The sequence below is a fragment of the Anabas testudineus genome, chromosome 23 (genome assembly GCF_900324465.2).
Source record: "Anabas testudineus chromosome 23, fAnaTes1.2, whole genome shotgun sequence".
NCBI classification, from domain to species: domain Eukaryota; kingdom Metazoa; phylum Chordata; class Actinopteri; order Anabantiformes; family Anabantidae; genus Anabas; species Anabas testudineus.
The window spans coordinates 14,342,832-14,485,940 of record NC_046631.1 but is presented as its reverse complement, the minus strand read 5'-3'; the positions used below and the strand labels follow the sequence as shown (position 1 = coordinate 14,485,940).

Below are 143,109 nucleotides of genomic sequence, written 5' to 3'. Positions count from 1 at the left end.
GCAGTGGGCGTAGCAGAGTGGACTGTGAGACTCATAGCACCAGTTATTAAGGATCTCCTCCCTTTTTATCTTTGTTATGTTTACCTGCTCTGTTCCATGTGTCACAGACAGATTTCCTCTTGGAGACAATAAAGTATTTGATCTTCAGATGTGTGAAGAAGGAAGAAGGTTTCCAACGAACTGATGTAACTAATAAGTAACTAATAAGTTACTGAACTACTCGGAGGTTTCACTGCTTCCTCATCTCATCGTGTCCTCTTCTTCTGCACTGACCAGACATTTAGTGCGTAACGTTTGTTCAAATCGTGCTACATTTAGTGTTTTTTAGTAATGACGACTCCAGCTGTGCTGATCTGACATTTAGTGATTGTTGAATGATGAAACTCATCAAACTGCTCATTAATGCAGTGAAATGATCTAAAAAATCAATAATGGAAGTTGTCGAGGTTTGTGATTTTTGTCTTGTTGAACTTTCTGAACCTAACGAGCTAAAACATCAAATCCAACATTGGTTCTTAAATGTTAATTAAAATGTGTAAAATTTAATATGACTACATACAAAATCTAAATCTATTCTGTAGGAGGAGAAGCTCTGTATCTCATCACTCAGTCCATGTGCAGTAAAATAAATCTGTGTGGATACTGTGTGCTAAGGTTTTATTTTCATCTGCACTTTGACTAAACTACAAACCTTCACATGGCAAATGACCTCAGTGAGAGCTCATTTAGTCCTGACACAGTGTCCAGAAAAACTGGATCCAGAGTCCGAGCACCGACCACGACACCATGGAACCGCTGACGGTGCCAGTAAAGTCATTCTGGAAACCATGAGAAGCTCTGTGTATTCTGAGCCGTCCACCCGACTTCTGTTGTGATTAATTGACACCACCGACTAATAACATGGTGCTGCAGAGGTGTGTGGTCGTACTTCTTATATTTTAAAGTGGTGAGCTGCTCCTCGAACCTCCAGACACATGTTTCAGCCCCTCCTGAGGTTCAAGTTAGGAATCAGTGATGCAACAAGACGGGCAGACTCAGCTATTCTGAGGTTCCTGTTCTTTTTATTTTTGATGTAGTTTATGTTCCAGCTGTCAGAGTGTGAAGCTTCACACATTATCACATTCAGGCACAGAGGGCTCCGTCTAAAACAGGCTCCTTCTGCCCCGCTCAGCTCGGTGAAACCTCGTACCTCGCTCCCACTCCCAGTTTGTCATCAGTCTCAAACTTTTTTCAGGCCATACTGTTCAACATGGGAGGGGCTCCGTGATAAAAATAGCCCCGCTGACCAATGAAAGCCACGTTGGTGCCAACAGGCTCTTGCCACCCACCAGCAGAAAGTCCTCGGCACCTGCTCGTCCCTCCAGTTTGTGAGTGTGCGTTGCCTGGAAACCAGCATTCCCCCTGTCAGTGGGCCGGATGCTTCATGTGATGGGGGGGCACAGAGCATTGTGCTGTTTACCTTCGTTTAAAGGAGCAACGAGACATGTAGGACTTCTGTCAGCTTCTATTAGTGATCAGGGGTAAACAACCTCATCACAACCAGTCTTGAAAACCTGCCTTGTATGAAGCCTGTGGAAGATGGAGAACAGGAACAAAAACATGGAAGTTTTGTATTTCTTCCTAAATTGTCTCTGACACGAGTACACGTTTATAATGACAAAGGTGGTTTAATGGCGTGAAAAGTAATTAATGAAGAAAACATGACGTGTTTCTCTACGTTTTTATTTAGTAACTGAACGTTACAGATAAACGGATCCATCACCTGAGCACTAAGGTAGCGACTGTTTTAAAATTGGTTTACTTGAGAAGTGTCCTTAACCCCACAGTGTCATCGGGTTTGAACTGAAACCTGTTTTTCACTCTTTGGATTAAATTCAACACACAACAGTATTAGAATCCAAACTCACAGATGAATCATCTTCACCTGTACAGGTTTTAACTGTTGGCAGCCACAAGAAGCTTTTCTGCTTGACTGTAATTTCCCTGAAACACACACCTTTATTTCTAGAAGCATTTCTGTTGGTTTTGTTTTCAAGTGTCACTGAATGATTAAATTAAAGGTACAGTTCCTAGAAAGAGACAAATATTGCACTTCCTCAATGATCATGTTCACTGATAAGATTGTGATGTATAAAGAGTACTTTTACTTTTCATATATCCACATGTCAACAACATACATGTACACACCGTGTTAACACTGGTGGGGTAAACAGGGGTAAACACTGGTGCAGCCCTGTTAGCCTCTAGAGACAGTGACTAACTCTGAGGTAGCAGGGAGGCTAACCGCTGACATTCAGCGCTGCTCAACAGAAACATGTTGAAGGCAGCGCCGTGACCCAGAAACACAGATGAGCCTCGTCAGCTCAAACCAACAACATGTGAGCAAATGAAGATGGAAAAGCAGAAACATGAGCACTAAACCTCTGACCTGCAGAGAAAAGACGCTGCAGAAGCTGAAGAAGCAGCAGACACTGACCTGACCTGAACAATTGTCTCTATATGAAAGAACTGTCAAGTTTTATACGTGCAGCTTTGCTTAATCTTCATTGTTTCAAGATGTTCGAGCTTCTTCAGGAAGTCTTTGTGCTTTAAATCCGGTTGAAACAACATCCAACTGTCTGGTGGATGTTCTTCAGTGGACCATCACATGCTGACCAACACTGTGTGAGCACAAGTTCATAAAAGCAGTTTCCTAATATTAGACCATGTATTACTCATCCTTTTCAGCTTACTAATCACTTCCACATGCATTTCCTCCTGTACAGTACGTGGGCCTCTGGAATTAAATTCTTCTCTCAGGCTTTTCCTAGTGAAATAACAGGAAACACTGAGGCGCTACCAAAGCTCTTCCCCGTGCAGACGAGCTTACCTCGTTCCACTTTGATGAGGATTCAGAAATCTTCTGCCAGAATCTGCTGCAGTTTCTCTCGTGTGTAACAACAAGATCACAAAGAGCAGAGACAGAAGCAGCTTGTGAAAATACAGAGGAGACGAGGAATAAATATTCTATGTGTGTTTTTGGAAACCTTGATTTAACCGCTGTGTCTAATGGGACATTTGCACGCTTCCTTCTTGCTGCAGGGTCCCAGCAGTGGGGGGATGTTTGTCACGATGGGGCTCAAGAGGGAAAAAGGAGCAAATCAATTGAGCTCATATTTATATATTTGAACTGGAACTAGAATAACTGCACTGCGGTTGTTTGACTACGACAAGTCAAGTTGCAGTTTCCACACATCTGTCAGTTCTGTTCTAATCTAAGTGAAGGTTTGAGCCATATGTACTGAACCCCTTCAGGTGTTTCAGTTATATTGTGTTGACATGAGGGGACACACATGACAGAAATATGAACAGAAAACATGAGTCAAAGGAGAATTCAAGAAAATCTTTTAAAGTGTTGATGTGTGGATGTGGGTGCACAGTGACCTTTGACCTTTTAACACCAAAATCTAACCTCATGGAGATTAGAAACTCCAGAAACAAGATATTATGTTATGAAAGACATAATGCCTCATTGTGGATCAGTGAGGATGAGGAGCTCCTCCTGAAGCAGCAGGTGGCTCAATAGATGTTGAACATATCTCTGCATGTAAAATCAATTCTTTATTTCTGTTCATGTTTCAGCATTTTATTGTGTCTCACACTCCATGACTTTTTGTTAACTTGCTGCAACTTGCCGCAGATTGAAAGGGCCACGTGAAACCACTCCCAGCAGCACTCACTGGTTCAGTGCTGGTTGGGTTTTGGACTGCACCCAAAGTCCGGAGAAAGAAACTCAACAGTCGAGTCACAGCAGCTAATCAGACCAGGTGAGATCGACTCTACCTGACAAACACCACCCACCAGGCTCCAACCGAGTTCACGTTCATGTGTCACGGGTCTGAAGTGAGTTACACGGGGTGTGAACAGATGGTTTTCAGGCAGCGACTCGGCTCCTCTGACCTCTGCACCTGTTTTACACGTTATCACGTCATTCAGTTGTTATCTGTTGTTGACAGGACCATAGATTTGGGTAAGTTGGTCATTACACCACCTGGTATTTGGCTCAGTAGGTTGTTATCGTGTCCTTTAATGAACCGGATCTTCAATAATAAAAGCAGAGCAGCAGCTCTGGGTGGGGCACAAAAAGGTTTAGGGATAGATTGTAGTTTGTAATGGAAAAACAAAAAGCTGTTTATAACCCTCCATACAAATCTCCACCTCGTTAGGTTGTGTCAGCAGCTGCTAGATAGACAGAAACTGGTCAATGAAATCCAAGCACCAACACATCATTGCGTGGAGGTCGTATGTGAAGTTATAACTTACATCTGTGTCAGTTTATGAATGAGTCCAAGTGGATGTTTGTGCCAGATGTGATGACATGTTTTCAAGGCCTTCCCAAGATGTTGAATGAACATACTCGAGGCGTCGTTCTTTGTGGGAAAGCAGCTGTATTTTAGTGTCCAGGGACATGTGGACATGTGGCCAGGCAGCGGGGGGAACCACCAATCCTGAGGTTCGTAGATGGCTGCTGTACCAACTGAGCTTCTTAATAAACATGATAAAAAGCTCAGTTTCCTCTGCTGTTGCTCATTTTGGGCCACATGGACCGAGTGGAAGGATCTGCTGCTGCAGTAACTCTGGATGGACTGGTATCCTAAAGTGTGAACAACAGTGTATTATCTGTGATCAGGAAGGATAATTAATCATTTCTGTGTAATTCTGATTGTTTTCAGACCGACTCCACATGTTAGTGTTGAGTGTTCATGCACGACTGATGAAGAAGTTGATCATTGACTAAATTATCTGACTCACTTTGCATTTACGGATGTTCTACTAAACAGTCAAAAGATTAACAGTATCCACAGAGGTGTGCCTTCATATCAGGCTCCAAGTTTGATTTGCAAATGAATTTATAACCATCCCATAAAATATGAGCACTACTCATGACATCTCTGTCTGAAACAAAGATGTGTTTTCTACTGGCAGCTGAAAAACCTCCTGTTTATGTAAAAGCACCTCGATAGCAGCCCTAAAAAAGATAAAGACTAAACACGCCTGGGCAGTATTTACCTAAAAAAGTGTAGTGTGGGTGTGAGCGGTTTTCAGTGTTGTCTTAAGAGGTGGTTTGTTAGAGACATACCAGCGTGAGCATCCTGATGAAGCAAACACCAACATACTGTACATGGAAACAGCTGAGCCGCCCCCACCAGGCATCATCTGCTCTCGACTTCATTCTCTGTCCCACTTGCTTCAAGACGTTAGTTAAAACATTTATTTGTAATGAAAACATTTTAATATTGATTTCAGAGTTTCGCAGCAGTCTCATTCATTTCAATGTGTTTAAAGCAGCTTTGATCGCGACCATAAGGAGCCGAGTATCCGACTGATGAATCGATGTCCGTACAGACACACATTCCTGGTGGATCACTAACGTGAACGCCTTATTTCTGCTGTTTACCTTGAGGTTGTCAGTGCAAACAAGAAACAGTTGCTGCTGTGAAAAACCTTCCAGACTTGTACAATCCTGTCTGTGACTGATTCGAAGCCCTGTGCTGCGTTCTGGAGGCCAACCTGTTAGTTCTGTAATCTTCTTGTACCTGCACTTCCGTTCTTAATAGTGTATTTGGAAATAACATTACACTGCAGCAGCACAGCTCAGTATTTTAGAAGGCAGACAGAACCCCCTGATACCAATCATGATGAGGAAAAGGTTCATAAAGGAACTATGATGGGGAGGGTCCCTCATTTAGGATGAATTCATCTCCTTACAGCTGTGACTGAGCAGTAAATGGTAAATGAACTGCACTTAAAGGTTTTTCTACCTTCAGACAAAACATTTTAAAATTGGCCTCTCATTAATCGGTTCACGTGTTCATTGGTGACGGCAGAGCTGCCGAGCAAGGTGCTGTCCTCACTCACCAGGAGCAGGTTTTTAACCCAAGTAGCTTGAGGGTCTTGCAACATGTGGAGCTGAGAGGATGAAACCACTAAACCTGGGGACAGGGGATGAAGCCTCCTGAGCCACAGCGCTCTCCGTCATCACGTACGCTTTGCATGTTTCTGTGTCGTTTTCACAAAATGTCATTAAATTCTGATGACGACAAAATATCACTGAACCAACGTGTTGAGAACAAACAGACGAGTTTGTTTTTAGGATTCATGCAGCATGAATGTCTGCAGGCTGCTCTGCATCCAAACGTCATCTAGAATCAGGCCATTTATTCAGATTTGCACCATTTGCCGTGAGATCTTGCAGTAAATTGACTTTGACTGCAGAAGAGCTGTTTCAACCCCCCACCCCCCCCCACTCCCTCATTCAGATCATGAAGTCTGAGGATACAGAGAGACAAGGACACCGGCTCCTCAACGCTTCACTGCATTACTGCAATCATCCTGAGGCCGACTGTGTGTTTGTGCTCATGTGTGCTCCTGTACATGCACTGCATGAGCTCTGTGCAGGCAGAGGGGAGATGGGGGGAGGGGGTTACTCAGGTTCTCACTTTCAATCTACATGCCCATAAATCATGTGGTGAACACGCCTTCACTCCTTTTACCAGCCTCTCACCGAGACTCTCGCTGCTCCACGGATCAATGAGTCCAAACACAGAGATATTAAAGATAAACAGGCTGCTGGTGGCTTTTGGGTTTCTCCACTTCTATCTTATCAAAGTTAACAAAGTTAGTTTTGGCCTCTGAATACTGCGATTGTTCCACCGAGCTCAAATCTAAATGAAGGACATAACATTAGGTGGTGGCTTATTGAAGAGAACTAAACAGAAGGTACTAATGGATCATTTATTAATGAGAAACTATGACTGATAAACTAGAAAAGATTTACTGATTATAAAGGCCTTCTTCTTTAAATCCCCAATAACAAGGAACCAGTGGCTAATATGAATTAGAGATCAGATTACTCCAGTTAATAAAATCCAGAACAACTTGGTCACAAACAAAGAGAAGTTACCAGTAAATGAACTGTGAGGTGAAGGAACGAGGGAGTCGACTCAGATCACAAGCGGACAGATCTAAATATGTTAAATACAAGTGTGAATGGCTCTGAGACAAATAGTGATTAAACCACTCCAGCCGCTTGCTGAGGGGGTCTGCGGTCCATTGGACTACATCTCTTTTGTAGTGTAAATACGTCATGTGTGCATCTGTAAAACTTCATTTGCATTTGGACAGAGACTCGTTGCTGCTGCTGTGATCGTCCTTTCATGAGGATGTAGCTGAGACAATAACAAGAACTCCTGTGTGGGAGGTCTGCGAAGAGAACATCACAATCATCACAGCTCTAAAAGTTCTGAGGAGTTAAATCAACCGGGTCTTCAAGGACCCAATGGAAGGTTGAACCTGAGCAGCTGAGAGTGTGGTGAACACACAGCTGCCAATTACACCTACTGACACCAGCTCACTCTGTGCTTAAAGTCATCCGTCCTGATTCAGGAGACCGACTCTAGCTGGAACTCACACTTACTGTAAATCAGTGTTTTTCACTCAGTAATGATGTGAGTGCTGCAGAGGGAGGAGGACGACTCTGGACCAGTCACGAAGACGGCGTGAGTTCTTCACAAGTCGTGTCTCTTCCCTCATCCACAGCAGCCTTTGAAGGTTTTTCCCTTTTCCCTGCATGTTGATCATTAATCATGAGCTCAAAATGTAATTCTGATGTGGTATGGTGATAAAAATGACGTGTTGAGATCGTTAAGCCTCACACTTAGTTTTGACGTCGTTCTCTGATTAATCCAATCTTTCTGATTTCAGGCTGGTCGTAGAATCTTCAGAGGAAACATCCAGACTAACAGAAGGGGAAACACACATTCCCCCTGTTAATGGATCATCCATGACTGTCAGTGTCACTCACCATTATTTACACTTTGCTAAGAGTTCGGTGTCTGAGACATGTTGTATTTTAGGAAACTGGTTTGTTGACGCTGAGTTTTTCAGCATAAACTTGTGAATTTGATCATTTGGTAAAAGGTAAATCCAGAGTAGTGTTTAATATGCAGGAAGGGTTCTGGTGTGTCTCTTTCAGTCACACAGATTCCTGGAAAGATGTGACAAGCCGCTCAGATAAAAAGACGAGACGCTCAGCTTTAGATAAAATCACATCCGAGAGCAGCGGAGGACGTTGGTCCTGGTACAGTTATAATCTGCAGGGACACAACATGTCTGATCACCTGCTGGGTTTTCTTCATAGCTACAGTCTGTGGTGTGGTACATTTTACACGTCCAATTCATGTCTACTTAGAATCTGTGCCGGTCCATTAACATATTTCCCTCTGAACATGGTCCACGTGCTCCGTATGAATCATCACTGTTGTAACGTGTCATTAAATTCATGGTGAAGTGACCAAAGCTTCTCCGAGTTACTGATGGCAGTGACAAGTATGTGGAGGATGGATGTTTGTTTTTTGTTTTGGGGGTGGGTGGGGGGTGTCACATGGTGCAGAAAGAAGTGCACATTGAGAGTTGTGGAGCTTCTGGCAACTTGACAGTGGGATGCTTTTCAGCGTCTGTCATCTGAGCTGTTGTATTGTTATCCCCGCAGTGAGAGGCGCGGCAGGAATGCTCGGCGGGGGGGCGTGGGGGGGGGGGGGGGGGGTGATTGACTGCATCTGCACCTGTCCCCCACCCATCAGTACACTGCTTGTCCCTCTGAGCAGGAGTCCTCACCCGGGAAACTTCAAAGAAAGAAAATGCAGAAGCCGGTTTCTGCACAAACTGTAAATCCAGTGATGACGCTGGGAAAACGTCAGACGCTGATAAAAGATGTGACGCTGCTCCGTTTACAGTTATATGTCTGAATTATACAGATCAGATCTCAAAGGTGTTAATTCAAGTTCAGATCAGTGTAACACAGGCTTAACACAGCTAATAGAACCGGCTTTGAGAGAGTTACTTCAGTTATTTTCACATGGGAACTCTGGACAGTGACACATCTCTAATCTGTCAGATTAATCTCTAATCTGACAGATGGACATGTGCTAACATCAGCATTCTGTGATGAAAACTTCAGGTTCAGTTTGTTTTCATGAACACAAATGGATTAAAAGCAGCTGAATTATCTGTTACAGTGTCTGACGTACAGACAACGTCACTATTTACTTTGAGACTGAGGAAAAGTTAAAAACGTGAAGTTTCTGAAGGAGGTTCTGCAGCCTCACATCTCTCAGATATGAGGCGTGTGTGGGCAAATTCCTGGGGGGGGGGGGGTAACCTTTAAACCTGGAGTTGACCAATAATGAACAAAACAAATCTGTCCTTTCACGAACTTCTCGGTCAGGCTCATATTCTGGGTTCAACGTTGCTTCTGGACATTTTGGGGGTTCCGTTTCTTGTCCAGGGACATGTTGACATACGGGGGGAGGAGGGAGGTTTCAAACCAACCAACCAAACCCCTCAGATAAAACGAGATATTAAAGCAGAAATATGGATGAAATGCAGCAATGTAAACTCAGAGGTCTGCACCTGGAAACGACACTCGCACCCCCAGGACTTATTCATAGGTAACTTTTCATCATTACATCTCATCACAGCCGTGATTCATATAATAAACTCTCCACCCTCAGCTGTGACCTATGACCTATGATTGGCTGCTGCAGACTCTGGAGACGTTTCATATATGACACCCTCTCTCTTTAGACCCTCACATTTTATCTTCACACTCATCAGAACAGTAAATTAAATAAATTCTCTGTTGAACGTTTGGATTTGTTGGATTTGAGGCGCTGAAGATTTTCTGTGTAATGTTAAAATGAACCATCAAGCTGTCACACTGGAGCCATTCAGAAATGAGAGTATGAGCACTCTCTGTTATTCTCCCCTCTGCTCCTGCTGCAGGTAATTAGGTCCTTGACAAGGACACGGCCCCCCCTCCACCACCTTCCCTCTCTAGTACAACACTAGCTTTGCCTACGTGACAATAAAAACCTCCACACATCAGCAGCCGTCTCCTCCTCTGCTGCAGTCGTGCTGCAACAGAAACCTTCAGTGTTTGTTAGGAAACAAACTCGACTGTGACAGTTTATTATGAAGCATCAATCACATCAGGAACATCTGTCACATCTGTCAGCTCCATCTACAGGGGGGGGCGGGTCAGCTGTCAATCACAAGGGGCTCATTTAAAAGAAAAGTCCATTGACTACATGTGATGCACTTACAGCATGTTATCAGCTAATGCATGGTGTACTCTGTGTGTACTCTGTGTGTACTCTGTGTGTACTCTGTGTGTACTCTGTGTACTCTCTGTGTGTACTCTGTGTGTACTCTGTGTACTCTCTGTGTGTACTCTCTGTGTGTACTCTGTGTGTTCTCTGTGTGTACTCTGTGTGTACTCTGTGTGTACTCTGTGTACTCTCTGTGTGTACTCTCTGTGTGTACTCTGTGTGTACTCTGTGTGTACTCTGTGTGTACTCTCTGTGTACTCTCTGTGTGTACTCTGTGTGTACTCTTTGTACTCTCTGTGTACTCTGTGTGTACTCTGTGTGTACTCTGTGTGTACTCTGTGTGTACTCTCTGTGTGTACTCTGTGTGTACTCTTTGTACTCTCTGTGTACTCTCTGTGTGTACTCTGTGTGTACTCTCTGTGTACTCTCTGTGTACTCTCTGTGTGTACTCTGTGTGTACTCTTTGTACTCTCTGTGTGTACTCTGTGTTTACTCTTTGTACTCTCTGTGTACTCTCTGTGTACTCTCTGTGTGTACTCTCTGTGTACTCTCTGTGTACTCTCTGTGTGTACTCTGTGTGTACTCTCTGTGTACTCTCTGTGTGTACTCTCTGTGTACTCTCTGTGTACTCTCTGGTATTTTTAGATGTGACCAACCTTATATCGAAGGGGCAACATCAGGTGAAAGTTCATAAATACACGTTTCATGCTTTAAATCTGAATTATTTAAACTCACTTTTATCCAATTGTGAGTTTCTTATTAAAACTAAAGTTAATAAATTACAAAGTGTATTAATGCATTTAATTAATTTAAATTACAGAGTGCAGTATCAGGTACAGGAGGTGAATAATATGTTTTTATTGTGATTGCTTGAGGATTGATTTAAAAAATAAGTTGAATAAGCAGATCTGTCCTCACGTCAAAGTGTTTTGAGCAACACAGTGACATTAAATTTAAGTTGTTCCAGACAAAAACAAACAGGAAAATAATATTGTGTGTTTCAAGTGAGAAAGTTTCATGTTCACGTTTCTAGCAAAGACAAAAACTGGCACAAACTCCTTAACATATGTAGAAATCCTGGCAGGTTTGTAATTTTGCACATTTAACATCTAAATGGTTGTAAATCGAATGTTGCAGTAAAGAAACAGAATCTACTGATCAACCTCCTCCAAGTCTCCTCAAATCTGAATTTCTGTGTTTTTCCTTGTGCTCAGGCAGCAGTGATGAGGGGGAAGCAAAGGCCAAGCTGAAGCTAACAATTAAGCATCCTGGGCTGGATCTTCCTGTCCAGAGGATGATAATTATGTGAGCACAGAGGCAAACTGCAGCTGATCAGGTGCCCTGTGTCAGAACAGAGTGGGAGCAGGAGACAGTAAGAAAAGAAGAGGCTGGAAACGGCTCAGGAAGGTGTTAGCTGTCATCCAGCAGTTATGTCATTTACTGGACGTGAGGAGCTGCCAGTGAATGTGCCGTGTGTTGGCTGGAGGTGCAGCACTGTGTGCTGGACACCCTCGACCCCAGAGACGCCCCCTGTCCTCGAACTCCTCTTACTCACCAGCGTGACGTTTGGGTTTCCCTCACCTGAAAATAGCACAGACACATGTGCAGCGACAAAACACCAGTCACACTGCTCCAGTTCATCACAGCAGACACAGAAACAATGCTGAGGAATGAACGTAGCACCGAGGAGGTGGTGGTGCACTGCTGATATGGAGACATCAGTACTTTGGTATCAAGGCATTTGTGGAGCCACAATGTGGTACCAACCTCCTGAGCCACAGCCTCCCTTTAATATGTGAAGCTGAATCTAACTAAAAGACAAATGTGAGTATAAATAAGTTGATTTAGTTAAAGTGCTGCAGTGAAATGTTGATTTAACTTTATTTAATAAGAGACAAAGCTCTGTTTGTTACACAGCAGCTGTACATTCACTAATAAAATATATAAAGCATGGAAACATCAGTCCTGTAGCTCTGAGAGACCACAAAGTCCAAATGTTGAGTCACAGCTGGGTCAGAGCAGAACGTGAGAAGGTTAAGAAGGTTTCACTGGTGACTGCTGAGCTGTTCGAGGGCGGAGGGCTCGAGTTTCAGCTTGGATCCTGCTGGAGACCGAACTGAGGACAGAATAGAGGAGGTGAAAGACAAACCTGATACCGAGGACGTCTGAGGGTGATGGTGGAGGAGAGACAAAGACAGGAGCAAGTGGAGATGTGTCATCTCCGCTGGGTGACCTCTGTAGGGCAGAGTGATCGTTCCATGAACCGGAATCAGGATACGGAGGGTATTTCTGGACCTCAGTGTGTTTATTTGTGTGTCTCTACTTTAAATTTGACATTTTAAATAAAAATTTAAATTTGATGTTTCCTAGTTTGTACTTTTGTATTCACAAAAAAACATCACTGACAAAAAAACGTTCACAAAATAAGAGCCTGAATCGTCTCTCAGCACCTGGAGGCTGATGGAGAGAAGAGTTTCCAAACTGACTGATTATACGTTCACAGGGCGACACAGCGCTGAACTGAATTACTGTAAATTAAAGAACTGTGTGTGTGTGTGTGTGTGTGTGTGTGTGTGTGCACGCTGGGGGGTACAGGAGGAGACGGACAAATCATAAAACGTCCAGAAATAGTTCTCCAGTCATCATCGATCATGGAGCCTCGCTGCTGTCACACTGGTCTGCTGAGAAAACAAGACGGAGCTGTTGTTGGTCTGCAGGAGAAAACTCCATCAGACAGTGAGCGACGTACTGAAGTTGAACAGTGGAGGCCTGACCCTAAAATCTGAATCTATTATTTACCACCAACGTACTGTCACAAAAATGAATCCTACAAACACGAGCTGCTCAACACCTTTATTAATCAGTGACTGAGGCTCCACATCTACTTTCTACAGGCTCCTCACAGCTCACACTTCTGGACCGATGGATGTAAACTGTCATCCTCAGGTCTCCACAGACGTTCTGTGGGTTTATTAGTCGAGTCCCTGTGGAACCGTCAGACCTGTGCTAAAGAGTGCTTTTATTTTGTACAGAAGAATCATCATTGACTCACAGCCCTCTGCCTCAGCTCCCCTCACTCTCTGCTAACGTGCATTTATTTCATCACATGCGAAGACGTTACTGCAGCAGTATCCACTCATTTCAGATGGATGATATGAGCTGGTGATGAACCCTGTGTGTGATGGGTAATAGGAGCTATAACAGCCTGTCATCGCTGACCTCCTGTGATGGATGTTGTACCTGTGGACATGTAGAGGCAGATCTCAGAGCAGTGGTGCTACCGAAACCACGACACGAAGGTCAGAAACTGGGAGTTAGAGGTCGATGGTCCATCAGCACAGAGAACAGAGGAGGCTGTGAGAATCACTTCACTTCAGATGCACCAATCTGTGCGTCTCACTTACTTCTTATTTAAAGTCAAGTACAGCAGCAACAAAGGAGGGAATTACATTATTACAGCAGTGGAAGGCAGAGAGGCACGAAACAGTTCCTAATGTAAAAAACAAGAACGGTTTACCGGTGTCCAAACACCGTGGTACAGGTCACTGATCCACTGCCAGTGAAAAGCCCCTCGTTAACCTTTCTATCTCCACCGGCTCTTGGAGAACCCTGTAATGAATTCACCGAGCACCTGCTGCCAGTAAAAATATATTTCATGTCCACCTAGCGCCTTAGCAGTGACGGACTGAGCATCTGGTAATTACAGCTCATCAGCACAGGGGGCGCTGTTGCTGATCCAGACAGGAGGAGCAGAGACAGTACTACTATGATACAGTAGTAGTACTTTAAAATATACTGTGGTTCTAACTCTGTTTATTTGTTTGCAGTTGTCGGTGGCTATGAGCAGAGGGGAAAGCTTTGACCTGAATGAGCATCTGTTGATCACAGCACTTCATCTTGTCTGGAAAACTTCACCTTCAGTTCATTAAATCCTCTGATTTGAGGAGTTAAAGTGCAGGAGATTAGAACAATTCATCCACCACGTGAGTCACAGTAGAAACTGAGCAGAAATAAAACGTGGGTTGATAATTATGAACATGATTATTATTGATTTCTATAAACTGTTGTTGGAGTCATGCTGCTCTGCTCCATCTACACAACAAGACGTCCCGACGAGGCTGTGGTTGTTTTCATGCCTCACTGTGATGAAACCAGTAACCGGTACGTTACTGGGTGTGGTGGATTTATTCAGCATCACACCCTCAGATTTAACATCCAGTCAAGACCTGTTTCATTTTAATGCACTTTTGTATCATAGTGAATCTTTTGTTTATTGTTGTTGACCTGAATAATTTAACTTCCTCTGAGACCGATGTCAGAGTTTATTGTCTTTATTTATGTCATTGTAAACATTACTCTGCACAATGAGTTTTAACACTCATCTCTCCTCTTTAGTTTCAGCTGTCACACAGACACGTGACGCTTGTATTCAGATTTCCGTTTTCTATGGATCGCACTTCGTTATAATTGCTTCTCTTGAATGGTTGATGGGGTCATCTCACTGTGGGTAATGGCAATAATTGTATTCTGCCCCTGCTCATTATGCAAAGCAGGGAGGCTGCACCATCACAGCAAGGTGAGAAGAAAAGGGAGTGCAGCCATTTATCTTCCAGATGAATACCAGATATTACTCCGGGTACCTTTAATTTGTACTGTTGGGATGTCAGAGCTGTTTTTGTGGTGGTAAAAATGACAAATGACCTAACACACAAAAACAACATCCAGCTACTTCCTTTAAATCTCCAGCACAGATTAAACTGTAACAGAGAATTCTTGTTCTGAAACAATCATGCTGCTGATCCACCTGGAAACTTATCGTATGTGAGCTGCAGTTTGTAGGAGGAGGATGGGCAAAGGACACGTCTTCAGACCTGAGACTTCAGGCTGTGTGATGGACTTTGCTGAATCTCTAAAGCTCCACTGTCAGGGGACGACTTACTGTAACATTAATTAATGAATGGATAATGAAATTAACAGAGTTGAAGCTGAACGAGGTCAAAAGATTCGAGAGTTTCTGCCTCAACAAACTTAGTGTTTTAAATCTGTTCCTTAGTTAAAGATGCAGGATGTCACTCTTTACTATAAGTTGTCTTAATGTGGAGACGTGTGTCCGTCCATTGAGACATTGACTAATTACTGCCAGCAGCGTGGAGACGGATTTTTAAATGAGGCTCGTTCTTTCAGTCAATTGAAGAATTTCTGTTATTTCTGCCTGATTCATTTCTGTGGGCAGACTGGGAGGAAAGGATTAATGTCATGGTAAAGAGAACAGTGAACTAACTACCAGCCTTTAGACAACGACCACAAATCACAGACTACAGATTTCAGATTGAACCTTTTGTGTTTTTTCCTCCACATCATGTTTGCGTCTCTGATCAAACCTCAGAGCAGAACCATCCTGACGGCCTGTGATCTCTGCATGAATGTATTCACAGTATGATGGGATGTGACAGGTCAATCTCTGCTGCTCTGCATCCCACTGCTGGGAGGCAGAGGGGGATGTCCCGCGTTACCACGGCTACCGACAGTCTGGCACGGCAGGTAAGCTTTCCTTTTCCCGAGGGAGAGCGACTGAATAAATTCTGCTTTAGACCTCGTTTCTTCTGCTTCCTACACGCTGGCTGCAGATGGACGTGATAAGATGACCACAGTTATTCTTCTGATGATCTGATGTAAACAATGACACGCGGGGACTGTGCAGACTGAACGTTTTAATATTGAAGTTATGTTTTGGTTTTAGTGTTTCATGGTCATTCATGATTTGGTGCTGCAGTACGAGACCAGCTGCAGGGTCCGACCTGAACGGCAGCCGCACGTTACCTCCCATTTGACCGCAGGGATGAGTAATGGCCGTGCAGTTCGTCAGCAAGTGTGCGTGACTCTATTTCAGCTCACCTTGCAGCGTCCTGTCTCAAACACACACTGATAAAACACCTGCAATGTGCTGAACAAGGACACTGATCATCTGAAAACCGAACCATCCTGCTGCAGAGCCACCTACAGTTGGTGCAACAAGTATGTACACAGGTTCTAGCACCCCTCACATGTACAGCCTGCAGGCCGCTGTTTGTCTGGAGATGTAAAACCTCCTTTAATTCCTCTCTCGCTGTTTTATTATCTGTGAGAACAGAATATTCAGAGCAGTAAAAAAGTTGGAGGACAGCAGAGCGTGGTCACTAGTTGTAACTGGACGAGTCTCACTGGTCAGTCGTGGGTTATAATATTCTTATTATAACATAGATTTAATGTCTGAAAAAAACAAACTACTGTTTATTGCTCACAAACACAAAGGTTTGTCTTTAACCTTTGTTCTGTTCCATTAAAATCAGCTGGACGGATCATCGAGCAGCTCAGTGTGTGGTTGGTGCCAAATCAACTAGTTCTTGTAACCTGTTGGTTGCAGAGTTTTATTATATCCATTATTTTAAAAAAGCTTTTCCATTAACTTAATTAGACATTAATCACTATTTTAGGCAGCGATAGTGAGGCCACAGGACTTTCCTGAAGCACTAAGACATTTTATTTCCAGATGATTTATCACTCCAAACCTCATTTAACAGTGTTCACTGTGAGATCTACTGACAACTGAAGGAGAATTGAGGATGTGAGTTTACATCCTCAACTTTACTTTAGAAAAGATTTTAGTAAAATAAGGACCACTGAACATTTACAGTATTTTACGTTTAAAGTGCAGTTTTTGTGTCTGGCTGCTGAATAAATGTTTCTATAGAGGTGAGCTGGATGCCTACGAGCACATTGACTCAGTCTTGAATCAGCAGAGTCCCCGTCCTGTCCACAGTCACGTCCTGTGCAGACCAGTCCGTCCTCACCACATGGCCCTGAGCTGGCACGTCCGCGGGCCGCCGCCGTGCACCGTCTGCCTGTTCAACCATTATGTAATCGCCTCCATCACCGTGTCTGAGGTTTCACTGCAGTAATCTACCTGCTGTCGTCCTGTACATCAGCGTTTCACGTCAACATATTGAGTTTCTGAGCAGAGGTTTTACACTGAGCTCTTGTTTGATCTGTGTTCATCGATGGTGGATGTATTAATAATACAGAAACAACAACATCTAGTTTTTCATTTGAAGAGGTTTTAACGAAATGCAGAAACCATAAAGTGTGGAGTCACTGCGTTGAAGAAAAATAACCAGCTGACAGATACGTGTAGAGGAAAAGTACTAGAAGAACTCTTTAATGAAGCGTTTTTCACAGAGTGGAAGTGGAAACGTGGTCTTGGCCAGTCGGGCCTTTCTGGCACAACAAGCCGTTTTCTGATCCCAGCGTTCCCAGAGCGTTTGGACGGCGCTGCTCCAGTGATTGATGGAGCTATTCTTATTACGGTGACCTGTTACGTAAAACGCAGTCAGACCCTAAAAATAAGAGCAGGCTTTTCAGGACATTCATTGTTTGCTTTAGTACAGGAGCAGGAATCTGGATCCGCCCCCCCATCAGTCACTGGTCTGTTGTGGCTGAACAGACACAAACCAGTGGATGTGGGGGGGTGCCGGCTCTACAGCGTGTGTGAAATGTATGAACATGGAGCAGAAATAGAGGAGGGAGATTTCCAGGAAAAATAAATAAATGTGGCTGAGGTCACATTGAAGGTTGGAAGAGTCCCAGATCTGGATTTTCCTTTCACATGTGGAACCGATCAGATGGTTTCAGATCAGTTTGAGGGTCAAAATCAAACTCTACCTGATCTTTTGAACATGATTTCAACATTTCATGTTGAATTTCATTTGCACAGACAAGTTTTAACAATCTTATTTAAATCATTATATTTTCCTAGAAGTTGTTGCTGCCATGAAAATCAAGACCTGAGCAGCCTGCTCCACGCTGGGAGTCATCCGGGTCCAGGGTTGATGGATGCTGGGAAATAGTCCCTCAGGGTTACTCACGTGTAAAAATCGGAACTATTCCTTTAAAGAAAACATGACTACAGATTGAATTTAGCTTCGTTCTGTGAATGTTCACCTAAAAACATCCTCTGTAACTCGACCTGCAGAGCGGTGACAGTGTAACTGTCATTTCCTGAAACAATTAACCCAGTATGGGGAGAAAATAAGACAGATAATGAGAGTTATGCTGTGATAATTCTGATAATTAACTTGTGACCTTGAAACCACATTAATAAGCTTCAGTTTTAGGATTTTACTCTGATGTGTGGATAAAAGACTCTGTTCTACTGCTCTGACTAATAATTCTCTTTATTTTCTTAATTCTGAACAGACAAACCAGAGTAGTTTGCTCCATTTCTGCAGTTTGTCCTTGTTCAGGCTATAAACAGGCCCGTTAGCTGCAGCTCTCTGGGGACGTTCACATTCATTGTTGGAAACCTTGAAATAATCAGTTTATTTGCTGATCTTATAAAAAGCAAACCACAGTTTCACATACGGTTATTTTCATCTGTTCAGTCGGCCGTTCCAACCAGACATGTGCAGCCGTGACCTCTCTCCAGACTCTATTAGCATGGTTGATGAAACTGCCAGACAACACACACACAGCTCTGCATTACACCCCCCAACCCCCCACCCGCCCCCCGACAGCAACAGAATTACATCCAGAAAATAACAACGAGCACATTAGAGCTCGTGAGGAGAAGAACATAATCACACAGTCGATGCAGAATCCATCACACCGGTTGATGTGATTTACTGTCACCGCGCTGTGACTGCAGACGTCCACGTTTTCGGGGGGGGGGGGGGTCACATCAGCAGCTCTGATCACACAAACAACAGACTTATTTTTGCAGCCGTCATCAAGCTGCTCCTCGTGTGCAGAACTCACACTTGAACTGTAGCTCGGTGTCGTCCTCTGATTTCCAGCTGCACTAAACGTTTGCGGAGAAGTGAACATCAGGAACTGAAAGGTCATCATGTTGTTTTAATAATTATTAATAGTTTAGTTTGAGGTCAATAGACACTTTCAATTACATGTGTTGTAGATGGTTGATGTTTCATCTCGTTTACTTTTCCTTCTTTATAATATTCCTCTGTGTTTGCACATTAGCTGCACTGAGATGTGAAAAGTGACTTTTCAGTGTTGTGTTTATTCACTGTCAGCAGAAAACAAGTGGAAAAGATTCATTCGGCTCATTAGTTCTGTTGTAAAACGTACATTCTCATATTGTGCTCAGCTCCGTGTGCGTCCGTCCAGTCTGACAGTGGACATGTAAAGTCCATCATCGTTAACCGAGTACAAACTGCTCTGATTTGTGGTGAAGGAGTGGACGCGGCAGGAAATGAATTCATCACTTAGCATTCTGGGACATTGTTAGTGAACCGTGTAATCTCCTAATGCATCCCCGGGAGACGCGTGATTCCTGACATCAGTAATATCTGAAGACAGTAGGGGCTCACTCACATTACAGCAGCAGGCACCTTGACCCGGCTGGTAGCTGAGCACAGTAAACAAACTAATATCAGGTTGTTCCATCGGGGTTCTGTTGAAGGATTCATGTTCCTGACTGTAACTGAGATGAGGAGGAGGAGGAGGAGAGTTTCTATCTGGTTTGATATCAAGCTTCCTAAAGCTCGATATGAACCCCCCAACGTGTTTGTTCTGATAGAAGCTTCATAACAGCTTTAAAGTTCATTGATTATGATGCTTCTATTGTTTTTATTTCATTTCATTTTGTCCAGGACTCTCACAGATTTTAACATCAGCCAGGTTCAGGTCCTGTTGGGTCCAGTGAGTGTCTCCAGCTTTCTCTACATCTGGGTTTGAGCAGTTTATTGTCCTCACAGCTCAATCAGACTGGATGGGAAATGTTTGGGCTCTGGTGGAACCGCTGAAGGACAATCAGAGACTTGTCCTGAGGACACTCCAGTATTGTCCTGGTTGTTTCAGGTCTCAAATTTGTCCTCGTGCTTTCAGAATCTGCCGCTTCATCTAATTTCTCTACTGTAAAACACCTGAATGATGACGTTACTGAGAGGTTCGTCCTCCTGTTCTTCTCCCACCTCTGCAGAGGACATGTGAAGCTCTGTTAGACTGACGTGATGTGTTCACGGCCACCTCCTCGTCCTTGTTGACAGCCAAGAGTTCTTTGGAGCTTCAGACGTGGTTTTACATCCTTTTCCTGATGGGACAAAGAGTATATGGAGATTGTTCTTTGTCCTGACGTGCAGTGACAGACACAGGTCTATGTCCATTCACACGTCATGTTCTAGACTCATCTCAAGGGGATTTAAGCAAACTTGATTGTTTAAATGCTACTAATCCTAATTCTGAATATAACTGGACTGTGTAACATTACTGAACCTTCATGCAAACATTTTATGATGCTAACATTTCCTCAGAATGAATCATCAACAGGAACATTTGATTTTCCTCCAGCCTCCGCCTGCTGCTGATAAGTGGTGATAAAGCTCTGTTTCTCCTGTGTTCTTTGTGTTGTTATTGTGGTGCAGTTAATAATTATAACGAGGTGAACAAAGGTCTTCAACAGATCTGGACGTGTCAGTGACTGCACCTAAAGATGAATGTCAGGCAGAGACGGGGCTTTTCTCTCCTGAGGAGATAACAGCCAATTATTCTCCAAAGATATGAACGCCTTCAAAGTGCTGCCAAAGTTTCTACTTAAACAAAACCTGTCAGCTGTGACGCAGCAGCGCTTTACTGAGGCCGTAAGATCATCTTCAAAACTATTTAACAACTACTCATTGACATTTAAATCAGAGTATTTGTCAGGTCCCAGCAGTCGTTTTGTTTCCAGGAGGAAATTATTCCAGGTGTGATTTGACAGAAACGTTGTCCTGGGATTCCCCAGAGTTTTATTTCAGCTCCTGGAAACATTAACCCACTTTCTGCTCATTTTCTAGACCTGAAACCAAAATGTCAGCGTCTGTTTCAGTTCAACAGAACCTGTGGAGACAGTAACAGGCTGCTGCAGCAGGATCTAGAGGCCAGTCGCTCACTTTAGCATGAATTAGTTTCCTCTGGAACAGTGTGTTTGACAAGGTATGTGGGTTAGGGTTAGGGTTTAATTCAGATTTTATAGATTCATGTTGCAGCACTAATACAATAAGAAAAACCAGGGCCGTGATAGGCTAAAGCACCTGTCAATCAAACAAACAACTCTTCTAATTCATTAATTACGTTTTGTCCGTTGTGGGGGATGTTTCATAGAATAATGAGCTCATTTGTTCATTAGCACGTCCTAATTTCCCACCTCTCTACATGTATGTGGAGCCGTCAGAGGAAACGAAGTGATGTGTCAGTGGATGCTGTCGAAGTTAAAGCTGCTTTAGAGCTGACTCAACATAAAACAACTGAGTGTGGACAGGAAGTGTGCAGGACTGGGTCTGAAACAGGAACCTGTCTGTTCATGACCATCAATTATAGTGACAGTAAACAGCTGTAGAGGGTGGGGAGAGTCCAGTGGTGCTCACATATCAGCTCGACTAAAACACCAACGTCCACATGAACACGTGTCCTCAGAGGACGAGCTGGACGCCTGTTGGAAGAAGTCTGGATCCCAACATGTTGAGTCCTCAGAACTAATTAGGAACAAGTGTTTTCAAATATGTGCTTCTGTTGGACCTGACCTTGGGAAGGAAACAAAAACCTGGACAGAGAGACGGAAGAGCTGCAGAGAACAAGAGCGGCCTTTAAATCCTCACAGCAACATGTGGAAGTGTGCACGCAGAGGTCGTCAGCAGGCGGCTGAAGTCAGGATTTCAGCATGAGTCAGACGACTGGGCCTGAACATGATGAGCCAAACGTGGGGCGGCTGTTTCTGAGTAATTCTGGAAATGTTGCCTCATAAATCGAGGCTCCGGCTGCAGCTCTTACAGCCCCCTGGAGTCCTCTGATCCTATCACGATCTGTCTGAACTTTAGAGGAGGTTGTTAACTTTATCTACTTCATGTCATCAGTCTGATGAGGACAACTATGCAGCCGGCTGCTCTGAGTCTGTCCAGCCAACAAATCCACTGTTAGTTAGTGATGGATCGAGCAGTTTGAGAGTAAAACGTTTGTTGGGTCCAGGTTGAATCAGCAGCACGTTCATCTATCGCTGTTCTGTTTCCAAGATTCGACTAATGCACCAAACACCTTAATAAAATCTGTTCAAAGACCAACACTGAGGTGAAAACAGACACTTTACAGTAACAATGCTGCAGCAGTCGAGTGTTTCTGTCACCGCTGCTCTGCTGAATCTATATCAACAAGCTTTGCTGGTGTCTCCATCATATTTCAAGTTAATGTTCTTCTTGCATATTTTGTGCAAAGACGTTTTCATTTGTGCATCAGAAGCTGCACATCTGAGCATCTAAGTGTCTCAGATCATTTATTCTGAAAATATCCCATCAGACTTTTTGCTTTTTGTTTTTCTTTGTCCTGTCTGGAACCTGGTTTGGTTTTAACTCCTGTTGAAATGATAGAAACTAATATTTTGGTTGAGCAGGTAGTTTGGATTTAAACCTCCCTCCTTGTTTTTCTGAATGACTCTGGCACTGGATCTGTTCGAGCTGGACCATGTTAATCTGCTTTTCCCTTTCATGTCGCTTCATCTTTTCTTTTTTCCTCTGCAGCTCCCTCGGGTCATTCCATGGGAAAAGAAACTTTCCTGCAGCCCTGGGAGAAATCCAGCTATTTTAGGAGAACACGTCACTGCGTTGAGCTGCAGCCCAGAAACTCTCCCTGATTTCCATCATCCAGCTTTTCTCCTTCCCTCTTTACTTGTTGCTCAGAAACAGTGTTTATCTTCCATGTTGCTTTGAAACGCGGACATTTTATAGAAAAGCAGGAGGAACACAGAGCTGGATTCATTCTCTTGTTACTTATGCACAGAGCAACGTGCCTGCAGCAGACAGAGCAGAAGCATGACGGATCAAGTGCACAACTTGTGGAGCAGCTCAGCAGCGATCAGGGCTGTTGTGAAAACGTCAGTGAGGTTTGGTCGTGAATCGGCTGCAGCGTGACATTGCAGCGCCTCTTTTTGGTCGCTTTCCCCTTCACGGGAGGATGAAATGACGGACAGATGGAAGGAGGCGGATTCGTGAGCCACAGGTATTCATTTGGACCAAATCATGAATAAAAACGACGATGTTTGCATGAACATCGCGGGTTACTGCATGACAATTCTCACCCTTCCCATGATTTTGAACACACATTCACGCCATCAAACTGACTTCATCCCTTCCTGCATGTTCATGTGCGCAGATATGACCGCTCAGTGCACCGTGGACAACTCCTGATAACCTTGAGCCTGTGCCACACTGGAGACAACAGGTTCGTTACGCACGACACTTGTCTGCATGGAAAGTCTCCAGAATCCTGATGATGTTCTGTGCATGATTGTTTCTAAATATCTGGATCAGATTCATTCTCAGCATATGTGCGTGCATGTGTGTTTTTATTTCCCCCCTCAGTAAGAGAGCGTGCACACACACGTCAGCTCGGGGAGGGCAAAGCCTGCTTAAAATGCAGTGAATGTGACAGCAGAGCCACAGTCCAGACTACAGCAGCGCGTGGTCGGGAAAGGTGAGCGTGGAGGGGGGGCACAAAATGCCAGAACCAGCTCACCCGCGGACGTGACGCCGACACCGACCAACAGAAAAGGACACGCGGAGGCGCTCAGCTGGTTTCCAAGTACGCGCGCAGGAGTCGGAGGGGAACAGAGAGGACTGAGGTGCGGGAAGCGGGAAGCGTGGCCCTAGTCTGGGGGGGAAAGATGACAGTGGTGTCTGGAGAGAACCTGGATGAGACTGTGGCACTTGCCGCGCTGTCAGCCCAGGATGTGTACGACCCGGAGAGAGCCGAGAACCAGGAGTGCTGCGAGCGGGTGGTCATCAACATCTCCGGGCTGCGCTTCGAGACGCAGCTGAAGACCCTCGCCCAGTTCCCCTCCACCCTGCTGGGGGACCCGCGCAAGAGGATGCGCTTCTTCGACCCCCTGAGGAACGAGTACTTCTTCGACAGGAACAGACCCAGCTTCGATGCCATCCTCTACTACTACCAGTCCGGGGGCAGGCTCCGGAGACCCGTCAACGTGCCGGTGGACATTTTCATGGAGGAGATTAAATTCTACGAACTGGGGGAGGAGGTGATTGAGAATTTTAAGGAGGACGAGGGTTTTATTAAGGAGGAAGAGCGCCCGCTGCCCGAGAACGAGTTCCAGCGGCAGGTTTGGCTCCTGTTCGAGTACCCGGAGAGTTCCGGACCCGCCAGGGGGATCGCGATCGTCTCCGTGCTGGTCATCCTCATCTCCATTGTGATTTTCTGCTTGGAGACTTTACCTGAGTTCAGAGAAGAAGCCAGAACGTTTGACGAGCTGCTGCTGGTGAACGGAACCGCGCGCGCAAAGAAGCCAAACCCGTTCACAGACCCGTTCTTCATCGTGGAGACTCTCTGCATCATCTGGTTCTCCTTCGAGCTGCTCGTCAGGTTCCTCGCCTGCCCGAGTAAACCCGCTTTCTTCAAGAACATCATGAACACCATCGACATCGTGGCCATCATGCCCTACTTCATCACGCTGGGCTTGGAGTTAGCGGAGCACCAGGGGAACGGACAGCAGGCCATGTCTCTGGCCATTCTCAGGGTGATCCGCCTGGTGCGGGTCTTCAGGATCTTCAAACTCTCCAGACACTCCAAGGGGCTGCAGATCCTAGGGAAGACCCTGCAGGCCAGCATGAGGGAGCTGGGACTGCTCATTTTCTTCCTCTTCATCGGGGTCATCCTCTTCTCCAGCGCGGTCTACTTCGCAGAGACCGATGACCCGGAATCGGGATTCAGCAGCATCCCGGACGCGTTCTGGTGGGCGGTGGTGTCCATGACCACCGTGGGCTACGGGGACATGTGTCCGGTCACCATCGGGGGGAAGATCGTGGGCTCCCTGTGCGCCATCGCCGGCGTGTTGACCATCGCGCTCCCGGTTCCGGTCATCGTGTCCAACTTCAACTACTTCTACCACCGGGAGACGGAGCACGAGGAGCAGTTCCAGTACACGCACGTGACCTGCGGGCAGCAGCAGCCGCAGTTCGGAGAGTTCAGGAAGAGCGACAGCAAACCGTCCCTGTCCAAGTCCGACTACCTGGACAGCGACGACGCGGACTCCATCAAATACACCAACTGCAGCCCGCACAAAGCCTACACCGGGAAACTCACTGACGTATGACGCGCTGAGGGAACCGTCCCAACATCCCGCGCTCTGGTTTGAGTTGAGACTGGTGAGCTGCTCCTTTCTTCCATCACAGGAACCATCTCCATCAGCACCGGGATGGAGAACAGGAGAATTCCCATTAATGCCCTGAAACAGTGGAACAGTGAAACCGTGTCTTCCATTACGCGCGTCATGAGTCGGAAACGATCAGCCTATTACCACATGTAGCACTTTATTATTAATTATTATTATTAATTATTATTAATGGTGGGTTCTCTTAGTAAAAGCTCAATTATTGCCCTTATGATGCAGGTTTACGTTTACATGAGCTTTTCTTCCTCACTGAAGCTGAGACACAACACAGGACCAATTTAATCTAAATTTACAGACTGATGCAGGAGGCACGTGGTGGCTGTTGTTATTATGGTCCCCCCCCACACGCGCACCTGTTATTTCACCCTCACATATTTTCCGTTCAGGCTGGATGGAGCTCTGTGGAGGATCAGGTGATGTGCAGCAGGCTGGAAGAATCGATTAACCAAAAAATTCTACGACCGCGACTCCAAATTAGATTTAAGGTCTTATCAGCTGAACAATGAGCCTGCAAGACAGAAATCAGCCCCCCCCCCCATTGACATGCATATTTAAATCTGCAGACTCCAGGAGGTGAAATCCTCCACAGTAGCTTGTTTATGAAATCTGACCCAGCTTTTCTAAGCCGAGAGCGCTCCTGTGTGGATGAGCAGAGACCCTGCATCTTTTCAGTGGATGCAGTTTCTATAGCAACCTTCCAGACTTTTCTGTATTGTCTGCCACAGGAATGAAAGGAGGCAGGAGAGATGAGGCTCTGTGAGGCCACTAAACCACCATGTTGTGGAAGCCTCCATGTTGTTTGATTTCACCAGCTGAAACTAAAGCGTCACATGAAAAAAGAATCACATCCCAAATTTAAACCAGGTATGTGAGCGATGAACTACGCACCTTAGTCCCACCGAGAATATGATTCATACAAATGGTGGAGTATGTGCTGCAACCAGTAAATTCATGTTTTATTTGTTATTTTGGGCAATAATAATAAAAACATGACATTAAATGCTCATCACTAACTCACAGAGCCCAAAGTCATGTTTTCAAAATATATATTTTAATTCTAGAAAAGAAAGGTTCCTTGTTTATGTGAAACAAGAAGATTATTCGCTTTAAATGTTGTTTTAAATGAGCTGATACTGATTTCTAAGGCTGATATATGTACAACACCCCAGCTAAACGTGACACAATGTCCTGAAACAGGATATTTAGCATTAATCTGTCTTTTAGCCATGTATGGAAACAAAATAAGGTCAAAAATCTAAATCTTCCTGATTTTGTTGTAAATTTAAATGTATAGAGAAGCCTCAGAACTGCTCCTAAAAGGAATTAACAGCCAGTTGCTGATAAACTGACCCTGATGATGCATCAGTCCGGTTCTTGGCTCCACGGTTTTACTTTAAAGCATCAAATCAGAAGTGTTTTTCGTTTCTAATGATCAATATTCACCTGAGTTAACGAGCCTCAGACTGATTTATTGCAAAGTGAAAACAGGCCAAGTGCTGGATTTGAGTTTTCCAGAATTAGCTCTGTATTGCAGCATCTTACTCATCTTACTCATCTTACTCATCTTACTCATCTGGACTCATCTGGACTCCAGGGATGAATCCTCCAACCAAACTTAATGGAAAAAAGGGAGTTTTTAAATGAACTGAAGGAATAAAAAATGGTTCCAGCAGATGTTATCACTGTGAAGGTCACATGTTCCCCGTCCTGTGTGTTGGATTATTATCTGATGGATGGAAAAAGACATGATGGAGCTAATCAACACACACAGACGGACGAGTCTCCACTTCAGACAACCATCAAATCCACAGCAGTGGAGGGACGGTCCAAACAGGTGAGTTCACCTGAACAGAACAACCACATCAGATAAATCATTTATCCTGGGAATTAGTTTTCTACAATATGAACTAGTGTAGGATTCAAATTATAGATTAAAGTGTGAACACGTTTCTTTACAACACAACAAGTGTAAAATCGCTCAAATGTGTTTGTTGTAGATCTGAGGTGAGAAAAATCAACACACGACACATACGGACATCACAGCTACATCTGGACTTTCAGTAGCTGATGCTTCAATCATACATTAACTAGTAACTTGTTTTGTAAAAGCAGCGTGAAGCGACCCCCACAGGGTGAACTCAGCACAGAGCCCCCTCCAACATGTATAAAGCTGCATCATGTGTCGTTACTTTACAGACTTTAGACGCTGTTAAACGTATTAATAATGTTTGGATGACTCAGCGTTTCACAGAAAAAGTTAAACTACTGTTTTTATTCTTATTGTATTTTAACTTGTGGAGCTTCTTCTGCCCTCTGTGGTAAAACCAAACATCACCATAAAACACATCAGGTCAGAGGAAAAGAAACGTGTAGATCGAACAAATCAAGAGACAGAACAGACGTTTGGTCGGGTTTATATTCAGGGAATCGATTTATATTAAGTTCACTAACATCTTCAGTCAGAAACCTGCAGTCGGTCCCTGGGGGGCTTCTCATTAGTACGTGTAATGAAGGTTTTAGATGGTTTAGTGGTTGTGATTACAGAGGGGACTCTGACAGGGTCCTGGTTCTGTTAAGGTCCATCACAGGTCAGGTGATGGTGTTTGTGCAGAGGTGCTGTCGACCTGCAGGTGGCAGCAGCGGCTCTCTGCAGCTCACAGCTGTTTGTTGACTCAGATTTTCAGAGTAGAGGTTGAATTTCTCTTTAAAGTCTTTAGAGTCAAAAACCTGTCATCAGATTTAAAAGAGCAGCAGCATATGGCCGAAGGTGCGCAGATTTAGCTGTCTGCTTACAAAACCTTTGTTTTTTAGAGTGATTCAAAATGAGGCTCGTGTGTAAAAGCCGCCTGTCAACTACAGGACTTTAACAAGAACAATCGGTATGTACGGAACACGGTTTGGTAGCTGTAACGTATGTATGTATGTGTACAGGAGAGCAGATCCTCCTTTATAACGGGACAGCGTAGACCTCAGACCTGCCCTCTGTCATCCTGATCCCTCAGTTCAGAGCATCTGCAGACACCAGGTCATCATCTGATATCAGTGGAAGTTTAAAAGTTATTAATATTAAATTATTATTAATAATAAAATTAGTTTAAAATCTGCAGTTCTCACTTTGGGCTTGATGTCATAACTAATATTTAAAATATAAGTGTTTCCTTCATGATATTCAGATACTAACAGTCTGTTTTATCCACCAGCTCCTGATAGTTCTTACACGTGTAAATCACATTTTAAACCACATTAATTTAATCTAACTTCTCACTGACATGATTGTTAACCTCGTCTGTAGTTCACTGAGAGTTGGACTCTGCCTGTCAGCACCAGCAGTTCTTTCTATTTCTCATGTTTGTGTTCTGACTCCAGTTCTTATAACCTCCTCAGACCAGGTGTTCCTGCTCTGACTGATGAAACACAGGTGAAGGAAATGAGCCTCATCACTCCTGTTTGCTTTATGCTAGTAAAAATGTGCAAGTTATAAACTAAATAACTTAATAAATTAATAATGATTATCTTCACTCACACAACACAGACACAAAATCAGTGGAAACAAAAGTGTATATTACATTTTTACAAACAATAAACTTGAATTTTTAGTTTATTTATTTAATTTACACTTTACTTTTTATTTCTGTGGAGAATTTGTGACACACACAAACGTGTCCTAAACGATTTCTATCAAAGTTACTGAAAAACAAGAGAAACAAACTTCTTGACAAGTTTCTTTAGGAGGTAAAAGGTTAAAGTTTCCTTATTGATCCAAAGCTTCATCAGACTCTCGACAGCTTGTTTCTAGCTGCTCCACAGTTTGATGTCCAGAACCTTGGAACCGCTGCTGGACCGTGTCCACTGTTTAAATCCATTCATGTGGATTCACGTGTTTTCTACTAAACATCAGTCTCTGCAGCTCAGGGAGCGGCTCAGGTTTCAGGATCAGCCCGGTTGTTGTCAGTGTGAAGGTGACGTGTAGGAAAAGAAATCACGTTTGGAACCTGTTGTATGAACTTGTAGTTCACCATGAGAGTTACATAACTGGACTGACAGCTCCAGCGAACATCGCACTAACTGACTGTGTCCCTCCCCCCCGGGAGAGATATTGGTCAAGATCTGTTCCTGAGTCTGCCCCACCTCCTCCATCCCTCCTCTCATAAGTGGCCGGTGCAGGCGGAGGTAAACGGGTTTCCCCTTGGATGACACTGCTGCTGTTGATGGGGTAGAGTTTCACCCCGACAGCTATTGTTAGCATCTTTGTCACTGCCGAGAGAATCTGTCCTGTAGCCTCCCCCCCACCCCACGGTCCCACCCACCTCCTCCTTTTTCCACTTCATGAAAGACAAATAAGCACAGATGAAAACAATGGTATGGAGGTAGACATGGATGGAGGAGAGGTGGAGCATGTGATGGAGGAGAGGTGATATTTTCCATTGATATATTTAAAACCAGTTTGTTGAAACTGTTTCCTGAACCTCAGAAATAATTTGACTAAATAACCCGTCTTAAGGACGGAGCCAATCACAGCCTAAGAGGCGGGGGTGCACCCTGAAGGGGTCACCTGTCTGTCTCAGGGACGACAGACGGAGACAAACAGTCATTCACATTAACACATGCATGTGTTTGGACAGGCCCTCAGCAGTCTGTGAAGTCAAACCTTGGTGCTTCACGCTGTGAGGCGACAGGGCTGCCACTGAACCACCGTGTTGTACGTTCTGTCCGGTGCAGTTCAGCTCCATCCAAACTTCAACTTTATTTAATTATTTAATATGCAAAAACTAAAAGGAGGAGCCGCGAACACTCAGTTTAGCATCTGTTCCCCGGCTTTATGTCAGTTCAGGTTGAAGGTCGCTGTTATTTAAAGACATTTCTGTCACTTAAACTTGATAAATTACACGTGACCTTGACCAGCTCCACACAAAACTGTTGCCACGGTGACAGGATCACAACATCCACATAACATCATGCTAAACTGTTTCCACTGCTAATATACTGTAGGAACATCTCAGAGTTATTTACATACACATCAAACTGCAGCAGATTATTCCACCTGCTTCTCTGACGCGGGACTCAGAGGGCTCATTATTTACTGGATCGTTAGCAGTTGTCAGGTTGTTGGTTTCAGATGGTACAAAGACAAAATTAACAGACATTGGCTAACATATAAACTGACTTCTGGGCCACTGCATTGATTTCTGCATGTTTGTATGAGATTTATATTGTCTGTAAAAAGAAATCTCAGAGACCAGGTTCAGGTAGAAGGTGACAAGAGAAGTAGGAGTATGTAAAGTTTGGGAGACATCTAGGAATCATCTGAGGTTCAGGTGGTTCCGAGTTCAGCTACACAACTGGTTCATTTACTGGTTAAACTGGTTTATTAAAGGAACGTGTTATAGCCATGACTTTATTATCTGAACAGCTCTGCATGTTGATATCCATAAATTAACCCTCTTTAATATTTAATATTGATCCCCTGACTCTTCCTTCCAGGAGAACAGTCTATGTTTAAACTACATGGAAATTGTGCAGCCAAGCCTTCAGATGGCAGCTGATCATAGAGGCTCCTGGAGCGAAATGAAGCTCACAGAGTGCAGAGAGCACGTTCACTGGCTTCTTTTACTAATTCTATGCAGCCCACAGCTGGTTGGACTGCTGCTGTTCATGGTCCAGCTCACTGGCTGCTTGGTCGTCCTGCTTCACCTCATCACATCCTGTCCAGAGAAAGTTAATCATACTGTCTGTGGTTACCAAGAAATTCCCAGTGTCCATCTGACACCGAGGTCAATCTGGGTTAGTTGGGAATCCACAGAGTCTGTGACAGGATTAAAACCTCCTTTGGCCACTTGGTGTTCGGTCTCTGAGGACCTGATGTCTGTGCTACAGTTAATCTCACACAAACCACAGTTTGTATTCAGGACTTCAGTGATTCAATTCTAACCTGCATCATCTTTGAAATCACTTTGCAAAGGTGTGAGAGAAGTGAAGAGGCCCATTAAATTAATGAGAGAAAGACTTTCTCTTCATTTGGAAGGTAGGAATTATACTGTGCAGTAAAGGTTACGGTAAAGTCCTCACATGCTATTTAAGCTATAGTCTTTCCAGGTATTGTACTGGAACCATGTGCTTTAACTAAACTCTGCTTTTTCTTTGTGTTTTCCAGGTGAAGAGCGATGAGGTGCTTTTCCAGCCTGCTTTCCCTTCACTGCACCTTATCAAACCATATCCCTGCTACGACGACCCGCCTGTTCTTCTTTCCTACTGTGATGAAGGTGAAATCAAACGAACTAACTCTCGATAAAAACCCTGATACTTGGAGCTATGAGACGCCTTTCTATTACAAGACGACATCCTGACTGATATTTGCACAGAGCAAACCTACAGCAGAGACTCTGAGGTACGACAAACATTACTTGAATCATCACGCCACATGTCTGCTGGTTAGCAGAGTCCTTCATATACTCACTAGATGTTCTTTGGGAGACATTTCCTCTTGCTGTAGAGAAACTTGTAAGTCCTGTCTGTACATTACATAATCATATTCAAACCAAAACATATTTTTGCATGCTTGGAAAGTAGAGCATGGAAACAGAAGTGTGACTTTTGTGTTGACGGCTCAACCCAGCACTGCTAAACAACTCATCAGTATCAAGCTCATTCAAATGATTCAGTTGGACTCGAGTTGCTAAATCTCTATTTTCTGAAGTATCATACTGTCTATGTTTTCTATGGAGAGGAATCGGTCGACCTCTTGAATTATTTTGTAGATTTTTAACATTTTTGCTAATGTGTTATCATCTTATTTTTTATTTCTGCCTTGGTTAAACTAAGCAGCTGCAGCTCTGATGAAAACGTCTGCCTGCTGAAATCACTAAATAACAATTCTTCTGCCCCTGAAGGAGGAATGTTTGTGCAGCGAACGAAGGAAAAGGACGGTTGAAATGCGTTTGTCGCAGACATTGGACAACTGATTTTCCTTCTGAATAATTCTGAATGTTTCTGGTTGTGTTGGGTTTTGGATCAGAATGCTGTAATATCTGTTTTATCAGTAACATCTACCTCAGCGTCCACTCATAACGGCAGAAGCTTTAATACCTGAATGACGTCGGTGTCCCTCCATTATCTCATCAGACCTGGGTCGAGTTTTTTGATGCCTCTCTTTAAATGTCTGGTGCAACTAAATAAACCCCAAAGCTCTGTAAGCTGCCATTTAATAACTTAATGAAAGATCACAACCACGTTAATGAAGAGGAACGTAAACGGAGCCAATAGGAAGCTGAAGCGTCCAGGGGAGCCTGTGGTCCATTAGAATCAGAAGCTCATTAACTATTTGTTTCCTTATTTGTAAAAACACGTTCTTAGGATTTTGTTCCATGTTTGAAGACATATCACAAACCACCACAGCACAAGATAGGACTAGTTGAGCCCGTGGTGAGTTCAGGAAAGGTAATCACGGTTTAACTTCTGAAGAAGTGTGAGAAACAGTGACTGCTACAAACTGAATTACTGGATTAGATAATAAAAAACCCACTACTTCTCCCAACACAGTTGAAACAAGCTGCGCTCCAACGACGTGTTTTTAGCAATGTTAGAAATCTCAGTGGGATCTTGAACGGGAATCTCTTACTGGAGGTTCTGGTTTCACTTCGACTCATCGGCCTTTTATTAAGAATACAGCAGAATAACTTAGAGCCTGACCTGAGGTTTCCTTACACACGTTATTCATTTACATTTGAAACTGTGTGAGGGACTATTTCTGAGTTAATTGTTGATATAAAGGGAGATAATGTGGTGCAGAGGGCAGGTGGTCAGCATGTCTTTAAGAACCGCGACACAGCCGGTCTAACATGAAGTGATGGAGAGTGGGGAGAACACACACACACGAGTTTAACCCCTGTGTGTCCGGTACATAAAATTCATCTTCTTCTTCAGGTTCTAGTCTGTAAAAGCTCGTATCCACCAAACCCCCAGAATAAACTCAGTTGGTCTTGGTGTAAATCTGCTTTGATCAGATGTTAAACAGTCAAACGTGAGCTGTGACTGCGCACTAGCTGTGATGATTGAGACATTCAGCAAAGTGTACGTGCAATAATATGAATTCTAATCATACCCATGTTTTCCGAGTGCAGCAAAGTCCTGAGGACTTGCACATATTCAACCATCACGTCACCACATGTAACATCCATTTTCATGCTTTGTTATCAGCTGCACAGTTCAGTTCAGGTGTTTCACCAATTGTCTCATTTTCATGCAAAAAGAAGAAAAAGCAATAGAGTGAGTGATTTTTGGGAGTTTCAGTGTGAAAGCCAAATGCATTTTGATTTCTTTTCCTATTTTTGTTTTATTTGCAGTTATTCTTTGTGCCATGTTTAGTTTGACAATCTTCAATTGTGATCTATTTTTGATAAAATAAATCTTCATGTGTTTCAGACAACCGCACATGCAGATGAGTCATTTTCTGTTTTGTGTGTGTGTTTTTTTTTTATGTGTCATAAACATTTTCACAACACGGGATGAGTGGATTTAAAGTGCTATGATTTTATGTTGTGGTGTGATTCTGAAATTATCAGTAGAGAGAAAATTATAAAATTATAACTCAGAATCTATTTAATGTGAATAAAAACTGAGGAGCTGGAAAATAAGTTTCAGAAAATCTGGAATCAACAGTTCAAAGTGTTAAAACTGTTAAAACTACTTTTTGTGGCAAAACATTTGATTATTTAACAGTAGATGTTATACAGAGTGGTGTTGTAGGAAAAGTAATATTGATGTGAAAATCTGTGCACGGACTGACGAACACAGACTGATAAATGATTTATCAGAGCGTTCAATAAAAACACAGTCAAACCTTCAGAATAAAAGTGGTGGAGGGTTTGATCGCTGTGAAGATGTGTTGTAACATTAGAATATATACATTATACTTTATAATATTATATATATAATATCAGAATTTGTACACACATACAGGATCCAATGGGATGAGTACTGGTCATTCAGAACATATATTATTATCATCAGACTGTTATGAAGCTCACAACGTGTTTTTCTGTTTAAGACCTGTCATCACATCTCTATGCACAGTTCATATGTCATGACAACGAAGACCTGAACCTATAGAGAGATGCCAGAGAGGAACTGCATCAAATTCTTTCACCTCATTAGAAAGTATGTTGACAATAAATGTCTTTATGGATCATGTCCTGTCCCCCAGGGCTGAAACCAAACCTAGAGCTGGCAGTTCTACATCAAAACGATGCAAATGCTGAGTTTATTCATGCCTCAAGTGTTATAAGAGTGGCCATTTACTGCAGACAGAAAACCAGCAGACGTCATTTAGAAACATGCAGTAATTACAGTTATTCATCAATAAGCAATAATGCATGAAAAGTACAGCACCTTCAATAAAGGTGGTTTGTTTGTGTGTGTAATACGTTAATAGTGCCTTAATCATGTCCTGTTTGAGTTCCTATTCATGTCAAATGCACCTGAATTACTATGGAAGAAGAAAGTGTATATTTGTATTAGTACACGATGGAACTGACTGATCCCACAAAGAAATAATGTATTGTAATGAATGTACTGAGTTAGCAGTGAGTTGATGTTTTGAGAGCGAAAAATAAAAAAACCTTTGACAATGTTTTACAGAAGCTCAGAGCAGCTACTGGTGATAGTTCGAAGCCTGTTCTCTTGTCATTGAAGTAGTTTTAACACCAGCTTTCTGTGTAAAAATGTAAAGATCATTTGTTATCCAAAGAAAATCTGAGAAGTTAGGATCCTCAATAATTGAAGTTGTGACATTGGGATTAAAGTCCTAACACATACGTGCCACCATGTCCACTCTGAGCTTCTGCAGCTTATTGTATTGTTGGAAAGCACGTGACCGTTTCAGGGCAGTTTTACTTTTGCAGCTCATGAGAATGAAACTGTTCATAACTTTCCTGCATTTTTCCATTTGCAAATGATAGAAAATGCTCCTGTTGTAACCAGTGTCACTATTTCAGTGTGGGTGTTAAGATGTGATTAAGATTTTTACAAAAGTAAGTGAAAGTAAATGTGAATGAAAGTATAAACCTTAATTTCTATGAACTGAAATCGGATCATCCACAGGAAACAAACTGTGAAGGAGAAATAAAAGTGTTATTTTAGATCCACATTACCACTCCTAACATAATAAAACAAATAAAATAGACAATATAATAATTACTAAACAACAGAACATAGACTGGATTGTAGACTAAACATGATGTTAACACATTTCTTGATTTATCTGATATCAGATATTTTGAATGGATTTGAGGGGCTGGTCCATTAAAACAAACCAGAAACTTGTTCAGTAGCAAATTAAACTACTTTATTTCTTTTTTAAAACAGTGCTGTTGGAGGAGTGGAAAAAATACATTTAGGTAATTAGTGGCATGAGTGTAACTACAAATCCAATCTGTCTCGGTGTGTTTGAGGTCAGTCCCGTGTTTTCCACTGAACGTGTTCGTCTGTTTTCCTGCTTCTGCAAACAGCTGATTCAACAGTGACAAAAAAAGTCTGAAGAACCTCAACTTGTGTCGTCGGTGTTGAAAATCTCAAATAATAGATTTTATTTTTGTTAACTTGGAGTATCTGTGTGTTCCACTGTGTGGCAGGTATAATGTTAAATAACACAGAATACAGATCAAGTCCTTCATATTGTAACATATGTTTGACTTGGGATCATATTTACTGGATATGCACAACAGAGTCATTCTGAATACTAGTTGTGACTAAGTTAATGTGGCCTTTCTTTCTCCTTAATGTACTGCAATGTTTGTATAATATGACAATGTATATTAAAGTATCAAGGCTTCATGTTTCTACCACTTCTGTTTATTAAATCAATAAACTGGGCTGGATGACATCACCTGTTTATTACCTGCAGTAATATTAGTATCAGCAGTATTTCACTAAAGACACAGTTTCTTACAGGTGAAGAGTTTTAGCAGCTTCACTTGTGCTGGAGTCGGTGAAAAGAGGAACCAGGAAGTCGTATCACATTTTTAACTTCTTGACTCCTGTTTGCAGAGTCATGTAGATCCTGCAGATAGTCTGCTCTCCTGCTACTCCGGCCAACACAGGCCTCATTCAAAAGTAATGAGTCTGAGCTGCAGGGAGACGGATCCATTACATAAGGAACATGCTCCGAAGGGACCAGCTGAGGCTGCAAATGGAAAATAAAACACTTCTGGACTTTAGTACTGAAACTGTGGCATCAGCAGTTCTCAAACCAAGAGCAGCTGATTCATTGTTTTTCAGCGGGTGAGGTCGAGGCAGTTCCACAGGTTCTTGTTGAACCAGTGTCAAAGCTCAGATCTGAAATAGGATTCAGCATTAAACTTCTCCTTTCATTCACAGAAGTCACACAGGTAATAATCACACACAGCCAGGTAATCTGACATCAGGTCAGCAAGAACCTATTGAGTGAATGAGGGACAGGTTCGTGACAGGTGGAGAATGACGGCAGCACTAATAATAAGAGTAAGACAGCGACAGGTTAGCTTGTGTCTGGATGCAGCTTCATCTGATCAACATCTGTCTAAACGCACCGACAGACACGACCACTTTACCTTTGTGTTTCTGCAGCTCAGCTGCACTTTCCATTAATTATGGATCCGTCCTGAGCAGTTTCACTTTTCCTCTCCCACGGGGCAGGGGGGCCATAACAAGATGCTGGGAATCAGAAGGCCAGCGTGGAGAGACCAGTCTATTCATGTGTCCGGGATTTGACCGTGCTCGTCATGACCTGGGTGAATCAGAGCAGAGAACAGCTCAGTGAACTGTGACTGAGGTGGGGGTGAACGGTGCTTTATGAAGGCACTGAGCTGACCGAGGTGGGGGTGAACGGTGCTTTATGAAGGCACTGAGCTGACCGAGGTGGGGGTGAACGGTGGTTTATGAAGGCACTGAGCTGACCGAGGTGGGGGTGAACGGTGGTTTATGAAGGCACTGAGCTGACCGAGGTGGGGGTGATGTAGATGCTGTTTGCTAAGAGATTGGATTTTCTGCACTGTTAATTTTCCATTAAGGACGATTCGATTCCTGTCATTGTGGAGCTGGTTGACTTTGGACCGAAGTCTTGGTCAAAGAGAAGGAACCAGATGGTGTTAGATTAAACGTCATTTCATCGTCTTGGAATACACAAAAACCCAACTAAAATCAACTCAGTGAAGACGTGTTGCTTCTCAGTAGATGGACGGCGGGTCCAGCCAGCATTACCTTTATCAGTCAGTGGGAGTCTGAGGATCTTTGGACTCACTCGATGTCAAAGAAGAGCTTATGTCACTTAAACAATCAGTGGAACCCTGTGTAATCATCGATGTAAGAGGTTGTTAGACGACTAATCTTTACTACACACGGCCATTACTGTGCTTTACCGTGCCCAGAAAGTTCTCTCATCTCTCAAATCTCAGCTGGGATTAGCCAGTAATCTAAGGACATTACCGTCCATTTGAAGATAGCTAGTGGCCACTCGTCATTAATCTAGGCCACTGCCGGAGTCATCAGTCACATTACCCTGTGATCACCCTTTTCACCAGGACTTGTTTGCTCTTTTTTGCCTCAGACCAGGCGTCTGTTGGCTTCAGGGGCACAAAGTCCTCACAGAAGCCATGCACAGTCATCTGTGGCTGACTGATGTGTGATAAGTGCTTCAGACCGAGCTGATGCTCCTGCACATCCTATGTTGTCAGCTCCTGTTAAATTGTAAAAACAGTTACACAAAATTATCTTTATATAGTTTATCAGGTGAAATAGAAGTGAAATATGTGCATTCAGACGAATGTGAATGTTATGTGCTGCAGTGCAGCCAAAGAAGAAAGGATGAAAATACATGTTTGTTGGAAAGTATATAAATATAATCTAAATATTATTTATAAATCTATTATATTGAATATTATGTATGAATCTGTTAAATATGTATTAAATATTATGGATGCACTACAAACAATGAAAGGTATGTTGACTAATATTTAAAGGTCATCAAAATAACACCTGTACACAAAAATAAAAAACTTCTAATCTAAACTAAACATTATTTTAATATATTCATTAATTATTCACCTGCAGCATTTAATTAAGACTTTTGGTTGTATTTGTACATTTGAGTGACGTTTAGGAACCAAACTGTCTTGGTTCCATATTCCAGTCGTTTTCAGCAGGCTGATGAGAGAAGGTCAGTTCCTATCTTAACACAAAGTGCAGGGATGTTTTTATTTTTATATTTTTTTGGATCATACCATCAGTGAACGGAGCTGCAGGGGGGGGGTTGAGAAAATGCTTTCAGTACATGTGAGCCTCTTCAGAGCCCATGCACACATACACAGACAGCAGTACTGGCTAATATCCTGCACTGCTTTATTTGCATAAGCTGCCATGCAGTGATGGTTAAACTGCAGCATTTTCTCATTTAGCCTGCACCACTAACCCCGATCTGGGTGTTAAATGGTGCAGACTGGCACGACCCTCAGCAAAAATAGACTCCAGAATCCCCTCAAAGAAAGAGGAGCTTTCTAAAAATAGCTCTCTCACGCACAGAGAAGCCACAGTCGCTGCCTGCTGCGCACAGGGATTCCCTGAAGGTCGCTTCTGGTTTTACATCTTTATCATGAGGTGAAACGTTCAAACAAATGCAGCATAAATGAGCAAAAACGACGGGTGTTTAAATGGCCTGAGGGTCAGTATACGAACGAGCTTCAGCCTGATGGACCCCGTCTTTAAAAAGGGGGACTGAAGGGTGTGCTCCTCCTCTTTGGTTCAAACACTGCTCAACCTCCCTGCAGCTTATTCCCAGATTGTGGAAAGGAGTCAACTGGACAATTTAATCTAATTCCCAAAGATTCAGTGGTACAGTGAAAAGCTCCTAAATGCAGGGTGAGGTAAGATGAGAGTTGGAAATGGACATAGTCGCTGTTAGGAGGGGGTTTTCTTTCCAATGTTCTGGACCAGTATTTGTAGTAGAGTGATCACTGACCTCCCTCTCTTCACCCCCAGTGTTCTTTTAATTACATTATTTTTTTAAATGCATTTTGAATCTTTCACCGTGGACTTGATAAAGGGAACAGTGCTGCAGCAACAAACCGTCAGCCTCCATAGGATGTGATGATGGTGTGAATGCATCGTGTCCCCCGGCCGTGTGGGGGTCTGCGTGCCATTTAAACCTCACTCCCAAAGAGCCACAAGCACAGCGGCCATATCTTCTGGATGATCGCTGCCAGGGCCTCATTAAATGCTGCTGTGCACTCACTTCACTGAACTCCTATATGCTGCACTAAGAGAGGACGTCAGTTGTTCTCAGTTCTGACAACTGATGATGGGACGTTTTCTGAAATATTGTTGAGGAGAAACATCCAGACTGGACTCTGTACGTTCAACTATCAAACTAATGACAGCAGGTAGATGATTAATTGCTGCTTTGTTTTCTTTACAGTGGTCACAAAATAAATGGTCAATGGGAAAATGGAAGTAAAGCAGAAAAAGATGCTGTCAGAGTCATGTTCACTACAATAATAATAAATACACATCAGTCAACTCTGCCAGGACTGGTTTGAATAAATGATGTTTACTTGAATGTTGATAAAATATTTTAGAGGGTTCATGATTTCACATTTATCAAACTTATTCTTTAAGGTTTTTTCATTTCATTAATTTTATAATTTTATATTTGAATGTTCTTTTGATTTTCTTGGTTCATGGACAGCACCCGAAAGAGGCCCAGAGGAAACATGACAAACTCATTATTTCCAACTGGAACTAAACTCATCATTTACTGAACATCTCCAGTTTGTTGAATGATCTTCTCTAACATATGGATCAGTTAGCTCATAGAGCGCCAAGTATTTTTGTAGGCCGGCCCTGAAGTTAGCGTCACGCTGGTTCTCTACAAAAAGACAGTGGTGTTTCTGGAACAGGTCTAAATCCTGGTAAAAAGCTCGTTGTTAGACTACAAACAAACTGCACCGCGGTCATATGTCGACCACACAGCTTCCAAACTGTAACTTGATCATCTTGATGCATGTTCTCCTCTTCTTAAAACCTTTCTCTAACGTGACCTGATCTTCATAAATCTGCTGCTGTTGTGGATTAAAAGGTGAAACGTTTCTCAGTCTTCTTACCACAAACGCACTAAAGTGCTAAAATGCTAATTAGATTCCAGGTTTCAGGACTCACTACTACAGGAACAATACATCATGTTTATTTCAACTAAGACAGCAGCTACACTCAGTATTTTATTGATGCTGTGAGTTATTGTGCGTCTCTGAGTTACGGTCTCCGTCTCAAATCTTCCTATTGATCAGTTCATTGACAACATGTCCCATTCAGGCCAATGTCATGATGATGAAACTGTCGTTTGGACATTGATGCTCAGCTGATGTTTCTTTATTTACACAAACCTTGGGACTGATTGTCAACCTACATCCTGCTGACAGACCATAACTCCCACCGCTCCCAGCACTTCAGTCAGGTAGTGACAAATTGGCTGTATCTTAGTGGGTTGTAGTCGACAGATCACTGTCTGACAGACGTGTGGTTTATTGTTTGTGTCAGTACCCACATCAGTCCTTCCACTGTACTGGATGTTCACTATACTACAAACCTGAACTCTAATTCCTGATTTGATGTAGTCAGTTGGAAGGTTTTAATTTTGAGGGTAACATCATGGAGACCTGACGTAAAACCAAAACTTGGGGGTTCGGTTTGAAAAGTGAGACAACGCAAACAAAGAAAAGTCCAGTCACTGTTTTCAAAGAGCTAAATAAATCCACACACACACACACACACACACACACACACACACACACACACACACACACACACACACACACACACACACACACACACACACACACACTCTCTCTCTCTCTCTCTCTCTCTGATCTACTGCTCCAGTGAAATCTGGTTTATTTCTGCCTCTGTTGTTTAAACATGACTCATGACGTCAGCTTTTACTTTACAATGGTGGATGGAGGGAATGTACTCTGTTATCTTTCCCCTCCTCCCATCTGTCACTTGGCCCCCCTCTCTCCTTGCTGGCTCTCCCATGACGTGACTAATAATAGCTCCCTGAAGTCGGGCCCCGGCAGCCCCCGAGGGCCGAGTGTTGGTCTTGAAGGGCACTGCATGAATTGGCCACGCTCTGTTCCCTACATGCTACAGGACTTATAAATAGCACCGGAGAAAGAGGGGACTCTGCATAGGCATTATATAAGCATCCTGTGCGTTTATGAATGAGGAGGGGGTTAGTTGGTACATTCATAACTCCGGCTGCAGCTGCTGCTTAGAACACCCTCCTTCCATTGCTCACTCATGCTTGTGTGAACATGTGAATTTTCTATGAATAGGGAATATGAACATATTCAGTTACTTCAGTTGAATCAATTAATGTAGCTGACTTCAATCCGACTTCAACGCTGAGCTGGAACATTCAGTATCTGACATCTGAGAAACATCTGAAACTTTCATCAATCTGATAAATGAACAAGTCTTTGAAATGTTCATTAAAAAGGTTATTTAGTCTGATGGAAGTGCTGTCTCACACCATTTCAAATATTAAGTGTGCTCCGTGATTCTGGAGAAGTTTATCAAACCACTCAGGTCATAAACTCACTTTGTTCCCAGTGAACCAGCTGATGCCACTACATCATCACAAACACTGGAACAGAGCATGTTACTAACGGCCACAAACCGCAAATCAAAAAGTCAGGATCTTACCTGGACTGAGAGTCACGCCTGTGAAAACAACTCTGGGGTCAAAGGTCGGACAGTCACTGACGTCCATACAGGCCTCGGAGATCTTCTTTTTCATTTGCTCTGCAGAGTACGTTCTTCCCCTCGATGTCACGAGCTGGAGGAAGGACTCCATGGCCAGAGATAAGACAGGACAGGACTGAGTAGTCAATCTTTATTTATAACAACAATAAATGAATGAATTCAACAGTCACTAGATGGGAGGAGATGATGTTGGGTGACTATGGTGGTCTGGGTGGAAACCGGAAGTGACGTCACGACCAAGACGGCCGACCAACGGAGAGCACATGGACAAAATGGAGGACAATGGAGACGGTCCAGGAGTGTAACAAGAGTATCACAGGAGCACCATGAGAATACAGTCCAATCCAATGAAATCCAATGTCTAAACCCGGTGTGGGGTGCAGATCCGAGAAAGGGAATCAGGCAGGTACAGGTACAGGGCTGGTGAGCGGGGGGAATGACGGGGAATGATGGGGAATAAACAGAACTCACAGCACCAGGGGGTCAGGCAAGAGACGGGGTCCGAAAAATCCAAAACAAGTCAGTCCAAGAGAAACGCTGGATAGTGTCCAGGAGTTAAGAACAGACTATCTGGCAGGGGAGACTGGTGAGCAGGCCGGTATTTATAGAGTGGGGGAAACCAGGTGTAATCACTTAGGTGAGTGTGGGCAATCAGACTGGGAGGAGGAAACAGGAAGTTGTCAAAATAAGGGCATGGGAAAAATACAGGCAGCCACGTGGCATGGCTGGAACGATGACAGTCTATCTCTATGCTGAACACAATCAAAAGCTCCAATTGTGCCAATTAACTAACGACCCGACCTGACCCACATTTACAGAGTCGGGACTTTACACAAGCATGTCAGGTTTCACAGGACAGAACTCGATGCTCACACTTTAAACACAAGTTTACATAACCCAGAGGAGGAGATGGGTTTTTATTTATGAAGTCTTTAGTATTTTATTCTTCAATATTTCATGTGGTTACTCTGCTGAGCCGAGAGAGAGGAGATGAGAGGGATGAAGGACGAGATGATGGCTGTGGACAGCACAACAGAGAGGGGGGATAGAGAGTGATGAAGAGCCCCGTAGAAAGAAAGAGGAAGGCTTAATGAGTAGATTGCCCCTGATTCCCACACGAGGCAGGAGATGACAGGGCTGTGTGTTGCCGTGGGGGAAGCTACGTCGGTCTGCATGAAGCACAGACATGTCCTCCTCCTGTTCCTCCTCCTCTCTGCTCTTCATCACATGAAGACCAAGTACACAACGTTACAGAGGAGACTCGGCCTAAAGACTAGAACAGGTTCCAAACTCACAGATACTAGTTTGTCTGAATCAGTCCCAGTTGGCTGATCTTTCAAAACAAATGTACAGAAGTGGAATAACTGAGGGATTTATACGGTAACTAAGGTTTATAACGGACCAGTAGCAGGTCTCGAAGCACGGCCCTCTCAGATTCAAGTGAAATAGTAGCATGTGGACACTATTTATCTCCCACATACAAGTGGTGTTTACTATGACAACATCACAACCAAAGATGAAACCGTCTCCAATTGTTTTGGAATCTAATAAACCTTAAGTCGGTTCCAACTGGACTCTCCGGGTCGTATTTCATTCTCACGGTACATGAAACAACACGCTCCCACCAAACAGGCCTCAGTGTTGTTTTAACACAGGACAGATTTCAGTGTGAATCCAGTTTAACAAGGTTGCTTCTGAAGTAATACATCAGCGTTTGCAGAGTAAATTAAGAAGCTAATCCTTGTCTATCCTCACCAATCTTCTCTTCCCAGTAGAGGAAACTGGGGCCCTCAACAGCTTAGCGACTGCAAACAGCATCTGCTGATTGGCTGAGCAGCAGATGGAGGAAAAGGGTAAGAGCTCTCACAAAAGTTCAAGTGCACATTAAACTTTCCACTTGCTGTGAGAAAGGATTTTAGGTGCGGCTCTGTCTTCCATCTTCAGTTTCAGTGTTGGTGAAGCCGCAGCTGTAATCTGACACTGGCCGGTTATAGCAGCAGCAGCAGCCGACGCTTTGTGCTGCAGCAGCCTGTGTATCATCTAACATGAGATAAAACAGCACCACAGGGATGAAGTCACCCGAGATGCACCTGTGCACTCGTGTCAATGTGTGAATATGTGTGTTCAGCACCGTGTCGGCATTTAGTCTGTTTCAAATTTTTCAGACTCGTGTTCTCTGTGGAAGGTCGACAGCGTCTCAGTTGTTCTCTCTTTGTTTTTATGTTTTCATGCTTCCATTCACAGTAAAGTGTGTGAGCATGTGTCGTCCAGCCGCTTTAATCCCTCTGGAGTCTGAAGTCGTGTTTGTAAATTAGCTCACCGCTGAACGAGACCTTCTGTTTCCACCTGCAAACAGTTTTTACCCCTTAAAGGAGACATGTTTCCTTTTGATTTGATTCCAATCATTTGACAATTCACTGAATCAACATTCATGTGCCGCTGATTGTGTGTGTGTATATATATATATATATATAGAATCATTCAGTAGATTCTATACTGCACAGGCTGCAGTTTCTCTAATCGGATTAAAAACAATGATTTTATACCACTCACATGTTTTCAAACTAAATTTAGTTTTCAGGAATTTATCGTTCCATGCAGTCGACATTTGGTTCGAGCAGCCTGCAACAGAAACACAACCAGCTGTCAGACAGTTACAGTGACAATCTAACACTGTAAGTGCAAATATAGTTCGGTTGCTCAGAATAACTTCCATCCACTATAGTCCCGCACGTGGGAACACATTCCTCGTCTTGGAAATTCCCCAACACTCACTTTGTAAATGGGGATTTGTTTTATTCTCCTTTTATTTTACTTTTGTTAATATCAGCTTTTCTTGTGTTTCTTTGAATCCTGATTGGCTGCTACAGTTTATGCTTTTATTTTGAAGTACTTACTATATAGTTCTGATATGTTCTATACAGTATAATGTCGTTTGTCATTTAATGAGAATTTAGGGGTCATATGATGATCTAAACATTCAATAAATCATGTCTGGATTGACGTTGTCCTTCTTCTTTCTTCTGTTTGTCCATTATTCCTCGAACTGGGACCGATTCCAGCTGATCTCCCAACCCTCTGCCCACTGCTGGGTCCGTCTGCTGAGCTTTCACTTCTGCTGCCTCCAACAGATTCTGCCTCCAATCTGCTGGAGAAACTGGACACAACGCTGCCAAATATGAAGCAGCATGAAGCAGCATGAAGTCTGCACAGTGCAGAATAATAATGACAGAAGCACAATGAAGAGGCAACACACTGGTTTTATCAAGAAGTCTTTCTAAAATGTAGAACCGGCGTCCATGTTTCCTTTTACTGAACTTGACCTGTTTTTCTTCTTTTTGGGATCGTTTGTCCTGTGCAGGTCTCTTCACATATTTCTGTAAACGTATAGTTTGTACAGGAACTGATTCTCAACCTGCTCGATGGTTTGACGATGTTTGAGGACATGGAGCTGTCCGTGGTTCTGAATTTAATGAAATTCTCCTTGGACAGTTGCAGCAGTGACCCGTTCGTTAGCTGGGTTAGGGTTAGGGTCTGTGTTCTGTGTAACTGAACTGTGATGTAACAGATGAAGCAGAAACAAATCAAATAAAACAACTTCACTCAAATCAACTCATGTTGGTCAATAATCAGAATTTCAATTCTTCACAGAAGCCTCATTACTCACAGATGATGAAACCTGTATGTTGACTCGGTTCTAGTATAAACCAGAACAGTGTGGAACAATATAACAGTACAGTTCAGCTTCTGATTAAAACCTCTTCAATTCCAAAAAGCCTCTTTTTTCATTAAAAACCTGAAACTTAAACTCACGTTTCCATTTCTGAAGCTTGACTTGACTTAAAAAGATTTTACCTGACCCACTCTTCTGACTCCAATAAGAGCAGAGGTGAGAACTTCCAGACTTTAACGTCTGAAAAGCTCTGATAAACACAAATTAAACCTCAGAGCTGTTCCTGACTCCAGACTTTAATGTTTTATGGCAAAATAACCAAATCCCTCATTCTTCATCTCACTTATCAGCACATTAATACTGGAGCTCGTCTTCGGAGGAGACACAGGCTGTTTTACACAGTTGTCTCTGCTGGGTTGAAAACTTCAATCGTCACTAACAACAAGTTCAGTGAGACGCTGATCAGCCACAGTCTGTTACACATGTGAATAACGTGTGTGTGTGTGTTTTACCATTATCTGTGTTTTAATTTTGATTTAAAGTCAACGTGTTTTTGTCAGTCTGGTCGTCAGACTGGATTTTTAATGCTGCTGATGAAACACAACAAACAAACATTATATTCATATAATCAAATTCAAAAATTCACATTACTGTGTCATAATTTCTAAATATTGACTAAATTATTTAGAATTAATTAATTTGAATTTATGTGCTATGACATAACAGTTTAAAATAGTTTACTACTTTAGTATTTTAGTTTTTAATATTAATATTAATCATGTTTCTATATCTAAATTGACTTATAAAATAAAATATTGTATTTACTTACTAATTAATAATTCAATTGTGCTAACAACTAAAAAGTGGTAGATTTTTATTTGAGACACACACACACACACACACACGTCCTGTGTTTTCACTCATTTAATAAATAATTTAATAAATATTTAAAGAAATCATTAAATCAAGAAATTCTCCCTGTTGCCATAGCAACCCGGGCCTATTTACACCAACACGCAGTCTCGACTGTCGCAAACTGCTCAGCGGCCAATTATAGGAAACAGTCGGAGCAGATTGTTCGGGTCAGACCAGACCTGAGTGCGGGATCTGGGAAAAACCTGCAGCAGGAGCAGGACTGTGTTGAACACAGCTGGTTACATAACTCGGTGCAGTGGACTGTGATTCTTTCTTTAATGGAACCGAGCAGCGTTAAACTTTGGACTCAATCAACCTGATCCGGTTCAAACTGTGCAGCCCAGTCCGGACCTGCTCTGTACTGGTTGGTGCTGGTGCTGGTTTTGGTGCCAACTGTGTTTTCCAGTGTGTCTGCATTGCGTCGAACCCCCCCTCCTCTCCTCTGTCTCTCGTAACCCCTCCCTCCTTCACTCACTTCTCCTCATGAAATCCTGCAGAATGCTGCTAAATGATCAGACACTGATCCGCTCTCTGGGGCGCGTACATGCGGGACCCTGAACCGGTTTCCTTTAAAGCCTCTTCGTTCATTTTTTATTCTATTATTTTTTATTTTCACCGAGGGGGGGGGGGGGGGACACAGTCGCTTTCTGTTGATGCTGCAGTGTCCAGTGAAAGGAAGCCCAGTCCTCTCCATCACACTCGGAGCTTCATTTTCTATTTTCTCTTTGCGCCTCATTTGTTTCCAGAATGATTTTAACACGTTGTCACTCAGGATTTTTGCTGCTGTGCCGCGGATCAGAACCGTCTGAAGCCTCCTCCTCCTGCGGGCTGCTCGGATCGACGCTGAAAACCTACACCAAGAGGATACGGATGTTGACCAAGACAACATAGTCTATTAATATTTCAGAGATACTGTAAAGCGATATCAGTATTAAAGCCAAGTTGTGGTGGGTGGCCGGGGACAGGTGCGCACGGTGAAGACGAGTCTTCCATCCGGTGTCTCCAGTCAGCACAGGTAGCTTCATTTTGATTTAACATTTTCCCTTTGTAAAAGATATGTTAGATTGAGAATGCACTGATGTGTTGTGTGAATGTGTTAAATCAGTGTCTGACCGCACTAGTTGGTGAAAACTGCGGGTTGTGATGTGCGCAGAGAAGCAGCGCAGCGGGACTGCAAACTTGAATACTGATGTATGCGGTAAAAATACAGCAAATGCAGCACAGGCTACTGTACTGTACTGTACTGTACTGCATGATGTTTTCTGCTGCTCTCTCACAAACAGGAAGCTGTCGATGGGATAAACATGACTGGATGAGAGTCTTTTTTAACAGGACACTCGGTCGTTTCCTTCTGTTGCAGGTGACGGATGAAGCGTTGCTGAGAGAAAGATGTTCAGCTCAGAGATGATGGTGATGATGATGATGATGATGATGATGATGATGGACAGGGAGGCTCTGCACAGCTTCTGGCCTTACTAGGAGCTTCTTCACTCCGACCTGCCCTCCCTCCTTCACGCTGCTTCACCTTCCTGTCCTTTACCTGCCAGGAAAGATGACTGTGGTGTCCACAGACAACATGGATGAGACCTCCACCCTGCCAGGTCACCCGCAGGACCCCTACCCGCCCGATGACGATCATGATGACCACGATTGCTGTGAGCGGGTGGTTATCAACATCTCAGGCTTGCGCTTCGAGACCCAGCTGAAGACCCTGGCCCAGTTCCCAGAGACTCTTCTTGGGAACCCCAAGAAGAGGATGCGGTACTTTGACCCCCTACGGAACGAGTACTTCTTTGACCGGAACCGTCCAAGTTTTGATGCCATCTTGTATTATTACCAATCAGGGGGACGTCTGAGAAGACCGGTTAACGTGCCGCTGGATATGTTCTCAGAGGAGATAAAGTTTTATGAACTTGGTGCAGAGGCTATGGAGAAATTTCGGGAGGATGAGGGGTTTATTCGGGAGGAGGAGCGACCTCTGCCAGAGAAGGAGTTTCAGAGGCAGATCTGGCTCCTGTTTGAGCATCCAGAGAGCTCTGGTCCAGCCCGGGGGATCGCCATCGTCTCAGTGATGGTTATTCTTATTTCAATAGTCATATTTTGTTTGGAGACCCTACCGGAGCTGAAGGAGGATCCCAGTGACCGGATGCAGACGGTGGGGAACACCACCATATATTACAACCCGAATGTCTTCACAGACCCTTTCTTTGTGGTGGAGACGCTCTGTATCATCTGGTTTTCCTTTGAGTTGATAGTTCGGTTTTTCGCTTGTCCGAGCAAAGCAGCATTCTTTAAAAACATGATGAACTCGATTGATATTGTGGCCATAATCCCGTATTTCATCACACTTGGCACAGAGCTGGCTGACGACCAAGACAACAAGGAGGGGAAGGGAGGCGGGGAGCAGGCCACATCTCTGGCTATTCTCAGGGTGATCCGTCTCGTCAGGGTGTTCAGGATCTTTAAACTGTCCCGACACTCTAAGGGGCTCCAGATTTTGGGGCAAACCCTAAAGGCGAGCATGAGGGAGTTGGGCTTGCTCATTTTCTTCCTCTTCATTGGCGTGATTTTGTTTTCCAGCGCCGTCTACTTTGCTGAAGCTGAGGAGAAAGAGTCGTTCTTCACCAGCATCCCAGATGCGTTCTGGTGGGCTGTTGTGTCGATGACCACTGTCGGCTACGGGGACATGTACCCCGTGACCATTGGAGGGAAGATCGTGGGCTCACTGTGCGCCATCGCTGGAGTGTTAACCATCGCTCTGCCGGTGCCCGTCATCGTGTCCAACTTCAACTACTTCTACCACCGGGAGACGGAGGGCGAGGAGCAGGCCCAGCTGCTCAACGTCAGCAACCAGAACCTGGCGTCGGAGACCAACTCCAGTCGTCGTAGTTCCTCGGTAGTCAGCAAGTCGGAGTACATGGAGATAGACGAGGACATGAACAACAGCATCGATAACTTTAGGGAAGCCAACCTTAGGACTGCCAACTGCACGGCTCCCAGCCAGAACTGTGTGAACAAGGGGAAGCTGCTCACTGATGTGTGAAGCAGCGTCCGACACGCCGGTGTAAATATTGTAGAAATATCTGGATGCTTTATCTCCATTGGTGCATTTACCCTCTTTTAGCATCGATTCATCCAAACACGTGTGAGGACGAACAATTTGAAACACACGTGGTAAATTTAGCATAGACTCAGTTTCATCACACACAGGCTATTTCATAAATTAGTCGTCACATTTAGTAACTTGTGCCCTTGAATTCCTTGAATTCCTTGAATTCGAACACATAGTGTATGTGTACATTATGAACCCAGACAGAATTACAGTGTTACATAATACTGTATGAGTTTATTATTAAACTGAGGAGATCCATGGACATTAAAGACAAAAGAAAGAAAAAGAAACTTTTTTTACTAAAATCAAACATTTACAATTAAAAAAAAAAAAAAAAAAAAAAAAAAAACGAATTCTGATAACATCAAAATTAAAGAAATCACAAACGTTAAATCTCAGTTTCATTTCGATGTTTCAGGGTTTGAATGATAATCTCAGTTTGAGGGCACAATTTACTAACTTGACAAATAAATCAAACATTTAAAAACCTGACACCGACCAGACTTTGTGCAGCAGAGTCAGAAGAAACAGGCCAGCTGAGATTTGAAGAACACGTCTGGGGACGACTCTGTCTGAACAAACTCGTTGTGAGTGGATTACAGCTGAAGTTCAGGCGTTTTTATTCCTGCAGCACATCCAGGGAAGTTTTGGAAAACTTAACGCCAGATGCTGATCAGCGTTTTTCGAGGCACCTTATCAAAACAGGAAGTCTGCCGAGCCTTGTGGAGGATTTTCTGCACTGTTGCTGCTACAGTTCGGCTGAAGGCTCCCTGTATGATGCCATGCAACACTCCTTTATACAAAAGCATGTGGAGACTCTCTTCTCTCTTATATCAGCATGCACAAGACGTTACCTCATTTTAATTTTGATCCATCTTTGATCCTCATCTTGTCCTCTTCTATTTTTTCTTCTTATTTACTTTCACCAAAAGTGCACTGGTTATTTCTTATTGTTTAAGTTATTTCAAAGCATTTAAGTGTTGATTGTTAAAGCATTAAGGGAACAGGAACACCTCTTTTTCAAAGACCATGGCATGTCAAAATACTAAAGCATTATGGCCTAATTAGCTATGGCATAGCTACGTATATTCAATGCATGATGTCAGTATTAAATTGCTTGCAGCTATGGAGGGACCTCAGGAGCCTGAGGATGATGTTTCTCCTAAATTTTCTCAAGCTAACCACAAGATATGGTGCATGATGGAGCAAACTGCCAGAGAGGGACAAATCTAGAGAAAAAGACAAAAACAAGAAAAAAACAAGAGACATATCCGTAAAAAAAGACATTTCAGATATTACAGTGTCCTTTTTCATTCACTTTAGGCTTTGACGACTGAGTGCATGGGATCATTTTATGTGATTTGTGACCTAACGTTTTTGCATTTGACTTTTAAACAATTTCAAGAAGGAAAGCAGGAATATTTGACAAAGTTCATAATTAGTTTCTAGTGCCTTGAACCCCGTCACATTATAGGATTGACTAAAGTGCCTCCAGATAAAACAGATGATGAAGAGCTCACTATGTGCAACTTCTCTTCTCCTGCCATTAAAATGCACTTCTCCCTACATATCTGGATTATAGATTACCATGTTTAGATAAAGATATAAATCTATTCTTTATTCTGGGGCCGGATTTATTGGGTCTATAAACTCACGACTGCTGGATGATGACACATGGCTGCAGTGAACAATGAGCAAAATCAAATAAGAGAATCAATGTCCTTCATTATCATGCATGTACCTGTACTTTAGGTTCACCTCTTCAAGGGCATGTGACAGTAATTTGCAGAACGGACCTTTTCTTACCCACACAATTTGTGATTTTAGCTGAACAACAAATATCTGAGGAAGAAAATAATAGAAAAATGCTACAAAAGCCGCAGCAGCTAGTCCAGGAGGCAGATTTTACTTTGGTTTCAATTTAGAGAATTCTATGATTAATTCTTATTTAAACTAGATTCATTTGACTATTTAGTATTGTGTTTAATTTAAACTTGAAAAATACTCTAAATAACCCACAATGACAAAGTGAAAACATTTAAACAATTATTTGATGGTGGCTGGTTCAGGTTTCTGGACAACACTGACCCAGATTAAACAACCGAGCCCAGACTTAAACCCCACAGAACATCTGAGCGGAGCCCAGAGGATCCAATCCGATGGGGTTTGAGAGGATCCGTCATGAAGAATAGAACAAACTGCACAAATCTACATGAGAGAAGCTTCAAACAACATGTTCCCACGTTGTCATTATGGGTTCACATGTGTAAACTGAGTACAATCAGCTAAACAGACACCGAGCCTCGTTAGCCTGCCTGCTACCCAATCAATAGAACCAAGACCAGTGAACTAATGTAGCTAATGCAGGAGTATAAATTAGTTTCTGTGTTCAAAAGTTGCATTTTCATTGTCGCTAGTGCAAAGTTATTGATCCAACAGTTTATAAAAATCTGAAATTGTTAACTGACTTATTAACCGAGCTACAGAGGACATGATGTCAGTGGTTGGTAGCTACGGCTCCAACTACAATACAGAAGATTTAAAAGGACTCCAGCAGATCTGCACCTCTTGTGCTTTCTCTCTTCACCGTCTATCAGCTGCCACTGCCGGAGGAGCCTGGAAACGGACCGTCAGCGTCCTCTGGCTGCTCGAAACACTGCCGTCTTATGAAGCCCAGGACCAAAACTTCTGATCAAATTAGATCTGCTCCTTTTAAAAGACATTTATACAGGCTGCTTTAAAAATACACACTGAATCAGTCTGCCTCAGTGTGACTGTGTCCTTTCCCCCTTGCAATAGTTGATCTGACCCAGTGCACGTTCAGACATCATGTCCTCAGGGTCGGAACGGTTTCTTGAGCCGTTTGCTGTGCTCGGGAGTGATCAGTTGTAGACGTGGCAGCAGAGAGATAGTGATGGATCCGACCACAGCGGAGAGAGTCAGGGTTCCTCTGCAGAGCGGCATTCATCAAAACACTACCACAGGCATTAGTCACTGAACGCCTGCAAAATGGCGCTGCTGAGAGAAGTGTGTACTCTGTGGTATGAAGATTATATGAAAACTGATTAATGATCACGAAGCACAAAAAAAGAGTTTTCATTCGATCAAATTGAGACTAAATATGCATCAGTTTTACCCCAACACAAGCATTTAAAATTCTCTGTGTTGGTTTCAATCTCTGATGCACGTGGAGTTGAATACAACACATTTGAATCGACCCTGTTTCCAGTCACGTGATGTTTCTTACAGTAATTTAACCATAGTTAAGAAATATTCTCCAACACGACTGAATTTGGTTTAACTTCAGCGTTGGTTTCCTTCTGGTCAGCGTTGAGCACTTCTCGTGCCGACTCTAACATCGATGGAAACAGTTTTAATATCGGAGGCTGTGCGAGAGAACAGGTCCTAATTTTAGGAAAACGTCACGTCTAAAAAATGAGGAATGCAAATTGGACTTAGCAGCTGAACAGTCTGGAGCTGCAGAGCCGAGTCTGACTCAGTAGTTTCTCTTACATAAGAGTCTGCAGTTTTTTTTATTCCAAACAAACACAACAACTGATCTGCTGCAGATTTCCAGGCTGTTTCACTTTCACAACTGTTTCTTACAACCTCGGAGCAGATTCTCATCAGAGTTGATCTGCTGATGTGAAAACGTCTCCACATCCAGCTCACAGCTGTTTTCACTGATTCTGATTAGAGCTCCTCTCTCCACTGTGCTGTGGTTCACATCTTTCACTTCTCTCTATTGAAGACCGATCAGCTCACACTCTTAACGTTCTTATAGAACACCGGGCACCTTGGTTTCTGGAATTCACACTTCATAACATTAATTATACAGCGAATTAATTTATGTGAGGCATGATGCAGTCAGACCAGAATCCACCCACACATACAGTAAATGATCTTCAGCACAAATTATTGTCTTGTTTGCACAATATTCTGATGTTTTTAGAATGAATTTCAAACTAAATAAATACATTTACACACATGAAATTATTTCTGTACAAAGATAAGGTGCACTAAAAAACCTGACTCATCACTTCAGATGTCTTTTCTGTGAAAACGTTCATCATCTGAAAAGCGTTTGGTCGACCGTGCACGCGTGTAGCAGCCGTGTGTCAGCACCCAGACACGTCAACTCCCGCTTCACAAACTGCTGTTGAAAAAACCCTTTAATTAACATTTCTGTCTGATGAAAAATGAATAACTGCTATGAAAGGTGCTACGTGTTGAACATGCAGTAGGAGCAAAATTACACTGAACTTTTTTAAAGAATAAAGTTCACACACAAACAGCTGTTTGAATTTAGTGATTAACAACATCAGGTTGTTGGTCGTCTCGTGGTTTTCTTTTCTGCTAGTGTTACTGTAGGCCAAAGTTTGAGACACATCTGATCAGACACCACCGAAGGGACCAAATGTTTATAGTTGTTTCATATCATCAGAGCAGTGGAACAGTTAGACATTTACACGTGAAAGGAGGTTGTAGATCATTTATTTTATATGCAGCTAGAGGACTGGGCAGTCACCTCCAAATTAAAGTCCAGTTTTAAAAAATGCAGTAAAATGTTCTTTTTTTTTACGAGCTCCGAACTGCCGAGTCCAAAATGGTCAGATTATTAATTTACCAACGATCACATGACACCTCTCCAGCTTCACATCAACCCTTTACGATGAATGTGCTTTCATAACATGGCTTTTGGTTTGTTTTCTATTATTCTTTGATGCTGACATTCGTCATCACTGCAGACAAATAGTGAGATATTTAATATTATATATATATATAATTTAATTTTACTCGAAGCTGCAGTAATTGTTTTTTGTGCCTGTAGAGGGCAGCAGCACCAACATGAACTCACCTGATGGTCTAATCTCTGTTGAACCCATGACAACATATTAACAATAATCTCATCAATTAATAAATAGACACCAAATGTCATGATGCAAAATGTTCCAGTTTACTGTTTGTAAATTGATTTCCTTCTGTTATTGAAATCAGCTGTTTCAAACATCATGTTGAGTTTTGGGATTTGTGATGAGCTTTATTTGATGAGACTAACAGTAATAATTCATCTGCAAGCCAAGCTTAAGAAAATGCCATTCACAGTTAAACTAATAAAATCGAATTCATCCTTCGACCTTTGCTGTATGTTGTATCTGCCTCATGTTCCCTCAGACTGATGTGATGCCTTGAAACAGAACAGTACTGTATATAAAAGCTGTGCATTAGGTGACATCACACGGGAACGTCTGAAATAACGAAGCCCGGACTGTGTTGGAGTGATGATGATGATGATGATGATGATGGTGACGACGATGCTCTGAGGAGGTTTAAATCTCAAAATATTTCTGTGGTGGAGTTTACTGCTGAGTTAAAGCTCGAATAAGCTCATTTTCATTTGTGTTAAATTCTTACTATCAGCTGCAGAACTGGTTCTTTTGGGTTCAGTCGGTCAGATACAGTAGTTTCTCCTAACTTACAATCATAAGACAAATCTCATCCTAATCATGATGCAACTGCCACAACTGGAAACACAATGAAATGCTAAATATCCACGGGGCTGGTGAGGTCCTCCCCGAACCCCTGAGTTGTTCACGTCGCAGTATGTGTGTTTATTTTCAGTTAAGTTTTTCTTATAGGTTCTTTCAGCAGAATGCAAGGTGGTCATCTGTTGGTGAGGCATAGTCTGTAACCTATGCAAGGTTATGTCCATTCTGATTTCATCCTATTCCATTAGTTTCAATAAATTTGAAAGCTATGACTCTGTTTGTTATTGAATCACAGTGAGAATCGGTCGTCATGACTGGGTACGTCCACTGTTCCAAATGTTTGAGGTACTTGTACTTTGAGTATTTTCATTTTACTTACACTACATCTTTATAAAAGATGTAAAACAGGATTAAAGGTTAACTCGATTACTTCAACAACAGCGACTCGTTGTTGTGAGTTTGTTGGTTTGTTTCCTTCCTAACAGATTTCAATCAGTAAACTTTCACAGTGAGAAACTGTGATAAAAGAAATTAGTCAAAGTATCTACAGCTTCAAAAAGTTGACTAAACTTAATTCTCCATAATTTGGACAAGTGAAGTCAAAGTGCAGGAACAACCCAACAAACGCTGGTGCACGTGAGCAGCATGTGGAGAAGTGACCTCTTACTTTCATTTTACTCTTTCAACTCACGGCAGATTAAACCTGGCAGAAGGTTTATTCAGTACACTGAGAGACTTCAACATAGTAGTTTTACATTTTACTGAGACTTTTGAATATTGGTAAACTTCTGATAAGTAGGATACAACAAGGGAAAAGGAAACGAGGGAAGGAACAATAAGGGAAGTAAATGGAACAGTTCCACACACTCTTCTCTATGTGGACTTTATCCTGTATGTCTATAATGTCCCCTGACTTCTTCATTTCCTCCTTTAACAATTGGAGCTCTGTCATGTTGTATCTTACATCTTTATTACTGTAACCATGATGAAGAACCAGTATGGTCCTGATAATAACTGATTATTTGATGGTGTGAGGATGTAGAATATGTGAAAAGACAAAACTACAGGTAAAGGATAAACTGGGGTGAGTCACAAACGTCCGTCCTAGTGCTGAAGTACACACTTGTCTTCTGTGTGTTTAGATGCAGGTTGTTCAGTATAGACTCTGTATTTACTCTGTGGGCTGCAGTGAACAGTCTGAGTCAGAGACGAGCTATTCTGACTGAGCTAAGAATACGACTCTGAAACAACACATGCATGGACACATTCTGTTGTACTACACACCGAGAGCCCTCATGGAGCGTTTTAACTCCGCAAACACACGAACAGGAGCTCGAAACATTTCTATATAATGTAGATTCATCACTTATGGCTGGTTGATGACCAATGAAGTCACTCTCTGTACAATATGCTCTCAGTGTCACCGTTTCGACCAGCTGTGGATTTCTCCAGTTCTCCCTCTGGTCTCCTCCCACTTCTCTACCTGTTCTCCCAGTCAGTAATTGCACATTGGGCTTACCTGTATCTCCCTCTCCCTACAAAGACTCTCCTCGGTCCTCTCCCCTCTGTCAGATTGTTGTCACGGAGTTGTTGGCTGCTACAAAATAAGATCTCTGCACATTTACTTCAAATCCAACATGAATTTACTGTCTAAATCTGAAATGCAGAATCTACACTGGAGACCTGTATTATGTATTTGACAGGATAAAAGTGCTGTTTGAGTACTGAAGGTCAGACACAGACGTTAACACCTGCAAATAGACGAAGCACAAGGAAACATCTTCACCAACGTAAGAACACAGACTGCAAATACAGAAACACGTTCAAATATTGTTCCATACATTAATATGTTGGCAAACTAAACTAAAATGTTTAACTGCAGCACTTTTCTTCTCTGCAGAGACCGTCTGGATATAAATCCTGTTGATTTTTCTGACACTAATTCCTACAGCGTTTTCATAAGATGCTTTTTTGCATGAATCATACTGAGGCTGGAGACCACTGCAGAAAACAGTACAGTAAGTGTGTGTGTGTGTGTGTGTGTGTGTGTGTGTGTGTGTTGATAGTGATAGAGTGAGTTCCTGTATATATGGAGACAGAGTGAGGCAGCCTGGGGCAGAATGCATGTTGGGTTAGTGTGGGTGGACGCAGAGGGAGTTCCAGATGAGGAAAAAACACCATAGAAACAAAGAGAACCCAAGGAAACAGAGAGCTCTGCTGTTGGAGGAAAATAGATACTGGGAAAGAAAACAGAGTTAGGGAGGAACGTAATCAACCGATTTCAGACCCACATGGCACAAAATATGAGTCGGTGGTCGTAAACAGACGTGGTGAATAAAAGATAGAGGGTGTAGAACACCACTCTCTCTGCACCATCCTCTGGATCATTGTTGAGCTGCAGGGTCGAGCTCTGTTTAATTATTGAGAGCTGCTCAGTGTCTGTATTGTCGGAGTGGAATCTGTCAGCAGCCTGAAACCTGAACCGCTTCAAATATGCAGCGTTACTGCTTCTGTCTGCATCTGGAACAGTGATTGTAAAAAGAAGGAGACGACGGGTCCACGGAGCTGCAGCTCTGTGAACATGGAGTGAAGGTGAGAGCGACAAGAGGAACACGGAGCTTCAACCACAGCTGAGACATGCAGAGTCACAGTGACAACAAGGGGTCACTGTGACCTTGACCTATGACCCGTCACTAAGTGGACGTTTCTGATAACCTTGAATTCCCTCGCGGCTCATCAGTGGAGGTCCACAGAAGGCTTTGATGCACACAGTGCGTTTTCAGATTCATTGTTGGTTCGAGTCGAGTTGACAAAACATCATTTAAAAGTTGCAGCTTTAAAACTGAACTTGACTCTAGACTTCATGAGCATCAGAGTGAAGTCTCAGCTCAAGCACACTGAAAATCAGTGACCTTGGAAAGCTCATAATGTGGGCGACTGTTGGCACAGGCTGCAAACACCCACTCACATCCACCCACATGCATCGTCTCTCTTTCTCTCTCATGCAGACGTACAGACGTGGCCGATCTAATAGCCTGGCCGTCTCCTCGAGTTTCATTTTCCACTGGAGCGTTCCAGCTCTTACCTGAGCCGACATCAATCTATTCAGGCAGAGAAGAGGCGAGCCGGGGGCGGACGGGGTGGGCGTCTTCCTTCTACACAAAACGCCAGACAGCCCGACACAGGCAGAGAACAAACAGTTGGCTCATTGGGTTTCATCTCGTCCACGGTCTGCTGACACAGAGCTCAGAGCGTCCATATGGACTCCCAGCGTGAAGACACCAGGACCAGCGTGGTTTGTTCTTTTTTCCTATTTGTTCTGCACCAGTACATCCGGTGGATCCACCACATTTCCTTAATTTATGGATGGATTACTGAACAGGGCTACCAAACAGCGGCTCTGGGGCAGCGGGGTCAGGACTTCCCTGCTCCAGAGCTTTATTAATAGTTTGAAAGTCACAGAGTTCAGTTCACAAAGAGACGCCAACCCACCCTAAAGAGAGAGTCAGTACAAATGAAGAGATCCACAATCACCCGAACAGGCCTCAACCCCAACAGAACTGACTGCTCCTGTCATATGAATGAAAAGGAAAGTGTCGACAAAACAAAGACTGAACCCGGAAGAGCTACTTGTCCAGACTCGTGTCGATCTCTTCACCATCAAACACATGAAGATGTGACATAACAACTTTCTTCACGTTCAGACACACGTGTGTTAACTTTTCCTTTCAGAGTTCGACCTCGTCTCACTGAGCAGCTTGGACGAAGGCGCTCGTCTTAGTCTGGTGTCCTGTTGCCTTCATGTATCATATTATATGATGTCATGAAATATTCACATCAGCGCTTTCTTGAGTGTTTAGCTTCTACTGTACGAGCTGCTTATAAGAGAAGAAGAGGAGATATTATCAAAAGACTAAAGGCTGAACTGAACCTGTTCACCCTGAGACTTCTGCAGAGGATTTTTAGCCTCTTTTAGCTCCTGGTTTGTTTTGGTGTGAAACATAACCAGGTACAGTGAGACAGTGTGAACTTGTTGGGTTAAAACTGCTGCTTCCCTTTCTCATGTTTGAAAGCTGAATAAACAGATTCAAAGACAAAGATCCCGTCAACAGAGGCCAAACTTACCTTAAAGAATCCTAAAATTATATTTTCTGAGCTCAGAACACAAACACGAGGTTTTCAGTTGGGGACGAGCGACATGTGACTCGCAGCAGGACCTGATGGAGGATTTCACACTGGAAGACGCTGTGACTTCTCTGAACCCTCCATTCATCACTGGTTTGTCTGGACCCAGTTTCCTCATCTCTGGGCTAAGATCAGCCGTCGGTCTTGGGGTTAACAGCCCTCCTCTCCCCCTCCCTGGCCTCACATTAGATTAGTGCAGCTGAAAGGGGATTTGGGATGCTACATTTCATTAAGACGACCCATTGACAGCCTGTCACACTTAGCACCAGCGGTAATGTAAAAATATGTCATTTGCATTTCTATTTTTAGGCCACGACAGACAAATATTTATCCAGAAGCAAAACAGGAAGATGAATGTAAAGTAGGAAATGAGAACAGAGGACACGTTTGCTTGGTCAATATGTGAACTTTGAATTATTTAATTTATTCTACATCACAATTCACTTTGTTCTCAGAAGTTTCTTCAAAAGGCTTCTTCAAGAGTGGAAACCCATATGTCTGCATCTGTCTCGGGCTCCTACTCACTAACCTGGTCCAGTATGCAGCAGGATTTCCAGCCAGATTGTTGTTGAAGGACAGTTCAGTTCTTTCTGGGCATTGAGTCCACAGGAAGACTTTCTACAGTAGCTCTTCTGTGGGGTTGGAGCAGACTGACTACCTCGGACCCCGTCACTGCATCACCAGTTGTCCTTCCATGAACCAGACCTTATATTTCATGACAGGACACAGTGATAACAGCACAGCTTGTTTGTTTTAAGGTACTAATACTTTTAGCCACGACTGCACAGGCGCAGCATCGGTGTAAATAACTTCAACCACGTCCTGTCCTGCAGCTACAGGTCACCTCATCTCTCAGCGTTTGTCTGGTTTTACACCGAGCAGAGATCCTCTGTCCACGGACGCTGGCACACGGACAAAACCAGTAAATGATTGATACCAAACAAAAGGGTGCTTTAATGATGGATGGAACAGAGCTGCAGTCAACACACACAGAGAAGCAGACGCTCGAACTCTTGAGTTACAAGGTGCAAAGTGTAAAACCCAACAGCTGATTCAGTCACCTGAGACTGTGTGTGTGTTACAGAGAGGACAGAAGCTAACTGAAGAGGTACTTAGCAGCCTGGACGAGCGCCAGTGCACGACCACAGAGGTCAGACGAATCCTGAAGACGCTGTAAAAACCACAGTCCGGACCATGTGACCCTCCTCAAAGATCAACGTTACAGAACAAAACATATAAATCTCAATATAAATGACATAAATTCACAATCGTATGCGTTGATTAATTAGTTTGAGTGAAGCTTTCTGCCTGTCCCCCACCCTGAGGACCTGAGCTTTGAGGACAGTTGAGAGAGGGTAGACTCGCTGAGGTCCTGGAGGAGATCAAACCTGCAGCAGCACCACAGCTAATGAAGTTCCTTCTGTCAAAACTGGCAGGAATAAAAGGTGAAGTCACACTAACGAGTAATTCAAGAACATGCTGCTGCTGCTACTGTTGATGCCGGCAGCCGTGTCTCTCTTCTAAAGACCACACCATGAAAACTTAAATTGCGCTCACATGTATGAGCGTGCGCCTCGTCCTCTGGGCAGCCGGCCTTTGCATCATTTACATAACCCTGCCCCGTACCCTTTATTTTTCCTCAGTCTCTGGTTTGTTTTCATGGCTTTCGTCACACACAGGCTCACTGCCCTGCAGCGAGGCCGTCCACACAGCAGGGCGACTCGTCTTTAATACACACTGACAGAGGATACTGACTTTCTGCTTGTGTAAGTGCACATACTGTAAGGATTTGGCTGTCTTTAAAGGCTGGAGACAGAAAGCTAAAAATAGAAGCTGTGAATAATACGTCACAACAATAGTCTTCAGGACAAAATGACAGTTTGGAGAATTGTCGTTAGAGGACAGAAGAGCTGAATGGACTGGTGTCAGCTTAACATCAGTCAGTGAGGAGGAACCAGAAGACAAGCTGAGTCTTTGGCTCAGGAAGGTCATGAAGAGACGAGTACTTGGAAGTGCTGAAAGGATCCTTTGTGAACTTCTGCCCAAGTGACGCTACAGCTCAGAATCCTGGGACTGACGTTTACATCCACTGCAGCATTCAGTGGCAGAGCACGATGTACCGTGTCCGTCAATAGCAAGACAAAATGTACGAGGTGGAGGCTGCGGTGGTGGACGAGCAGTCACAGACCTGAAATGACAGCCTTTATTAACAGTACACTGTTGTTGTATTGGACCTCTCTCAATGTGCATCAGGACCAGTCAGAAGTTTGCAGTCACACAGTTTGTGATTCATGTTGTAAACGTACAGAGGTCTAAACCTGACTCAAATGATAAAGGTTGATTTAACAACACTGGCAAAACAGCAGGATCTCTGAAACTGGTCCTTTGTCAACACCAATATTTAATTTGAACGAACCCACAAATCCACGTGATTACGTGAATGTAATCAGGCCCAGTCCCTTCAAACAGCAGACTGGTCGCATTTAATCGGTGTTTATGAGAGCGACTCACACACACACACACACACACACACACACACACACACACACACACACACACACACACACACACACACAGAGCTTCACCCATCTCCTGCCAATAAACCTTGATGCTGTCCAAAAGGGGTCCAGCTCCACCTTGTGGCTCCTCCGCGTCACTACAGGTTCAGTTTTACTACCCAACACAAAGCGTTATGGAACACACTACCCCATATCAAACACACAATACATCACATCGCTGTGGGAGGGATGCTGCACTCACATGGAGACGAGCCTTGGCAACAGGCAAATACTACTGTCGCCATGGTAACCCGTGAACCGATGAGGAGGAGATGTCAAAAACTGAGGGAGGAAAATGAACGCTGAGAAACGAGGGAGAGGAGACGATGAATAACAGAGGAAATGAGAACTGTGACACGATTCTTTCAGGTTTGTGTTTATTGATGAGAGCAGAAAATAAAAATCATGAAAAAGGTCGAAGAAGGCTCTGGGCCATGTTTGGTGCTGCTACGGTTTTATTTAAATTACCGTTCTGCTGTTTGTTTTTTACTGAGTCATGTCCCTGATGTGTGACCTGTTTAATGAGAGATAAAGTAGGACAGCCTTTTCCTGCTGGGCACTTCTCAAACAAACTCAGCTCCCTCCCACAACGCTGGTGAAAAACAAACAAAGCGAGACACCGGCTTCATGTCAGCAGCAGAAACAAACACAGCAGCTCGGCTCATCTTTCTGTAACATTTGTCAAACTGTGTTATTAATCTGCTTAGTTTGGGATGTTAGGACGTATTTTCTAATTACCTCAGCTCCTCTGGACAATGATCATCAGTAATGTTTGAAGAACTGAACACATTTAAAATGATCATTTCATTCATGGATAACCACATTTCGTGTTTTAAATCCGATACTTGCATTAAAAGGAATCTTACTCTGCTGTATGTGGAGTTTTCAGAAGATTCACACTGATTCTTACAGATCGAACACTCAGACAGGTGACAAGTCAGTGTACACGTGGGTTTGTTCTATACATGATAATTGTAGTGGACACTTGGTAAATGTTATTCTACACATACTGTAGATCTGCAGTTTGTATTAAATTGTTAATTTATTAAACCATGACCACAATTGCTCATCTGAGTGATGGCGTGTGGGAGGAAACTGCTCCAGTGTCTGGTTGTTCTGGTGATGATGGTTTTCATGATGAGGATAATGAAGCCACTGATAATAATAATAATTATTATTTTATTTTACTTCATTCCGCTGATGTTTTGTAGTGTTAGCGTGACTTAAGGTGGCTTTGTTTCTGAGGATCTGTCGTGTCAAATATTCTTATAACTACAGAGTTCACTAAACTAATACACCCCAGTGATCATATATATATATATAATAAACACTGGGGAACAGGACAGTGAAGCTTAATATCTGACATGAACTCTGATTCCCCTTAGAAATCTTCCTGATGTTTGTGACGTCTGCACATGTGCACAGAAACGGTGATTAGGTTTCAAAACACTTGGTCAGACTGAGATGAACAAATCTTACACGGAGCTGCTGATTGTTCTGTTGTGGGAACACAAAGCAGTCAACGTTGGGGGGGTGAGACCAAACATGGCGGTCTGCAGTGAAGTGACGGTCCAGTCCCCCGAGGATTCACAGATGCTGTCTGATGTGAAAAAGTGATGGAAATGATGTAATGACCTCTGAATGCAGCCTGCAGCCTGCTGCACCGTGAGGAGAGTAGTAAGATGAACCTGTGTGTGTTCTGGTTGGATTTTCAACGAGCAGCTTGAAGTTCCCTCATGCTGAAAAAATCAGTCCTCCCTTTTCTTGTTTCTCTCCTGGGCTGTGTGTTTAAGCTTTTAAGTAAGTGTGTGTGTGCACGTGGCTTTCTGTGGTTGTGAATACAATCAGACTGAGTCTCACACCTTCAAATGCATGTTTGAGGGGTAGGATTTGGTTTCAGGGCTCAGGTTGTTCAGGATTTAGCTGTGATGGTTGTGACTGGACTGTTTTATACCAGTGAGTGTTAAAAAGGTTAATGTGACATAATAGAAACCTTGAATATCTTTTAATAAGGGAATCTTAGCAGCTCCTGTTTACGCTGTAGCTGTGGATTTACACATAAAGTCACATGAAGAATCTCAGGTTCTGATAAATATATAAATAAAGTCACTTGTGAAATGAACCACTCAGCGTTCTGGAGACTCTGAGATGACCTTTCACCTTTGGGAAGTCGTGTCACCTCTTTTCTTTCCTCCGGCCATGATTATAGAGATTCAAAGACAACTTGTTTGTCTCGTGTTCACCTGTTCTGTGAGAGACTGAACCTCCTGTTTCACTCGGTACAAAACAGTCCTGAGGTTAGTGTAGCGCCACCAACTGGTTGATACACATCATTCTTTGTCCTGAAGAACTTTTAAGAATTTTTATCTTGTGAATATAAAGAGAGACTGTACATGTACGTGTACGTGTGTTTACTGCATCTGTTTACAGCGTGTACTGTATGTGAAACTCTTAATGCCTCCCTTTCCTAATGCTTTTCACTCTTAATACCCTGGTCTGAGAGAGAGCGACACACTCCCCGAGAGAGAGGGAGAGAGACAATCTGTCTGCTGTCTGGGGATTTGGACAGTTGTCAATTAAAATCCCTCAACACAGTCCATCTCCCCTCCTCCTCCTCCTCCATCACAGTAACCGACATCTCTCTGTTCTCTTTACCTCCCTCATGTTGTGTGTAGCAGGAGAGCAGGCCGGGCTGCTGTTAATATTTTTCTGAGGCTGTAATCCCCTCTCGTCCCCCCCTGCAGCCTTTGTTGACTTATTGTAGCTTTGGCTATGCATGACCGTGAGTGTGTGTGTGTGAGTGTGTGTGTGTGTGTGTGTGTGTGTGTGTGTGTGTGTGTGTGTGTGTGTGTGTGTGTGTGTGTGTGGTTAATATCCTCTGTAGGCTGCTGTGAACAAGCAGAGATTTGCTTTTTTGTGATCTGGGTTCCTGAGGGCTTTTGAACACATGAGGTGGGTAGGATGGAGGAGGGGAAGCCCTACCCAGCCCTATGTGTGTGTGTGTGTGTGTGTGTGTGTGTGTGTGTGTGTGTGTGTGTGTGTGTGTGTGTGTGTGTGCACTGAATGAGCACTGAACTGGAAAATAACTGCGACTGGAGGAACCGTGGGCCAATCATCAGCCTCCACTGGTCACGAATCACACCTCCAGCTTCACATGGGTACCCCCCCAACACACACACTGCATGGAGTTCTCTTCTTGTGAGGACCCTCGCTGGCTTCATATCATTGTTTACACTGAACCTAAATCTAGAATGAATCTAGAACCTTAAAGGACCATTCCACCCAACATATAGTGATAATATTCTGTTCTACTCAAACTGTTTTAGAGTTAATGAGGATACTGTTTTTAAAGGAATACCAACATAATATAATAATAATAATTATACATTATAAAAAAACAATGATTAAACGTGTCATAGACCAGGCCGGAACCTGGGACTTAGATCAAACTCCCTCCTAGGCCAGTTAAAACCAGGTTCCTTTAATTTGAGCAAACTGTCCCTTTAACCATCAAATAAATGACAGAACGCAGCATGTCCTCACAAACACAGCACACACACTCATACGGTGTGGAGGAGGAGGAGGAGAGATAGGAGCTCATTTTAAACCGCTGCCATCTTGACACTGATGGCCAATTCTCCAAAGCTGAATGTGAGCATGCTCAGATTGTTTCTGTGACAATCGGGGAAATAAGTCGTGTTTGCCTACATCATGGAAACATGTCCACAGTGGATCAGAACCTGGTTCTGGCTGTGTTTGGATCCCAGCAGTGGTATCATGTTGTGTTAACGTTTGCTCGGCCTCCTCCTACATATCAGCATCTGTTCAAATGCTCGCTGACAAATCGACAGTCATACTTGGAAAACAAAGGTCCTCTCCTTAGCAACGCTGCTCCGACCTCATCAAAATACAGTTTTAAATCCCTGCTCCTCTATATTTCACAGCACTGATTTACAAATCCATTTAGCAGCATCTGCAGCCTTTTCTGCACATAATCTGTGTGCATGTTTTAAGCTGCGAGAGGAAACTGTTACTTTAAATGACTGGCACGCATGATGTGGTGTCCTTGATTTTCCTGCTTGCACATGTCCTCTCTGTGTGTTATTATGCAGGCATCTGCTGTCAAGACTTCTTAAACTCATCGCAGCGTTTCTCCCGCTCTCCCCTCCACGCCACTCTCTGCATGCAGCCGCCCTGAGCCCATAAACACAAACACGCATATGAAACACACAGACGAGTGCATTCAGAGTCAAACATGGCGAAGAGGACACAGTGTGAAACATGCACATGCACACACACAGATATGCTGATTTGTAGGGTGGTGAAGCTCCCTCAGGTGTTGGAGGGTCTGACTCAGGCCTACTGTCAGCCTCGCAGCTCTGCTCGTCTCCACATGCACCAAATCTGACGCTTCACTGCTACTGTACCGACCCAATAATAATAATCACACGTTCAGAAACTCATCTCTGCTTCTTCTGTTAAGTTGACTGACAGGTCGGATTGATTACGGGAGTAATTAGAGGTTTTGAAAACTAAACCTGTTCTCTTTCTTCCTTTTAGATGCTCAGGTTGCTGCCAGAAAATATGATGTAAATGCAAAGGCAGCTGTTAGCTTAGCTTAGCATAAAGACCAAAGGTAACAAAAGATGCCTTGAGACAGCTCTTCTTTAAAAACATGCCCACATCCCCTTCATGATGAAGCCCAGAAGCTAAATTAGCTTCGCTGCTACCATAACCTCCCACTGAAATGAATGTAACAAAGTACAGGCAGACTTTACAGGTGAGGTGGTGTCCTGGTGCAGCAACCCCACCTTGAATGGGCTCTGTAAAAGGGGACGTAGACAACAACACATCAAACAGAGGCAGGTCTAAAACGATCTCCATCTCCATGATTTCCTCTCGGTGCTCTGACCTCCAGTCTGACAGAGGTGAGCTGCAGCTCTGATTTACAGCAGGTTTTTGTTTTTCAGCTGGGACAACACCTTAGAAAGGCCTGTTGTTATCAGCAGCAGCAGCAGCTCTGAACGGTGCCTCTGTAATTAGAGAGCTAATTTGTGAGCTGCAGTCGTTATGGATGCTGGTTGTTAGTGGTTACCTGTTGTTATGGTTACCGTTTCCCTGTGAAACTGGAAACAAGACCTCGAGTACCACAGAGTGGGACTCAGCTCAGCTCTGTGTCTCCCACACACACGGATGACTTTGTTTTGGAGAACAAAGTGAACCTGACCCCTGTTAATAGAACTTCTGACCCAAAACACAAGCTGAACTCAACTGAAAGAACAGTTTGAGTAAGAAGTGACTTGAAGTAGTTTAGTAAAGTACGTTCAAGGTACTTGTTGTTTTATTTGATTAATTATGAACATATCTACGTGATTGGACCTCATTGGACTATGTTACTGTTTTTGTTGCAGCAGTGTGACTCTATTCACACTGTGGTCGGTGTTATTATTATTTAACATGATTAGAGGAGCTTTATTATCATGGTACATCATTATTATTAATATTAATTCTGCATATAGTTTACATACAATCACATTTTCTGATCTGCACATTTGGCCTTTTTATTACTCCACTGATATTATTCTTATTTTCTTATTAATCTTTTTTGAAACCAGACAAATAACAGGTTTGTACTGTTGTATTAGTCAAATTAAGATTTACCAGTGTTTTTGTCTCGTTCCAAACACTCATGTAAAAACTCTAATAATCACCAACTTAAACATCATTTGCTCTTTTCTCGTCTCCACCTCTCTGATTTCAAACCTCGCAGCAGGAGGCTCCAGTTTCACGTTTCTGAATCCATGGCCGTCCACATGACGAACATGATAAAGTTTATTGTACAAACATCCTAATGGCTGTATCCAGTGCATGAAATCGCAGCGTTGCCAGTGGCCAGTCACACAGTGAGATGGAGGTTGGGGAGTTATTATTCATGGCTGCAGTAGTCTGAGGACAGTGCACTAATCCAGGGGCGGGGAGATGCACATAGTTCTTATCATGATGAGGCCGGAGCATTAGATAAGGAAAAGATAAATATAGTGCTCGTGCTTTGTTTTTCTAATCCACCCACGGGGCCAAGAAACTAACCTTTTAAATAGGTCACCTTCTCTGCTTTTAGAAAGCAACACTCTCAGACTCTCTGTGTCTACAGGCGCTGTGGGCTCTTGTCCTTTGTAGAAGCCAGTTTCGGACATTCAGGATGGTCCTCAGTTAAAGGGGCAGTTCACCCAAAAGACAATATGCCTCCCACACTGTTTTAGCACAGTGGATGATTATATCGAGGCTGATATTGGCTCTGAAGAATTTTTCTTTTTACCAAAATTGTCGACTGGTTTATCTTTAGTGGTTTGTTATCCAGTCTCTTACCTTTACTCTGTTAATGGATGTGCTGGTTATTCTGGCCAGACAGTCGTGACATGTACACACAGAGGGATCCTGAGCACCAGTGTTGGGGAGAAACCAGTTTAATCTTTAAGCAGTTATACAGTTATATTCTGTAAGGTCTTCAACCTTCAACACTGTCAAATGCCTTGTGAAGACTTTTGCATAAAATTGAATTGTATTAAATTGAATTGAATTGAATGTGAGATCTGTTGTGATACCAGGAAGCTTTGCACCCTGTCGTCTCCTCAGTGTAAACAGTAGGTGGATGGAGTCTTTTCTTTAAATTCAATCATTTGTAGTGTTTTAGTGTTTGTAAGTAAAAAAGCTGAACATGCAAAACATACAACTAATGACTTAATGTGCACCACGTGTGGTCAGGCTTTACAACACAGACAAAAATAAGTTTGTGTAAGAAACGCTGTATTAAGGGTAAGGAAACAAAGAGCGTGTCCCCGGGGCCCAACAGGGAGTCCACAGACGAGAAGAGGACTCAGACACAAAAGCACCAAAAAGGCCCCAAATGAAAGAGTCCATGCATGTGTCCGTGTGGAGAACGGGTCTTTGTGCTCAGACTGTGCATTAAAGACGAATCTGGGTTTGATGCAGCCACGTGCTGCTGCTGCTGCATAAACCCAAACATACAGAGAGAGGAGCTCAGCTTATATAAGGAGAGAACAGGAACTGTCAAAACAGGGGAAGGAACATCAAGTGATGGGCCACATTTCATAAACTCATAGAATTTGTGATGAATGAAATTACTCAGCAGTGAAGTATTGTGCCAACATTAAAGAGGTTTATTTTACAGATATTGACCTGGAGCAGACGTTAAATATAGATTTTGTGGTGGTTCATCACTGAACTTTGATACAGTAGTTAATAAACCTCAGTGTCAGTTCAGATGAGGGTTGTCATCTCATCTCATCTGATTTTAAAGTGAGTAAAACTAAAATGAGGGACTATTTACACTGTGGCTGCTGCGCGCTCCTCTATAAACCCTGGAGATAGAAGGAGCGCGTCTCCGTCCCCCAGAGAGAGAGAGAGTAAAGAGAGAGAGGACGGCTCGTCTCCTCCACAGACACTTTCAGAGGCAGCTAAACGGTCTGAGCGGCACTTTTGACGTCAGGAATAATCAGAGCAGCCTACTCTGTCATCCGGGTCTTCTTCACCGCTTCTCCTGTGGTTTTAATATTTACTTCATCCAGAGGAGCCTCAGCCTCAGCAGCAGCAGCAGCAGCACTCATGCATCCTCCGCTCGGGATTCGTTGCGCAGCTCCGTCTGCTGCAGGTTTTGAACTTTGCTAATTTCAGGAGGATGTTCACGAACCAGCTCAACAAGTCTCTGCTGTTTTTCGCACACTGACTGTGGATGGCTGCGGAATGGAGATAGCCTTGGTGAGTTTTGAGAACGGAGGCGCTAAAGGGAGTGGTGGCGGCGGCGGTGGAGGCAACAATGCCGAGGAGAGCTGCCGGAACGCGCTGGACGTCCCTCAGTCGGGCTTCGTTCAAACTGGACTCGGAGAGGACTACAGCAAAGAGCTGAACACCCGGGGGAGTCCTCAGCAGCACCAGCACCAGCACCAGCACCACAGCTCCTGGAAAATCAACGACATGAACAACACTTTCAGCTGCAGCGAGAACGCCATGGATGCGCTTTTACGCGCGGACCACAGTCCTCATCTGTTTGACGAGGACATGATGGACATGGACATGGACACGGAGAGCAACGAGAGGGTGCTCATCAACATAGCCGGGCTCAGGTACGAGACCCAGCTGGGCACCCTGAACCAGTTCCCTGACACTTTACTCGGAGACCCCGCCAAAAGGATCAAATACTTCGACCCGCTCCGGAACGAGTATTTCTTCGACCGCAACAGACCGAGTTTTGACGGGATTTTGTATTTTTATCAGTCCGGGGGGAAAATCCGGAGACCGGTAAATGTGTCCATCGATGTGTTCGCGGATGAGATTAGGTTTTATCAGCTGGGGGAGGAGGCCATGGAGAGGTTCCGTGAGGATGAGGGGTTTATAAAAGAGGAGGAAAAGCCGCTGCCTCAGAACGAGTTCCAGAAGCAGGTCTGGCTCATATTCGAGTACCCGGAGAGCTCCAGTCCGGCCCGGGGCATCGCCATCGTGTCCGTGATCGTCATCACCATATCCATCATCACCTTCTGCCTGGAGACGCTGCCGGAGTTCAGAGATGAGCGGGAGCTGCCCGTCACCAGCCGGATGGACAACAGCACCGCGCCCCGGCCGTCCCTCACCTTCACCGACCCCTTCTTCATCATCGAGACCACCTGTGTCATCTGGTTCACCTTCGAGCTGCTCGTGCGCTTCTTCGCGTGCCCCAGCAAGTCCGAGTTCTCCAAGACCATCATGAACATCATCGACATCATGTCCATCATGCCTTATTTCATCACGGTGGGCACGGAGCTGGCGGAGCAGCAGGGCCAGGAGCACCAGAACGGACAGCAGGCCATGTCCCTGGCCATCCTGAGGGTCATCCGTCTGGTCCGGGTCTTCAGGATCTTCAAACTCTCCAGACACTCCAAGGGGCTGCAGATCCTGGGGCAGACCCTGAAAGCCAGCATGCGGGAGCTCGGCCTGCTCATCTTCTTCCTCTTCATCGGAGTCATCCTCTTCTCCAGCGCCGTGTACTTCGCAGAGGCGGACGAACCGGAGTCGCACTTCTCCAGCATCCCCGACGCCTTCTGGTGGGCCGTGGTCACCATGACAACCGTCGGCTACGGCGACATGAGGCCGGTCACGGTCGGAGGGAAGATCGTCGGATCCCTGTGCGCCATCGCCGGCGTGCTCACCATCGCGCTGCCGGTGCCGGTCATCGTATCCAACTTCAACTACTTCTACCACCGGGAGACGGACCAGGACCAGTCCTCCCTGAAGGACGAGCCGAACAGCGGCAGAGCGAGTCCCGAACTGAAACGGAAAGGAAGCAAATGTTCAGCCAGGTCGCAGGATGTGGAGAACAACGACGCGGGCGCTTCGGTGGAGAAGGCGAACATCAAGGCGAACAGCAGCATGGACTTCAAGAGATCCCTTTACGCGTTCTGCCTGGACACACGGGAGACGGACCTGTAGTCCTGCACTCGACACTTTAAACTGTTAAAGCCCATAGTTGTGTAGAATAAACCCCCAGAACTGGGCTTTGAAGTCTTTGCACACAACAGCAGGAGGATCCTGAAAGGTTTGAAGAGCTGGAGCATTTCCAAAAAGACGAGTTGGAACAAACCGAGGAGTGAGACAGCAGCAGGGCCTTTAATGAAGTAGGAGCAGGTCTTTAACTCATGGCTGAACTTTGTTTGGAGGAAACGCATCCTGTTCCAGAGTTAATGAGGATCAACAGGACCAGACTCTCTGTACATAGTGTAGGAAACAGGCCACATTCAGTAGTTCAACAAAAGAAGAAGCCAAACTTTATTTTTTGTACCTTCCCTTCATTTCGTCATTATGTTTACGCAGCTGTACATATTTTCCACAGGCCTGCTAGTCGTGAAGTGGATATGGTGTTATTGTAGATCTGGAGAAATAAGAACTATATTTTTGAGACGCAGACACCTGTTCTCCTCACTCAGGTTCTGTCAAAGAGGTTTTTTCTAAGTAGGAGTCGATCCACTCTCAGAGGACCTATAAAAGATTTTTAGATGTTGAACAGCAGCCTTGATTTTAAACACACGAACACTTTTAAATTCTTTTTTAAAAGGACATTAAATGGAAGTATGTGAACTGAGGGAAGGTCAGAAAGAGGACAGAGACCATCAGGAGCAATCAGCAACACTGATACCAGGTTAGTGTCATATTAGATTATTATTATTAATATTATTATTGTTATTATTATACCAGATTTTAGGATTAACTTTGTTTTTTTCTTTGACCATGGAAATAAAAACATAGCTTTATTTAAAACCTTCAAGAAAAAGTCAAGAACTCCACATATTTACACTGATTTGTTTTGTTATTGTAAAATCCTTCAGATTAATTTAATTGATCAGATACTGTACTTACTTTAATAAGTAATACTTAGTAATACTTTACTTTGATGTTTTACCTCACTTTTCCAACAATACTTGCACCGTATACCACATATAGTATAAAACACCTGTATAATACAGTATTCTCTATACTCAGGAAGTCTTAAACTTACTTATTCTGCATTGCGACCTACATTTTATACAGTGAGCGAGACATTAACCATTAATCGACAGTATAAAGTACTAATACCAAAACACTAATTAAGTCATCCAGCAGTTAAAAAGGCCCGTCGTGATTTCTCAAAGCCCAAGTTCATGTCTTCAAACTACTTGTTTTCTGCAGCCACTGATCCAAAACCCAAAGATATTTACTGTTCATTCCCAGATGTTCACTGACGTAGATGAAGTTAAGGAACAGTGAAGACACTGTTCCAGTAGAAACAGCTCCTGTAGGTAAACTAATGTGGACTTGTGTTCGACCTGTTGACCAGAAGATTCCACCCGCTTTACTGTGTGTTGGAGGTATTTGTGTTTGTGAAGTCAGGGGAGTTGAATGAACCACACACAGCAGAACAACAGTAATGTTGTAATAAACGGTGTGAGTGTTAAGGACGTCATCCACAGCTCAGTGTAGGAACGAGATGTTCCTACAGGACTCCCACCTCACACGGCTGAAGGTGGAGGGTTTTTTTTCATTATAGTTTGGTTAAAGACTGCGGTTGGAGTCAGATGTAGACAGATGGAGTCTGCAGGCGTGAAGCCCGTCAGCTGTTCCACTGGGTGTTATCACTGAAGCAGCTGGCAGCCTCCTGCACTCTTGTCCCAGGAGACCCTGAAGAGCTCAGAGGTGGGACGGGGGCGTCTGAAAGGACCAACCAAGAGTCCGTGTTTGTGTTTTAGTCCAGTACACCTGAGACAAGGGTTGTCATGTTGTCGTGTTGTCGTGTTGTCGTGTTGTCGTGTTGTCGTGTTGTCGTGTTGTCGTGTTGTCGTGTTGTCATGCTGTCGTGTTGTCATGCTGTCTTGTTGTCATGCTGTGTTGTTGTCATGCTGTGTTGTTGTCGTGTTGTCGTGTTGTCATGTTGTCATGCTGTGTTGTTGTCGTGTTGTCATGTTGTCATGCTGTCGTGTTGTCATGCTGTCTTGTTGTCATGCTGTGTTGTTGTCATGTTGTGTTGTTGTCGTGTTGTCGTGTTGTCATGCTGTCGTGTTGTCATGCTGTCTTGTTGTCATGCTGTCTTGTTGTCATGCTGTGTTGTTGTCGTGTTGTCGTGTTGTCATGTTGTCATGCTGTGTTGTTGTCGTGTTGTCGTGTTGTCATGCTGTCGTGTTGTCATGCTGTCTTGTTGTCATGCTGTGTTGTTGTCATGCTGTGTTGTTGTCGTGTTGTCGTGTTGTCGTGTTGTCTTGTTGTCGTGTTGTCGTGTTGTCGTGTTGTCGTGTTGTCGTGTTGTCGTGTTGTCGTGTTGTCGTGTTGTCGTGTTGTCATGCTGTGTTGTTGTCATGCTGTGTTGTTGTCATGCTGTGTTGTTGTCGTGTTGTCATGCTGTGTTGTTGTCGTGTTGTCGTGTTGTCATGTTGTCATGCTGTGTTGTTGTCATGCTGTGTTGTTGTCGTGTTGTCATGCTGTGTTGTTGTCATGCTGTGTTGTTGTCATGCTGTGTTGTTGTCGTGTTGTCGTGTTGTCGTGTTGTCATGCTGTGTTGTTGTCATGCTGTGTTGTTGTCGTGTTGTCATGTTGTCGTGTTGTCATGTGGCCTGGGCTACTACGTTATGCTGGTTTAGATGTTTAAAACATTTGCATTAAGTAATTTATTTACACTTGTGATGTGTCTCTGACACGTGCTCCCACCAACAGATCCCCTTTCTGGTCACTGGTCTTTGTGATAAGACCTGGTCCACAGTCTGGGTCCCACTTAGACCAGAGGTGTTGGTTGGTGTAGTTGAGGTCGTGGCTTGTGTCTCTGGTGTCCTCCATTCACTTGTAGTCTTATATATTATCTATTGCTGCCCTACCAGCTGCTGAACCCTTCTTTAATACTGTACATAATGTGGTTTTGACATAAAACACAACTTATCAGTGTGTAACAGATCCCTGGTCCCTCTGGAGGCAGCAGGAGGGAAGTGTGGTCGGTGACTTCAGTAAACCAGGAAGCTGCAACTCTTCAAACTGGCTCCAATGTAAGACAGTGGGTGACTGACGCCTCGCTGTGTTCATCTCTGTATGTTTTACATTTAATAAATACAGTAACGTATATTTAAAGATCAACTGATCCAAAGTATCAGTGTTTGCTGCAACATGAAAATCTCCGGCTCCAAAAATGTGCAAACACAAATATGAAGTGGGGCGTCCACATGCTTTTGGTCAAACGGCCCAGCATCCGTGGACTCTGCTGTGACTCCGCTGACCTCCTTCATGTAGATATGTTGTGTGACTGAGGCTCAGTCTGAGACACAGTGTGGATGAGTCCTTAACCTTGTGATCATCGTTTGAGCTCAGTAAACTAGGACAGTCAGTAACACAGGTCCGACCTCTCAGGTATCTAAAAACGAGCAGTTGTCATTTTTCCTCTAAATCATCTTGGTTCAGCTTTTGTTGACATCATCATCCGTCTTTAATCGTTCCAGGGGCTCTTCTGTTGACTTTCGTGAGCGATCCAGGTCCCCTCACTGCCCGAATCCGGTTAGATTACATAACAGTTTTGTTTATTCAATTTTTATTTCCTGCTCGCCACAGTATGTGGATTTTATAACCATGACAACAGCTGATTTGTGCATGAAGAAAGCAGTCATTCAGTATCATCTCTGTTGTGTTGAGCTTGTCGGTGAGCAGAGAGCTGCAGGACAAAAATCTGTGCTGCGGATTCATGGTCTCACCTACACCGACTCACCGCCAGCAGTGCAGCATCTGGACGCAGTCGACCAAAAGCAAATGTACATGTTAGCCTGCATCTTTTATTACTTTCATCTGATTTCACTCAGTAATTAGAGGCTCCATCACCTCCTCCTCTTGTTTGTGTTGCTGCTGAAGCATCGTTCATGCTCCTGGTTGCTTGTTTAAACCAGACTTCTGTTTGTTTGTCTGCTGAAAAAACCTGAGTGAGCTGCACGGAGGCTGTAAACAGGAGAAATGTTAGATTCTAGTTTGATTCTTGAACAGAATCTGGAGAGGTGCCGGATGTGAAAGTGTGTCACTAGTGGCTGAAAGCAATGTGCACATAAACAAATTAATGTGTTCACTAGTATCAACTCACAAATCCAATGTGAAATGACAGGAGCATGACTTGACTGTGTTACTTCTCATAAAGCTGCAGATCACCTAACAATTCATAAATCTCTGCTCACTTGCAGCTCAAGTAATGTTTCTATAAAACTAATTTGACTTTGACTTAAGAACTAAAACCACAATTAAGATCTTTCAGTTCAGAATGAACCACTCATTCAAACAGAGTCATCAAACCATCTTAAACTTCCTTTGGATGGATTTAATTCAGTTCAAGAAACGAAAACAGCTGGAATTCACATTTGTGATCGAGCTGAGCTGTGAAACTTTACTGCAGATGGTTCCATTCCAACACGTTTGGTCTGTACTAAAGAATTTTACCTGGTTTGAAGTGAAGTCTTCATACGGCATCATGGTGTTTTAGACATAGTCACATGCAGCTGTAGCTTCTGTTGGTCTCTATACTTCCAACCACACATTTAAACCACTCTAATGCTAATATCCCTGACATCTCCCTGCTGTTTGGTTTTATCAGACTTAACTGCTCTACAGCCCTCACATCAATTAGCCAGATATAACAGGACTATCCATGAGCACTGGGACACCGTCCAATACTCATAAATTCTGGCAGAGCCACGGTTGCCGTGTAATCTCGTGAACTGGCGGCCGCTCTGCAGATCCCAATTAGGTGAAGCCGTCTGCTGCTGGCAGCCGACGGCTGCAGCTCAGCCAGCAGTGCCGAGGAGGGGGCTCAGTGTCATCCACAGGCACACGAAACAACCTGGAAGATCCGACATGACCCCCAACTTTCCTCTTTAATTTCTTATTGAGATCCAGTAACTTACCCCTGGATTCTCAGTTTTTCTGTTCATGGTCCGTTAGTGAAGATTAGTGGTCTGTGGTTCAGTGTTCAGTACCAGTCAAACATCTTGTGTCCTTTCAAACTTTTTAGGCACAAGTTAAAAATAATGTTAATTAGACTTAGTGTCCTTATTTAGTCCGACACGTTGTTTGTCTTAGTTTGCATCAATCTGTAGCTCGGAGCCGTTTGAATCTGGTGTGTTGATTAGAAATATTGTTGATTTAAGGCTGTAATCATGTTTTCTGGTTCTGGAACAGGTTCTCACTTCTAAGCTCTGGTCTGCTTGTCATCAGTGAGCACAAAACTAGAACATGCTTCATTTTTATTCATCGAGGTTTTAGCTTCGAGTTTGATTTCAAAGTTATTTTTGCCTCGTGTTCAGAGCAGCCTTGGTGTCATGGCAGCATTTAAACCTGAAGCTGTGTCCTCGAAAAGTTGGAAAAGATTAAAAAACTTTTGGCTGCTGACAAAATTCCCCAGTCACAGCTGTCAGAGTGACGGACATCTCATTTCACTGAGAGCACAGAGACGGTAAAACTGGATCCGTGACTAATCCGAACGGCTCAGGCCGGTGCTGTCACCACCCAGAGAAATAAACACACATAAGAAGTACAGTATTTCCATGATCTTGTTTCTGTTTTTGCCCTCAAATGTGCGTCTAACGCTTTACATGACAGCAGAGCAACACAGGAAACGAGGAGGCGCAGCAGCACGATTAATTACACTTCCCCATCACACGTGTCAACCGTGATTAGCATTATTAAAACATGACAGGCAGAAGTAAATATGTGACTCTGCAGCTCAGCTTTGGGCTTTAATACGGCTGCAGCATGATGTGAAGACAGAGCCGAGGCTGCACAGCGTTTCCTGTGATTTCTGAAAACAGTGAGGGGTGAAGTGATTAGCGTGAGCTTCTTTCTTCAGCCCTCATGACTCCTATAACCCCCGATCCACTCTGCACAGGCTGGGAAAGCGCCGGCAGCAGGAGAGACAAAGAAACGAGGCAGTTACATAACACACACACACACACACAGAGTCAGTCCTCAGCTGCAGCATCCATAGAAAACAGTCAGAAAGCAGTGAGAGAGGAAAGATGGAGCTGAGCTCATCCCCACTAACGTGGGTTCAGACCTGGAGCTCTGTGTGTGCTGTTGAAGTGAACACCTGATCACCAGGAAGCTCATCGTGTATTTAAGCCTTTATTTGAACCTCAGAACGTTTAAATGTCGTCTTTGTGATCCTTCATTTGAATGTTTCCAGTTGTTGATGGAATTATATTTATTTATTTCTGAATGGAGTGGATCTGTTTTAACTGTCTAAATTAATCATTAATATTAGAATTAGAGTCCTCTATGTGAGGCGTCCATCATTTATCAGGTAGAATTAACTGTTTTAAATAATGTTTTTACTAATTTCACCCCTCATTCAGTTAAATCCTTACTTTTCTAATTATTATTTGTTGAACTTTGAACCTGCACTCGTCCTCAGTCTCTTTCCATTCCCCTGATCTACCTTCTCTGTCTTCACACCAACTCTGTGTTTCAGGTTCAAACCAGCTGTAGATTGTATTAAAAACTGTTCCTCTTTAGATTCTGATAAATATATGGTATAAAATATAATATAGTTTATAAATTAACATTTCAAATAATAAGAAACAATGACGAGGAGCCACAGGCGAACTCAAACTCATTCAGGTGTTTCTCTGGAGGCCACAGTCGCTCATCAACCACAGCTGAGTGGTTCAGAGACACATCTGAACAGTAAACTGTGTTAATGACCATTTGTAAAATCAGCACAAATCACTGAACTCATGGATGGAGTGAAAACACGTTGTGAGCAGCCGAGGAACCGTCTTTCTCCTCACGCTCGGCTCTTCTGACCATCGCTGCTCCCCCACATGTGCTCACTGGTCTCTGCAGGATTTAATCCTCCAGTTGCATAAGAACCCAGCTTCTGTACGGAGATTCAGTCGTAGGCAGAGCAGCTCTTTGGATTGACCTTATCTACATGCATTCAAATAGCTTTTGGTTTTTTAATATATCAGAATCTATCTGCTGATGGCAGCTTAAGTGGAAAAGTGACATTAACCTCATGTGCTGTATTTTTACTAGCACACTTTGTTTTATTCATGAAAAAACAGTGTTCCTCAAAAATAAGTATTAGTTTGATGTAAATGTTGGGATGGATAATTTACAAAGGTTTTATGTTCCCACTGTTTTAATGTCACTGAATGATTCTGTCTCTGCTTGTGGCCCCATGTGAGACTCAGTGCAATCTGCTTCTCATCCAACAACAGCTGGGACTGATTTTACTGAAGCTTCAAAAACGATTTCATTATCTGTTAATCGACTCATCGTTACTCCTCTGTGTGTGTCTGTCTGCTGCTGAACAGCTGTTTTCAGAGTGAATCAGTGAAACTCACTATGAAGCTCTGTGAAGTGATGAAACGATGAGATCTGATCGTCAGCTGTACCCAGGACGCAGTCCTGTGGCTTCTGTAGATTGATATCTGATTCTGCAGCCGTGTAGGTGCCGTGTTTCCCCGTAGCAGACACTTACAGTGCTGCATTTAAAGCAGATGATGCAGAAGTGATGGCTGCAGCCGCTCATGTGGAAACGCTGCACTCAGTCTGGTTAGATAACGTTTGACTGTTGCCTCTTTGTTTGCAGCTTATTCACTAAAGCTACATCTGATTCAGCAGATAACAGGTCAACACAACAATAATGGAAACTTCTGAAGAGAAACTGATGAAGCTGCTGTGATCATAACAAAATGTCAGCACTGATCTGGAGTCTGTGGTTCTTTAATTCTTCATATCAACACATGTACAAGTGTGGGAATAACGGTGTCCCAGGTGTTCACGTACATCACCTGTCTCCATATTCATTAATCGTTGGTCAGCATGTGGTTTTACAGTGCAGCTCTGGAAGCTGTGACTTTATCTAGAGAGGAGACGGCAGTGCAGGGTGGGAACACCGAGAGGGATTAATTAGCATTCTCAGTGGAGTTTACATATATTGGATTAATTCAGGGCCTCACAATGCTTTCCATTTTAAAGATAACTGCTTTTCTCTCAGGCTAAACAATTAGGTTACATAAGCTCATCTGAGTCGTACATTTCCATGTCACAGACCTCGAGCCAGCTGAGCAGCTCGGCTGAAAACCCGTAATTATCACACGGCAGCGAGGCAGTCATTTTCTATTTACTCATGCGCTCACACGGCTCCAGTTAATGACCCGGTTCAGCCCAGGTTGAAAATAACCTCTGTGAGGATGTAGTGAACTTGATTCTTTCCAGTAACTAGTAGTTCTAAACTTAACTGTTTAGAAGCATTCAGCTCTGTGAGGTTTGTGTTTAGCATCAGTGAACAATAAAGCTCAGCTTCGTGTTTTCTAGAAGTGATTAGTGACTCATTTAGTAAAAATGTTTCCCGTCAACGACATTTCTAATTCTTGGAAAGAGACGTTAACTGATGTCCACTGACTCACAGTAGGTAGTGGTTTCACAGTGGATCTTCAAACGTCTCCACATGCACAGATGCGAGCTGAGAGCTCAACACACTGCAACTTAAACCACACACAAACAGACATAACAACACGCGTGTCCCAGACGTGTCCGTCAGAGTAACGAAATCTGAGTTTAAGTCTCAGCAGACAGAACGATGAGAAGCTGCAGGAGGGATGAGATCAGGAGGATCCTTCACTGAGGTTCATCAACCTGCGTCTGCAGCCAAAACCTTCAGACTGAAACAGCCACAGAGGCTCAGAGCTGAGAGATGAGGCTGTGTTTTACAGAGCGATGACAAATCCATGGCCCTGAGGCTTATGATGCCCTGTAGGCACCCGAGTCCAGTTTAAGGAGGACTGGACGTACAGTCTTCAACAGGGCTTCGTGACCGCAGGTCAAACTGAGGAGAATCCTTTTCAGCTCCCAGTCTGATCACAATCAGACATCAAGTGTCTCATCTTTCTTTTGCTGTATGAGATATTGGAATTAATCAGATTAACGGTGGCTGCTGCTGTGTTATTGATGTGTGCTAAGTATATATGAAGTACATTAAGTACAACATACTACTGATATGAGAACGATGTACACAGTATACTAAATAGTAGAACCTGATTGAAGATTAAAAACAGTAAAAATAAAACTAGATCTTTTTTTAAGAACATTTGTTTAATCAAAATATCATTAAAACATTATAAACTGTTGAAAATAGAAATACAGTGAATGGTTGAGTGAATCAGACGTGGTTCAATACGTGGTGTGTGACCCTCTGTTGGACGGTGATGGACCCCAGTGAATTCTGAACTATTTTTAGAGGCTTAAAGAGGGAAAATCCTGTTTCATTATCTACAGACGAGGTGGCACAACTGCGTCATATATCTCAGTGTTTTTTATCATTTTTCAGCTGACAGGCTACAGTAGCACGTTCGACTTCATGTGCCGCATCAGTCATGCATGAACACACAGATTTAATTACTCAGTAATAATATTCACCACGTCTAACCCGAGATATAAATAGAAAACAAGTGTGTGCGAGCTGCTGTTGGTGTCACAGCGCACCAACAAGTCACATGCTCCCAGTGGCCAATCACAGCCGGCCTCGCTTGATTGAATTTCATCGGTCAGCCACCGTTAACAACGCATTAAGCTTCCAATAAAGCTTCAGGCGAACTGCTGCAGAGTCACAGATGTGTGTCAGCACTGACGGAGACATGACGAGTGGGGGACAGTGTTTCAGCTACTGAATGTGGCTTCATGTCACAATTTTAATATTGTCCTACTTTAAACTACAAACTCACTAAATATAGTGAAAATTATACATTTGATTAACTTAAAGTTTTAGTTTCTAGTTACTTTTCAAATTAAGATTTTAACATTGTTTAAAATATGATAGAAAAACACAAACACAAAAAAATCTAATAACTACATTTTAATATTGGTCCTTTAATTAAGAATCTAGGTGGATCAACTGTCTTTAAGAAATAAATATATTTATTAATATGTTAAATCATTAAATAAAATATATTAAATATATGTTTTTTCATGGATCTAGTGCTGTAAATAAAGCTGAGACTGACATGGCTCCTAAATGTTTTTCATTCAGACTATATGACGTTCACACTGTTCGAGAGGCTGCAGGGTTCAACTTTTAACACTAGAACAAATGATCCAAAACATTTGCAGTAATCAAATGCATTTTATTTTCTGACCACCGGGCGACAGCGTGTGAGTTATTATCACCTTGAAAAGCACCGTGAGCTGCAGAGTTGTTGACAGTTATTTGTCAGGAGCCATTTTGCACCGTTAATTTACAGTTTAGAGAGTTCTTTGCTGCATGTGATGTTTTTTCTGCTCATAAACAGCAGTTGTTAGCGTTACCTAACCTTGAATACAGTTACTGAGAGGCGTGACTGGGATTTGGTCTTGTGGTGATGTAACTCTGCACCTTCAGCAGCGTGTTGTGTGTTGGTGTTGATGAAGTCAGCTCCTGCCTCCTCTGTGACTCTGTTGAACATCTCTGTAGCAGACAGTCTCACTGCAGCTCGTCTCCATCACACTTCTCTCTCAGCGAGGACGAGGGTGTAAAGTCGTGGGTGTTGTTGACGCTCAGAAGCGCTGAATGTTCTTTCATTCATCTCAGATGGCTTAAAAACCCAGAGAAACTGCTCATGGATGCATCAAATACCTGCAAAACTACTGACATTCCCCTCACGCTCAGGTGCACTTCGTTTAGTGGAGACATGCTGAGTGAAGATGATGCACCTTGTAAAAGCTGGAATCAGCAGGTTAGCGTTGTGATTGGACCATGCATTAGCTCAAAGTCTGTGTCCAGGGCCGGTAGCTGTTGTCCTTCATTTGCTGTGTGACAGTTTGTTATCATTATCAAGTGAAACCAGATACGGAGCACAACTCTTGTCCAATCAGCTCCATTAGTGTTGGATGTAAGTGGCATCAGTGGTGCAGGTGAAACTTCTGCAAACACGGTCAGAAACTGATACTGTCACACTGCACAAGTTGTAATTTCACTGTGGAGGTTGAAAGACATAACTCAGTCTGTGGTGAGCAGGTATTGATAAAATTCAGTGTGACTTACACGTCCTCATCCTGAACACACCTCCATGAATCTGCCTCAATCAGACAGAACACTGTTCAAGTTTCCTTCAGTTTCAAAGTGATCACAGGTTATTCAGCTAATATATATTTATTTTTTATCCAGCTGAAAAGCGACTGACAGAACAGGACACGTAATGAGCTTTTACACAGTTTGTTTACTGGTTTGCAGAGAGGTCTATGTCTCTATCATTCAGATTAGCAAAATTACTTTTGATTGCAAATCCTATTTCATCCCATTTTAATCTAAAAAAAGAAAAGTAGACAACTAAAACAATCCAACGTCTACTGTGTAAGTAGTATGTGTACATGAATGTACTGTGACAGCTGTAGACCTGTCCTCCAGCACCTGTCTCTGTCACATCATTTCTGTCCCTGCAATAAACAGCCAGACCCTGGATTATGTAAGTTGGGTGTGAAAACAGATTTGGATACAGTCAATTTATGCATCCAGATTTCACATGCTGGCGTTACACGCTTTTTTTCTCTGCTGACATCTGAAATGTGCAGATCCTTTAAAAAATACTGCAGTATTTGTGTAATGGTTGCAAAAACACTTTAGCTCAGGCTAAGTCCTGCAGGCTGTGGCAGTGTGCTGGCTGATGCTGGGACCCGTCCTGCTGGGATTTGCCGCGTCTGTTAAGTACATAATGGCGAACACACTACGTGATCCAGCGATCTTCACAGCCAGAGGTCAGAAGGGGCTTTGGCTAAAAACATATCTGACAGCCCATAAGATCCCTGTGACATTAGGGCAGCACCAACGCACATTTTTAAAGTCAATACTGAAATTACTATCACTATTATTATAATGTCAGATTTGTGACACCACTCATAATGTTGTGATGTGAGCTGATTATTGGTTCAGCAGCAAATCAAAAACATAAGGTGAAAGGTTGAATGTCAAAGTCTCTTTTTTTGAGAGGGGGCTGTAACAATAGCACCCAAATTACTGTCGGAGGCAGAGACGTCCTACGAAGAAGCAGAAAAACCGACCCTGCAGGTTCGTGTGATGTTTGACAACCCAACAGTGAATCATCAACACAGCTTTTTCACTGTGCATATATTCCGACTAATGCAGGACACGTCTTTGTCTGTACTGAACCGACATAAATACATACAGAGCTCACTGCGCTTAATCTGCTTTACATCATCAAACGCACGACACATAGATGCTTAAAATAATCCAGAGATGAATAAGATCAAACACCCAAATGTCACAGTTTTAATGGGACATTACATCAGAACATTTTTGTCTCTATTAACATTTTTAATTGAAGATTATTGCCTAAGAAGAAGAAGTTTTTTTAAGATAAGTTTTCCAAAACACGTGTGACAGAACATTAATTCAATTATTGTACGATCAGATCTGAAGTTAGAACTGTCCAACAACTTGAGCCCGTCATTTAAAGCTTTGTAGAAAACCTCTGAGACCAGCGAACCCTGTCCTCAGGATCCTGATCAGAAAACAAAACCGTGTCAACAAAGTCTCTGTTCTGCAGCAGTGAAATGAAACAGAGGCAGGTTCAGAGAAACACTGCAGCGCCACCTGTTGGATATTGATGAGACTGAAGATGGTTTTGAACCTGTGAAAGTTAAAAATGAGCGTTTGACTGCAGCAGTTTCTGAAACACTTGATATCACACAATCTGATTTACTTACAGATAATTATCTATCTATCTATCTATCTATCTATCTATCTATCTATCTATCTATCTATCTATATATATATATCTGTGTGTTCACACATGTGACTATCCAACGACAACATTTGTAGGTTGTGTCTCGAAAATAAAGTTTAGGTGCAGTTTTCAACAACGTTAAATTTATCCTACAAAAAGTTGAACTGCTGTAAATCGTGTCTTCACAGAGCTTAGACCAGTACCATCATCAGTACTGACGTCACTCAGGTTCATCAGCTGATGGTGTTAAGGAAAAGTCTGTGGTTACGTAGCCTCAGTTCTGTGAAGGTCTGGACCAGTACTGATCCCTGGACCCCGAAACATTAACTCCAGCAGGTGACCTGAGTACGTTCACACAGTTTGTCTGTTGTGGAGCCGATTTATCTGCAGCACAGGAGATAAAATCATGTCATAAAGTCATGTTGTCAACAGTACATGTAAAGTACTGTGCATGTACTGTGTACATGTAAAGTACTGTGCATGTAAAGTCCATCTTAGCATCAGTCTACTACCACCACTACTACTACCACTACTACTACCACTACTACCACTACTACTACCACTACTACCACCACTACTACCACTACTACCACTCCTTCTACTGTAAATCTCCAGCTATTTAAGGACGTTTCACGACACTCGTGTGTGTTCAGCATCACAGTGTTGACACCTTGTGGCGTCCTTGCAGTATTTATCCAGGACGCGGTGAAGGAGCGAAGTTCTCCTGCCTGCTGGATTTGGCCCTGTGGGCTGTTGCATATGTTGCTGTGGATTACACTGATCCAACTTAATGCCCGAGACCACGCAATCATTCATAACTACAGGAGCTGTTTAGGGCACATCCGTGAATGCTCCCAGCACCATCTGCTGCTGCAGGGGGGGATTAACTTCGAGGAAGATGTTGAAAAAGGTGGGGGTGGGACGAACGGACGGGCACATGTGGACCACGCTGCACAATCCTACATTTTACCAGAACATCAAACGTGTTTTTTAAACTGTGGGATGTGATTTAGTTGAAGCTGCGTCTTTAACAGCTGATTACGACGTCTGTGGAGCTGAAAAACATCTTGAGACCAACAAATAGTCAAACTCTGTAATGTTGGTATAAACTAGACCAGGTGAAACGAACCAGGTGACAGGTGGCAGGAGAGGAAATGAATGTCAAAATAAGAGCAGGAGCCAGGAAGTGAGGAGCAGAATCATGACTTTATCCTCCTCACACAGGAAAATACTGCATTTTTACAGTACAATGGTCTCACAATACTTCATGCTGAGGACTAAATACTACAATATTAATCTATAATGTAATAGAGTATCGTATAAAGTACTACTACTAACCATTTAAAACCAGTCACAGTCTTCATCCTGGCTCTTATCAAGTGTAAACGCAAACCTTTGGTGAATTAACTCTATGTTCTGTGTCCACAGAGACGTTGGAGCCCTGTCGTCCTCCGACCATCAGGACAGTTCAGTCCGACCACAGGACGTCCTCCACCCGGAAACAAGAACAACGGCTGCTGCACCTCAAACATCAGCATCTACAACTTGTTTTTGTTTGTTTGTTTGTTTTTTTAACTCTGTGCCTTCAACCAAATTCACCAGTGATACTTCAGAAGCTTTTTTATTTCTGATTTTCATTTTGAGCAGGACTCAGTGGACGTGCTGCATCTGCCTGATGTAGGAGGACCGGGGATCGTGCTGCTTGGTCTCTCTGGAAGAAACATGCAACTTTGAATCATTTTAACATCCTACGGTGTTTTTATTTTCTCTTTTTCTACAAATTGTGTCAGTGATTCACTTCATATCAGAAGATCTCCCTCGCTGTGCAATATCAGTTGATATTAATGTGAAGTCATGTGGACCAGACAGAGGTTTGCTTTATTTTTGTAAGTTTTTTTTCCTGATTTCCATTTTTCTAAAACAATGATATTAAATAATAATCTGAGTACATTTAAAGGAAATGGGACATTCGGATGTGGCTAAAAGACGTTTTTCCAGCTTTAGATTTCCTCTTCATCCCCCAGGGCCAAAGCCATAGCCTCTCTTGGACAACAGTGCTCCAGGCATTAAAAACACAGCGGTGTCCCTCGTTCAGGGTCTTACAGCTCGGGGCCTACGCCACAGGTTCCTCTTGTCAGCTGATCTTGGCTTTTTTTGAGCAATGTTTTGGTTTCTCTTGTACGTTCAGAGGCTTGAATCTGAGATATTTAGTATTTTCTACCTGTGTGTGGCCTGTTCTACTTGCTGTTAGTTTGTACGTCCTCCTACATATCAATCAAGCAACTGTAAGTGGCATGTATGTTTTTCTGAGTGAGTAAAATGACTGACGAGTGTTTTCACCCGAATGGGAGTTGAAATACTGTAAATTCTCAAATAGGAGCGAACAAAGACCTCAAAACAGCCCGGCCGACCTGTTGTATCATCCCGGTTCGTACCTCTCAGGTCGGAAACCAATGACCATATCGGTTTTTTCCATCTGAAATAAATAACTGGGGATCTTTTAAAAAGCCTTCAGCTGTTCTGAAGGTATTTCCAGAAACTTTAAAGACGCTTCTAAACATGTGAGTGAAGAATTAATTCATATGCTTCATTAAACAGAAGATTTTGGATCAGTTCTGTCATTCATACATTTCTCCTCAATTAGTTTCACATGAACCAAAATCATTCAGTTTTACGCTCAGTACTATGTGTTTATATTGATTTCCTTGATTCTCTATTTTGTACAGTATAAACAGTTCAGTTAATGTGATTATTTACTGCATTTAATCTGACGTCTGTCCAGACGGAAACATTTAAAAACCACTGGAACTGTTGGCGTTCGAACGACATCTGAGATTTTAGGTCCATCTTCTGAACAACTAGAGTTTCAAATGAAGGCCAAAAGCCGCTGTTTGAGAATTTACATCAATTCTTGTTTTATTGTTTCAATCCTGTTTTCTGCTGTTGTGGATCATGTTCTGTGTCCTTGAAGCTGCTATCCCTGTCCCGTGTAGATCTGAGAAGTCCAGACTTATTCCTCAAGTTCTGTTTATCCATTAATGCTCCATATACCTCACACACACACACACACACACACACACACACACACACACACACACACACACGTTTATTTTTACAGGTTCATTGTACATATTGAACGGTCGTGGACTTGATTCAGTTTGTGCCTTTCAGGGAAACCTTTTCTAACGATAACACACGTTTTAGCAGCGGCACCTGCTACGATCTCAACAGAATAAAAACTATTAGTGACATCAAACATTCACTTTCTTCTAATGACGGACTAACACACAGTGACACGGACAACACGAGGAGTTCAGGCTCAAAGATAGAATTGAGGAAAACCATAATGCAAAACCCTTAGAGGCACAAACTGAAGCTGATGGTTCACAAAGTTGTTTTAATGAAATCACATTATTCTGCATTTTTCACACTTTTTAGTATTTCTTGAAAAGCGACTGTACACCTACATGCAAAGTTTATTTTTGATGCATGGTTTGATTGAACACAGCCATACGTTCGTACCCACCCAGGGATGCTGTTCTCCAAAGAGCAATGGAGGAAGTTTCCCTGCCTGAGTATGAATCATCTGTCCAGCGATTTCCTTTACTGAAGCCGTTCCCATGATAACTGCTGCCAAATTGGTCTGAACAAGCCAAAATTCTCTGACGTTCTCTGTGTATAAGTGGTTTAAGTGTATCACATGTTAAACCTCATCCAGTTAATGTTACATTGTGTTTATAACAAAAAGAATCCTGTTTGTTAAAATGCTCATAATATATGCAGAAGAGTTATGAAATAAACTGAAACAAACTCACAGACTCGCTTTTCTGCAGGTTTCTGAAGATAAAATGATGAATGTTGGTTTTCGTTGTATTAGAAAAAAGGTGAGACACACCTGTCAGCAAAGTGCTGCCTGAACTGCTTAAAGTTTAGTTACAGACTGACGTGAAAGGGAACAAAGGACTATAGATGTGGATTTATCAGACTTCTATTGACTAAAAAATCCATAGATATCATGAAGATGCAGACGTTACACAGATTTTCCAACTTCCTTCCAATGGTTTCTTGATTTAAAAAATAAAATCTGTGCACTTTACAATCTGTTCATCTGCTCATGATGTCTTTATCTTTTGTTTTTGGATTATTTGACCTTTATTTAACCAGAAAATAAAACAATCTCCTTCAGGACCGATGTTTTACAGACAATAATCTAACATGAAAACAAGCATTGTTAAGAAAGTTAGAAAAGTGTTGAACAAGAATCTGAATTAAAAAACAAATATAATTAAAAATAATGATGTTGTGATGATCAACAAGACACCACGTGATTAACGAGCGTCACTGAGACTGAACTGCTTCAGCCAATCACAGGGCTCACAGTCATGTAGCGCGGTAAAGCGCCCGGATGCAGTTCATCTGTGACGCTTCATCAATCAACCAATCATAGAAAGGCGACAGCGCAGCAACATTTGCATCAGGTCAGTTAAAGAGCAGCCGTCGTGCTGTGTTCCACACACACATCCGTTTGTGGTCATCGAGTCTCGGACGATGCCTGAACCCGCTAAGTCTGCGCCTAAGAAGGGCTCCAAGAAAGCCGTGACCAAGACCGCCGGTAAAGGAGGCAAGAAGAAGAGGAGGACCAGGAAGGAGAGCTACGCCATCTACGTGTACAAGGTCCTGAAGCAGGTCCACCCCGACACCGGCATCTCGTCCAAGGCCATGGGCATCATGAACTCGTTCGTCAGCGACATCTTCGAGCGGATCGCCGGGGAGGCCTCCCGCCTGGCGCACTACAACAAGCGCTCCACCATCACCTCCAGGGAGATCCAGACCGCGGTCCGCCTCCTGCTGCCCGGTGAGCTGGCCAAGCACGCCGTGTCCGAGGGAACCAAGGCCGTCACCAAGTACACCAGCTCCAAGTAAACTGCTGCTGCAGCTCCAGCATCAACACAAAGGCTCTTTTCAGGGCCGCTCACCGTGAACTAAAGACGGATCCTCCTCACTGGTTCTGTTGGATGTTGAACATCAACCGTTTTATTTCTATATCACAATAATAGAAAAGCTGAGTCTGGTTTAGAGTCGATGTTAACATACTGACATAAGAGTTGTCTATTTTATTTAATAGAAATAACACGTTTGTCATTGTTATTTATTTTATTATGTTTTAAATGAACACGTTTGTCATTTTATTTATTTTATTATGTTTTAAATGAACACGTTTTTATGTATTTATTTTATTATTTTTAAATGAAACGTTGTTATTTTTCGTTCGTTTGTCTATTTTATTTTATTTTATTATGTTTTAAATGAACACGTTTGTCTATTTTATTTTATTACTTGGTTTAAGTGACGGTGACATCTGGTGGACAAATGAAGACACAGCAGGACACGACTGAAGCTCTGGTTCTGTTCCATGATAGAAATAAAAGTTCACAAAATTATATTATTATAAATATAATTATAAAGTCATTACAATAAAATATAGAGATACTCTAAAACACATTAACCCAAAGAATCAATGCAAATTATAACATGGGTTAAATGTTAGTTGAGGGTTAATGAATCCTTCCTACTTTGGAGATGATCAGTGTTTGAACTCAGACACATTTGATCTTGAAGTGTTTTTACAGAAAACCTTTAAAGATAAGAAAAGTTTGTCATTTGAGGACTTGTATGATTTGAAATAATTAATACAAGTTAGTTGTCTTCACAGGTTTTTATTGAGAAATATAATTTTTCAAGTGTCGCAGTGATAAAATGACCCCAAACTTTAGTACATCTCAAAATACTGTCACTGTCCAAATCTCTGTCTCCTCACAAACTCACTTCAAGTTTAATAATGAATCTTATTTTGCTGTTTTGGCAACAAACACTCAAATATTAAAACATTAAAACATTAAAACATTAAAACATTAAAATATTAAAACATTAAAATATTAAAACATTAAAATATTAAAATCTTTAAACTGTATAATAATATAATGTATTAAACACCATGAACCAATGAAACACGCCGAAACACTCTGAGCCAATAAGAAGCTTCGAAACATTTTAAAGGAATGAAGCGCGAAACGAAACATCGACCGTCACGTGACTGTTTGGATTTGAGCTCCGGAGCGAAATTAATCAAATTAAATGTTCAAAATCTGTAAAAAAAATAATGTACATATAATATAATATATATAATATATATAATATATGTAATATAATATAATATAATATATATAATATATATAATATATAATATATATAATACAACAATATATATACAATATAAAACAACATCTTGCACAGATACGTCTGTAGCTCTAGTTACTGTCATTGATATTATTCTACTTAATATCAGGCTCCTCTCTGAAATTAGACACCAGGTTTGTTTGATCTTCTTCCGTCTCATTTCCCCCTCGTGTGATGTTATTCAGTAAAAATACATTAAAAATAATCGGTGTAAAATATAGTTTATATATAAAATATATATAATTTAGTTTGACAGAGAAGATTTGTCTTGAGCTGAGACGTGGTGGCTCTTAAAAGAGCCTTTGTTGGATGCTGAGAGCGGGAGCAGTTTACTTCTTGGCCGTTTTCTTGGCAGCGACCTTCTTGGGTTTCGCGGCCTTGGGCTTGGCCACCTTCTTGGGTGCAGCTTTCTTGGGAGTAGCCGCCTTCTTGGTGACTTTCTTGGGGCTCTTCGCCGCCTTCTTGGCCGCTGGCTTCTTGGCAGCGGGAGCCTTCTTGGCTGCGGCGGCAGCGGGCTTCTTGGCCTTCTTCGGAGTGGACTTGGCCGCTTTGGGCTTCTTGGCGGCTGCCGGTTTCTTGGCGGCGGCTGCGGCGGGCTTCTTCGCTGCCGGCTTCTTGGCCTTGGCGGCGGGCTTCTTGGCCACTTTCTTGGGCTTCTCGGCAGTCTTGCCCGCCTTGAACGAGCCCGACGCCCCGATCCCTTTGGTCTGGACCAGAGAGCCTTTCTCCACCAGGCTCTTGACGGCGCGTCGGATGTGGGCACTGTTGTGCTCCACGTCGTAGCCCTGAGCCGCCAGCGTCTTCTTCAGGGCCACGAAAGAGAGACCTTTGCGCTCCTTGGACGCGGTCACCGCTTTCAGGACCAGCTCGCTGGCGCCCGGTCCGGACTTCTTGGCCGGCTTGGCCGACTTCTTCTTCGCCGCTTTGGCCGGAGCGGCGGCTGCGGCGGCTGGAGCTGCGGTTGGAGCGACTTCTGCCATCGTTCTACTGACTTCACTCTGTCACGTCGTCGACAAACACTGATGCCGGTTTCCCACCACGGACAGGAACTTAAACACACCATGAGAACCGTGGAGACTCAACCCGGCCCGCACTCTCCGCCGCAGCACGAACACACGGACACTTGTGTTTTCTCCTCAACTCGAAATCCATAAAAGTCCCATTTCGACTCCGACTAAAAGCGTCCAACCAACAGCCACTGGAAGCGGACGAGTTTCTCTTCCTATACAAACAAAACGCACTTCGGAGGACGTCTGTATTCTGTCACAGGAGCCTGGAGATCTCTCTCAACCGCTGCTGCGTGACGCGCTGCTCTGTGACTTTTGCCTCTAATTTCTCTCCTAAATGTTTTACAAACCATCAGATCCCCACAACAAACACTTGGATGTTGAGAGGAGACGTTGCTTCGAAGGTTTAAAGTCACAACAAGCAGCTGATGTGATCTCTTTTCTAGTAAACACCGGTTTCACCGGTGTCTGCAAACACACTCCCAAGTTGCTCGGGGCTTCCCACCTGCTGTAGCAGCCAGTCACTGTGTGTGTTGTTCCTTCTGTTCTGCTTCACTAATCTCTCACTTTTAACACAATCTCAAACCTTTTCCTACTTTTTAAAACAAATACGGGTTTTGTTTCACCCACACTTCACTTTGTGAAGGTTCCTTCTCCACTATAAAACAACCCGCTGCTCATGTGGTCCAGGGTTCGTGTTTGTACTATTCTCACAAAGTATCACTACTTCCTTCATAGTATTTATATTTTATGAATGTGTCTAAACTTACAATATATTCACCTCATCACCTCAAGTTTCTATAGAAAGACAGTGATATATATATATATATATATATATATATATATATATATATATATATATATATATATATATATATATATATATATATATATATATATATATATATATGTACACGTTTATAATCACACAACATCAGTTTTTAATCCCAGACTGTTTTGATAGACTTCCAAACTTGTGGTCTTCAAGTCCCATTCCCGCGTTTCCTTTATACAATGAGGGCCAGTTGGACTTGTTGGAGTGAGAGATCCAGAGTCTGACGTGATGGGTTCTGATATGTCTGCAGGGTCCAAAGATGTACTCGGGTTGGTGGGTATAAAACAAAATATATAAAAGAGAGTAGTTAGATAGAATAGAATAAATAGCTTAATAGAGGTGCATGTGCATATATATATATATATATATATATATATACTGAGTTTCCCTTTTTTATGAATAAAAGTTTTCCTCATTCTAAACTGTATAACTCTTAATAAAAAAGTGACAGAAAACAATTTTTGGAAACTGAGAAAGGAAACTCCAAATCATTCAAACCCACTGCTGCAGAATCCCACTCCACATTGGGACCAGGTGCATCTTGTTAGCTGTTTTTCCTCTGCAGCTTGACTGAGATCCACCTGTGACTAATTGAACTGATTGGACCTTATTTAGAGAGGCACAGGCCTTTGTCTGTAAGCTCCCACAAGCCACGTTGCATTTGAGGATATAAATCAAGACATGAATAAACGGTCAGTAGAATTTCATAGAGCTATAGCACTTTAGCACCTTTGCAAACTCTTTGTATTTCCTCACACTTACCACATGCTAAACTTCAGTAGGATTCATTCAGTTCAGTATCATGGTTGGACAATCTACAACCAGTTAGGTGGATTATTCCACAGTTGTTTTTTTAGATCTTTATTAAAGTTTCAAGGACAATACACATACACACAATAAATAAACGTGTATGCAGACAATTTTAATTTCATTTTCATTATTAGAAAATTTGATCAAAAATTAAATAATTTAAGATTAAAAAAATCAACCAGTGAATGTTGTCTGGTGGTACCAGCACCACACAGTGGACACCAAGGAAAACTGTTCAGCTCAGTGATCCCACGATGGTGGAATGAGCTGCAGAACTCTGCACGCTCAGCCACCTCACTTTAATATTTAAATAACTCTTCATCATCTTCCTTTGCACTTAAAAAAAAAAAAAAAAGTAAAATATTATAATATATATAAATGTTACACAAAATTACCAGCCCCCTTTACACAATAATCAACTAAAACAACGTTTTGTTATTAGTATTAACCTACCATAAAATCCTATCCAACCATGTAGTCATCTCTAACCTCAAAGATTGATATAGAAAATTTGATTTCGTATAGGCATCACCCTCTATAACAGCTGTTGCTATTGGGTTTATCTCCATCTTGCCTTGTTATCAGAGAGGACAGGGCTTTGGCCAGTCCCAGACCTACTGCTGCACTCACGCCTAAAGTAAAAACATCCTCCTTTAAGTCCAGAGTCACTACTTTCTCCCCACCATCATGTGGAGGAGGAGGAAGAACAGTGGTTACATATTGAAATCTATGAGTACAGACGTAACCCTCTAAGAGCTGTCACTATTGGGTTTATCCCAGTGCGCATGCGCAGTTGTGATTTCTGTAGCACCCTGTAGAGAGATGGAGGAGTAGGCCAATGTCTCCTAAAAAAGGCGCCTTAGGGAGCAAGATAGAGGCTGGACTTGGCTCTAGTAGCAGGATGGCAGGAAAGCCAAGCTCCATCTCCCCATGGACTCTGGTGAAAGGGTCATAACGAGCAACCAGAGCCTTTAGCTTTCCTGGATTCTGACTGGCCTCCGATAGAAGACGTTTAGCCTCCTGCTCGCTGTGGTAGATGTCGCAGAGTTCTTGTACTTTGTATGCAGACCTGAGCGAGTGAGCCCAGTGCTGGCACAGGGCGCGAAAGAAATCTTCACAACTGCACATGCGACAGCTCTTGGAGGGCGAAGCCTATAACGAAATAGAAGCCATCACCTCTGTCCTGTCCGTACACGGTTGCATTATGTGGCGTGCACAGCTGCTTTCAAACAGACCCAACAGCTGTTTGTGCATTACAGGGAACATTCCCAAAAGGAAAGCTCTGACCAAACAACGGCTGTGGCACTGGCTGTCACACAAGCTTATGTTTCGGACCCCCTTGTAATGTCCGTGCTCATTTTACACAAGACATGTCCTCCTCCACAGCTCTTTTCAAGGGAATGATGGTGGAGGATTTCTGTGCAGCGGCATCGTGGGCCTCCCCGTGCCCTTTTATACGCTTCAACCTGCGGGAAACACTGGTATTCTTTTTATGTCCTTCTGTGCTGAGCATAATGCATAATGACCAGTGGAGTTGGTCCAGAGCAAACACTGCATGGACACACAACGTCATGGGGTGCTACTGTGTGAATTAGGACATCCACACAGCACATCTTGCCTTTATTTATTGGGCATTAAGACTATTACAGTATGGATCTACTGTCACTGTCTGCCCCACCAACATAAGTTTTTGATGTGTGTGGATTCCCTCTGTGCTCATTCACACGGTGAGTAATGCCTTGGCTTGCACTGTGGTTTTATGCACTGTGGACGGTCGCTATTAATCCTGTGGATTAACGGACTGATGGCCAACACGTAGAGACCCGCGCTCAGAGGGCAGCCCTGCTTCACGCCTCTCTGGACCTCAAAGCTGTCTGTTAAAACCCCATACAGACATTTAATCATATGGATAAATGGTTCTCAGAAACCACATGCCTTTAAGACAGCTCAGAGATAATTTCTGGAAATATAATGAAAGGCGTTTTTTCTGATCCAGACCTAAAATAAAGAATCCTTTGCTTTTGTCTGGTTTGTTTAGAATTTCCCTCAGGATCCCACATCACTCGTCCTTTGACTGCACATGTTTGTTGCTTGTCTATGATTTCATCTAATACATCATTTAATCTGTTCATAATAACTTTGGCTAAGGTTTTATAATCTGTATTTATAATAGTCTGTAGTTATCAACGTCAGTCTCATCACCTTTTTTGACACGTCGACTCCTTCATAAAAACTCTCCCCCATACAGCCATTTTGCAAACTTCATTAAACTGTATAACATATAACTGATAGAACTCGGTGGGCAGACCGTCTGGACCGGGACTCTTTCCTGTGTTTAGTTGTTTGATTTTTATACTTCCTCTTTTTTAACGTCACCGAGCAGAGAACTGAAGGAACAGGAGCTGTATGAAGGGAGAGTCTCCAAAAAGGAGTTCACACTGTTGGAGTCCATGTTCATTTCTTTTTAGGCGTCAGCACAGAGCTCTCGGATTACTTCTTTTTATCTTTTCATCCTGTACAATAACACCATCTTTGTTTTTTTATTGATTTAATATATTTACTCTGCATTCGTTGTCCTGATTTCAGTGCATACATTACATTTCCTCTGTCATCTACTTCTGACAGTTTAGAAATGTTATCTCTAAGTTATATTTATCAATTTCCTCTATTGACAGAGGGACTAGAGGACAAGGATGTTGTTACCAGGACATGATCAGAGAAGTCATTTAATATAGTTAAATAATTATTTACCTTAAAATGTTTGGAGACATAAATTCTATCGATTCGTGTTTTGGTCTTTGAATCAAATCTGGTGAACTCTGTGTGGAAAGGTCGAACAGCTCTGCACACATCTGTCAGCGTTGTGTCGTGCCACCTTTCTTTTAAGATTTTACCTTCCCAGGACAGTTTAAAAGAGACAGAAACAGTATTAAAATCACCACATAAAATTAAATTATAACCTACAAATAATAATTCTTTCATTCATTTGAATAACTGCATTTTCTGTGATGGAACAGAAGAAGTATAAACATTACATTACATACTATTCTGTATTTGTCCCCTTTATAAAAACAGTCAACCATTAATAATCTACCTGGGATAACATCCCTTCTTCTAATAATTTCTACATCGTGTGATTTAAAGAACATCCTGACACCGTCTGCCCTGCTCTCTCCTATTGATATAACACATTTTCTTTTTTGCCAGAGATTAATGACTTTGTTTACATCTTTGTCATTATTTAATCTCAGCCCTTGAATGCACAATATATCAAAATCACTTTTCATTAGATAATTGATTTTCTGTTGTCTTAAACACTTTGAGATGTCGGTTTCTTATCTAACCGCTTCCCTTCCTTTAAAGGAGAAGCTGTAGCTCTGTGTTTCTTGGTAACTTACTGAAAGGCTGTTTATGTATGTGGATCAATGGTTGATGGATCAGGAAAATCTGGTGTTGGGGAAAATGAACTTAAATTATTATCTGATTTGTTTGATTCTACCTCTGAAGAAGGGGCATGGGGGTGCTATTAGCCTGCTGACCTGCTGTTAACATTGAAAGGCAGAATTCAGAACTTGGGCTTTCACTAGCACTTTCATATCTTTGTTCACCTTCATCTAAAATGTCTTCCTCGATGTAAACCTCATCCTCATCATAACATGACAGGGAGGAGTGGTCATCCAGGTGGTCGGGTGCCAAACTCCCATTGCTGCGTAGATGTCAGGTTCCTGCTGGGAAGATGATTAGGCACCAGTCTCCCACTGCTGCTGGGCGGGTGGTCGGACACCGGGCTCCTGCTGCTGCTGGGTTCTTGCTCTAATTACATAAGAGCTAGGGGCAGTTATGGCCTTTCCCTGCAATGACTGAATACCTCGAGCATTCCTTGTAGAGATTTTTAGGAAGCTGAAAGGTGTCGGATTATTGTCCAACCACTTCCCTTTATTTAAAGGAGCAAGTCTGGCTTTACGTTTCTTGGCCACTAACTGAAAGGGCATGTCTGCATGTGACTCTACGGTTGGATCAGGGATCATTTCTTAGATACTACTTCTGAAGAAGGGGGAATTTCGGTGCCATTAGCTTCCTGACGTGCTGTTAAAATCAGGAGGCAGAATTCAGAGCTTTGGCTTTTGCTAGCACTTTCATATCTTTGTTCACCTTCATCACAACCATCTTCCTCACTATAAACATCATCCTCATTGCTCAAGTCATCATCACCTGATTGACTCATTTGAAATCTTCACCTTAAGAATTAGTGAGAGCAATGAAAAAATATACCTCATTAACACTGATCCAACATGAATCAAATAGAAGGAACTTTTTAACAGATCTTTATTAAAGTTTCAAGGAAAATACAAAAATGTACATTTAAACCTAAATAAATAGAAAAACATCTGTACATGCGCAAAATAAGAACAACAATGATATTTAATTAACAAAGAATATTATTAATCATCTTAACAATACAACAACGATAACTATTTACCATCAGAACAATAATAAAATGGGCTAAAAATGCAGGTGAGCAGTCAAATGTCCAAAAAGTACCAGTTTGATTAATTTATGACCATCATACGTCTCGTTTTCCACCTTTGCCTCTTACACTTCAACATTATCAACTGCTAGAATTATTTTCTTGCCTGAACCTTTATATGATTTATAACTCGTTATATTTTAAAATATAAATACTATGAAGGAAGTAGTGATACTTTGTGAGAATAGTACAAACACGAACCCTGGACCACATGAGCAGCGGGTTGTTTTATAGTGGAGAAGGAACCTTCACAAAGTGAAGTGTGGGTGAAACAAAACCCGTATTTGTTTTAAAAAGTAGGAAAAGGTTTGAGATTGTGTTAAAAGTGAGAGATTAGTGAAGCAGAACAGAAGGAACAACACACACAGTGACTGGCTGCTACAGCAGGTGGGAAGCCCCGAACAACTTGGGAGTGTGTTTGCAGACACCGGTGAAACCGGTGTTTACTAGAAAAGGGATCACATCAGCTGCTTGTTGTGACTTTAAACCTTCGAAGCAACGTCTCCTCTCAACATCCAAGTGTTTGTTGTGGGGATCTGATGGTTTGTAAAACATTTAGGAGAGAAATTAGAGGCAAAAGTCACAGAGCAGCGCGTCACGCAGCAGCGGTTGAGAGAGATCTCCAGGCTCCTGTGACAGAATACAGACGTCCTCCGAAGTGCGTTTTGTTTGTATAGGAAGAGAAACTCGTCCGCTTCCAGTGGCTGTTGGTTGGACGCTTTTAGTCGGAGTCGAAATGGGACTTTTATGGATTTCGAGTTGAGGAGAAAACACAAGTGTCCGTGTGTTCGTGCTGCGGCGGAGAGTGCGGGCCGGGTTGAGTCTCCACGGTTCTCATGGTGTGTTTAAGTTCCTGTCCGTGGTGGGAAACCGGCATCAGTGTTTGTCGACGACGTGACAGAGTGAAGTCAGTAGAACGATGGCAGAAGTCGCTCCAACCGCAGCTCCAGCCGCCGCAGCCGCCGCTCCGGCCAAAGCGGCGAAGAAGAAGTCGGCCAAGCCGGCCAAGAAGTCCGGACCGGGCGCCAGCGAGCTGGTCCTGAAAGCGGTGACCGCGTCCAAGGAGCGCAAAGGTCTCTCTTTCGTGGCCCTGAAGAAGACGCTGGCGGCTCAGGGCTACGACGTGGAGCACAACAGTGCCCACATCCGACGCGCCGTCAAGAGCCTGGTGGAGAAAGGCTCTCTGGTCCAGACCAAAGGGATCGGGGCGTCGGGCTCGTTCAAGGCGGGCAAGACTGCCGAGAAGCCCAAGAAAGTGGCCAAGAAGCCCGCCGCCAAGGCCAAGAAGCCGGCAGCGAAGAAGCCCGCCGCAGCCGCCGCCAAGAAACCGGCAGCCGCCAAGAAGCCCAAAGCGGCCAAGTCCACTCCGAAGAAGGCCAAGAAGCCCGCTGCCGCCGCAGCCAAGAAGGCTCCCGCTGCCAAGAAGCCAGCGGCCAAGAAGGCGGCGAAGAGCCCCAAGAAAGTCACCAAGAAGGCGGCTACTCCCAAGAAAGCTGCACCCAAGAAGGTGGCCAAGCCCAAGGCCGCGAAACCCAAGAAGGTCGCTGCCAAGAAAACGGCCAAGAAGTAAACTGCTCCCGCTCTCAGCATCCAACAAAGGCTCTTTTAAGAGCCACCACGTCTCAGCTCAAGACAAATCTTCTCTGTCAAACTGTTTGTACATTAACACGTTTAACTTCATGTATTATATCTATATATATATTGTATTGTATTATATTATATTATATTATATTATATATTATATTATATATATTATATTATATATATTATATTATATGTCAAACTAAATTATATATATTTTATATATAAACTATATTTTACACCGATTATTTTTAATGTATTTTTACTGAATAACATCACACGAGGGGGAAATGAGACGGAAGAAGATCAAACAAACCTGGTGTCTAATTTCAGAGAGGAGCCTGATATTAAGTAGAATAATATCAATGACAGTAACTAGAGCTACAGACGTATCTGTGCAAGATGTTGTTTCAAGTTACATTTAGTACAAATACAGATGAATCTCACTCAAATTATTTTATTTCAACACACTTTTTAATGTTAATGTGTTATTTTGTTATTTTTTGATAAGTTCTTGTTTTAATCTTATTTTGTAAATCTCACAAACGTTTCTGATTGGTCGATTGTACTACAGCTATACCTGACCAATGAACGACGAGGTGACAGATATATAAGCTGGGCTCTTACGTAGCACAGTTGTTTCGACATTTGAATTTGAAGAAGTTCTGTAACTGCGAACATGTCTGGAAGAGGGAAGACCGGCGCCGGAAAGGCCCGAGCGAAGGCCAAGACCCGCTCGTCCAGAGCCGGACTCCAGTTCCCCGTGGGTCGTGTCCACAGGCTGCTGCGTAAAGGCAACTACGCGGAACGCGTCGGTGCCGGAGCTCCCGTGTACCTGGCGGCTGTCCTGGAGTATCTGACCGCTGAGATCCTGGAGCTGGCTGGAAACGCTGCCCGCGACAACAAGAAGACCAGGATCATCCCCCGTCACCTGCAGCTGGCTGTCCGCAACGACGAGGAGCTCAACAAGCTGCTGGGCGGAGTCACCATCGCTCAGGGCGGCGTGCTGCCCAACATCCAGGCGGTGCTGCTGCCCAAGAAGACCGAGAAACCCGCCGGCAAGGCCAAGTAAACCGGGACCGGCTCCGACCGCCAACACAAAGGCTCTTTTCAGAGCCACACACCGACTCTGAAGGAGCTCATTTTACCTTCACACGGTTTTTAACTAACTTCAGTCCGTTAACCTGTGGAACATTAGATCAATCAACCACTCATTAAAATTCATTAATTAAAAAGTTCAACAGTAAAACATGTATTAATTAGTTTAAACTGGAGTTTAGGACAAAACGTCAAATATTTTATCATCAGACAATAATGAAGATGTGAGGTGAAGAAAAACAAACGAGACGTAAGATGATACAGGTTCAGAAATCAAACTGGAACAGACGGAACACGGTCTGTAGACACATAAGAAGAACTCTGGATAAAGAACCACAGCTGTCCGGCTTCTTTTTGGACATTTCACTGTTTATTCTGCACCTTTAACCCCGTTTTATTATTGGTGCTGTTATTTTGGTCTTTGTTAATGTTATTGATGATATTCTTCTTATATTTAATGCTGCTACGGTGTCTTGTTGTCTTATTTGCACTTTATGTTTAAATGTAAACGTTTGTTTTGTCCCTGAAACTTCAATAAAGATTTGTTAAAAGCAGAAAAGCCAACAGCAGCTTTGGTTCTTTACGTTTATATATAGATATTATAAAACACATGTTATTCATATAATAATATATAGATATAATAAAACACATATTATTCATATAATAATATATAGATATTATAAAACACATGTTATTCATATAATAATATATAGATATTATAAAACACATGTTATTCATATAATAATATATAGATATTATAAAACACATGTTATTCATATAATAATATATAGATATTATAAAACACATGTTATTCATATAATAATATATAGATATTATAAAACACATGTTATTCATATAATAATATATAGATATTATAAAACACATGTTATTCATATAATAATATATAGATATTATAAAACACATGTTATTCATATAATAATATATAGATATTATAAAACACATGTTATTCATATAATAATATATAGATATTATAAAACACATATTATTCATATAATAATATATAGATATTATAAAACACATGTTATTCATATAATAATATATAGACACACTGGAACCACCCATGCTCTTATTTTGAAATGTGTTCTAAGAGGAAATGCGGTGTCTTCTCGCTCCTGAGGTGAAAACAGGAAACGGAAGCTTGACGGGCTCGCGGCCAGCTGTCGTTCTTCAATCACGTCCGCAGAAGGACGTTAAGAGCTGAAGCCGCCGCTCGAGTCTCCATCAGTTTCTCTTCGGAAGAACAGAAGCAGCGTCAGAATGAGTGGTCGCGGAAAAGGAGGCAAAGGACTCGGGAAAGGAGGCGCCAAGCGGCACCGGAAAGTTCTCCGGGACAACATCCAGGGAATCACCAAACCCGCCATCCGCCGTCTGGCTCGTCGCGGCGGAGTCAAGCGCATCTCCGGTCTCATCTACGAGGAGACCCGCGGGGTGCTCAAGGTGTTCCTGGAGAACGTCATCCGTGATGCCGTCACCTACACCGAGCACGCTAAGAGGAAGACGGTGACCGCCATGGACGTGGTCTACGCCCTCAAGAGACAGGGCCGCACTCTGTACGGCTTCGGAGGTTAAACCTGCTCCTGGACTCCAACTACAACCAAAGGCTCTTTTCAGAGCCGCTCACAACATCGACAGAGCTGCTTCCTGGGTTTATTCATATTAGGTTGAGTTTCCACTAAGTGAAGATCTAATTAAACATGTTCACTGTCTTCATCCAGATCAGATGTTAATTAACTTAACTAATTAGTAACTTTATTTATTTTTACTGTTGTAAATGTTTTTTACTGTTTAAACTCTTTTGTGTTTAAACAGTACGTGTTAACACGTAAAATAAATGTAGCAGAGTCATGAATGTAGTTAAACACAAACAGTTGATCATAGTTTACTGAACATTTTACTGACTAATGTTAAACTGTGTGAGTTGTTATTGAATTTGTTCAATTATAAAACCTACTTGAATTTGAGCGAACTCCAACATTTGGTTTATGGTCAATAATATTGTTAAACTGAAAATAATTAAAGCGTCAGTGGATCTGTGAGTGACTGAATTTTATGCACAGTGGGTTTGTGATGCATAAAAAACATGAACTAAAGAGGCAAACATGAAATTAAAACAGTAATTAAAATATATACATCATTCTATTAAATTACAGTTTAATACATAACTCTAATTCTGCTTTATGTCGGTTATACAGAACATAAGCTACAAATACAATAAGAACGAATTAGATCAGATAGCTGTCTGAATTAATTTGATGAATTATAAATTATACGTGGTTAAGAAATAATATGTTTTTATTTAATAACATGTTTTAAATCGTTGTTTTATACGTTTATTTACATTTTGAGCAGCTTATGACTATCGTGCTGTGGAAGGCGGGAAGTTTGAATATTGTTGTCCAATAGGAGCTTAGCCACACCTCGAGCACAAAGTGGACCAATAAGCGTCGCCATCGCTCCGGCGTTGGCTATAAAAGCAGCATCTGAAGCGCTGTTAGTTATGTTCGATCTTTGAACGAGCGACTACAGAAATGGCCCGAACCAAGCAGACCGCCCGTAAATCCACCGGAGGCAAAGCTCCCAGGAAGCAGCTGGCCACCAAGGCTGCCCGTAAGAGCGCCCCGGCCACCGGCGGAGTCAAGAAGCCTCACCGTTACAGGCCCGGTACCGTGGCTCTCCGAGAGATCCGTCGCTACCAGAAATCCACCGAGCTGCTGATCCGCAAGCTGCCCTTCCAGCGCCTGGTCAGGGAGATCGCTCAGGACTTTAAGACCGACCTGCGCTTCCAGAGCTCGGCCGTCATGGCTCTGCAGGAGGCCAGCGAGGCTTACCTGGTGGGGCTCTTCGAGGACACCAACCTGTGCGCCATCCACGCCAAGAGGGTCACCATCATGCCCAAAGACATCCAGCTGGCCCGGCGCATCCGCGGAGAGAGGGCTTAGACTCCCCCAGTCTCCCCCAACAAACAACGGCTCTTTTAAGAGCCACACACCGGTTCACTAAGAGCAGTTTCCTCCGCACTCGTGTGTTTACACCACATTAACGTGAAACCCGTGATCGGAACGGTTTAATCAGGAAAGTAGAACGGACGGGCCGGGGGCCGGAACCGGCCCAACAAGAGGTTCAGTCCGGCCCGCTGGATTAAAGACGAGGACACATGTACCGACTGATGATATAATATATTATGAGAACAGTGAAAAATACAAGTGAGAAGATGTCGGTCATCAGCTTCACTACAAAAAAAACTGTATGTTTGTATTTTATCAGTTTCATGTCTAAATCTTATATTTACAGGCCAGGTGATTAAAATGATCACTTAAGTTTGTAAGAAGTGGGTTCAGTTAAGAAACACGTGGAAAATAAGTCCTATATGTTAAGTTGATTTAATCTTAAAGTGCAATAGGCTGTGATCAGTTTTAATGTACACATAAATAATAAACTGAAGGAAATTACGTTTTTCTTGAGAAATCTGACTGAAGGATAGTTATTAGTTATTATATTATTATATTATAGTTATTATTTATAATTATGATGAGCTATGCACGCGGAACTAAAATGAGTTTGAAACCTCTGATTTAAAGTAAACTGTAACTGCTGTCACGTATCAGTTATACTTTTCTAATATCTGTGGTTGTTTGGTTAAATATTAAAATAACTTTTATATAAAAGGGAAATTTAAGGAATTGAACATGGTTAATATCCAGTCCAGTGTGACAGTTTACCGAAGCGGAACCAATGTTCGCCAGTCGAGGTAACGTCAGGAAGTTGTTGTGTGACACAACCTGCTCAGATGAGGAACTTTCTGAAGATGTTGATTTTTGTTTATTTAAGTTTATTTAAGTTTATTTTCTTCCCGGTGAGTTAATGCTGCCAATGAGGTGTTTCAGTTAAAGATGACAGATACAGTGACAGTATTTTGAGATGTTCTAAAGTTTGGGGTCATTTTATCACTGCGACACTTGACATGAGCCGAATGTAGAAAAAAATTATATTTCTCAATAAAAACCTGTGAAGACAACTAACTTGTATTAATTATTTCAAATCATACAAGTCCTCAAATGACAAACTTTTCTTATCTTTAAAGGTTTTCTGTAAAAACACTTCAAGATCAAATGTGTCTGAGTTCAAACACTGATCATCTCCAAAGTAGGAAGGATTCATTAACCCTCAACTAACATTTAACCCATGTTATAATTTGCATTGATTCTTTGGGTTAATGTGTTTTAGAGTATCTCTATATTTTATTGTAATGACTTTATAATTATATTTATAATAATATAATTTTGTGAACTTTTATTTCTATCATGGAACAGAACCAGAGCTTCAGTCGTGTCCTGCTGTGTCTTCATTTGTCCACCAGATGTCACCGTCACTTAAACCATGGAATAAAATAAAATAGACAAACGTGTTCATTTAAAACATAATAAAATAAAATAGACAAACGTGTTCATTTAAAACATAATAAAATAAAATAAAATAGACAAACGTGTTCATTTAAAACATAATAAAATAAAATAAAATAGACAAACGTGTTCATTTAAAACATAATAAAATAAAATAAAATAGACAAACGTGTTCATTTAAAACATAATAAAATAAAATAGACAAACGTGTTCATTTAAACCAAATAATAAAATAAAATAAAATAGACAAACGTGTTCATTTAAAACATAATAAAATAAAATAAAATAGACAAACGTGTTCATTTAAAACATAATAAAATAAAATAAAATAGACAAACGTGTTCATTTAAACCAAATAATAAAATAAAATAAAATAGACAAACGTGAATCTTTAATGAAATCAGCTCATGTTTTAACATCGACTCTAAACCAGACTCAACTTTTCTTATTATTGTGATATAGAAATAAAACGGTTGATGTTCAACATCCAACAGAACCAGTGAGGAGGATCCGTCTTTAGTTCACGGTGAGCGGCCCTGAAAAGAGCCTTTGTGTTGATGGAGCTGCAGCAGCAGTTTACTTGGAGCTGGTGTACTTGGTGACGGCCTTGGTTCCCTCGGACACGGCGTGCTTGGCCAGCTCACCGGGCAGCAGGAGGCGGACCGCGGTCTGGATCTCCCTGGAGGTGATGGTGGAGCGCTTGTTGTAGTGCGCCAGGCGGGAGGCCTCCCCGGCGATCCGCTCGAAGATGTCGCTGACGAACGAGTTCATGATGCCCATGGCCTTGGACGAGATGCCGGTGTCGGGGTGGACCTGCTTCAGGACCTTGTACACGTAGATGGCGTAGCTCTCCTTCCTGGTCCTCCTCTTCTTCTTGCCGGCCTTCCCAGCGGTCTTCGTCACCGCCTTCTTGGAGCCCTTCTTGGGCGCAGACTTCGCGGGTTCAGGCATCGTCCGAGACTCGATGACCACAAACGGATGTGTGTGTGGAACACAGCACGACGGCTGCTCTTTAACTGACCTGATGCAAATGTTGCTGCGCTGTCGCCTTTCTATGATTGGTTGATTGATGAAGCGTCACAGATGAACTGCATCCGGGCGCTTTACCGCGCTACATGACTGTGAGCCCTGTGATTGGCTGAAGCAGTTCAGTCTCAGTGACGCTCGTTAATCACGTGGTGTCTTGTTGATCATCACAATATTTATTAAAAATATCTAATGTTTTTTCTTTTTGTGAATATATTATATTCATGTATAATATATTATATTAATCTTAATATATTATATTCATGTATAATATATTAAGATTAATATAATATATTATATTCATGTATAATATATTATATTCATCTTAATAATATATTATATTCATCTTAATAATATATTATATTCATCTTAATAATATATTATATTCATCTTAAAATATTTCTCATTTCATAGTTACATTAATATAAATGAACAGAAACGTCTCCAGCGACATTAGGAGGATTTTAAATTCACTATTATTCAGAATTCTGTTTCATCAACCTAATATGAATAAACCCAGGAAGCAGCTCTGTCGATGTTGTGAGCGGCTCTGAAAAGAGCCTTTGGTTGTAGTTGGAGTCCAGGAGCAGGTTCAACCTCCGAAGCCGTACAGAGTGCGGCCCTGTCTCTTGAGGGCGTAGACCACGTCCATGGCGGTCACCGTCTTCCTCTTAGCGTGCTCGGTGTAGGTGACGGCATCACGGATGACGTTCTCCAGGAAGACCTTGAGCACCCCGCGGGTCTCCTCGTAGATGAGACCGGAGATACGCTTGACTCCGCCGCGACGAGCCAGACGGCGGATGGCGGGTTTGGTGATTCCCTGGATGTTATCCCGGAGAACTTTCCGGTGCCGCTTGGCGCCTCCTTTCCCGAGTCCTTTGCCTCCTTTTCCGCGACCACTCATTCTGACGCTGCTTCTGTTCTTCCGAAGAGAAACTGATGGAGACTCGAGCGGCGGCTTCAGCTCTTAACGTCCTTCTGCGGACGTGATTGAAGAACGACAGCTGGCCGCGAGCCCGTCAAGCTTCCGTTTCCTGTTTTCACCTCAGGAGCGAGAAGACACCGCATTTCCTCTTAGAACACATTTCAAAATAAGAGCATGGGTGGTTCCAGTGTGTCTATATATTATTATATGAATAACATGTGTTTTATAATATCTATATATTATTATATGAATAACATGTGTTTTATAATATCTATATATTATTATATGAATAATATGTGTTTTATAATATCTATATATTATTATATGAATAACGTGTTTTATAATATCTATATATTATTATATGAATAACATGTGTTTTATAATATCTATATATTATTATATGAATAATATGTGTTTTATTATATCTATATATTATTATATGAATAACATGTGTTTTATAATATCTATATATTATTATATGAATAATATGTGTTTTATTATATCTATATATTATTATATGAATAACATGTGTTTTATAATATCTATATATTATTATATGAATAATATGTGTTTTATAATATCTATATATTATTATATGAATAATATGTGTTTTATAATATCTATATATTATTATATGAATAACATGTGTTTTATAATATCTATATATTATTATATGAATAATATGTGTTTTATAATATCTATATATTATTATATGAATAATATGTGTTTTATAATATCTATATATAAACGTAAAGAACCAAAGCTGCTGTTGGCTTTTCTGCTTTTAACAAATCTTTATTGAAGTTTCAGGGACAAAACAAACGTTTACATTTAAACATAAAGTGCAAATAAGACAACAAGACACCGTAGCAGCATTAAATATAAGAAGAATATCATCAATAACATTAACAAAGACCAAAATAACAGCACCAATAATAAAACGGGGTTAAAGGTGCAGAATAAACAGTGAAATGTCCAAAAAGAAGCCGGACAGCTGTGGTTCTTTATCCAGAGTTCTTCTTATGTGTCTACAGACCGTGTTCCGTCTGTTCCAGTTTGATTTCTGAACCTGTATCATCTTACGTCTCGTTTGTTTTTCTTCACCTCACATCTTCATTATTGTCTGATGATAAAATATTTGACGTTTTGTCCTAAACTCCAGTTTAAACTAATTAATACACGTTTTACTATTGAACTTTTTAATTAATGAATTTTAATGAGTGGTTGATTGATCTGATGTTCCACAGGTTAATGGACTGAAGTTAGTTAAAAACCGTGTGAAGGTAAAATGAGCTCCTTCAGAGTCGGTGTGTGGCTCTGAAAAGAGCCTTTGTGTTGGTGGTCGGAGCCGGTCCCGGTTTACTTGGCCTTGCCGGCGGGTTTCTCGGTCTTCTTGGGCAGCAGCACCGCCTGGATGTTGGGCAGCACGCCGCCCTGAGCGATGGTGACTCCGCCCAGCAGCTTGTTGAGCTCCTCGTCGTTGCGGACAGCCAGCTGCAGGTGACGGGGGATGATCCTGGTCTTCTTGTTGTCGCGGGCAGCGTTTCCAGCCAGCTCCAGGATCTCAGCGGTCAGATACTCCAGGACAGCCGCCAGGTACACGGGAGCTCCGGCACCGACGCGTTCCGCGTAGTTGCCTTTACGCAGCAGCCTGTGGACACGACCCACGGGGAACTGGAGTCCGGCTCTGGACGAGCGGGTCTTGGCCTTCGCTCGGGCCTTTCCGGCGCCGGTCTTCCCTCTTCCAGACATGTTCTGTTCCAGATGCTATTAAACAATAGACAACAACGACAGACGACCCAAGTCCTCTTTATATAGTGAGCAGCCGCTCCTAGCTTGTCGTTGATTGGTCAGATTGGACGTTAGTGTGATCGTCCAATCAGAGACGTTTACATAAAGTTACCGTAAAGATCGTGACTTCCGTTTCACAGTGTGAGTTCTTTACAAAATAAAAGTCTCTGGTGGTGAAGTCCTTAGCTCCACGGGGGCTGTTTTGGCTCCACACTGTACACAGCAGACTTCAGATGTGCAATATAAAAAAGGACAGAGACGTCTTTTCCTCTTAAAGCGGCTTAGGTCATTAGAAATCTGCAGGTAGATGCTACAAACCAAACTACAGCAGAGAGTTTGCTGTTTGCAGTCTTCTGGGTGGGCAGCTTTAAAAATAAGGATTCAAGGCGGCTGGACTCACTGGAAGCTGTGGCACACAGAAAAACATAGAGACCATTCTACAGTAGCACCGACCATCAACTACACAACGTCCTGATGGAGCAGAGCAGTAGCTGCAGTGGACGACTCCACTCACTGCGTTGTAGGACAGAAGGATTCAGGAGATCCTTCATTCCCACCATCATCAGGCTCTACAACACCTGAGCCAACAGCATACCTGTATATACCTGTGCCGCTCCTCCAAAAAGACTGGTGAATTATTATTGGTGGTAGTAATAGTAGTATTCTAAATAAGTAGTGGAAGATGTATAATATTTGACTCTGTCTGTTAAGTTACTTTACACTCCTGCCAAATAATATAAGGTTTTTAAAAATTTAGCTTTATTTGTAATTTTTATATTATTCTTTACATGTTTCACAAAAAGCAGTCATCGTCATCAAACATGAAAAAAAAAAGATTTGTACTGTTTATTTTGGGGGGGACTGTGGTGTGTGAAATGATCTTGAAAATTATTATTTTTTCTTATAATATTAAATTATAATTATTAATATCATGTAATTTCTATTATATATATATTATATCCTCAGATGGTAGAGAAACCCCAGGGTCAGTGTTCGATTCCCACTCCCTCCTGACCACATCTTCATCTTCAAATCATCTTCTGTTGCTGTTTAAGATTTTTACACAGATCCAATGAAACATGTCAGCAGCTTTTATGCCTGTAAGATGATCATTATTATAAAGTATATATATTATAAAGCCTGTGTCTCACATGAACATTTAAAGTCTTTTAAAGCTGTATTATATGCAGATCACATGGACCGACTGGACTTTTAATAAGGGTCTTCAGACATTCAGTGCCTAGAAATTGAACAAAGGCTGTCAGATGATTCTTCTATCTTCTATTTTAAACAAATGTTATTTTTTATGGACTGATGGAGGCTCACTGTTCAGACCGTAGAGCGGAGCAGGGAGCAGGGAGCAGAGCGGAGCGGAGCAGGGAGCAGAGCAGAGCAGAGCAGGGAGCAGGGAGCAGGGGACTCAGGTCAGAGGCGTCCCAGTATCCTCGATGTCGGCCATCTTGGATTGTAGCGGGGAAGAAAGATTGATGCGGTGAGCTCCTTTTTAATTCCTTTAATTTATTTTCCCAGTACTTACTCATGAAAAGCTCGTTCAAGCAAAGCACAGTTCACGCGGTGGTTATCACGGAATCGGTTTTTGGATGGAAGTAGGAAAATACGACAACAAACGGTAGCGGTCCGGTTACGTTTCTCATTGTTGTTGTTTTGGGGAACTAACTGACGGAGGCGCAGCAGGCCCAAACCCGAACCCGAACGAAACATGCATGCCCGCCGGCTTCCCTTCAGCCCGGTGGCCTGTGTGCACAGCCCCATAATTACCGACTTTAACGGGTTGCCAGTCGGTCTTATAGCCGCTTGCAACTGTTTCTTTAGACTCATTTCTCTGTTACATTCAACATACTAGCTCGCTTGGTAGTTAGCATTAGCTTTCATGCTAGCAGCTTCATGTATTCACATAGAGCTAGGCTTTAGTTTACGTACGTTTGTTAGCTAGCTGTAGCGTCTGAACCTTTACAACTAACAAGATACTCAGCTGATATTTTATTTTAACGTGGGATTCACTGAGACAACGCAACGCAAGATAATTTGGTTTATTCGAGTTGTGAATTAGAACAAGGCAGCGTTAGACTTCACACTGGATAGATAGTCGGGCTAGCTTAGCTTACAATGCTAACATTAGCCTTTTGCGACACTGCTGCACCTTTCACGCAGCTTTGAAACAACAACAGGAAAGCTTACTGACCAACTGGTTGGTGTTTACAGCTGGTGGGTGTGTGGGATTGATAACCAAACATACAGTGGTCTTTAAGCAACATTGCACTTGTGATACAATATCCCACGCGTGTTAGCACTCAGTTAGCCGTTGTTTACTGGGTGAAGCTGCAGCACAATAGCCTGCTGCTGCGAGGGATTGTAGATATTTGGCTAACCTACTTTAGTAAACAAAACTAATCCCGAGAGATCAAGGCCCAGACATGGCTGTGGATCTGTATGATTACAACCTATAATGCTCTGTGTGGATGATAGATAAAACTACTGTAGCCAGTTTTCGTCACGTTTTACACATTACGATTTAAGTTGTGTTAAGCGTTGACTCAGTAGCTGTGTGGAGAACTTCAGCAGTTAGCTCAGTAACTTAGACAAAAAAATAACTATTAGCGTTACATAATTGGGGATTCTAGAGTTCCAAATAAAAAGTGACAGATTTTTTCTTTTAAGCTTTGCAGGATTGAGAATTTCATTTTTGCATTTGTCATAGATGATACATAAATTGCTTCAATGTGGGTGTGTGCATTTTTGAAAATTATACTATGTAGAGAGTGTTTGAACCATTTAAGTGTAAACTTAGACTTGAGAATGAGCATTAAATCATAGTTTCAGTTGAATGGAAATAACTGGTTTGTACATATGCTTGCACATTATATCAGTCAGTCAGCAAGCAGGTTTCTGCTCCTGATTTTCTTGATTACTGATGATGCAAGATTTGTTTTTAACAGGTACTTTAATTATTGATTTGCCTGAAAATAACCTTTTCAATTTAAGTTGATTATTTTAATGATGTTTTTTATTTTTGTCTTTAGACACTTGGAAAGGGAAAAAGTGAAAAATTTCGTTTGATATATTCTGTTTACAATAAGAAAATACAGACACAACAAGAGATTTAAGATTTTTGGCCATTTTTGCATTAAAGTATATCTCTAAAATCATACATACAGAATTTAGCACTTGCTTTTCCTAACCTAGTTATTTTCTGAGCAACTTAATAGATTTAGAGTTTCCATTAAGTTGCAATTTAAAGCTTTAGTGACACGATGCCGGTATAGAGGAGCTGGTTTACCTTACCACTGTTATTCAGCCTAACTGTTCTCTGTTATGGCTGTCACAGGTGACACGCGGCATGTTTGGTGCTAACCGGAAGAAGTTTATGGAGGGAGGGGTAGACAGTGACTACACGGATGACTCCAGCCTCTACTACAGCCAACAGTCCATGTTCCCTCCTCACCGCAATGACAAAGACGTAAGTTGGAAATGATCTCTATTGCTGAGCTTCACTGTTCTGGGTTCATAAAAATACTTTGTACATATTCTGTAATTTTACGGTAAATAAATTATTTTAAGGTAGGGTTGGGCGATGAAACTGTTTCCATGTTTGTTACAGGGAATAAAATAGTAGGAATACGGATGGATTGAAATTAGGATACCCGATTTCACTGCGAGGCAGATAATTTTGTGACTGAGATCAGAAAACAATGCCAAAAAAAAAAACAATATCATGTCTAAACTCTTACGCTGTTAGTCATTTTTTCCTTTTTGTTACTTTGAACTTCTGTTTACATATAAAGAGTGTGGACTAGGTTTCACATTTCAGTACCTGTTTGGTACCAAACAGGTACTGAAATGGTTTTTTTCTACTTCATTTGTTCTACTTTATTTCACTTCTTTTTTTAAAGGAGGGGACAATTTCGTAGAGAAAATGTTTTTAGATCAGATTAAACAACAGACAACAGGTTTGGTATATGTACTGAAACATATACATGATCTCTATGTCACAGCATGATGCTTCTCCAGAGTAGAATAGAAGATCTTAATTTTTAATATCAGTTAACAAAAGACAACGATATTAGGCAAATTAAAGCATCTCTTTCTGTTTCCTCTGTCTTCAGTTGCTGGCGTCTTCTTCTGCTTCCTCAACGGGTCAATTATCACAACTGGGAGCCAGCTTATATGGCCCACAAAGTAAGATAAACACTCACCTGTTACCATATTGTGTATAACTTTTTCTAATAGCTAGTATTGTTAAAAAGTGTTAAGTTTCAACAGCAACATCAGTTACAAGTTGAAGAATAATTTGAAAATACTATTTAAACCATTCGTCTTCTTTCTGCCATTTGTCTGGATCCACATCACGTTACTCACTTTCTAATAAAAATCTGTAATTATTAGCATATGTAAGTGGGAAGTTCTGGAAACCAAAAGCATGAGATAAACTAAATGTAACATTTTTTTCATCCTAGTTCAATCACAAAATCATTAGAAAGAGAACAAAGTCAAAACTCGAGCTGAAAGTAGTTTGTTGAGAAAAAACATGTTTCTCTCTGTAGGTGCTTTGGGGTTTCCCATGCGCGGCTTGAACAGCAACACAGCGCCTCAGTTAAGTCGAAGTGGGCTGAACCAGTCTGCCAGCCAGCTCTCCAGTCATGCCTCTACACCCAACACCGGCACAATGCACACGCCTCCATCACCAAGCAGGTACTTTTACTGGCCAAGTATGAATCGTGGGGGTGTATTTATTTAATTTCTTAAAATGTCATGGTGTATTTATTTTTACAAGTATTAATTGATTTAACATAAACAGTGTAAAATGTTCTGATATTAAAGAAATAATGTTTTCATTCTCTTTAAGATCATTTACAAGCTCACTTAATTATTTAAGCACTTTATTTGGATATTTATGCAGTCACTTATTGTAAGTTTTTATGTTTTGTTTTGTTTTTTTCGCTGTACTTCCCCTGAACGCTTCACCAGAACTGAAGCTGTCAAACAGCTAACACTATGCTTTCTGTTTGGGCACAGTGTTCCTTTCATAACATAAAGTCCATAGACAAAGCAGCAGGTCCTCTTACAGCATACCATATCTGATTTCTGGTCCAATAAATCCAATTTGCTGGCATCAGTACTCTACTGTTAACATGTAGTAGGTGGACACAAGACTGTAGACGATTGTGATGCAATTTCAGCCTTAGTTTCTGAACCATTACACACCTGTTGATTAGGGTCAACAAAGCCAAATTAAATTGAGTGTAAAAATGTGTTTTAAAAACAACAAGGCACTGGAAGTCACATTTAATCTTTATCTGGGCTTTATCTACAAGGACCTGCTTCCATTTCGCTTTATAAACTAGCTTTTCCACCTCAGCCAAAAATGTCTTTGCTTCTGTGCAACTTGAAAGTTCAGTTGCAAACCTGTTTTATATTATCTCAACATCTGTGCTGATGTTTTGGCATCTGATAAACTTGGAAACTGATGGATGTGTTGCTCAAACTGGTCTTCCTGGTTCATATTTCATTGTCTCACCAGTATCTGGAACAACACGCCGCTACCAGTGCAACCTCTTTTTCAGGCTGAATGTTGAGTCAGACACGTACCACATAACCTCAGTGTCCCTGTTTCAAGCCCAGCTGCTCAAGTTCCTTTTTCTCTACAAATGTCAAACTGTGCTTGGAACCCACAAACCACCAACTCCAACTTTCATCCTCAACTGTTTTTCCTCTTTTGTTTTCTTTTTTGTGTTTCTCTGCAGGGCTATTCTACCAATGAGCAGCCGGAGTGTGCTTAACCACAGCCAGCAGGTGGGAGGTCCAACGGGGCAGACGGGAGGGATGGGAGGAGGAGGAGAGAGAGGAGGCAGTGGCACAGGGAGGAGCGGCAGCATGGGGAGTCCCAGCCGGTCGTCACCCAGCATCATTGGCATGCCCAAACAGCAGCAAGCACGGCAGCCGTTCACTATTAACAGGTAACACACATACCGTTCTACAGCAGAGTGAGTTTACCTGTTCAGTTCACCTTAATCTGATCAACTGTAAATCAGCTTCACCTGTTAGTGTATGTGTTCTCCACCCTTTTCTGATTATCACAGATTAATACTGGAGTGTAAATTTGAATCTATTCAGTTAATTGTTTAGTCCAATAATCAGTTCTTTATTAGCGTTAAATAAATTAATATTTGGTACTTCTGCCTATAAACTTGTTTATAGGTTTTCAAGGACATGTCGTTCAGTTCCATAATGAGGACTTAGAAGTAAAACTGAATAGTTAAAAGAGGAACGGATTAGTGGATGGATATAAAATAAAACAGTAACTTAATCTAATATTAACTTTTCTTGTTTTTCATGCACAGATTATAACATTTCTGGTTCAAAATGTGTTTTTCTTTGGTATATGAAACAGTAAACAGAATATCATGGAGGTTTTGACAGTATTTGACTTTCATACTTTTCAAGAACTGATTTAAAAATGATTATTTATGTAATAGCTTTACAAACCTTAAATTAATTCTAAAGCAGCCAACAAGCATAATACTTTATATTTAACGTCACTGTGCAGTCGTTTCTCCCACATTCATGTATGTTTTGATTTCATTTCTAGTTTTTATGATTACACATTGTTCTGCAGTTCTGACAATAATCCCATGTGTTTGTGCTTGTGTGTTAGTATGTCAGGGTTTGGGGTGAACAGGAATCCAGGTTTCAGCATGAACAACTCGCTATCCAACAACATCTTCAATGGCACAGGTACAAGAAGAACATGTATTTAACATTTTTTCAGTGTTGAAATTAAAGTTGTTTTTCATTGAGTTTGGTAGATGTGCACATATGTTTTATGTAATTTTTTTCTGTCGTTTTGTTCAGACGGCAGCGAGAATGTGACAGGGTTGGACTTGTCCGATTTCCCGGCATTAGCAGACCGGAGTCGGAGGGACGGAGGCTCAAATCCCACTCCACTGCTCAACCCGCTGGCCGGTCGGGCTCCCTACGGTACAAGACTATGTGTGTGTTTGTGTGTGTCTCCGTGCTATAACAACTCTTAATGAACAGAGATTTTTTTTTCAGTGCAGCCGGTACAAACATGTAACCTGCAACTTGACTGGCTGGTGGAGGCTATGTAATCTGCAGTTTGTTAGCATCAGCAACAATCAACGGTCCAAACTGCAGTTTCCTATTTATTATCACATTACACAAACCTTTCTCTTACTGTTGCTGCAACAGTTTTCACTTACATTATTGCTTTTGTTTGATTAATGCTTTGAATCATTCTCTCACATTTGTTGGTTCCAAACTGTTAATTATGAGGATTTCTACATTTTCTTTATCTTGTCTAAGCACATTGGGTTTCTTTGTCAGGAACTCTGCTCCTTGCCTTATGTGACAGAAATCTTTTAACGACTAGTTCAACAAAACCTCTGGAATTACTACATCACTTATGATAATTGATGGACTTTTACAGATAATTGGGAGACTTTAGCCCTAAAGGTTGTGTGTGTGTATAGTTTCTGATTTAGAGTTAGACTGTGATTTTGCACATTTTTACATCATTACACTAGTATAACTGTTATTAACTGCTCTCCTGCTCCATTTTTGTAGTTGGCATGGTAACCAAGCCGTCCAGTGAGCAGTCGCAGGACTTCTCCATCCATAACGAAGATTTCCCCGCTCTCCCAGGTCCAAACTACCAAACAAAAGACCCCACCAGCACCAATGAAGACAGCAAAACGGTTTGTTTACTCTTTGTTTTATGTCTTTCCTTTGCTGTTGTTGATTTTAATTTAGTTTTTATTTTCCTATGAATTTTTTCTTTTGCTTGTTTGTGTTGTTCTTCGATGTCCTGACTTTGTCTACTTGTTGTGAGACCAATTTCTTTCTTTTTTTTTGTTTTTTTTTTTATGGTCCGATCAGAATCTGAACTCATCAGGAAAGCCCACCTCAAACTCAGATGGTCCAAAGTTCCCTGGTGATAAGAGCTCTGCGCCCAGCAACAACAACCAGCATAAGAAAGGGATTCAGGTGCTTCCCGACGGTGAGAAACAAACTCTAATACAGCAGGGGAGCGAGCAGTAACCGTCATGGTTTCAGTTTAACCAATCATCATGTTCCGGTTTCTCAGGGCGTGTGACCAACATCCCAGTCGGCATGGTAACAGATCAGTTTGGAATGATCGGCTTGTTGACATTCATCCGGGCGGCAGAGACGGACCCCGGCATGGTCCATCTGGCACTGGGCTCTGACCTCACGACGCTCGGGCTCAACCTCAACTCGCCCGAGTACGATGGACACGCACACACACACATTTTTTACACAAATGATAAAAACGTGATCGTCTGAACATCTGCATCGTACATTCAGGTCCCATAACTCCTGCAGAAACCTTATGACTCTGGGAATAATTTAACAGGTTCAAAGAGACTCTGCCTGTCATAATTAGTTAGCCTGGTTAAGTTTTAATGCTTAAGTCAGCATTTATTTTTGTGAAAAGAGAGATACAATAAATATTAATAAAATGCTGGGTCAGAGAAAACTGATCAAATTACAACTGCAGTATTAAATTTTGTCCTCTTGGGGGCCATAAGACACCACAACATGCTTTTTGTTTGTTGTTTATATTGAATTAAACTAATCTAACTTTGATAAAACGCTGTAGACTAGTATAAAATATCTTTATAAAACTGCCCCCAGGTCTGGTTTTTTACAAACCTGTCCACAGCTTACACCCAAAAATCTCAGGAACAGAACCAGCTTGGTGATAGAGACACAATCAGCACTTACTGGTGAAGATACAGCTAGAGAAATAAAAAGTAATGAAAAATTAAAAATCAACACTATATGTGAAGATTGGAGAAACAAAAGCTTTAATTATTTAAACTCCTGAGTTTATAGTTCAACAGAAAAAGTGTCAAAAAGTCAAAAATATTCAGTTCCAGGTGAAATGAAACAGAAAAAGTCTGAGTTGTCCCAAAATATTTTTGACTCGTTGCAGTTGATTATTTGTGTGTTGCTCAACTGATTGTTTCTGTTCTAATTTCCATGATCAGATACAGAACTGTTTTCATAGCAGAACCTGCAAACGTTGGACTGATGGCACTGAGTTAATGTCTTAATGTGTTAAATTTAACAGTGTTGTTAATTCGACATGAAGAACGATATAAAAGAACAATATATGAAAACAACTGATTGATTTTACTTGAGATGTTTGATCAGAGGAAACTGAAATTTTAATCTAAAATTTTGTTTTTATGCTGAACTGAACTGAAGCGAAACTCACAACTTCCTTGACTAAAGACAGTCAGCAGGTTTTTTTTTTTATTATAAGGCAGAATACCATAATCAAGTTTTCATCACTAAATGTGTTGATTTTTTTCTGTTTCTTTTTCCTAATCAGGAATCTTTATCCTAAGTTTGCGTCTCCCTGGGCATCAGCTCCATGTCGACCGCAGGATATAGGTGAGTTTGAAGACTGAACACTAAATATTTAATTGAGGTTTACCCTGAGAATTGATGGAGGTAATATTGGACTTGGCCACAACAGCTACTCCAACAGGATGATCACCCTGCTGTGTGTGTGTGCTGGATGTGTAAATAGACAATTGATTGTTAATCGATATGTCTGAGGCACAAATGCAGCCTCTTAGAAACAACAAACACAAAAAGCATGTTGTGCTGTCTTCTGGCCCCAAAGGGGCAACAATTTAATAATGCAGTTGTAATTCGATTCGTTTTTCTCTGATCCAACGGTTTATTAATGTTTATTTAATCTCTCTTTTCTTTAGTGAACAGCTTTAACGTGTCGTGTTGCAGTTTTTACAGCTATTTTTGCATCCTCTTCCTCTTCCTGCAGACTTCCACGTCCCCTCAGAGTATTTAACCAACATCCACATAAGGGACAAGGTATGTTTCCTTTCTGCTATTACGTGTATTGAAAAACAGTTAAATGACTTCAGTGGTATAATGCCTGAACTTTAAAACATCTTTAACTGTAGAGTTATTTTTCCATGTTACATCTGCAGTTAGCAGCTATCAAGTTGTCCCGGTATGGTGAAGATCTGCTGTTTTATCTCTACTATATGAACGGAGGAGACCTTCTACAACTGCTGGCTGCTGTAGAGCTGTGAGAACAACACACACACGTACAAGTGAAAATAAAGACTGGGACATAAGTTGATCGTGCTAATTTATGTATTTTGAACTGTACAGTAAACAATCGTTACTTCTATGTGACTTCTCGTCTCATCGGCCTGTGATAGAATACCATGTCGGCATCTAGTTAAAAAAAAAAAGAAACACTCATTTTTGAGTATTAAAATCATCCTGACCTACAAATATTTGGGAACCATTGAGTTCCAGTGAAACAACGTAATGTAATTGTAAAAACATTTCATTTAAATTGACAATATTGTGTTTTGTAGAATTTAAACTCTTTCAATTATTCCACATGGAGCCTTCACAATGAACACGTCCTCTGAACATAGACATGATCTTCACTATCATTACACCATTAACAACTCAAAAACAAAAACGGACAACTGGGAAGAAGGTGGGTTTGACATTTATGAGTCTTTAAACGGCTCTGTGTGTTTTTCCAGCTTTAACAGGGACTGGAGGTACCATAAAGAGGAGCGGGTTTGGATCACTCGGGCTCCGGGTATGGAGCCCACGCTGAAGACCAACGCCTACGAGAGAGGGACCTACTACTTCTTCGACTGCCTCAACTGGAGGAAAGTGGCCAAGGTGAACACAGATACATATTAAGACTTTTATAGACTTTGCCTCCTTAATATAAAACTGTAGATCTCAATTTACTCCCAATGCAGCATTTTGAAGAATAAAAAACATCTGAGGCTTTGGGCCTCCGACTGTGTAACATGGACTAACTCACTAAAGTCTGTATGTTTTTTTATCACAACGTGAAAAGCTGAATATGAACCATTTAGAGATGCCAAAAAAACAAAGGACTGAAGAAGGCAGATCTGATGTGTTTATTTTGTCCCTTGTGATTTGGGACAGATCACAGACAGAAACAAGACCAGAAAAAAATGAAACCAGTGTATAACCTCAGTTTCATACAGAATTAAATCATGGTTTTGTGTCTTTGCTTTCAGGAGTTTCATCTGGAGTATGACAAACTAGAAGAGCGACCTCACGTTCCCTCCACCTTCAACTACAACCCTGCCCAGCAGGCCTTCTGATTGGCTCTCCCTCCTCCTGCCTGCCTGCCATTGGTCCTCCTGGCTCATCAATCATCACCCCTCTAGGTTTTTTCTACCTCCACACACTCAAAGTGAATCTGGCCATTAAGGAGTTGGGAGGGGACAGGACACGCAGGCTCCTACCCTCCCAAATCTGAATAGACTTTACCATTTTATCCTTTTCTGATTTCTGTTTGTTCTTTACCTCATTTTTTGTTTTTAACCCTTTATTTCTCACCCTTCCTCCATGACTTTGGTTCAGTTGGTCTGTTATGTGGAGCACAGACTTATATAGAGCACAGTACAGCACACACACAGACACAAGCACTAAATAACTGTCCACCTGATCAAGTGATTCTTGTTTCTATTCCGTCTTAATAATTATTCTCTATTTTTGTCTAGAGAAGCTTTTAAAGAGATCCAGATTTTAATGCAGAATAAATCACCTGTCAGGATGGATAATTATTTCACACTGTGTCACACCTCTGACCTTTGGCGGGAACTGAAGATATTTATCATTTTTCTTTCTTTTTACCAGGTTTGTCCAGCATTACAAATCAGAACACACACAGACACACATCAGCAGACAGTCAGGACAGGAAATGCAATGTACATTGTAGCACTATTTCATAATAAAAGAAGAAAAAATATCTTTTTTTGGTTTGTTGATGTTATGTTGCGACTCCTGAATCAGCAGCAGGTTTCATCTTAAAGGTTCAACAGTTTTTATTTTCATTCTTTTTAAATCTGAATTAGGTGAATTTTTCACTTTCATAATGGACAAACAGATAAACATTCTCTATGATGCGATTGGCATTTTGAACTGACTGTTCACCCAGCAGATTAGTTTCAGTGGTGGACTGATCAGGCCTGTATATTATATCTTAGTGTCAACAGATCCCACACAAATAAACCAACTAACTGAATTAAACCAGAAGCTCCATTAGTAGAGACTAATGGAAGTTTTTCACTAATGGACTTAATTTTCATAAACAGATTAAATAGATCTATATGAAGTCTTTATTCAGAACTGTTTTCAGCTGGAAAGAAGTTAACAAATATAATTAAGAATTAACACACCCTGTTCACACTGACAGCGCTTTATCAGTTTCCATCAACTGCTTTTCATTGTGTTTTTTTGTTTGTTTTTTTTTATTCCAACATTACAGCTCCTGTTCTCACATTCTTGTTTGTTTACTTTCAATATTTAATGTTTTAAGTACTTTTGTCACATCAACAACAGCCCGGACTGTTGGAGTGACCTCTACTAAGTTTGACATTCTGGGAAACCTGCTCAGTCATTTTAAGGTAGAGACACAAAGTAAAAGTTTTCACTTTTACTTTGTGTCTCACAAAACCAGTAGCTGGGTAGCTTAGCTTAGTAATAAAGACCTGCAAACTGTGGGCTCAGTCCAAAAAATATAAATCCACCTACAGCACCTCAAACTCTCACCATAACAGTTGTAAGACTGCAGCGATGCGTGCTCAACAGTGCAAGACAAGACAAATAATTCAAAACGTCAAAACGTCACTGTGTTTAATCTAGTACAATAAAGAGTTGTTATTTTCACTTTAGTGTTTGCACAGATAAAATAAACAGGATTTATTATTAATTAGTGAACTTTACTTTTCTTACCTTTGGACAGAACCAGACGAGCTGTTTCGCCCCATATTCCCAGTCTTCATGCTAAGCTAAGCTAACTACTGCTTCATATTTAACATTACATCAATCTTCTAATCCAGCTCTTAGTAAAATAGAAAAGCAAGTGTATTTCCCTAAATGTCAGACCTTTTCCATTAAGGTCATTGCAACTCCACCACCAAAAGGAAAATCCACCAAATGTTCTTATTAAAGGAAAAAATATTTTACTTTTAAATTCCCTCCAGGAGGCACCAATGTACAGTTATGTATATATATATGCAAATATATGTATACATAAATACGAGGCAGTATTTTTAAGAAAAAGAGGAAAAAGAAAAAGAGACATTTGTCTGAAACGAGGAGGCGCTCCCTCCTCTGCTGGCCTCCAGTAAACAATGCAATACTAGACTTCCCATCACCATGGAGACCACCATGGTAACAGTTGACAAGGGACCACGACCGACTCCGCAGACACCAACCACCTTCTGGCAGCAGCAGCTGCTGCCATGACAACGACTTCAGTTGCCATGACTACAGGGCCAGCTCTTTCACACTGCAGCAGCAAAGCCAATGACAACGTCCACAGACCCCATGTGACCTGTTTGAGAAGATGCGATTGGAGGATGAGGACTGAGGCACTAGGCCGTTGGCTGTTTTATTAAATATGGCAGCTAGTGTTTTAATAGGAAAAAGAATCAAATAAATATTCTGGTAATGAAACTGAACGAAGAGTCGTGTTCTTCTGTGTCTTCTCAACATCACATGAAAATATTTTGGAGCAATTTCAGGTTTATATATTTGGTGGATTTTAAATGAACCAGTGAAGATTTGTTTAAAGTGCAGACCGGCAGATTTAATTTAGGGTTTGGGTCGACCTTGTGGTAATTACAGTCATTTTTATTCATAGAACTGCATTTTTAAGGCCTCAGAAGTAATTGGACAAATTAATATAGTGAGAAATAGTCAGTTTTAAATACTTGGTCTGAAACTATTAATTTTTATTTTTGAATAATGTGATAATGGTTTTACTCTCACTGATTGTTTGATCTACGTAATGTCTGAAAATGCTACAAAGCAATTTCCCAGGGCATATCTTATTAGTATTTTTATTAATAAATATGGTAATGGTTCATTTTCTAATGATGAAAACGTTTATTTATCATTTCTATTCCTTTTATATTGAGTGAACGTTTTATCTATAAAAACATGCAACCTGTGCAGATTCATCCATCTCATTCTCCATTTTTAGGTCCACTTGGTTCTCTCTCTGCACAGGAAGAAGATGAATCCTACCTGGCTCAGGTGTTTCTCCAACCTGGAAACATCGTCAACAAGATTTAAATCAGACACAAGACAGGGGCAACGATTCAGACTATATTTAGTATTTGGAACAGGACTGTTCAGTGTGTTTATTTATATATTTGTTTATTTTCTCTCATACATATATTTCCATTTTAGCTGAAATATTACACTGAGCTTACTTCATCCCTATAAGAAACAGGAAAAATTTGCTTAAAACTGATTTTTCATAAGAGTTTGAGATTAAAAGATACATTAACAGTGGATAGTGGGAATGTTCAGGGCTTCATTTGTCAGGAAACGGTTAAAAATGATTGAAAGTTATTTTCTGTTAATCATTTAATTGATTGTTAAGTTTTTTATGATTAAACGTCAGCTGCTTGCTTCTTTGTTGTAAAGATGAAATCTGTGTTTCAGCAGTTCGTCCTCAGGATGGCGCCGTGGGCCACAGGAAGAACAGAATCGGAGTAAGTCAACACTGATCATATCAACATGTGAACCAGCCTGTTGTTCAGTTGTTTTAAAAAAAAGACTAATGTTAAATTTAACCCATAATTAACCAGGTTTTCTATACAAACCAATGATTTAGGGTTTAATGAAAATAAAGAAAAGTCTTGTGAAGCAGCAGCTCTTATCTCACTGAGCAGTAATGTTCTATATTTTCACTGTCGACAAATCAACATATTGACTTTTCATTACAGCTTCGTCTACACTGCAGCAGATGAAGTTTAATGGAGACAGTATCCTGCTGGTATAGAACTTGGAGGTACACACTCTGATTCTCTATCTGAACACCAAGCATTAAGGTGAGGACAATAAAAGAGTCTTAATGTGACAATAAAAGCAGCAAGAGAACAGATTCTACTGCAGCAGCGAAGACACAGTGGAAATTAAAATCATCTGTCCAAAGTAGGAAACGACTGAAACTGCTGAGAAACAAAAATAAACTCGTTTTGAGTTTAAATGTGAAACTGAAAGAGAAAAAACATAAGCAAATGTCTTAAAATGCAATATTTTAAGGTAATGAGGTCATGATCCCCTTTATTTAATCATTGAACGTACTTCACAAAACTATAAAATATGTTCATTGCAAAAGCAGCTTCTGCTTGTTTAGTTGTCAAACGGTTCTTTTTTGTTATTAATCTGAATCTGAACAAGTTATATAACTGAACTGATGCAGAAAAGTGAAACAGAGTGAGCGTGAGGGGGCGAATGTGAGAAAATCTACTTATTTGTTAATTAGTTCATTTTACTTTGTCACTGAAGCAGAAAAAGAACGAGAGCCACAAAGCAGCAAACTCGTGTTTTAAATATCACATTCACACAACATTAACTTCACTGACGACAACAACGAGGCTCCGTGTTCACTGTTGTTTTGTCGGCCTGAGTTTCAGGTTTTAGACTCAGTGGTCGCAGTTTCCAAGAGTTTAGCTTTTTCTCCAACAGTCAAAAAGTAAAAAAAAATATATATATATATACATTTTGTTTGAAGTGTTTTTAAACAATGAATCTTCAGCAGTTTTAAAAATCCACACTTCAAACTCCAATTTGTTTTGCATTTTTAATTATTAGGACCTTTTGAAACACAAATGCCCCACACTCTGTACTGCCCCGTGAATGCAGCACACACAAACAGCTGCTGACAGACTCAATATTATGTTCTAATCACAGAACCTGCTCACAAAGTGATGGGTCATACAACAAGGGATATGGTGTTGAATAGAATATACCTGAGTACTGACTATCAGACCAAGGTCGCTTTACGTAAACATACTGTAGCTTTTGTACTTTAATCTGAAAACCTGCACGCAGCATTCACACAGTTAGACATCAGCTGTTGTTTTGTGTTTCGTTTCCACTATTGTTGATGTTTGCAGGCAAAATAATATGTTGCCTTCATTCTGGAGCAGAGTTGCAGCATCACGTCGCCTCGTCGCAGTGGTTTCAGGGAGGCGGTCATCGTGTCCATAATGAAGGATTTAACCAGGCTGTAGTTTATTGCTGGGATTTTCAACCAAATGTTTCCTCTGCAGCTGCTCTTCGTTCCAGCAGGAGCAAATATTGTTCAGCCTAATCGCTTTATCTGACTCTTGGTTTCAGTCAGACAATGCTCTTTTCTGTTCATTTTTATTTGTTATATTTTCTGAAGACCCAAATCCCATCATCTGAGGATACCAACTGTCCATACAGATTGCCTTTTAGATTTTTGACTGCTGCTCACATTTTTAGTTTGGCAGTTTTAATCTCAGGTGCCAAAATAATCCCAATTATTCAAACAGTGTGTAGATGTGTGATGTTTCTGTTTGTTGACTTTCATGCTGCAGTTTCTCTGATGCTTGGTGGTTGTTTGCGAGCTCTCTGCAGGGACACGTGGCCCGTGTGCTTTCACTCTGATGTCCGTTATTATTTGTAATCTTTTGATCTGCAGAGATGATAATAATCCTGCCACATGCCTCCCTGATTACCAATGCGTAATGCTCCAGCTTTATTCTGCAGCCTTTCAGCGCTTCGCATTTATGCATCAGGCCGAGACGAAGAGATAATATTATACATCCACCAAAGGTTGAAAGACTCTATTGTTAAAGGGTGTCACTGATATTTTCTCTCTGTGGCCACAGAAAGCTGATTGTCAATATCTTGACTATTATTAGATTATGTAAATAAACAAAAAGCCACGATTTAGGGTTTACAGTAGTTTACTGGTGGAAAAACCTCGTATACACTTACCCAACGTCTAAAACTAAAAGTCAGGGCACTTTTAAAGTTCTGTTAAGTGATTTCTGTTTTCATTACTGATTAATTAACGAGAACTTTGGTTTATAAAATGTCAGGAAATAACATTAAATGCTCCCACATATTTAACAGTGTCAGGTGATGTGGTATTTCTTCCTTTGTCTTTGTCCAGGTCCAGTTGCCATTTCAAGTTTCTCGTGCAGCTAAAAGGTGGAAAGTCTTTCAGGTAAACTCATTCACTTGGATTAGAATCCATCTTACTGATGTGTAATTCATGGTTGACCCTTCTCCAGTGCAACTGAAGCTATTTGATGATGGTTAAAAACAACAGAAGAAAAACCTGGTTAGTTTCACCAGCAGAGCAAAAAGAAACACAGAACTATTAAACAAAAAAGACATTTTCAATTTGTGCATAGTCAATTAAATATGTTGTTAAATGGAAAAGAGATTAGAAGTGAAGTCATTTCACACAAATCAGCGTCTTAAGAGATGAAAACAGTAGAAGCTGAAAACATCTGTGCCTCAGTTGTTGGTAGAGACTGAAAATAGTGAACATTGGACTTAAATTGATCAGATGGAAACAAAATTGGCAGTTTCTCTTGATAAAACATTGAAAATGTGGGAACATCTGCCTGCGTTTGCACAGATAGTTGATCTGGGAGGGACAGACTCAGGCCAACAGGAAAATAAGAACAGCTTGTGCATTAACACCAACAGATTTTGTGTGTTTGTGTCGTTAGATTTCATCTTTGGCTTGTCAACAAGTTTCTTTTTTTTCACTCTTGCTGGACTTTTCACTGTCAGCTCAGGTGGAGAGAAATCAATACTTTTCAGTCAGCTCATTGATCGTTTGGTCCTTGGAGGCTGTTTTGGACGGTTGGTTGCATCTTTCACAGCGATTAGACAGACACACAGGTGATGAAATGAAGCTCAGCTGATCAATGTGGAAACTTGTGTCATCACAGCAGATAATGAAGAACAGTAAAGAAAATAAATATTATAAATGAGAAAACTGCCACTGAGGACAATTTAAAAGCCGTCATCCAACATATTGAACACCTAAATAACTTCAGCTAACGTGGTGACGGAGTTATTTACAGAAACAAACACCTGATGTTTAGAATTTGCTGATTTACGTCCAGTTTTATCACCTGACTTCTTACTATGACCGCGTCATAATCACCCAAATCCTTTCACAGAGCTTAAACTTTATGTTGCTGAACAAAACAAACTTCACCACAGTCCTTTTAATTTGAATTAGACTTGACGATTCTAAAAAGCTTGACTGTCTTCATACTTTTGACCGTGCAGCCTGCAGCTCTCTCTGATGCTTCTATGGCTTCATCTCTCTCTCTCTGTCTTCCTCTGCAGGTTGAGTGGTGCTCGATCGCCCCAGTGGCCTGATGATTCAATCCAGATTTGTGTTTTATTTCACTGGCGGCTGCTTGTTGTTCTCTCACTGTTACATGCAGAATGAGATAAGCCTCTTATCGAGGGACAGCACGTCAGTCTCTGTTTCTCAGAGCAGGTTTGTTTTAAACAGGACAAAAATATAAAACTTTATAGATGTTACAGGGCGGCATTGACACCTTACTGTTTACATATTTAAAACTGTAAAGGAGCTCATTTCAGTTCTTTGTTCTGATTTAATGGAGCAGATCTGGTTTCAAATCATCGTGATCAGCAGAGTTTTAGGTTTTATTTCTCATATTTCTCAGATGTCTCCTCCACGTTGGCTCATAAATTGAATTAAATATATAAAAACATATATATAACCACCATCAATCGTCAGAAATGAGCTTCCATAGAACAGATATTCTTTAGATATATATATTATTTGGTTTTATTTTGCCTGTATGATACTTATTGTGGGTCTAAAACACTGACAGTTTACAGATGTTGTACTTGATGTAATTCATCTAGATGCTAAATTCATCCTTTAATTACATTTTGCAGGATGTTTAAATACATGTCCAGTGTGTAATTCAGCCAAAGGACTGAACACAGAAAGTTCCAGGGATGCTGTTGAAAATTAAAACAGAAACACGACAGAAGGAGGGAGGGGGCGGACTGGGGATAAATAGAGGCAGTAGAGTTGAAATAGAGGGAGGGAGTAGAAAATAGAGACGTGGACAAGGAGGAGGGAGATGAAACCGATTTAGAGACAAGGAGCAGCCGGTGTTTAAACACATCAGTCCCTCGACGAGCAGGAGAACCACTGCGCCTTCACCTCTCATCCATCCATCCCTCCATCCTCCTCTTCCTCCTCCTCTCCTCCATGCCGGCGGAGGTCTCCGCGCGTCTGCCATGGCGAAGATCCGGGTGTCGTACGAGTACTCCGAGGCCGAGGACAAGAGCATCAGGCTGGGCTTGTTCCTGATCGCCTGCGGGATCCTCAGCCTCTTCATCCTGGGCTTCTGCTGGCTGAGCCCGACCCTGCAGAGCCTCCAGAGCAAGCCGGCCAACTGCACGGTGAGCCCGGCTACGAGCTCCGAACTGCCGCCGCTGTCGGAGCCTCGGAGCTCGGTGACGGTGTCGGAGCGTCAGACGGAGATTAATGGTAGTAATAGTAGTAGTGAAGGGTTATTAGAAGAATAGAAGGATTATAATGTACTTTATAACTGTAAATGACGAGATCAGACACAGTAAAACACGGATTCTATCAGATATTTCTTCATAGTTGACAAAAAGCCCACATTAAAATGATTTATTATGTGTTAGTATTAGTCATGTTACTGGAAGTTTAACTAATACTAACAGTAATATCACAGTACTACAAGTTGTAATATTGGTGTAACATTAGTAGTAGTGTCAGTTTTATTTAACATAATAGTTTAATTATTTATAAGTATTCATAGTATTACTGGCTGCATCACTGTGAACAGGTTTATAATTAGTAACTAATAATATTAAAACAATAAAAAACAAAGTTAAAATCAGAATCATGAGTAGTAGTAGTAGTAATAATAGTAGTAGTAGTAGTAGTAGTAGTAGTAGTAGTAGTAATAATAGTAGTAGTAATAATAGTAGTAGTAGTAATAATAGTAGTAGTAGTAGTAGTAATAGTAGTAGTAGTAGTAATAATAGTAATAATAGTAGTAGTAGTAGTAGTAATAATAGTAGTAGTAGTAGTAGTAGTAGTAGTATAATAGTAGTAGTAGTAATAATAGTAATAATAGTAGTAGTAGTAGTAGTAATAATAGTAGTAGTAGTAATAATAGTAGTAGTAGTAATAGTAGTAGTAGTAGTAATAATAGTAGTAGTAGTAGTAGTAGTGGTAGTAGTAGTAATAATAGTAATAATAGTAGTAGTAGTAGTAATAATAGTAGTAGTAGTAATAATAATAGTAGTAATAATAGTAGTAGTAGTAGTAATAATAGTAGTAGTAGTAGTAATAATAGTAGTAATAATAGTAGTAGTAGTAGTAATAATAGTAATAATAGTAGTAGTAGTAGTAGTAATAATAGTAGTAGTAGTAATAATAATAGTAGTAATAATAGTAGTAGTAGTAGTAATAATAGTAGTAGTAGTAGTAGTAGTAGTAATAATAGTAGTAGTAGTAGTAGTAGTAATAATAATAGTAGTAGTAGTATTAAGAGGTTGTTGTCTTTCAGTGTTAAGTCGATGCACTAATCTAAATTGGCTCTTAATTGTCTTTTTTTTCTTATTTTTTACACATGACCTTAACCACAGGTCTCCTTTAATTTCTTTTAATCTTCTTTGTTGTTGCCAGAGGATTTAGTCACGTTCAGTTCATTTGGGTTCTTCGTGCTGCGTCACTTTCCTGCTGCGAAGTATTAAAACACAGCGTTTTAAAGCCACAAATTACAGGCAGCACTCCTGCTACTGTTTGATTTATTTGTCCGTTAGCTTAATGCATTGTCCTGAAATAATGTCCATGCATTACATAGAGTGGAGTTCTTTTTAAATCACACAATCCAAATTCAGGAGGCAGCCAGAGCGTCTGCTCTGTCATTCACTGTTCGTCTGTTTAATATAATATAAGTCACAATAGTTGGATGTTGTTGCATCTGTTGAGCGATGAAGAAAGGTCTGACATTCATCAAATTTGTGTAGACTGATTTACCATCTATTGATATTTGTTTTCCTGCCTGCAGCCATTCCACTAATGAGCAGGGAAAGATGATAAAAAGATTCATTTACACCATGTGCAAGAAAAATATGTCTCTGTTAAAAGTCATTGAATATATCAACTCATCGCTTCACTGGGACCTCACATGATCTGTTCTTCTTCCTTCAGGTGGTGTCGGTGTTGCGTCCAGAGGAGATGTTCGAGTGTGTGTTTACATGCGGTGCGGACTGTAAAGGGACGTCCCTCTATCCCTGTCTGCAGATCTTCGTTAACAACTCTGAATCAAACTCCGTTGCTCTGCTGCACTTTGACGAGCAACAGCTGGTCCTGAACCCAAAGGTACAAGAAACCTGCTTTTTCTGGTGGTGGGAACTAAGATAAGGGGTAAAGATCTGTCAGTGATCATGTGGTTTCCATTATTTATTAGTTTTCTGGATATCTCGTCTGGGTTTTAGTGAGAGTATTGGAAAACTCTTACAGAGTCTGTAGTCGTTGTTGTCTGCAGTGCAGTATGAAGTGAACACACAGGGCGCTTTGGTGGAATCAGGGCCATTAAAATAAACAGAGAACTAAAAACACAACTAGTAAAGTGACACAGGAAGAACTAATCCAAAAAAATGAGATTTTAATCTGGACTTGAAGGTCACTAATGTTGGCATGGCCCTAATGTGGACTGGTCCCCAGTCAGCTTCAGCCCACACCTCTGAACATCCAGGTGAATCTGGTCTGAGGAGCTTAGAGCCCCAGAGGGGGTGTGGAGAGGTAAAATCAGAACAGTGCTAATCCATTAAGTGACTTAAAAACAAGCTATAACACTAAAAAAAATCAATTTTCCGGTGAAGAGCGACTAGAAAGGAGCAGATGTGGTCATGTTCATGATATAAGTAAGGACTGGTTGATCCCTGAGTGTAGTCACCGAGAGGCCAACTAATAAATTATGAAGTTTGATAAATAATCAATAGTTTAAATAATTGTCTTTTATCACTGGGTGAGTCAGTAAAACACTTTGAACATGTTGTGCTCCAGGGACTAATGATGGCCTGTGACGAAACTCTTAATTAATTATTAAAGAAAATCAGACCAATCAATGCCCTTACAGTTCCCCTATAATGGAATAACACCACGTTGCCTGAGGTTTTCTGTGTGTTAATCACTGACACACAGATTAAACTTATAGCAATTAATAAAAAGAACTTGAGAACAAATTAACCAGACTGTAAATTAAAATGATATGATCCTAAAATTTGATTTTCACACCTGGCTCCTCTACACGACAAGGCTAAACGTATTACAGTTGATGTCATACTTTAATGGAGAAATTGTCACACAATTTACCATGGAGCCACTTATGCAGATGATATTGAATAAAACTGGAGCTTTCTGGGCCCGGTTCAATCCAGCCTTGACCTTGGAGAGTTTCCAGCAATTACACTGAGCCAAGTCAGCTCTGCTTGTAGGAACCTTGATGTTTCAGCATCCAGTTTTCTGAGTTCAAGCTAAATTTTAATGTGAGACAGTTTAACTTGAGGAAATGTGTTGGTCTGATAATTGATTTGTTCTTTTTCCTGAGGTTAACGGGTCAGCACTGTGCAACTAAAAGTAAATGTGGGTGAAGCTGAAGTTAAGTGGTTGAACTCTGGAAACAGTCTTGTGAATTACATGTTGTTGTTTTTATCCTACGAGCGTCAGGAGAGTTTCAGTCTGATTGGTTTGTGTATCGCAGCTGCTTGAAGTCATGAGCTGAACAGAAATAGATCCAGAGACACAACACGGCATTAAGTATGTGCATGAATGACTTAGAGGACCATTAACAAACAGCTGACAGTGAACACACCGGCTCTTCCTAGTTTCTGTTCTTTCCTTCCTTTCTTCTTTGCCTTTGGTTAATAGGACGGGAAATTTTAATACTTCGGTTCAACACGAACCAGTTTCTTACCAGCACAGTCTTTTTTCCGCTCGCACTATGAGGTTTTTAAGACATGAAAGATCAGCATCTTTTGTGTTATTACTTCAGGTACAATATATTTGTTAATACTTGATTTGTCACATTTTATGACAAATTAATGCAGAAAATAATGAAAAGGTTCACATACTTTTTCTTCCCACTGAACGTTTTTATTTGGTGTAATGTTGTGTAAAGTTATTTTAGGTTCAGAGAACCTGGTTGGAGGTTAATCGATAATCGATCCTCGGCCAAGGTAACTTGAACTAGCAGCCACGTACTCGACAGAGTAAAACTGTGTCACTGCTGGGGAGTTTTTGTCCAGTTCGAGAGGACAGAAGGTGTCGTTGAGGAGCAGTTTGACATTTTGTGAAGTTAAATTTAGCTGATTTGATCTGACAGTATTGGTATGTGGAAGCTCTTTGAGGTGCCATTGTGCATGAAACGTGCTAAGTAAAATTGACTGGACTTGTGAGGTGTTGGTATTAATGACATGCATAACATGGTCCCCCAGTGAGGTAACTCCAAAACCTTGTTCGTCTCTGGCTGTTTTTTTAAATCTGGTGAAACCAAAAGGGTGGCGGTGGTAGTAGCAGCACGTTAACACCTGTGGTGTCACAATCACATGTTCAATTCACATGTGACTCTAACATGTGTCCACATATTTATGGCCACAGAGACTGAAAGAAAGAGAGGGGTGGGTCACTACAGCCAAATACACCGAGTGTCCATCTGTTTGTTGGTGTAGAACTTCTTCTTGCGCATGTGCACGTCTGGTCCGTCACTAAGGCAACAGAGTAAATATAGAGGGGAGAGATGGCACGTCATCGATGCTGCTCGGTCACCATGGCAACCGCAACAGAGATGATATGAAGAGACAGAAAAGAGAGAGACGAGTCACGCTTCATTCAGAAATCTTTAATGTGTAATAGAGAGAGAGGGAAGGAGGTTGGATATTAGGATGGATGTCGCAGCGTCTCACTCATGGGCTCCGTGACCTTTTATATAGGACTAACGACAGAGAATCACGCTTCAGACTGAAGAATAAAAATGTAATTAACGGGCTGACAAGAGGACAAAACTGGTGTTTTGGTGTTGAGTATCTCAGGAGTGTGTGTCTGCTCCTCTTCACTAGCAGCTGTTCAACGACACCATTTAAACACACAGAACAGTTTAATGACTTTTTTTGTTTTTGCCAGTTAAAAAATGACAGAAAACAAATACCCAGGCTGGAAACTATTAATTAATGAAGTAAATTAATTTATCCATGTGGTCCTGGAGCCAGTGACTGTTAATAGTATAATAGTCTGTATTTGAAAGACATTGTGGAGAGGATATATGTCCTTATGAGGGCTGTGGGGGTTTTGGAGATGTGGTACCTTCAGAGAAGTGGTTTACACCATGGACAGGTAGCCAGTTTATCTCAGGGGGGACATACAGAGCTACGGTCAATTCAGAATCACTGCATGTGTTTGGATTGTGGCGGGAACCCAGACATGCAAACCAGAAGTCTTCCAGTCTTCCAGCTGTGAGGCTGGAACGATAACACCTCTGCTGCTGCGCCACCGTGTTCATTAATTGCTTAATTTGTAGGCAAGTGAGAAAGCGCAACAGTGACTCCACTAAAAACTGTGGCTTGAGTCCAAATCATTTATCATTTCGCAGACGTGCATGAAGAGCAAAAACTCATCAATACTAGTTCGTCTGCTCTTGTTGTTCTGGAAGCAGCAGAATAAACTTTGTATTTCTAAAGTCTTTGTTCAGCATCACATTAGTTTTACATTAATTGTTGCAGTAAAAAACGAAGGGTTGTCTACATGTAGTGGAGGATTTTCCTCACCAAACACTGTCTGTATTAAGCACGCTGCATCAGGATCCTAGCAGCTTGTAAATTTTCCACTCGGGCACCATAATGTCATTTATAGAGGTTTGTTGCAAACAGGGAAACGCATCATAACGAACTTCAGGCATCGTGACTGTAATCTCTGTGTGAAAAGGTGCTTTTTTCCTTCTTTCTCCACGTATGTCCCACACACTGGGAACCTGCTGTACAGTATTTCTACTGTTGACCTCATTTCACAGAACATGTTAGTTCATACATGTTCAAATGTGAGTTTATCAGTTAAAGTTAAAGTTAAGTTAAATGCTGCAGTGATGTTGTCAGAATTAGATCAGTGACTTATGAGCATGTTAGCAAACTTTTAAATCCCACTAGATACTAAAAGGTCCAGGAACCAAAAGGCCTCAAACTAAATGTTTCAGTGAGGAACATGTTATTATAACTGCTAAGAATAATTTCATCTTCATCTTCACCTTCCTCTTCCTCTTTGTGAGCTCTTTGACCTTTTACCTAAGTGACTAATGATAGCTACAGACAGACATTAATTGCACTTGTGTCTGTAATGGACGTTGTAACTGTAAACCAGCTGACTGAGAGGGGAGTTAATTGGTGTTGTATCTATAGGGGGCGATTAGTTAATGGAGCCGCCTGTGGACCAGATGACTGACATGACATTAAGATCAACAGCAGCTCCACTGTTCCAGAGACCAACTGTCTGTATGTGTGTTAGTGCTGAAGGTTTATTTTGGTGGTTTTGTCCATCATCATCATTTCTGTCAGTGATTCAGACGTTCCACCAGGTACTTAATTTTTCATGAGTGAAGTGTTGTACATTATTAATATAAAATGACCTCGACCTGTTTTCTGGTGAAGGTTTGTGAGCAGTCACAGGCTCACACTCTCAGACCGCTGAGAAGAATCAATAAATCCACTAAAATAAGTCTGAAGTCTGTTAACAAAGCAGAATATTGTAAAGCTTTAATAAAAAAAAACTGAAATACTGGTAATAGTAATAGTGACAGTGAAGAAACGACCAGTACGTGTCTTTAGGACCAGGTGGATCTGAGCAGACAAATAGTTGAAAAACGTCCCTGAAAGTTATTGTGCTAAATACACAGTGATACACATCATCTGAACCACCTCTCGTTTATTGGGGTCAGGAGTTCATTTCATTTTTGAACAAAGTGTGAAGACAAGAGAAGAATAAATGGAGCAGCAGGGTTGTGGACAGACTTTGGTCGCTCGCTCTGCTGATCTCTAAATGGAACCAGATGAGATAACCTCTGAAATCAGCTGCACTTTATTTTAATTTAACATGCACATTTGAACATGCAGTGTTTTAATTATTTCACTTGAATTCGATGTTCACTCTCGAATTTCAATGTCCAATGAATTCATTTCTATGAATAAAAATAATCTTATAGAAACGTTAAATAGCAAAGTTTTCAGTTTGCACTCCGGTACCTTCACCTCTCTGATTGTTCTCTTTTTGTTCTGCCTAAGCCAGTTTTTAGTTTATTGCTCTGAGCTCATTGTGTCCCCTGGCTTCCTGTCAAATACAGACATAACTCACTGTTTTCACACACACATAAACTAAGGTATCCAGTCTGGCTTGGCAGACTCCATTAAACTATAAATGAATTGAATGATGTGCTTGTGTCCGTGTGGATTTTAGAAACACACACGTTGGTCTTTTTCTCATTCCTAACTTTAACCTAACGTAGTTCTAATCTTAATCCTGAAGACGGAGGCACCTCAAGACAACATCCAAGAACCAGCAATGAAAGAGACAGATGCCACTTTAGTCTGGGCCTGTGGGCCGTTAGACGGTTAAGACTTGGCTTTTGTTCTGATTAGGAGTAAAACCGGAGCAGAGGCTGTTCGAACTGTTTCAGTCACACTAACTCATTTGTTGAGGAGTTAAAACGTTGAAGACGATTTAATAAAAGCTTTAAGGTGAAGCTTTAGTTGTGATGTTTAAGGTGTTGGGGTTTCAGTGTGTGCATTGTCCTCTCAGCCAGTGTAACACCTATGTCTGTGTGTGTGCTTGTGTCCATCACATAATATATTTTATAAGAGCTGAAATCCTTTGCTGAAGTCTTAACAGCAGAGTAAAGCTGCTTTGGTTTTAGGAGTGATCTGTAAAATCTCCCACGCTGTGCTCTACAGATGTTCGCATCAGGACGTGGATTATCAGACATGTTCTCAGAGCTTTACAATCTACACGCTGCCATCCACAGTTATTATTTTATTATTAAAAATGTATTCTGTATTTAAAGATGCAGTGTGTAAGATTTTAGCACTTATGGAATGTAATATTACTGAACATATTGTTGTTATTAGCGTGTTAGCTTAGCTTTCATGGAGGCTGCCATGTTTCTACCGTAGGCCTGCTCAGAAGGTTGCATTTTATATCTCACCACTAGATGCTGCTGATCTCTAAAATCATTTGGGACACAGATCAAATTTGTTGGTGATCTTTAAGGTGAGATCTCATGCTCCGTCATATTTCCACATCAGGTGGTCAGCTCCTACATTTCCCACAATGCACTTTACACATAGATGCAACATCAAGGACAGTGAAATGCATCTGCTGTGCCGTCATATTGCTGCAATAATCAGTTGGATTATTACAAAATAACAGACCTTTTTGGTGGTTTCTGTGATGAAGAAATTGTTAAATCTTTAATAATCTTTTTAATCTTGCACGTTATAATTTAAAGTGCTCATTACATTATTTTCTAGTGCAAAAAGTAAATCAGGAAATTATACTTGTATGTTTTTTGTCTTGAAAATAAGTGCACGTCACACTGAGATAGAAAAGCCAGAAGCATCAGAAGCCTCACTTATTCTCTCTGTAAAGATTAATTTGAGACACTTCTTTCCAGTTCCAGTCATTTAAAGAGGAAATCAAGACTAAATCATGAGCTGTAAAATGAAAGTACAACAGTGATGTGATGTGTGAATAGAGAACGAGAGAGAGACAGAGGAAGGAAGAGAGGATGTGAAGGCAGGTGGGTTGTTTCACTCACCCAATTACACTGCCGAGTAATTTCCTCATTTATGACTTAATTATGTTGTAAATGTAAATGACAAGAGCTACGGGAAACCAGAGGGCACCACAGTTCAGCTGACTGACAGACTCGGGCTTTGTATTAATAATAAACCATCCTAACCTCTAACTTTTACCATTATTTTAATATGAACAATGAACCGTGAACCTTGCAAACTGTTTTTCCTCATATTCTACTGTCTGGACGAGGACATTTGGACCTCGTTAGTGTAGAAACGACAAAACAAATAGACTGAAAAGCTCGTCAGAGTTGTCAAGTTATAAAAACATTGTTTTTTCAATAATGTGATCAGTGAAGAACGACGACGGCAATAACGCTGTGTGTGTGTGTTCTGCTAACTTAAACTAATAAATGGTGATAAGGTGGAGCTTCTGGAGCTCCAGGACATCAGGGGCCCATCAGTGTCTCCCAGCCCAGCCAGGGGCAACTGTTCCTGGGACACACTCTGCTTCACTCTCCCCTCTGTATCTTTCTGTGTTCCTTTCTCTGACTTAATGTAAAAGTTTACGTCTGTTCAACAGTTTTGAGACTGTTCATATGCCATTCTTTGTTTAGACTGCTGCGGCTGGACCAGTGTTAGACCTCTCAGAGCTGCTGAAACATTTTTGTGGTTCCTGAATGCCTCACACGTGTCGACAGGTTGTTCACACTACCCTGTGACCCTATGTCTTTGATTCTTTTAGTCCCTGTGAAGAAATAGTTGTGGACAAGCAGCAACGTGCATTTACGAACCCAAGGTTCAGGTTTACCAAGTGCTTTCAAAAAGCTTCTGGCTTCTGGGATATTGTGAAAAGAGGCGTCAGAGAGCTGATACCAATTTGTGGCAGATTCAGCACTCGCTTCTGAAGTGTGTGTTTGTGTGTGTGTGTTTGTGTGTGTACAACCTGTGTCAGGTTAAGAAATGTGTCTCTAATACCACGATACCAGCAGCTGTGTGAAAAGAAACTGGGCCAGCAGTTTAGTGTAAAAATAATGGTAAAACGCTGCAACCTCCTTCTAAAACAGATCTTTTCAGGACAGAACCACAAACACCTGCTGAGATTAGCACAGACTGACCTGCTGATTCATCACTGAGAGAGACAGACAGGTGGACGTGGCCTCGTTAATCTGTTTATAGCCGAGTGCAGAGCTGGAGTCAGACAGAAAGGCAACAGCAGGTCACTGAACAAAACACACACATAGACCCTGATTATCTCGTTAGATTCATAATTAGACAGCATGACAGAAACACAGTGCTCTGATAATGTCAGCAGACAGTCTGGAGCATTCACTTTTTATACATTATTATCTTAAAATATATAGTTACAGCTTCAAACATCTATTATAACTTAATTTGTTACTGGTTCCATTTGACTAAAGCAGCTTTCTGTCTGACGTAGCTACAGCAGGTTCAGCTGGTATTGTTCAATAATATTTCTCTGCCGTCAAACAAAATGGCTGATTTAAATTTACTTTTGCTCAATGGAATTGATAAATAATAATTATTAATAAATTAGATTCTGAAAAATACTAGTAAGTATAGTTTATCAAAAAAGTTCCTCAGAGTTTCTGTCCTTGACTGATCCGGACGGTGTTTGTGTTTTCAGCCTGTCAGGACATGATTGATTCTCTGACACTTGGAGTTAATTGTTTGTGTGTGTGTTGTCACATTGACAGTGTTCAGGACGTCTTTGCTGCTCATTCAAAGTTTGAAACGATGAAGTTTAGACCAGAGTTTAAACGAGGATCATCAGAGTGGCACGTGGTGATGTAAGATCAGGGCGGATGGTTGGAAACGTCTGATCTCTGCAGCTTACCTGACTTGTTCTGCACATGTGCAGAGACAGTTTGTGTCTATATACATTTCACTTCTTTACATTTGCCAAAACCGTTTTTGTGATTAACTGAAGGAGGATGTTTTCCTAACAAATATCAATGTAAAGGCAAAAACCAAATGTTTTAGCTTAACAAGGTTACTACACTGTAGATGAACATATACAGAACATATATTTATACATATGTTTATATATATTTGGCCTTTACATGATATTTTCGAGCACTGATTTTATCCAACTGCAGAGAGACTGACAAACCAAATGTGAAGACCCCCTTCCGATGCGTCCACACGTCCATGCTTATATATCAAACCCCAGAAATAACAACAACACCTGCAAGTAGAATTTAAATGAGCCTAGATTTGGAGAAAGCTGCTGTTTTCAGACTGATCAGTGACGGTTCCTCCTGTAAACATCAGGATTCATAAAACATGTCAATACACTAACATTTATCTCATTTGGGGCATTTCTTACGCTAAAAGACACACGATCACACTCACATGCAACTGTAACCTCAGCCTGTTGGCATGGCAACCGCAATCATGCACCACGGCGACCCACTTGTGATGTCGTCGGGCGAACCGCGTTTGATTGGCTGCTTGATGAATGGATGCTGAGCTGATCCGGCCGTTAAGCTGACAATTACCTGAAACAGAGAGAGGGAGTGATGCTCGCTCCACCTGCACCGAGCGGGACGAGATGCAGTCAGACAGAAAAATAAATCGGCCAAGAACTGATCTGATCAGACGGATGAGATTATGAAGACATCAGACACTTTAACAGCTCAGAGGAAATAAGAAGTGTGCTCCGAGGGCACAGGTTTGGTTGAAGTACAAACACATAAATATAATATAGATAGATATAGATTTGATGAAATCTTCCACATTATCAACAGGCCTCCACCAGGCAGCACCATCAGTCCACTGCTGTTTAATGGGCTTCCTGTGGTTCTACTTTTAGAACCACATGAGTGTTAATAATATGAAACTCCCTACTTTTCTTTTCATTCACAATTCCTTGTAGTTTGTCACTTTGTCATAGTTTGCATTAGTAGTATTTCTGTTAAAGGAACAATCCGCTGTGCATTTGTTTTCCTCTGTTCCCACCATGTTGGTTTAAACTACCACACGTAGCCTCAAGTGGTTCTTCAGCAGAGTAAAGTCGAATGAAAGCTGATCAGCTGTGTGACATCTGATTCAGCTACATTTTGGTTGCAGTGACCAAATAAACGTCCCGTCCTCTGCACCCATCATGCCGTCGTCATAGCAACCGGTGGATCCACAGTAACCATCCGAGCACTAATCAGCCTCCTCATGTGTGAGAGTTCATGTTCAGAATTGGAGACTGAACCTAAACCGAAGACGAGGACGCTTCAGACCCCCTCTGAGCCAATCAGTATTAAACCTGTCACCTAGTTGTGGCCCCAGTACTCCACCCCCTGCTGGGTAATCGCTGTCGTTATCGCTGCAGGACGACCCTTTGACTCCTGTCAGTATCAGATCGTCACTCACTGGCCTGTTTTACTGAGAGAAAACAAGTTCAATAAACTTCAAAACTTAAACTTTACTGATTAATTTCATGTTTACTTCTTTCTTCTCCAGAGCCGCACGTCGTTGTGGCTCTAGAGTCCATGTTTCTGCTCCTGCTTCTCATCACCCACAAAAAAAATGAAATCCAGACAGATCCAACCATGACACTGAAGGACTGTGACATTAATATTCAAATAAAATCTCTTGTCCTTTTGTGTCTCTCTGTGTCGCTCAGTGTTCGTACGTCCCTCCCTGTGAGAGAGACAACCAGAAGAACAAAGACAGTGTTTTATGGTGGGAGGATTACTTCACCAAAGAGGTCAGCAGCCAGTCCTTCACCTGCTTCTTCAACCAGCAGAGGAGGTGAGACACACGTTGACACTGGCGTCTATTTTAAGGTGTGATATGGATAAATTGGAAACAGGGAGGATGTGCGATGCTGTGAAACTTCACTGACAGATCGTTGTTACCACAGGAGATTAGAAATGGCTGCCAGAACCAGCTGACAGAACCAGTTCTACTTTACAGTTAGGTACCTGTGAACACAATGAGAAATTAGTATTTTACTAATAATGAGTAACGCAGTACATCATCCAGTCCATACTGCAGTTCCATTTATCTCAACAGGTAGTTTGATGACTGCACTGCTTCCAAAGGACTTTTTTCCTGTTTTTATACTGTGAACAAAAACTGATGAGACTGAGAAAAGCACAAATCTCCGTTGGTGTGTCAGCATTATCCTCCTGTTTTTCACAGACTATACTTACCTGTGACCTTGGCTAGTTTTATTTTTATCTCTGCACCAGAAGGTTGAGAACGAGGAAACTCTGCTTCATAAATGAGGGCCCAGTGGGAGCTCATTGATGCTACGGATAAGCTCTGTGGTATTTTATAAAAAAAAGTAGAACACTCAGGAGGCTTTTATTATTTCTTATGTTGAGGAAAAATACAGTCACTTGATGTATGGGGTAATTTCAGAGGTGACATGAAAACCCCAAAACTTCCAGCTACAGCTCTGTGTTTTTACATTATCAGTGTTTTCTTGGTCCCTGTATTAACACCTAAGTCGAGCTTAAGTAAGTGCTCTTTAAAGGTAAAGGTTTTATTCAACATTGAATATTAGTCCAAACTGTTGTTAAGTCATTAAACATGTCTGTAAACCAGGAAGTCTTCTTTCACCCACAAGGATCCAGGTATATTTCAGTCCTACTCATTTTTCATACCCTGTTCCTTATACTGGAATTCCAGTTAACACATGAGAATTTAGAAAATGAGAATAGAAATATTTAAAGTAAAACAAACATGTCAGTGACAAAGTCTCTGTTAAACGCCATTATTATTAATTATACGTACATATTATTATTATTATTATTATTATTATTATTATTATTATTATTATTATTATTATTATTATTATACTACAGTCCTTCTCTTCCCTGGGATTCATTTAGTTTCTTTTGTGAAATGTAAAATCTGTGTTTTACACGTTCTTCTTCTTGTTCTTCAGACCTGATGATGTGTTATGGCGTCGTTCCCATGACACCAGCGTCCTGCTGCACTGCGTCCTCTGGCCAATGGTGTCGCTCCTTCTGGGCACGCTCATCGTGCTCCTGACAGTGTGTGCTCGCTCCCTGGCCGTTCGAGCTGAAGCTCTGCAGAAGAGAAAATGCTCTTATGAAGTTTGCCAAGACCTGTCCTCCGCACCCTCAGATCGCCGTGGGAACAAGGCCGGAGACCCCCTCAGAACGAACTCTGACCCCGAGCTGTCATCACCGTCACGGACCCTGCCGTTGTTTGCCGTTCCAGTGCGACGCCGGGATCGAGAACATTAAGTTGTTTTGACGTTGTGAAGTCTGATCATCATGAGGACGCCACCAACAACTTTTATATGATCTGAAATGTTAAAATGAGCGGATGAGGGGAAATCCACCCTGTTGCCTCTAGATTTGAGCAGAAACACTGTAGTGAGACTTCAGCACCTTTCCTGGTTTCACCTGAACAGACTGACTGGACGACTCTCGGACACAGCTCAGTTCAGTCTGAACCTCATCTGTCATTACGAGTGGTGAATATAATGACATTAGTGCTGTGATAGATGATACAGGCAGGAAAACTCTGACTGAAGCTTCAAACATAAGGACTGGCATCTGCATTCTTAACTGTAGCTCTTCTATTAACGTTGTTTACCTGTCCCAGTAGCCATAAATGTTTCTGAATAGAGCCAAAGTCCCGACGTCATCCTTCAGCTTGTGTGACTCAGTCAAGTCTTTGAGGAAATCGATCATCAGCCTTTCTGGAAATATGAACTGTGTCGAGTCCACGTTCTACCATAAATAAGTACCTACAGCACTTTGATAGTAGAATTAAAACCCTCTCTAATTATAACTTAATTAATTTGTTAGCTTCCAAAAAAACTGAAACAGAAAATACATCATGTTCCTGTTTCTTTCTTCTACATTCATGACGTCCTCTGGATTTTTTCCAGCAGTTGACCTATAACCCCTCCTCTCTGAGGTGATATACACTGATTACCTGCTTCTACCAATGAATATAAAGAGACAAAAGCTTCATTGTTCACATACTTGCGTACTTTCTGTGTATTCGGAGGAAGACTAAAGGAAGCATTAGGGCATCGAATATCTTCCTTGTGAATTTTCGCTTTTTCACAATGTAAACAGAAACTATGGCGACACGACGGGAGGTTCCAGTGTTGTTGATGTCGATGTCATGGCTGCAGGTTATTCTGGTATGTTGTGGTTCTGACACTGCTTCCTCTGGTCATGTGCTGAATTTCATCTTTCATGTAGCATTAATTCTGAGAACGTGCTCAACAAACACAGGACACTCAAGGTAGCTGTGATACAAACCTGCAAATACTAAAAATAGTTTTAAAGAGTAATTAACTGAGCTCCAGTCAAAGCTCAGTTTCACTTATTACTCGTCATCGCACAGACTGGTCAATGTGTTTGAATCTAGATTTTCACTCTAATTAAGATGATTGAACACGTGTTGACAGTGTTCAATCAGTAAACTCTGAGGAAGGGGACACGACAGCTCTGGGATAAAAAACAACACATGTCGATGCCTCGAGCCTTTCAAACGCTGCCTTCAGCAGTAATGGGGGCAAAATGTAGACCATGTGAAAAAAGTAGGGTGAACAAAGTATAAATCCCTGTAGATGGTTCACAGCTCTACAGAAATGAGAGTCTACTGTCTCACTCCTCACAGCAGTGACTGAAGGGTCAGTTTTTACATTTTCTGCTGGTGGTTTGTATTTTGAATTCAGCCGTAAAAAACGGAGAAACCTTTGAGAACGTGTGTTTAAGCAATAAGGAAAGTATTTATTTGACCTCTGCCCACCAGGAGGAT

General features: G+C 41.8%; 14 protein-coding genes across 17 annotated transcripts; 10 read left to right on the top strand and 4 right to left on the bottom strand.

Annotated features, from left to right (window-relative positions):
• The first annotated feature begins 22,785 nt into the window (after positions 1-22,785).
• On the top strand, positions 22,786-36,165 carry LOC113164229 (shaker-related potassium channel tsha2-like). 3 transcript variants are annotated; one of them, XM_026363415.1, is made up of 5 exons: positions 22,786-23,165; positions 23,319-23,387; positions 23,528-27,184; positions 31,502-31,848; positions 32,238-36,165. In XM_026363415.1, the coding sequence occupies exon 3, from the start codon at positions 23,830-23,832 to the stop codon at positions 25,270-25,272; it is 1,443 nt and encodes a 480-aa protein (XP_026219200.1). In that variant the 5' UTR covers positions 22,786-23,165; positions 23,319-23,387; positions 23,528-23,829; the 3' UTR covers positions 25,273-27,184; positions 31,502-31,848; positions 32,238-36,165. The 3 variants fall into 3 exon arrangements, with proteins under 3 accessions (XP_026219200.1, XP_026219198.1, XP_026219199.1); XM_026363413.1 differs by having other exon boundaries at positions 31,502-36,165; XM_026363414.1 differs by having other exon boundaries at positions 30,832-36,165.
• An 11,200-nt stretch (positions 36,166-47,365) lies between these two features.
• On the top strand, positions 47,366-50,122 carry kcna1b (potassium voltage-gated channel, shaker-related subfamily, member 1b). The gene is made up of 2 exons (XM_026361496.1): positions 47,366-47,735; positions 48,081-50,122. The coding sequence occupies exon 2, from the start codon at positions 48,273-48,275 to the stop codon at positions 49,761-49,763; it is 1,491 nt and encodes a 496-aa protein (XP_026217281.1). The 5' UTR covers positions 47,366-47,735; positions 48,081-48,272; the 3' UTR covers positions 49,764-50,122.
• Positions 50,123-69,641: 19,519 nt separating this feature from the next.
• LOC113163032 (potassium voltage-gated channel subfamily A member 1) lies at positions 69,642-88,126 on the top strand. Its single transcript, XM_026361333.1, has 2 exons — positions 69,642-72,250; positions 85,746-88,126. Exon 1 carries the CDS (start codon positions 69,826-69,828, stop codon positions 71,542-71,544), a length of 1,719 nt encoding a protein of 572 aa, XP_026217118.1. The 5' UTR covers positions 69,642-69,825; the 3' UTR covers positions 71,545-72,250; positions 85,746-88,126.
• Positions 88,127-88,850: 724 nt separating this feature from the next.
• LOC113164115 (histone H2B 1/2) lies at positions 88,851-89,287 on the top strand. Its single transcript, XM_026363250.1, has one exon. It carries the CDS (start codon positions 88,866-88,868, stop codon positions 89,238-89,240), a length of 375 nt encoding a protein of 124 aa, XP_026219035.1. The 5' UTR covers positions 88,851-88,865; the 3' UTR covers positions 89,241-89,287.
• A 1,293-nt stretch (positions 89,288-90,580) lies between these two features.
• On the bottom strand, positions 90,581-91,589 carry LOC113163111 (histone H1-like). Its single transcript, XM_026361451.1, has one exon. It carries the CDS (start codon positions 91,532-91,534, stop codon positions 90,884-90,886), a length of 651 nt encoding a protein of 216 aa, XP_026217236.1. The 5' UTR covers positions 91,535-91,589; the 3' UTR covers positions 90,581-90,883.
• A 7,003-nt stretch (positions 91,590-98,592) lies between these two features.
• On the top strand, positions 98,593-99,430 carry LOC113163825 (histone H1-like). Its single transcript, XM_026362820.1, has one exon. It carries the CDS (start codon positions 98,654-98,656, stop codon positions 99,302-99,304), a length of 651 nt encoding a protein of 216 aa, XP_026218605.1. The 5' UTR covers positions 98,593-98,653; the 3' UTR covers positions 99,305-99,430.
• An 81-nt stretch (positions 99,431-99,511) lies between these two features.
• LOC113163827 (histone H2A-like) lies at positions 99,512-100,970 on the top strand. Its single transcript, XM_026362822.1, has one exon. It carries the CDS (start codon positions 99,995-99,997, stop codon positions 100,385-100,387), a length of 393 nt encoding a protein of 130 aa, XP_026218607.1. The 5' UTR covers positions 99,512-99,994; the 3' UTR covers positions 100,388-100,970.
• A 677-nt stretch (positions 100,971-101,647) lies between these two features.
• Positions 101,648-102,467, top strand: LOC113163830 (histone H4). The gene has a single exon (XM_026362826.1). The coding sequence runs from the start codon at positions 101,692-101,694 to the stop codon at positions 102,001-102,003; it is 312 nt and encodes a 103-aa protein (XP_026218611.1). The 5' UTR covers positions 101,648-101,691; the 3' UTR covers positions 102,004-102,467.
• Positions 102,468-102,774: 307 nt separating this feature from the next.
• Positions 102,775-104,855, top strand: LOC113163826 (histone H3). The gene has a single exon (XM_026362821.1). It carries the CDS (start codon positions 102,963-102,965, stop codon positions 103,371-103,373), a length of 411 nt encoding a protein of 136 aa, XP_026218606.1. The 5' UTR covers positions 102,775-102,962; the 3' UTR covers positions 103,374-104,855.
• Positions 104,856-105,218: 363 nt separating this feature from the next.
• LOC113163829 (histone H2B 1/2-like) lies at positions 105,219-105,921 on the bottom strand. The gene has a single exon (XM_026362825.1). The coding sequence runs from the start codon at positions 105,783-105,785 to the stop codon at positions 105,411-105,413; it is 375 nt and encodes a 124-aa protein (XP_026218610.1). The 5' UTR covers positions 105,786-105,921; the 3' UTR covers positions 105,219-105,410.
• A 354-nt stretch (positions 105,922-106,275) lies between these two features.
• On the bottom strand, positions 106,276-106,846 carry LOC113163831 (histone H4). The gene has a single exon (XM_026362827.1). It carries the CDS (start codon positions 106,762-106,764, stop codon positions 106,453-106,455), a length of 312 nt encoding a protein of 103 aa, XP_026218612.1. The 5' UTR covers positions 106,765-106,846; the 3' UTR covers positions 106,276-106,452.
• Positions 106,847-107,561: 715 nt separating this feature from the next.
• Positions 107,562-108,560, bottom strand: LOC113163828 (histone H2A-like). Its single transcript, XM_026362824.1, has one exon. The coding sequence runs from the start codon at positions 108,535-108,537 to the stop codon at positions 108,145-108,147; it is 393 nt and encodes a 130-aa protein (XP_026218609.1). The 5' UTR covers positions 108,538-108,560; the 3' UTR covers positions 107,562-108,144.
• Positions 108,561-109,955: 1,395 nt separating this feature from the next.
• LOC113163822 (CCR4-NOT transcription complex subunit 2) lies at positions 109,956-122,141 on the top strand. 2 transcript variants are annotated; one of them, XM_026362818.1, is made up of 15 exons: positions 109,956-110,068; positions 111,923-112,054; positions 112,701-112,773; positions 113,139-113,286; positions 114,339-114,551; positions 115,250-115,329; positions 115,447-115,572; positions 116,179-116,309; positions 116,491-116,611; positions 116,699-116,855; positions 117,971-118,032; positions 118,427-118,476; positions 118,596-118,696; positions 119,172-119,316; positions 119,688-122,141. In XM_026362818.1, exons 2-15 carry the CDS (start codon positions 111,935-111,937, stop codon positions 119,772-119,774), a joined length of 1,614 nt encoding a protein of 537 aa, XP_026218603.1. In that variant the 5' UTR covers positions 109,956-110,068; positions 111,923-111,934; the 3' UTR covers positions 119,775-122,141. The 2 variants fall into 2 exon arrangements, with proteins under 2 accessions (XP_026218603.1, XP_026218602.1); XM_026362817.1 differs by having other exon boundaries at positions 115,447-115,584.
• Positions 122,142-122,248: 107 nt separating this feature from the next.
• Positions 122,249-142,215, top strand: LOC113163823 (calcium-activated potassium channel subunit beta-4). Its single transcript, XM_026362819.1, has 7 exons — positions 122,249-123,182; positions 123,417-123,481; positions 125,621-125,674; positions 126,820-127,920; positions 129,710-129,880; positions 139,976-140,103; positions 141,248-142,215. The coding sequence occupies exons 4-7, from the start codon at positions 127,756-127,758 to the stop codon at positions 141,570-141,572; spliced, it is 789 nt and encodes a 262-aa protein (XP_026218604.1). The 5' UTR covers positions 122,249-123,182; positions 123,417-123,481; positions 125,621-125,674; positions 126,820-127,755; the 3' UTR covers positions 141,573-142,215.
• Positions 142,216-143,109: the final 894 nt, after the last annotated feature.

Bases quoted from the DNA above. Each gene is read 5' to 3' on its own strand.
- LOC113163032 (XM_026361333.1), top strand. From the start codon at position 69,826: ATGGAGATAGCCTTGGTGAGTTTTGAGAACGGAGGCGCTAAAGGGAGT.
- LOC113163825 (XM_026362820.1), top strand. From the start codon at position 98,654: ATGGCAGAAGTCGCTCCAACCGCAGCTCCAGCCGCCGCAGCCGCCGCT.
- LOC113163831 (XM_026362827.1), bottom strand. From the start codon at position 106,764: ATGAGTGGTCGCGGAAAAGGAGGCAAAGGACTCGGGAAAGGAGGCGCC.
- LOC113163827 (XM_026362822.1), top strand. From the start codon at position 99,995: ATGTCTGGAAGAGGGAAGACCGGCGCCGGAAAGGCCCGAGCGAAGGCC.
- LOC113163111 (XM_026361451.1), bottom strand. From the start codon at position 91,534: ATGGCAGAAGTCGCTCCAACCGCAGCTCCAGCCGCCGCAGCCGCCGCT.
- LOC113163828 (XM_026362824.1), bottom strand. From the start codon at position 108,537: ATGTCTGGAAGAGGGAAGACCGGCGCCGGAAAGGCCCGAGCGAAGGCC.
- kcna1b (XM_026361496.1), top strand. From the start codon at position 48,273: ATGACTGTGGTGTCCACAGACAACATGGATGAGACCTCCACCCTGCCA.
- LOC113163829 (XM_026362825.1), bottom strand. From the start codon at position 105,785: ATGCCTGAACCCGCGAAGTCTGCGCCCAAGAAGGGCTCCAAGAAGGCG.
- LOC113164229 (XM_026363415.1), top strand. From the start codon at position 23,830: ATGACAGTGGTGTCTGGAGAGAACCTGGATGAGACTGTGGCACTTGCC.
- LOC113163822 (XM_026362817.1), top strand. From the start codon at position 111,935: ATGTTTGGTGCTAACCGGAAGAAGTTTATGGAGGGAGGGGTAGACAGT. The intron at 113,287-114,338 runs GTACTTTTACTG...GTTTCTCTGCAG, and splicing joins ACGCCTCCATCACCAAGCAG to GGCTATTCTACCAATGAGCA. The intron at 118,697-119,171 runs GTGAGAACAACA...GTGTTTTTCCAG, and splicing joins CTGCTGGCTGCTGTAGAGCT to CTTTAACAGGGACTGGAGGT.
- LOC113164115 (XM_026363250.1), top strand. From the start codon at position 88,866: ATGCCTGAACCCGCTAAGTCTGCGCCTAAGAAGGGCTCCAAGAAAGCC.
- LOC113163830 (XM_026362826.1), top strand. From the start codon at position 101,692: ATGAGTGGTCGCGGAAAAGGAGGCAAAGGACTCGGGAAAGGAGGCGCC.
- LOC113163826 (XM_026362821.1), top strand. From the start codon at position 102,963: ATGGCCCGAACCAAGCAGACCGCCCGTAAATCCACCGGAGGCAAAGCT.
- LOC113163823 (XM_026362819.1), top strand. From the start codon at position 127,756: ATGGCGAAGATCCGGGTGTCGTACGAGTACTCCGAGGCCGAGGACAAG. The intron at 127,921-129,709 runs GTGAGCCCGGCT...TTCTTCCTTCAG, and splicing joins GCAAGCCGGCCAACTGCACG to GTGGTGTCGGTGTTGCGTCC. The intron at 140,104-141,247 runs GTGAGACACACG...CTTGTTCTTCAG, and splicing joins TTCTTCAACCAGCAGAGGAG to ACCTGATGATGTGTTATGGC.